This window comes from Lepidochelys kempii, chromosome 8 (assembly GCF_965140265.1).
Source record: "Lepidochelys kempii isolate rLepKem1 chromosome 8, rLepKem1.hap2, whole genome shotgun sequence".
NCBI classification, from domain to species: Eukaryota; Metazoa; Chordata; order Testudines; family Cheloniidae; genus Lepidochelys; species Lepidochelys kempii.
In genome coordinates this window covers 1536578-1657355 of record NC_133263.1, presented here as the reverse complement: position 1 = coordinate 1657355, position 120778 = coordinate 1536578, and the positions used below count along the sequence as shown (strand labels likewise).

General features: G+C 55.6%; 7 protein-coding genes and 1 long non-coding RNA gene across 17 annotated transcripts; 4 read left to right on the top strand and 4 right to left on the bottom strand.

The window, feature by feature from the left end:
• Positions 1–2762: 2762 nt before the first annotated feature.
• On the bottom strand, positions 2763–16991 carry KIAA1191 (KIAA1191 ortholog). 4 transcript variants are annotated; one of them, XM_073355165.1, is made up of 8 exons: positions 16472–16991; positions 15088–15168; positions 12173–12363; positions 10168–10294; positions 8514–8638; positions 6127–6233; positions 5561–5709; positions 2763–4754 (listed from the first exon to the last, which is right to left on the bottom strand). In XM_073355165.1, exons 2-8 carry the CDS (start codon positions 15113–15115, stop codon positions 4546–4548), a joined length of 936 nt encoding a protein of 311 aa, XP_073211266.1. In that variant the 5' UTR covers positions 15116–15168; positions 16472–16991; the 3' UTR covers positions 2763–4545. The 4 variants fall into 4 exon arrangements, with proteins under 4 accessions (XP_073211266.1, XP_073211267.1, XP_073211268.1 ...); XM_073355166.1 differs by lacking the exon at positions 16472–16991 and having other exon boundaries at positions 12173–12432; positions 15088–15172; XM_073355167.1 differs by lacking the exon at positions 16472–16991 and having other exon boundaries at positions 12173–12427; positions 15088–15171.
• A 563-nt stretch (positions 16992–17554) lies between these two features.
• Positions 17555–25459, top strand: ARL10 (ARF like GTPase 10). The gene is made up of 4 exons (XM_073355169.1): positions 17555–17783; positions 19149–19317; positions 19761–19936; positions 20760–25459. The coding sequence occupies exons 1-4, from the start codon at positions 17631–17633 to the stop codon at positions 20934–20936; spliced, it is 675 nt and encodes a 224-aa protein (XP_073211270.1). The 5' UTR covers positions 17555–17630; the 3' UTR covers positions 20937–25459.
• Positions 25460–25874: 415 nt separating this feature from the next.
• NOP16 (NOP16 nucleolar protein) lies at positions 25875–31007 on the bottom strand. Its single transcript, XM_073355172.1, has 5 exons — positions 30826–31007; positions 29060–29174; positions 28202–28271; positions 26811–26917; positions 25875–26365 (listed from the first exon to the last, which is right to left on the bottom strand). The coding sequence occupies exons 1-5, from the start codon at positions 30930–30932 to the stop codon at positions 26222–26224; spliced, it is 543 nt and encodes a 180-aa protein (XP_073211273.1). The 5' UTR covers positions 30933–31007; the 3' UTR covers positions 25875–26221.
• Positions 31008–31150: 143 nt separating this feature from the next.
• HIGD2A (HIG1 hypoxia inducible domain family member 2A) lies at positions 31151–32284 on the top strand. Its single transcript, XM_073355173.1, has 2 exons — positions 31151–31375; positions 31902–32284. The coding sequence occupies exons 1-2, from the start codon at positions 31237–31239 to the stop codon at positions 32066–32068; spliced, it is 306 nt and encodes a 101-aa protein (XP_073211274.1). The 5' UTR covers positions 31151–31236; the 3' UTR covers positions 32069–32284.
• Positions 32285–34678: 2394 nt separating this feature from the next.
• CLTB (clathrin light chain B) lies at positions 34679–47049 on the bottom strand. 2 transcript variants are annotated; one of them, XM_073355170.1, is made up of 6 exons: positions 46822–47048; positions 42454–42500; positions 39733–39850; positions 38887–38998; positions 38253–38306; positions 34679–37211 (listed from the first exon to the last, which is right to left on the bottom strand). In XM_073355170.1, the coding sequence occupies exons 1-6, from the start codon at positions 46985–46987 to the stop codon at positions 37040–37042; spliced, it is 669 nt and encodes a 222-aa protein (XP_073211271.1). In that variant the 5' UTR covers positions 46988–47048; the 3' UTR covers positions 34679–37039. The 2 variants fall into 2 exon arrangements, with proteins under 2 accessions (XP_073211271.1, XP_073211272.1); XM_073355171.1 differs by lacking the exon at positions 38253–38306 and having other exon boundaries at positions 46822–47049.
• A 295-nt stretch (positions 47050–47344) lies between these two features.
• FAF2 (Fas associated factor family member 2) lies at positions 47345–79027 on the top strand. Of its 6 annotated transcripts, none has more exons than XM_073355146.1 (13): positions 48738–48816; positions 55450–55986; positions 56877–59215; positions 66854–66922; positions 69569–69703; positions 70523–70599; positions 73218–73356; positions 74675–74760; positions 74842–74933; positions 75923–76100; positions 77072–77243; positions 77525–77668; positions 78247–79027. In XM_073355146.1, exons 3-13 carry the CDS (start codon positions 59081–59083, stop codon positions 78427–78429), a joined length of 1410 nt encoding a protein of 469 aa, XP_073211247.1. In that variant the 5' UTR covers positions 48738–48816; positions 55450–55986; positions 56877–59080; the 3' UTR covers positions 78430–79027. The 6 variants fall into 6 exon arrangements, with proteins under 6 accessions (XP_073211249.1, XP_073211244.1, XP_073211248.1 ...); XM_073355145.1 differs by lacking the exon at positions 48738–48816 and adding an exon at positions 51080–51860 and having other exon boundaries at positions 55304–55986; XM_073355147.1 differs by lacking the exon at positions 55450–55986 and having other exon boundaries at positions 48730–48816.
• A 1056-nt stretch (positions 79028–80083) lies between these two features.
• Positions 80084–83387, top strand: LOC140915491 (uncharacterized). The gene is made up of 2 exons (XR_012160182.1): positions 80084–80634; positions 82441–83387. It is a non-coding gene; the product is annotated as an uncharacterized lncRNA (long non-coding RNA).
• RNF44 (ring finger protein 44) lies at positions 83215–118471 on the bottom strand. Its single transcript, XM_073355150.1, is given in 12 exon segments — positions 83215–86636; positions 88453–88552; positions 88788–88909; positions 89129–89216; positions 89439–89497; positions 89499–89561; positions 89843–90004; positions 90488–90661; positions 91023–91190; positions 92311–92527; positions 93393–93574; positions 118300–118471. Coding segments are annotated over 11 exon segments (1323 nt in total). The 5' UTR covers positions 93500–93574; positions 118300–118471; the 3' UTR covers positions 83215–86573.
• Between the last annotated feature and the right edge of the window lie 2307 nt (positions 118472–120778).

The following is a 120778-nucleotide window of genomic DNA, read 5'->3' as shown; positions in this document are numbered from 1 at the left end:
GGTAACCCCTAGACCCACCCCCTCCCCACAGGGCAGAAGCCCCTAGCACTCCCCTGTGGAGGGTGGAGAATGTTAGTTAAGTAGCATCTTCTGAGTGGAAGCTTTTCCTATCAACCCTCTATCCCCACATAGTACAGCAGAGTTCTCAAAACAGGCCAGACCAGTCTACATGTCCTGCCCACTAGAGGACTAAGCCACGCCTCCCTCAGGGTCACCTCTGCTTCACAGCATCTATTCCTCAAGGGAGCTAGTTCTGGGTTGCAGTATTCAAAGATAGCTAGCTGTCTTGTATCCACAAGTCCTGCCCTGCCAGTAACCGCTGAGCACAGGATGCAAGTTTGTATTAGGCAGATGGACTAAAGCTGTAGGTAAAGCAAAATGATGACAAACTAGTTACAATATACTTCCTCTAGAGATGAGCTGACCTAGAAAGCAATGCTAAGACTGGAAAATTCTCTCTTCCTTCCCCCATCCCCTTTCACAGTGGCTTTATTCCTTGCAGTCAAGGAGTCAGGAAGCACACCTTGCTCTGAAGTGGTTGAGGCAGACCCAGGAACTAGGAAGAGAGACTGGACAGTTTAGTGTTTCAGAACAATCTGCGTGCCTCTCTCACACTTATATAGCACCACTATCCTATCCGAACACTGCCCCTCTAAGGGATTTACCCTCGTAAGTCCCCTGTGATGCAGTGTACAAACCCCACACTGGGAGAGAAGGGGTTAAAAGACTATACTGGGCCCAGCTAGCCCTGCCCCTCCAACCCTACTGAGCATGCTCCAGCTGGAGACAGGATTGAAAAGGGGCCCAGCTCAGAGGGGGCAGGCTGGGGAGGAGTGCAGACCTACGGTGCAGGCTCCTGCCAAAGGAGATGGGTTGTGTGTTCAGCCCAGCTGGGGCTAACTGTTTGCGCTTCTGGTCCCAATGAGGAAAAAGGAAACTAGAGAGCAGTGCTGGGAAGTGACTCAGGAAGGGTAACACAGAAGGTCCACATTCCCCACCCCAGAGGTCAACACTGCTGACCCTCCCAGGGCCATGGGGCAAAGTCCAGTGGAGGGGGCAGGCCCATGCTCCCTTACCACTGCCCCAGCCCCTGGCTGAGTGGACACTAACCACTAAACCACCCAGCTCAGCAAGGACCTTACTACAAACCCTCTACAGCAGGTGACACGGGTGCCATTTGCTTTTCGTACCACAATCCTGGTCAACAGTGCAGCTCTACCAGTCACTTTTCACTTCCCATTTCATGCATACTAAAAGGACAGCAAGCAGAAGCTGAGTTTTCCTACCTACTGTGCAGTGACTAGGTCTGTAGACACGGTCACTCTCGCCCCTCTGAAAGCCAGGGCACTTAGTTTAGTAACCTAACAAGGGGTCTATGAGCCTGCCTTTTAGGGACCCAACCTTGCCAGTTTTGAAGGGTAAGTTAAGGGCAGGAGTGGTACCTGAAGCCCTGTGATGCTCTTACAATAGAAATGTATGGTTTTTTACATTCGTCTGTGTTGAAGGATCTGCAGAAATAACCCCCTGCACCAGAGACAATGAATGTGTCAACAGTACTAGGAAATAAACATAGGGGAGAGGGGGTAGAGTTCTGCTCTTCCAGGAGAGTACACCGAAAGCATTTTCTAATGATGAGTACATGGTTACTCCAGGTGGGAGGCACATTTGTTTAAGAGCAACAGCAAGCACACGCATGCCCCTTCTCCAGAACTTGGAAGTTGGTCTTTTAGGTGACATTTCCCAGCTTTGGTCTCTGCCTAGAGGCGATGAGCTGGAGGAAGCGAGCACAAACGGCTCAACTATTTGAGTAGAAGAAAAGCGGTTTCTTTTTGCAATTCTTTCTTTGCTCCCTGCTCCCAGATTAAAAATACCTTGGGAATCCAACAGCCACAGCAGCAAAGCTATTGGGAGTAGAGTTCACATCAACAGCATGCAAGAGCTATAGCAAAGACCCTGCTGAAAACAGGGTTTGATTTCATCAAGTTCTAACTGTTCAATTACAATTATAAACTTCATTGTACCTCTTCAAAGTGTAATATTCAGTTCAAAGTGAGTGCTACTCAAGGAATGTTGTTTATGCACACAGCTAACTGCATACTGAACAATGCAGGGAAAAGACACCCTTTTGTGTACCCTGTTAGCTGTGGAGGGCAGGGTACTGCAGTGGCATCAAGCCACATGCTTCAGTGTTTCCTTTTTAAAAGAAAAAAAGTCAAAGCTAGATGAGAGGCATGGTTACCTGTGTACCGCACTGCTGCCACACAAACTGTTTTATAGCCTTAGATAACCATCTAGCATATTTCCCAGGAGGTTGGCTACACTTACTGAAATTGAGAGGGCCACATTATTCCCCAGGCATGGGGAAAATGACCATTTACCTGCCTGGGAGCTGCACATTATCCAAGTACAGCTTAAGAACGTGAGGAAATCCCCCACCAATGGCTTTCCATTGGCTCTGGTTTCATGAGCACTTCTATTCAGTAAGTTCTGAAATAGCAGCACCCCCTCCCTTCGGGCCCAGACTACACACCACTATCTTCCTTCCAAGAAAGGATAGTACACAGCAATGGACTTTGCAATGCAAAAAAAGAAAAAAAAATGATGCCTCTGTGACCGAACTTGTGCCTACATGTCACAGATCAGACACAGACAAGTTAATGAGTTACTCAGCAAAGAGCAGAGCGCCCGGTTGGGGTTCAGGTGTGTTCTTATTTCCTTCCGGCACTTTACCTGCTGTGCTGCTGCAAGACCCACCACAGGTCTCCATTCACAAGGGCTTTTATTCTCATGTAACAGTTAGGCACATTTAAAAGAAAAAAAAAAGAAAAAAAAAAAAGGACTGAGCACAAACTGCACAAATAAATTAATGGAAGCCAAAGTCATCCGATTACCACTGATCACACACACTTCCAATCCATAATGACAACTGATTACTAGGGAAGGAGTCCTTGGTGCTATCAATGCAACACATGTGACAGGTGTTGCCATTAGTGAGGAAGTTTGAAATGAAGCTGTGCTACAAACCACGTTTCTTCAAAGAGGGGGACATGAGCTAACCACTGCAGTGTGGTCAGGACATAGCCTCTCTGTGGAGCTCCAAGGAAAGACATTTCACTATAAGAGGCTTTTAACACTGGCTGCAACAAGACTGGGCCTTACATGCCATCTGACTGCTACAGTGACCACTACGGAAAGGATAGTTCAGGCCAGTACCTGTCAAGGAATGTAAAGACTCTGGAGTGACCAGTTTGCCACAGGGCAAGTATGGAGATTTCACACTAAGCCTCCTTCCATTGCTTGGTGAATTAGAGGCTGCTTAGAAGTTTCTTCCCCACTTCTGTGGAGGAAGAGACATGAAGGTGCGTGTTGACTGTTCCCCATGAATGTGTATAAATCTAGGCTAAGAAAAATATTAAGTCTTACCAGAGCACAGGAGGAATGTTTAAGATTAAATTCTCCCTTAGTCCCCCTCAATGCCTGCAAGCATGAATCTGATGTTGAGAAATAAAGATCCTACATAAGAGGGACTGTCCACGTCCCTTTCTCTAACTGCTACATCCCCTCCACACGTACCTCTTACAAGATACAACTAGATCTCCAAAACAAAGCCCTAGAGACAAAGTGTAGTTCCATTGCTCCCCACTGAAAGCAGCAGAATGGTGTCACCATGCAAAGATCTGAGAAGAAAATGAAGGGTTTAGTTCAAGCCACACTAGCTCTGGCCATTTCCTTCTCTGGGCCCACTGGAAAATGAAGCCCTTTGACAGCAGAAGTAAAAGTTTCCCTGCTGCCACCAAGCACCAGTACAGAACTGCACAACAGAGTTTAACACTAAGGGCCGATCTTTAGAATGGTCACTGTTCATGGATCAATTACCCTTTAAACAAAGAAACCCAAAAAGAAACAAACACTAGATGTGGAACTACTATAAGCAGACATTACAAAGCAGGGGAGCTAGACAGTTATGTAAGGGAATCTTGATAGAGAACCTCAGTGAATGCTCCAGTTCTTGACAGGCTTGGCTGGAGATGTTTGGTCTCTAGCACAAGGCCACCAGCTGCTGGTGTCGTCTAGATCCTAGAGAGAAGCATGTTGTCCTTCTGGCGACTTGACCAGGGCACTGAGCAGAGGAGAAGTAGAAGCCTAGAACATAGCTGGGCAGGACAGCCCTCAGCACAGCATGATGCTGAGGAAGAGGCCTCCCAACAAGGTGGGGATTTTCAGGTTCTAGAGCAGTGCACATCTCCCAGTGGAATCTTGCTGTACAGATAGATAGGACTGCAACTGATACAGGACGGTTTATATGGACTTGGTGCTATTACAGAAACTTTCTAAAAAAACCAGGAAACTCAGGCTGCACTACAGAAGCAGTGACAGTTGTTTTCCAGATCTTGTTTCTGTCTCATTGGTGCTCTGACGTGGAAGAAAGATGGACTTTCGAAGGTAACTGTGCAGGAGAGTGGGTTTGGGAAGCATACCCTAAAACCATCTTTTAATCCATTATGAAGACACCAAGAACATCCTTCCTTGGAGGCAACGATATTCCTAGAATCCCGTGGGAGTGAGCACATTCATATCCCGGGGTTTGAGGTTATGGGACCGTGCCGACTGTTTCTTTCCCTCCATAACAGGAATGTCCATCTTGGGTGGTTTGAAGGTAGCTGGGTCCTCTGCCATCCTGGTGGCCTGGGAACGGATCAGCTCCATTGGGGATGGCTTCTGGGCACCCTTATAGGACTGGATGGTAAAGGCCGCTGAGGGAAGAAGTTGTTACAGCAGATAAGCAACAGGAAAAAGAGTCAAATACTGAACAGTTCACTCAGGTTTTACAGAACATTCACATATCAAGGTCTGCAACATAAGGAAGCTGCTCTTAAAACTGAAGGTTAACGTCTTGCCTTGATGTATGTAAGGCACACACAGAAGAATCATTTCACTTTGTTCTCCCTCCCAGCTCCCCTGGAGTGTAGCTAGTGCCCTACAGTGCATGTTCCTCACAGATCCATGCAGAAGTGTACCAAACCTCTGGGAGGGCAGCACAGACAGTCACACCTATAGATAGCTTCTTCCTGGTATGTAAGAAGCAGAGATGACAATTTCAAAACTAGCTGCCGACAGGCGTGGTGCCATATATTTGGCAGGCTACCATCCACGCAGCTCTTAAGCGCAGCCCCTGCCATCAGGGAGAGGCTGCAGAAGTGTCAATACTGTTACTAAAGAGAACAGTGGCCACCTGCCAGTCATCTGTTTCCACTGGCACATCCACAAGATGCTCTAGCTTGAGACACTGAGACAAGACGTGGGCAACACAAGGTGCAGTTACCAATAAAGGCTGTGAGGCCATTACATAACACAGCCGAGTGTGTATGGAAGTCTATTTATGGCCACTTCGCGCTAGTTTCCACTGAATAGTCAGAGTTGGGGGTAGTGACGACGGCGACACTGGTCCACAGTTACAAGTCATCCCTGTGACCCGCTCTCTGAATTAAGTGTTTGCACTGTCATCTCCCGCTACCTCTGGCGGCTTTTGAGAAGGGTTCTCCTCCTAGAGGGCACATACCTGGGTCATTAGTGGATTTCTGGACAGCTCTGGGTCCAAAAAGGCTCCATTTTTCAGAGGATATTCTGTCTCTGTCCCCACCATCTGAATCCATGGGGACCAAGTCTGAGCCAGTGATAGAACTGGAGGATCCCTGACTAAACCAACCCCTGGAGGAAAAGAATAATTTTGGAGTATTAACAACTGGAAGGAGAAACATGAGTTTAGTCTTTCTCAGCATGGGACCACCAGAAGCAACCATTCCCAAAGCAAGCATGAATAGGCCTTTTGCTTGAAAGTCATTTCCCTATATCCATGGACATGTACATGTCTGCCCACCCCCAGTAGAAAGAATTTACACCCACAAGGAGTTCTAGAAGCTCTCATACTAATCTAGTCAGTCTGAACATTCAGAGCTGAATATTCCTACAGAGAATCCAGGGAGGCTCTGAACTCCACCCCTTCAATAAGATTTGAGTTCTCCAGTGCTGGCCAGGAAAGTTATTTGTTGCAACTCTGATTTTAAGTGGCCTGAAGGAAACCAACTCCTCCTGGGAGGCAAGGGACTGCCCTGTGTGGGAGTGTACCTGTGTTTCTGTTTGGGAGAAGAGTGGGGGGTGCTGCTTGGAGTGGATTGAGTGGAAGATGTCTGTTTGTCGTCTTTGGCCATCTCTCCACTTTGCATCTTTAACTTCTGTTAGAAAGGGCAAGAGGAAAACAAAATCAATATAAACCTTTCAACAAGAGGGTTAGGAGTAAAGAATAGCCGGTTTCAGCATAAGCATGCCACTTCCCCTTTAATTGATGGAATAGTATAACAGGAGTTATAGCTTAGTGTGTTACAAGGTCTGCATGCAAGAGTGCCTGTTAAAGTGTATTCAACAGAGTAAGAGCTCCCCATTTCAGACTGTCATAGTTTTGCTACCAGAGCATTTCTGGAATAAGGTCTTGAGTTATCTACTCCAGCCTAAAGGCAGCCAATGGTAACAGTTCAAAGTCATACACTCTTTGGATTCATACTGTCCTCTGTTAGTGCATTGTTAGGATCGTGATTGGCATTTACAAGGAAGAGGTAGTCTGAATCTGCAGTGAAGCTAGTTCATCCAGAGAACTATTAACATCTGTATCCTAATAGCACTGTCATGGCTAGATGCCACAAGACCCAGGTGGCCTCACGCATTTAACTCATCTAGTTACTACCTCTAAATGGGTTATCATGGTTTAATATTTGTAAGCCATGTCAGCATTAGGATTCTAAATGCTTTCCTGCCTATACAAACAAGAGACATGTCAATGACCCTGTGCACACCAACCAGATTATTTCAAGTCCTTCCAGACAGCACAAAGCGATCTTTGAGGGCAGTCATGGTTTGAAGAGGGACTCAGGAATTTTCCCCTCATCTGATTCTATGACACCTTGGATACCACAGGGAGACAGACTGCTACTGCTTTACTCTGATGAGCACCGTAGAGTCAATACATCTAAGAGAGTTACCTGTGTTCTATTCTGGCATGTATAAAACAGACAATTCTACAGTTGGAATATACCACAATATTAATGGTGACTGACAGTTTGATTGGATTTCCCAGGTTGTTTAATTGCCGTGGCAGCAAACATATCTTTATTTGTAAGCTGAGCAGGCTTCATATGGAAGTGGAAAATGAGATCACAGTGGTTTGTTTTTGAAGAGTCACTTCTCAGAGAAAAGCTGCACTCACATCTATTGCATTCTTGACTTTTGGTGTAATGAAGTTTGATAGTTCAGTCTAACAGTCAAACACACTGAAGCCAAGACTACGGGAGAGGAGTCAATTCAGTGCTTCGTAAGAGAAGCAGAAATGCATTCAGCCCAGAATGACTACACAGTTACGCAAGTTTCATCTGCCAGCCTCTGCATCCCTGAGGCAGAGTGTGACATTCCACGTTAGTAACTGTGAAGGAGAACTATCAGTCACTACAGACATCTCTAACCCTATATTGGGGAGGGGAGTATTTTCTACTCTATTTGCCCATGATATCTGAAGAAAAATATTACAGGAGAAGTTCAAGATTACTAAAGTGAACTGCTGCAGGAAGGAGTTCTGCAAATCATGCACTTCAGCTGATGAAACTGCTCACCTTTTACACATTTCAACATTAACAAGCATCTCAGTAATGTAATAAACCAATGATCTGTTCCCTTACAAAGTAGAGGCTGCCTAGGGGAATGGAGCCTGCTGGCTTCTTTTCTGGAGGGGACGGGGAAGCGAGCAACAAAGTAGTTAGAGCAGCTAAAACTCATGTTTTCAGAAGGAGAGAGGCAGGAAGCGGAGCAGCCCTGAGTTACTGCTGGAAGACAGCTTGTCTCTTACAAGCCCAGGAGAGCAACAGAAATGGAGGTAGCTGAGGAGTCTGCACAAAGGCAGGAAGCAGAACTGAGTTATCGTGGAAAGCCAGAATTGGTGATAGTTGTATTCCCACCCTGAAGCTTTATTCATGTATTTTAAGAAGTATTAACATCCCTTTGAACACATGCAGTGCCATGGCAGGATGGCATGTCCAGCCTCAGACAGGTTCACAGAAATTTACAATTTTAAAGGGTAATTTATCTTCAGGGTGGATCGCGGCACTGAAAAGAAGGATTCACAATTGATTGTGATTTGAGTGATACTGAAACAGACAGTTACATCTATTTACATACTAAAGACTCACCTACTAGAATCGGAGAGTTAAATTTTGGGGAAACCACAGATTGTCCCTAGTCATTGCAACACTAGTGAAATGCATGACTTACGAAACAAAGCCAAGACGGGCTATTTAAATAGAAAAATCCAGCCATTGTTACCAATACAGAGTTCTACGAACAGTGAGAGTAAGCCCCAACACAGTTCCATGAACGCTTCCCGAATTCTAGGGGCTATTTGAGTCCCGCAGAGGTAAAGCAGCACACAAACTACAAGAAAGCCAAAGCAGAGGACGAGACAAATGTCTTACATGGAGTGCCTCAGCCACACGGTGGTACTTTGTCTCCTCAGCCGTGAGGCCCTTGTGGGGAGTGTATCCAGCATCTCTTAGCCCTGCCTGCTGTTCAAAGCGCTGAATGCTCTCCTGAGTCTGCTCTAGAATGAACGAGATGAGACATTCACACAAACTAGAGGAAAACACAGATGCCTGTATGCAGTTTTGGGAAACACAGAGGCAGCATGAGAAACTGAGTTTCCATGATCCAGAATTTAGCATTGTGATGAGTCAGCAGAGATCGAATGTGACAAACACATTAGAGGGATACAATTTCTAATTCAACAGATCAGAAAGACATGTTAGTCATTAGGGTTCTAAGTAAACAGAACAACAACTTGGAACTCTGCAATAAGACTGCTCCCAAATCACGGGGCTTGTCACAAGCACATCTCAGCCAGAAGGGTGAAAGCTAGCATTGCTCCTGAATTAGAATATTTCTAAAACCCCAGGCAGTTAAAATAACCACTTAGAATAATCCCAATGCATCCAAACTCCATATACACAAGTATTGCTGCCAGTTCTTTACTTCAGACTCAAGTGTTCTGAACAGCTAATGTAGCAGTCTTTCAGAAAAGTTTGTCAAAAATGTTAGTGGTTTTTGAAGGTTTTAATTCTTATTTATAACTACTGGTAAAGTCTTAAGCGATGGAAAGAACTGTTTGAGAACCTGATAGTTTCCTACAGAATGCCAGTCCATCATTAAAGCAGTACAGAAGCTACACTTCAGCTAGAACTAGGTTCCTCACTGCTGACGTTTTCGTAAGACTTGCTTTTAGCAAGATGCTCAGGTCTGCCAGCTTTCTATAAAAGAGCTTCAAAGACAACTACAACGTGCTCTTTGTGAACTTCCAGAACGCTGTGCTAAGACAAACCCAATAGGGCTGGAAGTACTGCTTGAATATTAACATTTGAGCTTTAGCTAGCCAGGCAGCAATAAAGTAAGATCCAGTGACAGTTACACCCTAGTGGTTAGCATCTACTCATAAGGATGGAACAGATCTTGCTGCACTACAGACCCAGTCTCATTCTAAAGCCTCATTGTTAAAAGCACAAAGTTCTCTTCATGTTCAAGACAGCCACACTGCTGACCATGAATGCATGAAGCCAGTGAGTTATACTTAAGTACTTATCAGTTTGATGGGTCAATCCTCCCCTTCGCTCTGGTACAACTGAAGATCACTTACTGGTTAAACAGAATGAGCTAATAAGCAAACAAGTGACAGCTGGCAGCACCTGCTCTCATGATCCTTGTAACAAAAATAAGACTATAAAACACTGCAGCAGACATTAATTGGAAAAAAACAATTTCTCCACACCTCCATCACCAACCCAGTTCCAACACTAGAAAGAAAGTTTACAGAGTTTCAGATTTATTCATCCAGCACTTGATTTAGGGCAGAGTTTCCTGCATTTTTCCATTAGTGCACCTACAAAGCTTGTGAGGCCCCCTCAAGTGCACAAAAATTGTTTTAGCCTACACATATTAGGTCTATATGGTTTTGAGGCTGGCTGAAGAATTAGGCCATGAAATCTGGTCAAATGGACCATAGACTTGCATGTGATCTCAGCACATACCCCACTCCCATATCTATTAAGTAGCCTAATACAAATACATCAGAGTTCTTACTTGTAATGAGAGAATTCATGATGATATGAGTGGCCTTGGCCTTCACCACTGGGACCTTGTTCACACTTTCAGTGGAAGATGAGGGGGTTATGACAGGTGGATACATGCTAGTCTCCCCTTCCTCAACCTGTGCAGAGGAAGTGGGGTACAGTTTAAGACAAAGGGGAGAAAGTTACCTCTTGAGCATTACACCCCTTCCCTGAATTCTCATCACAACAGGGCTTTAACCAACACATAACTAGTTAAGCAAAAAAGTCAACTTGCACTGCTTAAGAGTTAAGACTAATCATAATTGGCACTTCAATGTTCTTAAGGAAATGGACATTTTCGTGTCCTTCATGATAGGACATTCCTGTTATCTATTGACAACAGGCACTCATTCTCATATGGATTTGGAAAGCACTGGGCTCACAGCCAGCAGATTGTTAGTCTGAATGGTAAAGGTCACTGGGGACGAAACTAGAACCAACCACTTCTCTTTCCACTCAGGGCCCAATCTGACCAAAACATGTGGCAGGTCTTTCTCCATGAAAGGAGATTCTTTGATAGATGGCACTCAAGTTGCTAGCCAACATCCTAGTTAGAGAGATCAGATCCACTTATAAGTCATGGAGCTCAAACTTTAATGTTATTATTCTAGGCCCTACTCCAATACTTTATACTGGTTTTAAGACATTCTAAACTTAGTCAGGTAGCTTACACCCAAAGTTTTGCCATTCTTAACTAGACTCTGGGGACTGTGTCTGCTGGATTCTAATTTGTTACTTTATAAAATGAAAGCACCTTTTGAAATGACAAACAATTCTTGCAGCTTGAACAGAAGGTAATAGCCTTCAGTGCTGGGCACTGATTTTTACACACCATGCTCCAGCTTAAGACAACTTCACAAGGAAGTTCCACTGGCAGAATAAAAACCAGTTTAAGCAGATACAGTTAAGCCAGTTCAAATGACTGCATGGACACGAATTTCAGTATAAGTGTGACTTGCTTCAGCTTAATTAAACCTGATCCTAATGGAGCTAGTTAACCAAATAAGCTGCTCTTATACGCAAAGAGCAGACACATGCCATTTGCACTGATTTAACTGTATCAGTTTAAATTTACATCTTAACACCCACACAAGTTTCTCATTTAGACAAGTTCTTGGAGCATATTCATTCTATGGTCACCAGACACTATGCATTTGCTTAAGTGGACAGAATCACAGAGGACATACTGACAGGTTTCAGAGTAACAGCCATGTTAGTCTGTATTCGCAAAAAGAAAAGGAGTACTTGTGGCACCTTAGAGACTAACCAATTTATTTGAGCATAAGCTTTCGTGAGCTACAGCTCACTTCATCGGATGAACCGATGAAGTGAGCTGTAGCTCACGAAAGCTTATGCTCAAATAAATTGGTTAGTCTCTAAGGTGCCACAAGTACTCCTTTTCTTTTAGAGGACATACTCATACTCTTCAGAGTTTGCAGGATGCCTTTAAAAAATGTAAGCAATTGGAGTTATGCCTTTGTTTCTTTCTGACGAAAGAAAGCCTGAAAGTTATTTCCCTACCAGCACGCAAAGAAAAGGAGGGGGGGGGGCAGGAATGTCAGCTCTGGCTTTGCTGGAGGTTTCAGAAGATATGTATTGAGTTTAAGGAGGAGGCTTGTTGAAGTTGACGTTTCAGAGAAAGAAGGTCTGTGTTAGTCCTTAGTGTGAAGTCAGTGTTGGCCAAGATTTATCGTAGCACTCTGACCAAAGGTCCCTCCTTCTCAGTTGGAGAGCTCTCTCTTGTGATATTTAACCACTCCTCCAGTCAGACTCACAAGCTGCACAAGAACTACATTTCTAATGGCAAAGTGTCAGGAAGTTGTCCTTGATCAAAACACTCCCAGTTTTGATCCACCTCTGCAGGTCACCTTAAAGTAGTAGTCACTTGCTTAATCCAGAAGAGTTCCTGGTTTTCATCCAGTTAGAATCTAGCAGACACCTCCCTGCCATCTCCTCACCCATTCTAGAGTGCATACCTTTGAAAGCTCCTGGTACTTGCGCTCTGGGATGACTGGCTGTTTCCACAGGACATTGGAGCACATATCTGAAGGGGGAGGAGTCATCGGTGCTGGATTCTCCAGGGCATCATCATAACTGAATGCCCGACGATGCATTCCAATAGGCAAGGACATCTTTCCTAGAAGCCCTCCAGAGCCATGCTCAATAGCTAAGAACAAAGATGGCAGCTTTCACAGTGGGATGCATCTTGGACATATCAAACGGGATTATCTCTGTACTGGTTAAAAACACTGATTCTTTAAGAATCTATTAACTTTTCAGAGACAAGGTACAGCTCACAACAGTAAAACCCACTACCAAAATGAGACTGGTGCTGGAAGCACCTGTTATGAAGTTTGTCTTAAGCAGCTACCCAAACGACCGGTAAAGTCTGTAGTCTAAAAAGGGGCTTTTAATGGGCAGTTACCTTGGGGATATTTTGATGTGGTTGCTAAAGCAGTTCATCCTTAGTACAAGTTTCACTATTTTGGAAGAACAGGTTTCTACGTGGGAAAAAAACAACCCTATTTTTAGAACTTGTTGGAGAAGTGCCTGTGCTTGCAAGACTGAGGAGACATAAGCTGCAATACTCCTCTATAAGACACTCGTGACGAAGCAGGACTGTTCTTAATGTTTCCTCTGAATAGTGTGGGGGTGCCTCAGTTTCCCCTAGGCAGTTCTTAAGTCTCTAGGGGGTGGGATGAGGGTGTATGATCGTTGCAGAGCCCTAGGGGGCAGGTGTGGGCAGGGGTCTGGACACAGAGAATGGCCGATACCCTGTTTCCTGGCAACTGATGGCCTGGCCCTTCCCCCCCTGCAAGGTGAGAGCTAAAGGGTTGGAGAACAAAGGAATCCGGTGACCTCCTGGCCCACAAAGCCCAGAGGAGGAGGGGCTAGAGAGACTTTTAGTTTGGGGCTGGCTGAGGACATGGAGTGAAGTGCAGATGGGGTTGTCTGGCTCACTGCCCCCCAAAATGGACCCAGCTGAGGGGTCCTGTTCTCTTCACCTACAAGCTCTGTGTTAGACCATGTTCCTGTCATCTAATAAACCTTCTGTTTTACTGGCTGGCTGAGAGTCATGTCTGACTGCGGCGTTGGGGGGCAGGACCCTCTGGCTTCCCCAGGAGCCCCGCCTGGGCGCCTGGGCGGACTCGCTGTGGGAAGCACAGGGAGGGGCAGAGGATGCTGAATGCTCCGAGGTCAGACCCAGGAAGGTGGAAGCTGTGTGTCCTGCAGACAATCTGCTCCCAGAAAGGAGACTTCCTCAGAGTCCTGACTGGCTTTGTAGGGAGCAGTTCCAGAACATCGCCCTGGGACTCCGTGACAACACTCTAGTCAGAATTATGCAGCCTTTGCAAAATTCTAGGAGCTGTTTTTGGTTTTACTAGCCTCACTCCAAACTATCAGATTTGATGTGACACTTTAATCACAAAGTAAGTTACCCATAACTACTGCTTCGCATCTGTCAGTCACAGTTAACAGCAGTACTTCAAGCTACATCACCCTACATAGCAATCTGTTAAGCAGTTACATATATTGTGGGCTAAAACGCAAAGTTCACCAATGACTAAAGAAAATCTATGTGGTAAGACTGCCATTGAACAGGAGCACAAAGTCTGATTTGGGTAAAAAAGCAGCTCAATTTTCTAAACAATCCAGGAGTTGAGAGATTAAGACTGACAACTTTGTATGTGGCTAAACCAATAATGGTTCTAAAGTGAGAGGTTTCCGAGTGGTAGCCGTGTTAGTCTGTATCAGCAAAAACAATGAGGAGTCCTTGTGGCACCTTATAGACTAACAAATTTATTTGATCATAAGCTTTTGTAGGCTAAAATCCACTTCATCAGATGCATACAGTTAGGAGTTTATTTGTGCAATCCAACAGCACTGCTGAAGTTCAGGATCTGATTTTATTTACATATTTTGGAAGGTTGTTCTACCAAAAAAGAGCTTGCAAGTAGCATGCATTCTTACAAGATCTATTTATGTGATCAGGTATTCCCATAAATTAGTGCCAAACAATCAAGCTGCTATTTTCAGACCCTCAGGTGAAGCGAAAACATACAACACTTTGTCAGGTCTCCACAAATCTACTCACAAATCTTCCCTGATTAAACAGTGGTGGGATGGGGAAGGAACATTAACATCAGTCTCTGGATGGCTTTAAGGGATAGGGCCACTGGCAGGGTCTATGGAAAGCACTGAATATAAGTTCCAGCAGCTGTGGGGTGAGAGAGAGGCTGCACCAGACCTAGATATCCCAGCTTGGAGAGCACAAAAGGCACATACTAGGGAGGACATCACTCCTAACACCTCCCCACTTCATCTTTCATACCCTCTTCTGCATCGCAGGAGTATGACAAATTCTCTAGACTTTGCTAATGAATTGTCATGTCATATTAACAGCAGCCAACTCTGACAAAAGCAGTCATGTGACTATCAGTAGTGTCATGACTGAGGCAATCACTAACCAGAATAGTTTAAATCAGTGGTTCTCAACCCACAGCTGCGGCCCAAGTGACATCCTCAGGGCCATACTGGTAGCATACATATTGTGTGGATTTGGCCCACATAACACAGAGAGCTGCATATGCAGCCCACAACAGTAAATAGGCTGAAAACCACTGGTTTAGACCCTAAGGTCTTTCAGAGGTATTTGTACAGCACCTGGCATCGTGAGGCCCTGACACAATAGAAATAATTCACTGGGAGGAGCACTGATACAGTGGCACTATTTAAAAGCTGACACACTAGCCTCAACTGGACACCAAATACCCTAACCAGGCTATACACCTGATCCAGACTAGAGAGCCTACATAAAACCCATGTCTTCTCACAACTAACCATCACGTAGGTGACTAGACTAAAATTTACCGGAAAGAATTAGTTTTACCAGGAATATCTGGTTGTCTTGAAGCCATGACTGTAATCCAGATGTTCCTCTATATGGAAATCCAGAACCGATTCCCGTTACCTGATAAATCAACAGAGAATGTTTTTATCTGCAAAAGGCACCAAGGCTACAGTAAATATGACCCAAGACCATCTTATGAAACACGAACTCGAAGTGCCCACGGGAAGGCTGGACTGGGGGGCTGCAGGATGACAACGGGTCTCGTCGCAACCCCCCTGGGGGAGGCGTGTGACCCGCCCTGCGCCCACGGCCACCCGCCTGCCCGGAAAGCCGAGAGGCCGCGCCCGCCAGCAGCGCCACCGCCCCACAGCTCCCGCCGGACACAAGGCGGCCCCGGGCGGGGGGGGGGCGTGAAGCGGGCCGCACCCCCCGGGGCAACTCAGCCGCGGCCCCCGGGGAGCAGGGCGCGGAGCAGAGGGGCCCGGCCGCAGCCCACGCGTGACAGGCTGGGGCCCAGAGACCCCGGGTCTGCTCGGGCAGGCCCGCCCGCCGGGCCCCGGCAACCCCTCCCCTCCCGCCGGCCCCCCCAAAACCCCTCCCTCCCCGCCCACGGCCCCCCCTCCCGCCGGCCCCCCGGCAACCCCTCCCTCCCTCCCCGCCCGCGGCCCCCCCCCGCCGGCCCCCCGGCAACCCCTCCCTCCCCGCCCGCCGGCCCCCCGGCAACCCCTCCCCTCCCGCCGGCCCCCCAAAACCCCTCCCCTCCCGCCGGCCCCCCAAAACCCCTCCCTCCCCGCCCGCCGGCCCCCCGGCAACCCCTCCCTCCCCGCCCGCCGGCCCCCCCGGCAACCCCTCCCTCCCTCCCCGCCCGCCGGCCCCCCCGGCAACCCCTCCCTCCCTCCCCGCCCGCCGGCCCCCCCGGCAACCCCTCCCTCCCTCCCCGCCCGCCGGCCCCCCCGGCAACCCCTCCCTCCCTCCCCGCCCGCCGGCCCCCCCGGCAACCCCTCCCTCCCTCCCCGCCCGCCGGCCCCCCCAAAACCCCTCCCTCCCTCCCTCCCCTCCCGCCGGCCCCCCCGGCAACCCCTCCCTCCCCTCCCGCCGGCCCCCCCAAAACCCCTCCCGCCCCGCCCGCGGCCCCCCCGCAACCCCTCCCGCCCCGCCCGCGGCCCCCCCGCAACCCCTCCCGCCCCGCCCGCGGCCCCCCCGCAACCCCCCCCGCCCCGCCCGCGGCCCCCCCGCAACCCCCCCCGCCCCGCCCGCGGCCCCCCCGCAACCCCCCCCGCCCCGCCCGCGGCCCCCCCGCAACCCCCCCTCCCTCCCTCCCTCCCCGCCCGCGGCCCCCACAGCCCCCCTCCCCGACCCCACAGCCCCCGGGCCCCCTCCCCAGCCAGCCCCACAGCTCCCTCCCTCCCGCAGCCCCCAGTACCTGGGCCCCCACGCCCGCCGCTAACAGGCCGGCCGGGGCCGCGGCCCGCACTGCAGCCGGAGGAGGCGGAGGCCGCCCGCGGCGGGGCGCGGGGCAGGGCGGCCCGCAGGCTCCATGGCGCGGGCCCGGCCGAGCCTCCCCCTTCGCCCCAGCGCAGCAGCGACGGCGATGGGGGGGAGGGGGCGGAGCGTGTAGAGGGCTACGGTCCCGCGATACTTCGGTGACGCAGGTTGCAAGATGGAGGCCGCGGGCCGCCGTGAGGCGCGCCGGGAATTGTAGTTCTCCGCCCTGGGGCCGAGGGGCTGTGCGCTGCGTGGCCCACGCACGTTTCTTGAGGGCTCCGCAGCAGCAGACTCCGCTCGCCGCGGGCAGCCTGAGCCCGCCCCTCGCTCCAATGCCCGGGCTAAGGGCCCACGGGCGAGGGACGGGAGCCTAGCGCTCCGCTCCGGGCAGCCCTGGGGGGCTCCGCTTTCCAAAGGGCCCCGCGCCCCCCCGTGAATGGGTTTCGCGGGCTGCCGCTGCCAAAAGGCTAAGAACCGCGGAGCGAGGGGAAGGAAGAGCTTGGGGGCCGTCCCTAAGGCCGCGCCGTTTGGGAACGTGGGGGCCGCCCACGCGTGACCCAGCACGTGTCAGACCCGCGCTCCGTCTCCTCCCCCAGCCGGGCTCCGCCCGGGGCCGGCAAACGCTGCCGCAGAAGCTGCCCCGGCCCCGAGGAAGGGCAGGTCCTGCCCGAGCCGGTCCGCTCGTGGCTGGCTCGCCGGCGGCGCTGGGTGGGCCCCGGCGTGGCGTGAGCAGGGCGAAGCGCAGCGCCGGGGGGAGCTGAGGAGCAGCGCCCCGCCCGCAGCCGCCGCCAGCACGCGTGGGGGTGGGAGCCCCCCTGAGCACGTCCGAGCGTGGCCGCCGCCAGCCCGCGTGGGCAGCCCGAGGCTCCTAGCGGCGCCGACCCGCCCGTGGCAGCCGCGGCACGGCGAGCACCCCCCGCGTGGGCGAGCCCCACTCGCGGCCGGCGGCCCTGCCCACGGCGGCCGCCCCGCCTGGCCTCCGAACAGGAAGAGGAAGCGCCTCGCTCGCCGCCTCGCCTCCCACGCGCGGCGCGGGCGGAGCGGCGCGGCCCCTGTCAGAGCCGGGCGGGCGGGCAGCCGGCCCCGCCCGGGCCCCCATGGCTCCTCCCGGCGCCTTCGGACACCTGAGCCTGGCGCTGGGCGCCGCCGTGGCCGCCCTGGGCTCGCTCCTCTTCATCGCCTGGAGGACGTACTTCCCCGGCGGCGGCCGCTGGGGGGCGCGCTGGGGGCCGCCGCCGGCCGCGGGGCAGGTAAAGCCGGGGGCGCTCCGCGGCCGGACCGGGGCGGCGGCGGCGGCGGCGGCGGGGGCGGGGGCGGGGGGGGCGCTGGGTCCCGGGCCGCGCACGTGGCTGGAGACCCCCCCCCGCCCCGTTCCCTGCCAGAAGCACCGGCAGGTCTCTGCCCCCCCCCTCCCGCCCCCCGTTTCCTGCCCGGGGGGCAGCGGGGTGCCAAGCCCTGCGCCTTGTTGCCAGGGCTGGGGGCACCTCCCTTCTCCCCCAGGAGCCAGCAGCTCCGGCTGGGCCTGGTCAGGGACTGCGCCCCCCGGGGCTGGGTGAGGCCGCACTAGCCACGCGGTGGGAGCCCAGGGGGGCCCTGCCCTCCACACGGAGTTCTCCATGTAGCCCCCCCGCCCGGCCCCGCAGCCAGCCCTATCTGCAGCCAACAGAGCCCCCCCCCCCCGGCATTTTAGCTCTGGGGCAAGCAAGCTTATGTGTGCCCCCTTCCAGTTGTTTCTGTCATTTTTGCCTCCAGAGATGATGCGGGCGGGGGGGGGGGGTCATGTGCCCCCCAATTTTTTGTATTGTACCCCCCCAACCCAGACAAGCTGGGTGGCCAGCTAAGGTGAGTCAGGGAGTGGATGGGGTGTCCCCTCTTCAAGCCCCACCATGCAGGGCTTTACACGGCACCTGTTTCCACCCGGGTTTCCCGCCCCCTGGGTGCCTGCCCTGCTCCCCACACGCTGGCGTTTTGGTCCTGGCATTCAAAAGGCTAACTACAGAGCAGCCTGGGATACCTCCTCCCCTGGAGAGTTGGGCTGCTTCCTGGATGTGGCAGCCGGATGTTGCTATAGGCTGGCATCAGCCCGCCTCTGCCTGCCCCACTGCAGCAACTCCCCTCCTCCCAGTCCCCGCCCCTCCAGTTATGGAAACGGCATAGAGCCCCCAGGTTGTGCCAGGTCAGGGCAAGCCCACAAGGCACATACTGGGGCAGGGAGAGGAAGGCGCTTCACCTGGAGACTGCAATTTGAAGTTGTGGGTATACCTCCTTGCTCTCCACCTCTTCAGTGAGGGACCTGGGTCAGGAAGTCCTTTGCTAGACCCCAGGCATAAAGCTGGTTGTCCTCCCCTGCCAGAACCTGTGGCCCCCAGGGGTTACAACTGCAGGGCTGCAAGCGGGCAGCACTGGGCCCTGCGCAGGGAGATGCGGGCAGGGGCTGGGCTGACGTTGAATTGTGGTTCTTGCAGGGGACATGGGGCACCGTGTGGCCACTTGCTTTGCTTGTGCTTGGCCCAGGCAGCACCCCCTCCAGTAGCTGAGGGAACGCCCTTCCCTTTCCAGGGTCCCTGCATCAGCCGCTCCACTGCTCTAATTCCAGTCCCTTGCTCTCCTGGCAGCTGGATTTCTCCATGCGGCAGGTCCTGGTGCTGGGCCTGGAGGGAGCTGGGAAGAGCAGCGTTCTCCACTACATCTCCAGTGAGGCAGCCAAGGACCGCACAGCACCCACCCAGGGCTTCAACTCAGTCCAAGTGTACGCAGAAGGCTTCCAGATCGACCTGCTGGAGCGTAAGTCTGGCCCTGGGCTCCCTTGTTGGGGGCAGGGCCGACCTCTTGCCACAGAGCAGGGAGCTTTTAAAACTAGTCCGCAGGGCTGGCCCACCTGGAGAATCCATGCTCAGAGCTAGCCTGCCCAGGAATTACCTTCGACTCCATGCGTGTCTGGTCACCAGCGGCTAGAGCACTTGTGTAAGTAAGTGCCTCTCAGTTTGGTTAGAGGTGCCTAGGCCCCTCTGCACTGCTTCTCCCCCACTGCAAGAGGGAGTTTTGTCTCCTTCCTGATGCCCCCAGGAAACACATTTAAGAAATCTTCACACCCACACACCCCCGTTTCCCATGTCTTCTTCCCAGTTTAAGCCTGGGGTGCAGAGCTTCGGAAATGCACCCCTGACCCCCCCACCCCCCGTTCCTGGGCTGGCTGCATAGATGACTTCTGGCTCCTTATATCTCAGTCGGCGGCAGCCAGAACTTGCGATTTTACTGGAACCAGTACCTGAGTCAGGCCCACGTGCTGGTGTTCGTAGTGGACTCTTCAGACGGGCCACGCCTCCCTACAGCTCGACAGGAGCTGCATTGGCTGCTGGCTGAGGATCCTCGGTTGCCCTTGGTCGTCCTGGCCAACAAACAGGTCAGAATCTCAGCATCTCATCCCTCTGGGCACTTGTAAGGCTCTGGCTGGCCAGGGACAAGGCAGTTGTAGCAAAGAATTTTCAGACCCCTAAGGCAGGGCTGCTTGGGCCCAAAAGGGGACACATGAAGAACCCTCACAAACCTCCTCCTCTCTGCTCAGACAGCACTCCAGTACTGCAGCGACGAGGGGTATAAAAACCCAATGTAGAATAGAAAGTGAAGGGCACCTTTCTTTGGCCTCGGCTTTGCTAACGCGTGTGTGTGTGCGGCACGCACTGCATATAGAAAATCCTCAACAACCCCTTCTCCTGCATACACTCTGCCCCTTGGGCGAGGATGAGAGACGCCCAGGACAGAGGAAATCCCGGTGCTCAGCATCATATAAGAACATGTATAGAACAGAATTTAGTTCAAGCATATAACTCAGATCTCCAGCGTTCTAGCTGGCACCACTGTTAAATTGTGGTTTCCAGGGGAAGAACAACAATGTAAATGACCTCAATGCAAAAAGGGGGGCTGAGGCTCACCTAATTGCAGCCCTCTGAGCATCACAGTCCGCTCCCCCTACGCTGCAGGGATCCCTTCCAGTTCTTGGGCTCTGAAGCTACGCCCAAGTGCAGACTCATCGCTTTCTGGGGCCACAATGAATGGGCATGAGCCCTGGCAGCTCCATCCATGCAGGGCCCTGCTCTGCCCCACCCTGCCGTGGCTGAGCCCTGTTGGAAGGGGAGCTGCATAGGTTAAGGCAGATGGTGGCTTTGCAGGTTGGTTAAGGAGCTGAGTGACACCACTCAAACCCAGCTGCTCCTGGTTTCTCCTAGGACAAGGGTGATGCCCTGAGCACGGCTGAGCTGCACCAGGAGCTGGCCCTGCACACGCTGAATGGACAGAGGGAATTCTTCCTGCTGCCCACGAGCGCCACTCACGCTGCGCTGGCCAGTGCCACCAGCATCCGGCGTGTGAAGAGTCTACTGGTGGAACTGCTCTCCCAGCTCTGAAGTGCTCTTCACGCTCTAGAGACGGGCAGGCTGGACTGACCCTGCTGCTGCTCGTCTTTGCCTGGAACTGAGGTGCTGGACTGGAGACTGCTGGCTCTGCACTGTCAGGGGCCAGAGCCACTCTACTCCCATGCTGCTATCCCCAATCGGCTTCTCTATGCTCCCTTGGGGAGATGCTGTGCAGTTACACCCCCCTTGGGATCTATACATGCTGCTCTCAGGACACAGCGGCCCAGCCCAGTCATGGATCTCTGGCGAGATGGGAGAACAGCCTTTGTCCCCATGCAGCTCACGGGCGGAGTCTCCCATCTCTAGCTGGGGCACAGTGATGTTTACACACAATATCCCCAAGCCCCCCAGTGACAAATTGACAAACCTAAATGAAGGATGTGTAGGCAGGACCCCTGGGTGCTTCTTGGCACAGGAAGGGCAGGAGATGGGGCAGAGGAGGGGCTATAGGAGCTCCTGCAGCGAGGCTCTTCTGTGGCAGGCAGCAATTCATAGAATCATAGAATATCAGGATTGGTAGGGACCTCAGGAGGTCATCTAGTCCAACCCCCTGCTCAAAGCAGGACCAATCCCCAATTAAATCATCCCAGCCAGGGCTTTGTCAAGCCTGACCTTAAAAACTTCTAAGGAAGGAGATTCTACCACCTCCCTAGGTAACGCATTCCAGTGTTTCACCACCCTCCTAGGGAAAAAGTTTTTCCTAATATCCAACCTAAACCTCCCCCACTGCAACTTGAGACCATTACTCCTTGTCCTGTCCTCTTCTACCACTGAGAATAGCCTAGAACCATCTTCTCTGGAACCACCTCTCAGGCAGTTGAAAGCAGCTATCAAATCCCCCCTCATTCTTCTCTTCTGCAGACTAAACAATCCCAGTTCCCTCAGCCTCTCCTCATAAGTCATGTGTTCCAGCCCCCTAATCATTTTTGTTGCCCTTCGCTGGACTCTCCCCAATTTATCCACATCCTTCTTGTAGCGTGGGGCCCAAAACTGGACACAGTACTCCAGATGAGGCCTCACCAATGTCGAATAGAGGGGAGCGATCACATCCCTCGATCTGCTCGCTATGCCCCTACTTATACATCCCAAAATGCCATTGGCCTTCTTGGCAACAAGGGCACACTGCTGACTCATATTCAGCTTCTCGTCCACTGTCACCCTTAGGTCCTTTTCCGCAGAACTGCTGCCTAGCCATTCGGTCCCTAGTCTGTAGCGGTGCATGGGATTCTTCCGTCCTAAGTGCAGGACCCTGCACTTATCCTTATTGAACCTCATCAGATTTCTTTTGGCCCAATCCTCCAATTTGTCTAGGTCCCTCTGTATCCTATCCCTGCCCTCCAGCGTATCTACCACTCCTCCCAGTTTAGTATCATCTGCAAATTTGCTGAGAGTGCAATCCACACCATCCTCCAGATCATTTATGAAGATATTGAACAAAACCGGCCCCAGGACCGACCCCTGGGGCACTCCACTTGACACCGGCTGCTAACTAGACATGGAGCCATTCATCACTACCCGTTGAGCCTGACAATCTAGCCAACTTTCTACCCACCTTATAGTGCATTCATCCAGCCCATACTTCTTTAAACTTGCTGACAAGAATACTGTGGGAGACCATGTCAAAAGCTTTGCTAAAGTCAAGAAACAATACATCCACTGCTTTCCCTTCATCCACAGAACCAGTAATCTCATCATAGAAGGCAATTAGATTAGTCAGGCATGACCTTCCCTTGGTGAATCCATGCTGACTGTTCCTGATCACTTTCCTCTCATGTAAGTGCTTCAGGATTGATTCTTTGAGGACCTGCTCCATGATTTTTCTGGGGACTGAGGTGAGGCTGACTGGCCTGTAGTTCCCAGGATCCTCCTTCTTCCCTTTTTTAAAGATTGGCACTACATTAGCCTTTTTCCAGTCATCTGGGACTTCCCCCGTTCACCACGAGTTTTCAAAGATAATGGCCAATGGCTCTGCAATCACAGCCGCCAATTCCTTTAGCACTCTCGGATGCAACTCGTCCGGCCCCATGGACTTGTGTACATCCAGCTTTTCTAAATAGTCCCTATCCACCTCTTTCTCCACAGAGGGCTGGCCATGTATTCCCCATGTTGTGATGCCCAGCGCAGCAGTCTGGGAGCTGACCTTGTTAGTGAAGACAGAGGCAAAAAAAGCATTGAGTACATTAGCTTTTTCCACATCCTCTGTCACTAGGTTGCCTCCCTCATTCATTAAGGGGCCCACACTTTCCTTGGCTTTCTTCTTGTTGCCAACATACCTGAAGAAACCCTTCTTGTTACTCTTGACATCTCTCGCTAGCTGCAGCTCCAGGTGCGATTTGGCCCTCCTGATTTCATTCCTACATGCCTGAGCAATATTTTTATACTCTTCCCGGGGTCATATGTCCAACCTTCCACTTCTTGTAAGCTTCTTTTTTATGTTTAAGATCCGCTAGGATTTCACCGTTAAGCCAAGCTGGTCGCCTGCCATATTTACTATTCTTTCGACTCATCGGGATGGTTTGTCCCTGTAACCTCAATAGGGATTCCTTGAAATACAGCCAGCTCTCCTGGACTCCTTTCCCCTTCATGTTAGCCCCCCAGGGGATCCTACCCATCCGTTCCCTGAGGGAGTCGAAGTCTGTTTTCCTGAAGTCCAGGGTCCGTATCCTTCTGCTTACCTTTCTTCCCTGTGTCAGGATCCTGAACTCTACTAACTCATGGTCACTGCCTCCCAGATTCCCATCCTCTGATGCTTCCCCCACTAATTCTTCCCGGTTTGTGAGCAGCAGGTCAAGAAAAGTTCTGCCCCTAGTTGGAGCTATTGCTAATTGTCTTTCCATGGTGCGAAGGGAGCAGAATCCCTCATGCGGCCAGGGCTCCTGCAGTGGGATTAATGGGGCTGCTGGTACCACGCTGTCCCATGGCCAGTTACTGCCCTCTGCTAGGGAGGAGTCTCCCGGGCCCCGCTCCTGTCTGCTCACAGTTGCAAAGAGACAGCAGCTCTTTACATGTACTGCTGCTGGGAATGGGCCAGTCTGGCCATGCTGGGGAGCCCACGTTCTCGGGGTTAGACTGGCCCCTCTGCTGGCAGCGGGAGGAGGTGGCGTTTTTGTCTTGCTCTGCTCATTGGAGGTGGCTAGCCAGGGTAGCTTCTGGGACAGTTTGGAGGGACAGTTTGGTGGGGCGGCGAGCTGGGGAGAGCCCAGTTGGGGCAGCTTTTCTCCCCTGCCTCCCAGGGACTCTTCCCTTCCCTTTAAAAAGCTTTGCAGGCAGGTGTCTCCCATGGCTGTGAACCACGACAGGTACGGGAGCCACAGTGAGGGGACACCTGTGCTGCTAACCCCCAGGAAAGGGGGAAGCTCCTGGAGTCAGTCGCTGCCCAAGCCGTCCGCCCTGCAGGGACAGATGGGGTAGGTGCCTAACAGACAGAGGCACTGGTGCCAGTCCAGCCTCCAAGCAAAAGTCTGCAGTTGGTACAGGTACATCCCTGCACTCACCCCCTCCCCCCCCCCACACGGTGAGGAAAGGCAGTTGAGGCTCCTACAGGCCTGTACTGGGCCCATATGCTGTGTCTGGAACAAAGCTCCACTGGGAGAGTAAACCACCCCCAGCAGCAGTGGCTGAAACATTCCTGAGCAGCCCCAGGTGTGGGGCAGAGAGCCCTGCCAGAAGCAAGTGGGAGTGAGACGTGCCTTGCTGGGAGACAAAGGAGGGGCACGTGCCTGCTGTTACACAGGAAGGGTGCACCTGCCCATTCCTGTCTCCAGCTGCCTAAGGACCAGGTGCTTCCCTGGCTTGTAATCACAGCCTGAGTGTGGAAGAGGCCAAGGGTAGGTTGGTCTGCCTGCCCCATGTTCAGCAGGAGATGGGTGTAGAAGGGGAGAGGGGTGTTTTCTAGAGCTCTTTAGGTGCTCCTTGGGGAGCAACTCTTCCCCAAGCCACGTAGTTGCTCTGCTTCCTGCTACCCCCCTTCCTTCCCCTCTCCTTGTGTTAGGGGACGAGGCAGGGTGCAGGCAGAGGAGCTACAGGGCCCCCCAGCACTGGTGCAGCGCTACTTTAATGCATTCAGGCCATTTGCTGCTGCCAACCCCAGGGCTGGCATTGCAGAAGGGCACAGGCAGGGGGATCTTGTGCAGGCTGAGTGAGCAGAGCCTTCAGGGTCAGTAGCACTCAAGGCTGGCAGCTGCTCTCAGTTACCAAGGGGATAAGCCTGAGCCTTGTGCAGTAAGTCCCTCCGTGCAGTACCACAGAAAAGCCCCTGGGAGGGGCAGGTGTTCTCTAGGGCCAGTGACATTCAGCCTGAGGCAGGGGAACAACAAGTGGCTCTTTGCAGCTCCTGCTATGAAAACACTGATTTCATTAACCAGTCAGGCTGCTTTTACTATATTAACCAATTGCAGTTGATAAAAATACTTGGTCAGCCATTTTGCTGTGAGAATAATCTATACAAACTAAATATTTCCCCGTCACACTGTTTAAATATGACTAGTACAATAGTAAATGGAACGATGAATTCACACGACTGTGGCTCTTTTGGGTGCCCCACTCACTAATCTGGCTCCTCACCCACTGAGGCCTGGGTAGCACTCTGGTAGAGATAAGGGCAAGCGTGAGTCCCTGCTGGTAAACATGTAGCGCTGGGGAAAGGCAGCACCCTGCCAGCCTCTCCTCCCAGTCCCAGGGCTGCTGTTCTGAAGCAGCCAGCAGCAAAACCCTGTGGACTTTTTGTGGGGACTGAACAATCCAGCCCCATGGCTGCATTGGGCAGGGGGCCACAGCACCTCCCAGCCAGGTGACTTGCACCACCCCTGAAGAGCCAGAGCAGTTCCCAGAATGAAGACTTCCTTGGGTCAGTGCCGGGGCCACCCCAGCTCTGCACAGTGCAGGGAGGAGCTGAAGCCCTTGAGCGAGCTGCACTCGGGTGTATTCATGCTGGTTTGGAAGAGTCTGATTTATTGTAACTAAGAGCTGCAGGACACAAGAGATGGTCTCTTCCCTTCGCCCCCACTATGGTGAGGCAGTGGCCTTCTCCCCAGTGGCCTTAGGGCCTGCAGAGCCACACGGAGGAGCCCGTTCTCGCACATGCTCAGTCCCACCATCTCCCCCTGGAGGGCGGATCCTTCCTGGCCCACCAGAACCTACATCTAGTTCAGCGGGCCCCAGCCTGCGCATGGTGAAAGGGCACCAGCAGGCAGAGTCAATCTTCCCTGGTTTGCCTGGGGAGTGGCGGCACGAGACCTGCCATTGCAGGTGAGTCCAACAGGGCAGGGTGGGGGCAGTTACTGTTGGTCTATCTTGACCTGCTGCAGGGATGCAGTGAAAGCCTGGAACTCCTCAGGGTAGAAGCGCTTATACACACTGATCTTCCTCTTGATCTGCTTGGGCGTGTCCTGGTAGTAGTTCTTCTCATCACGAGCCATGTCCTGGGGGTGGGGAGAGGGGACAGAGTCAGGGAAGCTGCCTCGCTGGGGGCTGGATGGAGCAGATATCCAGGAGACCCCCACAGCCCAAGAACAAGCACCTCTGCGGCTGGCTGCATGCAGCACAGGGTTGGCACCTTGAGCCGCCCACTCAACTCCACTCACAGGCAGGTGTGGTTAGAGGCTGGGTGAGGTTTCATGCACCCTAAAGGTGACTCAGATGCAAACCAGGAAATTCAAAGAGCCACTTCCCTGACAGAGCAGCCAGACAGGAGGAGGCAGGCTCCAGGCACGGAACACCTCTGGCTGCTTCTTGGTGCCCCCCCAATGGCTAGGAAGATGCTGTAACAGGATTGCGCTGTCGCTCTCCCAGTGGCCACAAGCACTGAGGCAGAGGCTCCCAGACATGTCCTCCGACCCTCACCGGGCAAAGCCAGGGACCACCCACCTTGTAGTTCTCGCCATGGTTCCGTATCATGTACTGCACATAGTCGATAAGGTCTCTGGAGAGTGTCTCCGACTTCTTCTCCGGGAGGCTGGCCTCATACTCCAGCTCTAGGCACCGCAAGACAAAGAGATAGAACCATGCAGTGTTTCTAAGGAGCCCTGATGCTTCCAGAGATTGAACCTGGTATCTGTGGAAATGAGACTGAGCCATGCATCACTGGCAATGGCTGGTCCCTCTCAGGGACACGTCCAGCATTAATGACCACTCCCCAGTCGTGGGGGTAGACACACCAACACCTGCTCAGTGGGTTAGCGCAGAGAACACACATTGGAAGTTCCCAGACTCAAGGCCTTCTACCACATGTGACATGTGTCTGTCTCATCAGTGCAATGGCCAGCTACAGTGCTCAGATGAGAGAGCAGGCGGGAGTGGGGCTGTCATGAAGAGACAACATTGGAGATATGCCCTGGCTGGGGGATCAGATAGAGCAATTAAATCCCAAGCCCGGGACAGAAGCTGGCAGTGCAAACTAAGGGCCTTTGACACTTTTGCCAGACCAGACACTTCGAGGGCTTAAGATGGTGATGTTCAGGGGCTAATGAATCCTGAAACCCAGCAGGGCCAATGTTCAGCTCACACATCAGTATGGGACAGAGTCTCCTTAATAGTCTGCATTACACTAGGCACAACTGTTACCTCCCAACTCATAGCCACACGCTACTAAGTCTCCTGCTCGGAGGGGAGGAGCTGCTGCTGCAGGCAGCTTTCCAGGATGCTCCTGTGGGCTTGTAGTCCTGCTACAGAAACCAGCTTTCACCCACCCCCTTTTTGATATGACAACAAGCCAACGGGCTTTGCCTCTTAGTTTCCTAGTTGCAAAAAGCACCAGAGATCAATGGATCTCTAAAAACAATCAGAGGAGCAGAGCTCTCTCTGGTGAGAAGGAACCAAGCCAGGGCACAGAGGAGCGGGGAGAGGAAGTGGAATCCATCAGACAGATCCTCACCTAGGGCACAAAGCAGAGAACATGAACCAGTGGTAGCTCAGCTCTAGGACAGGGGTTATTGGCTACATGAACTCCCTCTGCTGGCTGCCCCCACAAGAAGAGAGTTCTAAAGCCATTTCCGACATCTGTGGCAAAGCAGCAGCACCATAAGAATAAATACCAGAGTCATGGCATAGTAGGGATCCGTAATACTTGGCTGAAGGGTGCATACTGCAACAACAAATACCCAAGCTTTACCCAATTGAGGGCAAGTTACCAACCCACCCAGGAGCCTAAGAGCTGCACCTCGTTCACATGAAATGAGCACAGTGGGAACTGCAGTGCCCAGAGGCTGCAGTGGCCAGCAAAGCAAGCACTCTTAGAGCCAGAGGAGGGTGGTACCAACCGTCCAGGACGTAAGGCTTCTGCACAACTCTCTTCCCTTTGTCTTGGCCATCAACCTCCATTTCCATCACCTGCATTGAATGGGAGATGAGACCACTCAAGAAAACTCCATTCACCTGGGGCTCATGCATTCACACATGGCTTTGGAGGCTGTTCCTTCCCCATCCAGCCCTTGCACCACTGACTGGCTTAAACAGATTTCTTAGTCCATGTAACTACGACCACCTCGAAGTTCAAAAAGCCTCATTTACCATTCACTTCTTATGCTGGCTGGCCGGCCTAGAGTCACTGTCCATGTTGAGAGAAATGCCTTGTGAACATGGTTGCTTTCAGGTTCTTGATCACAAGCCCACTGTGACAATATTTGCTAAGGCCAAGTTTGGCCTGACAGCATGTGCTTTAACAAAGAGGGGGACTGTTCACTGCTTTCTTTCCCTCTGATCCAAGTGAAGTGTCTCCAGGCTAACCCCACTGCCCCGGCTAATGAATCCCCAAGTAAAAGACTCAACAGCTCCTTGCACATGCGCGTAAGCTCTCCCTGCATTGCCACTCCTGGCCCTTCACACACACACACTCTCACTCGAGAAAGAATCAAGATGGCAGACCACACTGGGTCCACACCCCAGAGACCAAGGCAGGACACATTTTCTAGTACCTTGTCCAGTCTAGTTAGGGGTCTCCTATTGCGAGTGGGCATCCATCAGTGCCCCTGGAGAATTGTCACCCATCCAGGTTGGGGAGTGTTGCCAGACAACCCAGCTGATTTTTCCCTTATGTTCATTTCCACCCCTTGGGCCCCCTCTTGGTCCCTGGGGTTTAGCCTCTTGGGAGAAATGTGTTGCTCGTATGCTGTACTTACCGGTAGCTGCCTTTTCCGGATGGGAATCGCCTTGTTGGGGTCCGCAGCCAGCCCCATTTCAGCCAGGTTCCGAGACACGGATTTGGTTCTGTCCCACGCATGTCTGATGTGGGAGCTGGCCAGAGACAAAAGAGGGAGGAAAGTGGCCATTTCACACGCAACACCACACCAGTTGATGGCCCATCCCTGCCGCAAGAGCCCTGTTCCCACTACCTGTGTCTGGCCTCAGGAACCCCCCCACTTCCACCCCCCACAGCAGCCAGAGCAGACCCCCCCGGCGCAGGGTCTTTAATACTCCTGCAGTAGCTGTAACCCCTTTATGGGGTGGCTCGCACCCTAGTAGGGGGGCTGTCCTGAGCGGCCCAGCCTCCCCGCGACCCACTGCACGGCCTAACCAATGATGGAGCCCAGGATACTGCCCACTCTGCCCCACTGCATGGGCCCACCCCCTCCCCTCGGTCCAGATCCCCCCGCTCCCACCCCACAGCCCGCTCCCTCCCCTCAACCCGGCCTGGCCCAGCCCGCTCCCCGCGACCCCCCCCCCCCGGCCCGCTCCCTCCTCCTCCCCTCGGCCCGGCCCGCTCCGCTGCCCTCCAGCCCCCCCGCCCGGCCCGCTCCCCTCCCCCTCCCTCCTCCGCCCCAGCCCGCTCCCCTCCCCCTCCCTCCTCCGCCCCGGCCCGCTCCCCTCCAGCCCGCCCCCCCCCCCGGCCCGCTCCCTCCTCCTCCCCTCAGCCCGGCCCGCTCCGCTCCCCTCCAGCCCCCCCCCCCGGCCCGCTCCCTCCTCCTCCCCTCAGCCCGGCCCGCTCCGCTGCCCTCCAGCCCCCCCGCCCGGCCCGCTCCCCTCCCCCTCCCTCCTCCGCCCCTCGGCCCGGCCCGCTCCCCTCCCCTCCAGCCCCCCCCCCACCCGGCCCGCTCCCCTCCCCTCCAGCCCCCCCCCCACCCGGCCCGCTCCCCTCCCCTCCAGCCCCCCCCCCCCCGGCCCGCTCCCTCCTCCTCCCCTCAGCCCGGCCCGCTCCGCTGCCCTCCAGCCCCCCCGCCCGGCCCGCTCCCCTCCCCCTCCCTCCTCCGCCCCTCGGCCCGGCCCGCCCCCCCCTCCGCGGCCCCCCGGCCCAGCCCGCTCCGCTCCCCCTCCCCTCCGCCCGGCCCGCTCCCCTCCCCCCCGCCCCTCGGCCCGCTCCCTCCTCCGCCCCTCGGCCCGGCCCGCTCCCCCCTCCGCGGCCCCCCGGCCCAGCCCGGCCCGCTCCCCTCCCCCCCGCCCGGCCCCCCGGCCCGCTCCGCTCCCCTCCCCCCCGCCCGGCCCGCTCCGCTCCCTCCTCCGCCCCTCGGCCCGGCCCGCTCCCCCCTCCGCGGCCCCCCGGCCCAGCCCGGCCCGCTCCCCTCCCCCCCCGCTCCCCTCCCCCCCGCCCGGCCCGCTCCGCTCCCTCCTCCACCCCTCGGCTCGGCCCGCTCCGCTCCCCCCCGCCCCCCGGCCCGCTCCGCTCCCTCCTCCGCCCCTCGGCTCGGCCCGCTCCGCTCCCCCCCGCCCCCCGGCCCGGCCCGGCCCGCTCCGCTCCCCTCCCCCCCGCCCGGCCCGGCCCGCTCCGCTCCCTCCTCCACCCCTCGGCCCGGCCCGGCCCGCTCCCCCTCCCCGGCCCCTCCTCCACCCCTCGGCCCGGCCCGCTCCCCCCTCCGCGGCCCCGCCCGGCCCGCTCCCTCCTCCACCCCTCGGCTCGGCCCGGCCCGCTCCGCTCCCCTGCGGCCCCCTCGGCCCGGCCCGGCCCGCTCACCATTCGATACGGGGCGCCGCCCGCTTGCGGCTCTGCCGGTTCAGCCGCTTGCGGTTGACGCTGTAGCCGAACTTTTGGCGCCGGTTTTTCCCTTTGGCTTTCGGCATCGCGGCGGCTGCGAGCTCACGCGGCCGCAGTCAGAGACCCCTGGGCCGCCGCCGGGGCGGGGCGGGCGCTGGGCGCGATGGGAAATGTAGTTCGACTGTCAGGGCTTCCCTCAGACCTTCGCTAGGGCCCGGTCCGCTGTGGACTATATATCCCAGCAGGCCTTGCGCTAACACGAACGGCTGGAGCCGCAAGGCCTGCTGGGATGTGTAGTCCCACGGCAGCCATTGACTTCCGTTCTAAGTACGGTGGCTGAGGAGGGTCCCGGGCAGTCACCTTCCTGCGCTGCTCGCGGGAGTGGTGACTATGGCTCAGAGCTCCCCGCCACCCTTTGACCCCAGCAGCCCCCCCCTTATCGAGGGCTTCGTCCCCACCCCCCTGCATCGGGAGGGGTTCCGGGACAAGTTCCTGCGCAAGACTCGCGAGAACCCGCTGGTGCCTATCGGTGAGTGGGGGCCCGGGGGGGGCGGGGAGCTGGGGGCCCGGGGGGGGCGGGGAGCTGGGGCTTTGGGGGCAGTGGGGAGCTGGGGCTTTGGGGGGTGGTCTGGGGGGCACAGTGGGAGTTAGTGGTCGGGGGGAGGGTGTGGCATGGGGGGAGTTAGGGGCCTGGGTGCCTGTTGGGGTGTGGGGGCATGTCTGTGGGGATGGGGGAGTTAGGGGCCTGGGGGGGCAGGGATAATGTGGGAAGCAATTGGGACACGTAGGAGGAACTGGAAGGGTTTGGGGATGCTCAGGAAATGGGACATAACCCAGGGAGAGCCCTTGGGGTGTCCCCCTCCTGCCTACTAACCACGCGGGCAGGGAGAGGGAGGTGAAGCAGGGGAAATGGGCTGGGGAGGGAGGAGACATTGAGGTTTGGGGAAAGGGGTGGAGAGAGTTAGGGGTGACCCACAGGGCGGGCCCTGAACCCTGCCCCTCAGATCTCAGCCTACCACCCCCCACTAACCTCCCAGCATTGTCCCTCTCTGCAGGCTGCCTCTCCACTGCAGGGGCTCTGACCTATGGACTCATTTGCTTCCAGAAAGGCAATACCCGCCAGTCCCAGCTGATGATGCGGGCCCGTATCCTGGCTCAGGGCTTCACCATTGCTGCCATCATGGTGGGGGTGGTGGCCACAGCAATGAAAGCTCAGAAGTAAGGTCAGGCTGGCGATGAGCTGCAGCCTCCAGGAGTGGACAGGCAACCTGTGCTTCGTGTTGTAGAAATGGACCCTTTGGCCCTGGAGAGAGTGAGTGCAGCTCTCATCTTGCTGGGGGACCAGCTCAATGGTGGTGGTGGAGCAATTATTAAAGATCCTACGGGGTTCTAGAGTTCTGGAAATGCAGCTAATACACCTGAGTGATTCAACCTAAAACCTGACCTGCGAGATTTCTTGACTCCATGGGCACTCATCCTTTCCTGGGGGACCCACAGGCAGCATCAGTCTCTAGCACCCAGCATTATTAATGGCCGTTGGATCCATTGCCTTGGTGACCCCCCTGGGGAACGGGCTGTGCTGACCCTTAGGCACGATCAAGTGATGAATCTTTCCGGGCAGGGAGTGGGACCGAAATACTGTGGATGGGAGAGAACAGTCCCCCTCTCTGGGGCTAGATCCTGTCTAGAGAGATCATGTCCCATGACCAGGGCTTGTCTGGAAAGAATGTGAGATCTATTAGGTTACCAACCATAAGCCAACTGCACCCATGCTTTGTAAAGAGAGAATTGCAGTGAGATTCTGATCAGGACATTGAATTCCAAAGCAGAGGGAAATTGTGAAGGGTCCTTATATACAATGGGGAAAAAACCAGGTAGAGAACTGCTGCTGTAGTGATGGAGATTAGGACACAGGAAATGCAGCTCTCTGTTGGAATGTGTGAAATTGGAGAGTTTCAAAGGTGGGGTCACATCAGGTCTGTGGGTTTTTTAATATTAATGGTTGGAGTTTAACTACTGTGAAACTAATCAATCTTTGTCAAGAACTAGAAGTTCCTGCATTCTGAGTCTCCGATGCCCAAGGGGAGCAGTATTTTCTCCTGTCTTAAACTTCCCAGCAGGAGGCTCTGTCTAAAAGCTCTCCATGCATTAACTGGAATGTGTTTAGTATTAACATTGAAAGATGGGAAAAAATCTCAATGAATAAGGATCCTCCTTTAGCAGGTACTTTGGAGCTACATCAATATTATAAAGAATGTTTGCTCTTCCTAGGTCAAACATGCAGAGCTGGGGTGGGAGGATTTAATGAGAGGGAGGGAAATAGTCTGTTGACTCTAATCATATCTGCAGGGTGTAGTTCTCCTGTCCTTCCTTTTGGCAGCTGCATAGTGCAGGACTCTGAAGGAGAAAGGCAGAAAGCAGATGGTATTGACAGCACCAGACTGGTGGCTGCGGTCCTGCATTGAGTGGCTGACAAAAGGAAGAACGTAAGGAGCTACACACAGCAGACATGAAGATCTATGCAGAAGATTTGTGCCATGAGGGGGTCTCCATGCCATATTGTGTCCAGGGAATCTTTGTGACTGGGGAGGGTCCCAGCTTGCCTCTCAGATCCCAGGAGGTTTGCTGCCCTGTACTTGTAAACAGAGCCAAATGGCCTCGAGTCTTTGAGACAGTGAATGTGGAAGCCTGTAAGGGCAGCGTCTCTGAGTAGAATAAAGCTACTTGGAGGCAAGGCTGGACAGAATGAAGTCAGAGAACAAAGACTTAATAACATACCTCTTGCTGCCTCCCACCACCCTTCCCCTGGCCAGAGCCCAGTGACTTGCATTGGCCATTTGGATGGACAGGGTATTTCGTTTCAGCCAAAGGTGCTGTGGCTTTGAATCTTGGCACAGGAGGAAGGGATTGCAGGGTTAGCCTGGCAAGCACCTTGTTCATTTGCAATCTGGCAGGGCTCAGAGTGGTGGGGTTGGCTCATCTCACCCAGCCAGGATCTGCTTCACAAGGGGCAGTTTGGATTTAAGGTAATGGGACGTTTCATGATAGCTGACACCCCAGTGTCAGGCATGCTGACGTCCTTGTCTCTGCTGGGAATAAATACAGCCAGGTCCTGTGAACCTCCGCTTTGGAAGTAGCATGTTCTGCCCTGGTCCTGGGAGGTGGCCTGCAGGAGGCCGGTGCATTGTATCTGATTGTGTTGACAGGTGAAACTGTTTCTCTTCAGTTGGGTGGAGGCTGCTGCTTAATAAACCTTCCTTTGGATGAACCTTCCTTTCCATGTCTTGGCTCCATCACTGAGGCTACCTCCAAAGAGGATTCTGCGTTGGACAACTGGAGTTGACTTGTTTCAGGCCAGGGGGTAGCTGCTTCTACCATCTAATCCAGAAAGGCTCGGAGCACCCCTCCCCTGGAGCCTGAGGGTCTGCACAATGAAAGCTACCCCAGAGGCTGAAGTCTGAATGGAGCGAGACTGGCAATGTCTGCTCAGGAGAAACCCCAGCTGTGTGCGGGAAGCTCAACTCCAAACAAGATCATGATTAGCTCTCTGCTTCCTCGAGGCTCAGAATTCATCAATAACCCTGACCTGCCAGCCCTGAGCTGAGCCCACAGCAACTGCTGGTAGTAAAGCTGCAGCGCTAACTCAGCGGTCCTGCCCTGACCAGGTCACTCCTGCTTTTCTTTAGGGTGGCTCCACCCTAAGGTCTCCTTTTAGCCCTACCCCAGTCTGCTGTGCCCAGTTTGTGGGCTCAGCACAGCAGCTGCAGTGGATTCCCCCATGCCCGCTCAGAGAAGCATCAGCCTAGAAAGAAAGCAAGCGAGAAACTGCTCCTTGGGCTGGGGTGGAGTCATGTCAGTTTATTTGTACAAGGTCACATATACCAAAGCAGGGGGGACATACAACAGGCATAGTGCTCCCCAGAGCCGTCACCGGGCAGGAGGAGGAACAGGAGCCGGGCCCTTGTCTGTAAAGCAGCAGTACCAGCTATCCCCTTGGGGTCCTGCTCCCCACTGGGAATGAGGGGGGGATGCCCAAGCCATGCTTCCTGCCCCCTATTCATGCAGGAGCTAGGCCCAGTTCCAGGCTGCTGCTCTGCCACGATCAGAGTCCTGGAGCAGGAAATCCCAGCCTGGCGTCTCGGAGCACCTGCCAAGAGCTGCAGCCCTAAACCGGGCCTAATCCACCTGAGCAGCAGGGCTAACGCCCAGCAGAACTAAGCTGGAGCAGAGTCAGACAGGGCCCTATGACAGCCATGTCCAATTAGCTCATGGGCAGGGCTAGGTCTGCAGAGGAGAGAGGTTCCCCGGTGCCTCACCCCATTGTCTGGAGGGGGCTCCTGGCTTTATGGACTTCGCCCTGAGCTCCCTGCCAGTGTCTCCTCCCAGCCTGCTCTCCCCACCCAGCACCAGGCAGCATGCCCTGTGTGAGGTCCCCGTAAGCCATGCTGCATTACACCTGACCCAGTCCCTGCCCGAGGTGCATGCGGCCAGGACAGAGAGCACAAGAACATGGCAGGAGACAGAGCCCAAGGGCGAAGGGGGTCCAGCGTGCCTGTCTGCTCCTGAGTGCAGAGCTGGTTTCTAGCCTCCAGGCTCCCTGTGCTGGGAGCTAGATGGGGCTGCCCTGGCCCCACCAAGACCCTATTGACAGATAAGGTGCTTGGGGAGGAAGCTGAGCCCCCTCCTCAAAGGGCATCGCTCAGGGGAGGACAGTGGAGTCCCTTTAGCTGGCAGGCCAGGGGTGGGACAGAAGAAACAGCAGCGAGAGAACGTGAAGCCACTAGGCCAGGCTGCCTCAGCCGGTACCTGTCCCCACCCCAGGCACTCCCCTTACTTTTTGAGGGCTCATCGGTTGCTCAGAGGCAGGGCAGAGTCCAAACACCAGAGCTAGAGTTTTTCCTCTGGAATATCAAGTCCACGCGCGGGCCGGTGGGCGTTTTCTCTCCCTGGCCAAGCACAAACAGGGATCTCAGCCCGTGTCCCCTGCAGCAGGGCAGGGGCAGCTCTGCTTGAGCTCAGCACTCCCATCCCAGCCACCTTCACTTAGGAGCAGAGGAAGTGCCGGAGCAGCTCAGCCCAGGGGCTCATCGAGCCTGGTATTCAGTCTCCATGAGAGGTGCTCCAGAGGGAGGAACAAGAAGTTCCCTAAGGAGCAGTGGTGGAATAAGTTCCCCTAGGGGAGGTTTCTCCTGAGTCCGAACTTGACTTGTCAAACCCATTGATGTGTCCTTAGCCAGCCACATACCCAATCCTGGGAGCTCAGCCTCAGCACTATCCTGTGGCAGAGAGTTCCCCAGGGCAGGGTTAGCCACTGCCATTGCCTCTCCGGTACTGCTATGCCAGAGACTCACGCTAACACTGGAGGAGGAGCTGGGGGTTGCTACCTCCCAGACCCAGATGCTCCTGCATGCTCCCAGCTCTGCTCCGCCTGGAGCGCCCATGACTGGGATTCTCCTTTTTCCCTGGCAGCTTGTGTGCACCTAGCCACTGCCTCTGGCTGATGTCACACCTGTGCAGCCAGGAACCGGCCCTGCCCCTCCCAGTGTCACAGCCATCCCCTGTTACAGGTGGACACAGGAGAGCCAGGGTCCCACGAGGAACTGGGAGTAGAACCCAGGCGTCCTGGCTCCCAGCCCCATGCTAGGATACTAGACAATGTTGCCTCTCATCCCACTGTCACCCAGTGCTGTGGCCCAGCATCTCAGGCAGGAAGCGGCAGGGTTTGCTCCCACCGAACTGGCTCAGCTCTCTGTCCCGGGGGAAGAAGCTGGATGGGTTTGAGGCAGAGAAGGGAGAGTCGGTGTGAGGGACAGCAAGGAGACCCCGGGATCTCTCACAGTGTCAGAGGCCTGTGCCTGGCCTACCGGCATCGAGCTCTCCTCCCCAGAAGCAGTGGGGGAGGGAGCCCAGCCCTGCTGCCCAGGGAACCACCATGGTAATAAATAAGTGTAAAAAGAGACCAATGCACCCTTTAAGCAAAGGAAAATCAGGGGGACAGTTACAACCAGCGACCCAACCAAATTAGCCACGCGCACCGGAGAGCAAAGGGGGCGGGGGACTGGGGGCGGGGGCAGCAGCGCCCCTTGCTGGCGTCCAACTGAACCTGATGTGCTGGTCCAGGCGAGCCCGCTGGCGGAAGAGTGGCCCATGTCCGCCCCGTCCCCCCCACTCTTTGGTCGTGCTGGGCGGGCGGCTAGCGGGACAGGGGTGTCTGTTTGAGGGAGATGAGCACCGAGCGCATCCTCGACACATCCTTCCATTGCTTGCTGCTCTTGGGGTTGAAGTCACACAGCTGGGCCACCTTCTCCCACTCTGTGCCGGGGTTTTCTTCCTTGGACTCCTTCAGGAAGGCTTCCTCCGAGGCCCTGGGGGAGACAGGTGGGAGAGATGTGGGGGTCAGTCTCTGAAGGAGAGGGGGCTGCTGGATCTCCCCTCCTGAGACCAGGGAGGTTCCTGTTTCCCAGTGGGTAGGACCCAGGGGCTGCTAGGCACCACACCTGCACTCCCACCTGGTTCACCCCCATCTCCTCTCCCACGATCAGGCAACACCCCCTCCTTCTGGGACACAGAGTCCTGGCTGGGCCATTCCAGAGCAAGCGCTTGGGGCTGCAGAACTAGGAGAGACAGAGAACAGGAGATCCGGGGGCCCCAGCCAGCTGCTCCCAAGAGAAACTAGCCACCCGCCCCTTTGCTTTGGGGATATGGGGGATGTTGGTAGCCCAGTGTCACAAACAACAGCATCAGGAATGGCCTGGCCATTGTTATCCTACTGTCCTAGAGCCGCTGGGCTCAGCACAGCCAGCCTGCCTGTCTGAGCCTGAGGCCAGCCCAGCCCCAGTAAGAGGGAACGTCTGCTCTCTGGGCTGGGGAAACACCCCCCCACTCCCCCAGCCTGCAAACTATCCTCCCCCTCCAGCTGCTGGACTCATGCTCCCAGATCTCCAGGCCTGAGACAGCTGGTTCCTGGACCCTGGCTCCCAGCAGTGAGCGAGGCTCTTACACATCCAGACAGAGCCGTCTGCCTCACGTGAAGGGTGCCCCAGGTGCTGACCCTCGCTGCGCTCAGACTCCTTGGGCCCTGTGCTCACCTGGGACGTTGCCCAGCCGGCCCTGGGGAGGCAGGTGCAGCAATCTCCTCCCAGGGGCGTGAGCCTGGGGGGCAGATTCTTGATGGGTCATCTCCCCTCTTTCTATCTGCCTTAACAAGCATGATCCAGAGCCCCACTCATCTCTTGTGAATCTGCCAGTAGGACGTGCTCAGCTGGGTGCCGCCACCCTTGAGGCCGAGGGCCCCTGGGAACCCCTATTTGGGCAGCGAGTGTCTCTGGGGTTTGAAATCCCCACGCCCGCCTGGCTCCCCCAGGGCCCTCTAGGGAAAGGACACAGAGACAGCAAGAGGCACATACACATAGCCGATCACGTCGGCGTCCGGCTGCTGGTAAAATGCTTTGTCAGCAATCCTAGCGCGTGAGCAGGAGACAGAGCAGCCAGGCAGGCAAAGGGTTAGAGAGAGAGAGAGAGAGAGAGAGAGACAGGGTTAGTGTCCTTCCCCAGCGCGACGGGCAGGGAACCAGTTCCGATTCGCGAGTGACCCCGGAGCTGAGCAGACACCCGGCAGCAATGCAGGTACGCAGAAACCCCTCGGCGCGAGGCAGGCGGGAAATCGGACTGACTCAGTGCTGAGATGCCACAGCATCAGCACCACGGAAACCAGCATCTGGCAGCATCTGGCCAGGATGAGACCTTCTGGAGCAAGGCAGACAGAACACCTCTCAGAGGAGTAGGGGTCTGACCCTATTTTCTGACAAAGTTCCCCACCACCCCTCTGCTGAGCTCCAGCCCACGGGTGGCTGCATTTCACCAGGAGACTGTGAGCTATTATTGACAGTGACTGTTGCTGGCATGGGGCACTGTGGATCTGGCTTTAGGGGGACTCTGGGTGGACCAATCCCCAGCACCTCCTCTGGCTGCACACAGCTCAGCTGAGCGACAGGCTCCCTGCATCACCGGCCGGCCCCGCCACGCCATCCCCCGCAATACCTGTTGTTAACTCGGTTCTTCTCCATCTGCTCGTTCTGACGCACGTTCCACTCCTCCAGGTCCTTCTTGGCCTTTTCGCGCCATTCCTGCTCCGTCACCTTCGAAGCAGCATCTAGAGCACAGCAGGACAGACGGTCAGCAGGCAGCCAGACACACAGCAGGCTCTGCTGCAGGGGGAGCCCCACCCAGGCTGGGTCAGCTCACTCCCTTGGTAGGAGAACAGAGGCAGACAGGGCTGTATAGGCAGCAGGGTCCTGTCAGAGACTCTGTCCAGGGGGAATCCCCACATCCCAAGGGGGCAGATGCTCCTGTCACAAGACCACCCTGCTCCTCCAGCACAAGGTGGCAGGAGCTTCCCATCCTCCCAGCTAAATCGCATGCCCGCGGGGCTCTGCAGCCCCCAAGAACTAGGGCCCTTCCAGCCATGGCCACTGACTTGGCTTTCAGCGCCTGCGTGTGGCCCACTCTCTCCGTGCCCTCCCGCTGCAGAAGCCGAGTGGAGCGCGCAAGAGGAGGCTTCAGTGAGAGAGGTGTGCAGGCAGCATAGGAGCTGCGGCACCTACCCACACTTCCTGCTGGGGAAGCCTGAGCCTGCAGGGAGCCTGGCCTTTGGGTCGGCGCCCCAGCCAGGGTCAGGGAACTTGAGCCAGGGGCATTTGCTGGCGGGGAGGGGTAGACTGTCTCCCGGGATGCCTGGGAGCGTGGCAGTGGGTGTATGATCAATGCAGCAGGTAGATGAGGGCTGAAAGTGCCAGGAGCCCAGGCTCTCCGCAGCTGCTAGGGACAGAGGCAGGCAGGGTCTCTGTGCTGTGTGGAGGAGCCTCCCGCCCTGCCCACCCCACTCACCCAGCTCCTGCAACCGTTTCTTTTGCTCCTCCCGCCATTTGCGGATGCTCTCGGGCTCCTGGGTCAGCCTGTCAGCCCGGGCGATGGCTGCGTAGCCGTCCGTGGGGCCGTTGGATTCCTGCGGGACATAAGCACTCCCCCATGAAAAGCAGCCCTCTCCAGCACTCCCTGCCTGCCCTCAGGCCCTCCGCAAGCAGGGCGCAGCAAGGGCATGTGGTGGGGAGGAACCTCAGCGGGTGAACCCCTGCAGAGGGGTGAAGTGTGATGCCCCCCTCTGGACTGATAGTGATCAAACCTCCTCCCCACCAGTGCACACTGAGGAGCCCAGGAGGAAGAACTGAGGGGCTCAGTCTGTTCCCATATCCACAGCAAGGAGCCCACCCCCACGGCTGACCCCAAGCACCCCCTCAGCACAGAGCCAGGGGCCACTGAGGCCAGACGCCCTCCTCTCCAACAAGCCAGCTTGCCTGCACTAAGCTAGGTACCTAGCTGCCAGCCTGGCACCTTCTAACAGCATCAAACCTGTCCCACTGCCCAGCTCCTCAGGGCCCAGCATCTCCCACCCGCCTCCTGCCAAGTAGTCACTCACCGGCGCAACCCGATAGAACTTGCCATTCGCTGCCAACACGACTTTCATGTCTGTCCCCGTCACGCCCCCATCAGCTGCTGCTGCTCTGGGGAGGGGCTACGGGCTGCACCTTTGTGACATCATCCTAACAACTGACATCACGGGGCAGACGCAGCCGCCTGGCTAATGCGCCTGTGATGTCACAGTCATTCTGATAGGGCACCGTCCTGCTACTGATCCCTCCACTGCTTGGAGCCGGACGCCCCCCTACTTCTGGGTCCTAGTGTCATATTGCTGGCATCACCCCTGGTGTCCCGCCCTCACCGCCGAGTCCCCGGAGGGAGGGGCTGGGCCCAGTCACCGATAACGAGGGGTGTGATAGCTCTGGCCAGGGGAGTTGGGAAGAGCTGGTGCCTAAGGCTCAGTCCCACAGGGCCCGCAAGGTGGTGCTGTTCTGCCTCTAGATAGCATCAACCCCACCTTCCCCTCTCAGCGACTGCACAGAGATCAGGGGCAGATCCCTCTGCCAGCCCCACACACTGCAGGGCCCAGCGAGGGCCGTTCCTATAGAGGTCACGGGCAGATCCCTCTGCCAGCCCCACACACTGCAGGGCTCAGCGAGGGCCGTTCCTATAGAGGTCACGGGCAGATCCCTCTGCCAGCCCCACACACCTGCAGGGCCCAGCGAGGGCCGTTCCCCATCGCTGCTGGGTCAAAGGGGCTACACTTGGAAGGCAGCTACAGCTGGAGGGGAGGCTGCAGCTCCCTGTCCTGGAGCAGAGATGATTCTTTGGGCCCTGGAGCCTGTTGCTCATCCCTGAGCCCATCCTGGTGTGAGGAGGGGCCACTCGGACATCTGAGCAGAGCTCCGATTCAAAGCTCTCCCCTGTGAGGGCCAAGCACCGAAATCACTGGGCGATGCAGGTACTTAGCCCTGCTCAGGAGCAGGCCATGACATAGCACAGCCAGTCGAAGGTGCTCTCTGCCCCAACCCCTCCACGCCCCCAGCCCCTCCTTCCACTGAGCAAGGCTATTAGGGTGCAGCTCTCCTCTGAAATGCCCTGATCTAATTAAGTCCCTCCCTGTCTGATGGGATCATCCTTCCATGAAGCAAGCCCAGCGAACCCACGCACCCCACTGGCTAGCTACGTGGAGGGGTGAAATATTCCTCCCTGCCAGGAGCCACTACTCTCCCTCCACCCCACACAGCCAGGTCTGGGGAGGGGGCTGAGCACTCTGCCCGTGCAGACAGTGACTGAGACCTGGAGAGGGAGTCCTGGGAGGCATGTCCCTAGCAGATGCAAAGGGAGATGCTGCACATGCCCATGCCCCTGGGTGGGGATTGGCATTGTGACCGGAGGCCCCATGAGTCCAACACCAGTGGAACGTACTGTAGCGACAGGACCCCAGAGAGTGGCTGGGGCCCCTAAATCTCTGCGTTCGGGTCTCCTCTCGCTGGGATCTGTGGGGCTTGCCCTGACTTGTGCCAGCTGAAGTACGAGGAAAACCAGGCTGATAAACCAGCTGGGCTGCTCCAACTTGGAAAGGAGGTGTCACACGTCCCTCCCGGGTGCCATCATTTTCTACGAGCAGGAGCAAGAGGCTGGACCCCACTGCTGTCCCACTACCCTCCTCATCGCCTCTCGGCTCCAGCCTCTGCCGAGAGAGGCCATCCAGCTGCCCCGGGACAGCCGCAGCCCATTTAACGAAGAGACTGGGTGGGCTGGAGAAACACAAGGCCTTTGGGGAGGGTCTCTCTGGGTTTTCTGTCTCCCAATTCAGCTCCAACAGGCTGCCCCCAGCTTTAGACCCTTTGGTTGCTGCAGCTCCCCAGCTGGGGGACATCCCTCACTTGAGCACAGATCCAACAGGGGGAATAGGTGGGACTTTAATCCAGTCAGGAACCCACAGGACCCTGCTGCTCAGTCCAGTTCCGTCACCTCTAATGCCCTGGCACAGACAGACGGGCTGGCATGTCAAGGAAACAGGGCAGAGATGGAGCACCGGGCTCCCCCTTGCTCAGATACAGATGTGGGATGTTTCCATGAGCAGCACAGCAGCACCCGGGTGCAGAGGCAGGATGCCAGGGTCCAAGCAAACCCACTGGCTGACCGTCCCTAAGTGCAGGGCAGGGCGAAGGATCTGGCTCTCACCTGAAAGACATCTCCATTCACAGTGGCCCCCACGTCCTCAAAGTCAGCTGCATGGGAGGCAAGAGAGAAACATGTTACCCGGCTGTTAGCAGCACACGAGGGACCCACGATTGCTGCTTTCAGCTTGGCACAGAGAGCTGTGTGTGTTGGGGTGAGAGGGGAGTGAAGAGCTCATGGCTGGAAGAGCAGGGGGTCATGACTGAATGGCACTGGGAGAGCTATGGGGGGGAGCCCAGGGCCAGGATAGACGGGGGGCTGTGGGTCAGAAGTGAAGGGCATTGGCAGAACTGTGTGGGTGGAGCGCACAGGGCTAGGACAGCGGGGGGCTGTGGGTCAGAGCTGTGCAAAGGGAAGCTTGTGCAGCACCATCTCCCTGGCTCTAGTCCATGTTGGGGTCCCTCACTTTGCTGACAGTAATTCCCCTGGCTTCACTTCAGCTCATGCAAAAGGCAGCAGCCCCCTGCTCCCAGCACTGTGATCACATAATGCCCACCCGCCCTGCATCCTCCGGGCTGCCTAGGGAGAGGTGGCAGGATTTTAAGCTGCCACGTTGGGATTTAAAGACCTTGTAGCTGAGGGACCCGGCTCCAGCAGAGACATCCCTGAACCTCCTGCTGGTGGGAATCTGGAATCTCCAACCCCCTCGTTTGGGGGGCTCAGTGTTAGCCCCAGGGTGTGAGACTCCCCCTCTGTGGAGCATCCCCCTCCGCCTCTCCCCCCAGACATGTGTTTGAGGGGGTTCGGCTCAGGTCCTTAGGACACTTTTCCTGGTGCTTTATCTTATCCAGTGATCAGAGCAATTGCAGGGTTCTGCTCCCAAGCCGGGAGGCTGGCCAGGTTGAAGCACACTGATTGTTATTAAGACTATTATTAGTAACGACAAATATGCCCCCATCTTTCAAACATTCCAACCAAAGGCAAGGCCCCTCAGCTGCGAGGTCACACATGGGCACATGTGATTGGTCATTCAGAGGGGCAATCAGCTGAATCCCTCCAACCAGCTGCTGGGAATCCCAAACAGAGGCTGGACCATTTTGACTCCACTTTGTGGGTGCCGTGCCATCCCCAGGCAGGCAGGACAGAGCTTCCAAGAGAGGGGTCCCGGAGCCTTTGGCGGGGCCACCAGGGAGTCGGGACCACCAGGGAGTCAGCTGCTGAGGCTCCCAATGCCACATCTGGGGAAATGCTCCAACGGGGCAGAGCTGGGAGGAGCTCAGTTGGACCCCCATGTCCTGGATTCACACGGCCAATGCAGTCAGGCAAGGACCAGACCAGCCTTGGAGCTCACAGCTTCAGAGCTGGGAGGAGGGACATTGCTTACAGGCTGGGAACTGGAAGTTCTGGGTTCTACTCCAGCACAAGCATTGACGCCCTGTGACTGGGCAGGCCGCCTCCCTCTCTCCCTCTATAAAATGGGCAGAATTATCCACCCCCGCCCTCGCCCCTTCAGAGATCGGTCCCTGAGATGAGCGTGTTGGGCATGTTTGCCAGGCTTCCGGCTGTTAGGTTGTGGAATAAATATTACAGTAAAGAACTAAAGTTAGCTTTGGTTAAGAAAACATACACATTGTGAAGCAAGGCCCTGACTAGTTAGTAGAAAGAAGGCCTTGAAAATCACGAGTTATGAGGCCAGAAGGAATGGAGGAGGAAGGATGTCTAGTTCAAAAAGTAATTAATGAGATAAGGGACAGTTTCTACAAAGAAGGCCTCTGATCGGTAGGGGTGACTGCAGATGGTTTCAAATAAGACAACAAGAATCTGTCTTAAAAGGAGCCAACATGGACCTGCTCACCCCACATACCCGTGCTATCTTAAAAATAAAGGCTAGGTGAGTCCAGGTGGCATGCAAAAGCTGTTGGACAGCAGGTCGGAGGGGACGAGAGGAGGAGGAAAGACCTGGGGAGAAAGGAGGTTGTACATCCCATCTGGATTCAGTTTGAAAATTAGGGTGAAGTGTGAAGTATTTGTTGGCTCAAGTGGCAATGGCAGCACTGGTATAAAAAGAGTGATGAGTTTGAGGGTTCTTTGTCAGACCCTCACTCATTACGCTGGAGCACACCAGGATAAGGCCGCTTTCCCGAGGTCTGGCCCATCCATAAGTACACTGATGACGTGCTTCTGATCACATTGTGCTGTCTCGGCTACGACTGCTTATTTTTAGGCAGTCAGGCATGTTCTGAGCAACTTGTGTCTGGTAGTCTCCCATATTAATTATTTCTAATATTACTAATAATTCCAACAGAGGTGAAGGCTATTTGGGGCACAGGAGAGCCAGACTCCAGCCACTTTGAAGGCCTTAGAGGGGTAGTGGAGCACCGAGAAGAGTTCCCTGCCTCCACCTAGAGTGAGCTCTGGGTTCTCCCCAACGACATGCAGGCAGGCAGGGGCCTGCAGCTCAGTTGGACCCCCATGTCCTGGATTCACACAGCCAATGCAGTCAGGCAAGGACCAGACCAGCCTTGGAGCTCACAGCTTCAGCCCAGCTGAGCTAATGGCCTTAGGGGAGGCTACCCCAGGGAGAGACAGCATGACACAGGGGCCTGAGGAAGCAGACTTCAACCTTCCACCCTGCCAGCTGCTCCAGCCCCAGCAGGGCCTTAGATCCCTCTCTGTTGCTGTTTCCCACCCCTGCACAGCCGCACCCTCCCTTCTCCTCCACCCCCTCACACTCTTGCACACACACACACACACTAAGTAGGTGGCTACACCCAATCCCGTGGCTTGCTGGGTCTTGTCTGGCAGCATTTCCAGCTGCTACTCCCAATGCCTCCCTGGGCCCTGAATCTGGCTCTGCTGTGAACTCCACGGACCTGTCCCTACACTGGGCTAGAGGAGAGCCAGGCCTGCGACCTTCCAAGCCCTGATGTGCTCATGTCGCATGTGACAAGCCAACCGCCCCCTTCACAAGCCCACCCCGCAGCCAGCATGAGGGACCCCTTATTGCCTGAATGAGCCACAGAGACTTAGCCTCCTCTCCTTTGTAGAGGGATCATGGCAGGGCAGAGCTGGGGCAGCTCGCCTTTGGCCTGCTGCTGCCTGAGATCAGCCCAGCCCTATAGGGCAGGAGTTCCCGGGGCACGTCACACTGAGAAGTGGCCGCTGTGTCCTGATCTTTAGTAAGCAGCACTGGGAAAGGAAAGCCCAAAGTGAGCAGCACCAGCCCTTCCCAGGGATCCCTGATCCAGGGGCAGCCATGCTGACCATTGAACTCCAGGGTAACAACATCTGTGCTCAGCCCCTGCTAGACGTATAGAAGGGACCTGGGAACCCTACTCCTCGGGCAGGCGGTGAGCCCATTCCACCCACTGCAGAGCGGGGAACGGAACCACTGGGGCCACACGCCGTGCCCAGCCCCAGGGGGGGGAGCATTCCCCACCCCCAGCGGGGTCACACGCCATGCCCAGCCCCACGGGGGGAGGGAGCATTGTCCAGCCCCACTGGGGCCACACGCCGTGCCCAGCCCCACGGGGGGAGGGAGCATTCCCCACCCCCACTGGGGTCACACGCCGTGTCCAGCCCCACGGGGGGAGGGAGCATTCCCCACCCCCACTGGGGCCACACGCCGTGTCCAGCCCCACGGGGGGAGGGAGCATTCCCCACCCCCGCTGGGGTCACACGCCGTGTCCAGCCCCACGGGGGGAGGGAGCATTCCCCACCCCCGCTGGGGTCACACGCCGTGTCCAGCCCCACGGGGGGAGGGAGCATTCCCCACCCCCGCTGGGGTCACACGCCGTGTCCAGCCCCACGGGGGGAGGGAGCATTCCCCACCCCCGCTGGGGTCACACGCCGTGTCCAGCCCCACGGGGGGAGGGAGCATTCCCCACCCCCACTGGGGCCACACGCCGTGCCCAGCCCCCGGGGGGAGGGAGCATTCCCCACCCCCGCTGGGGTCACACGCCGTGTCCAGCCCCACGGGGGGAGGGAGCATTCCCCACCCCCGCTGGGGTCACACGCCGTGTCCAGCCCCACGGGGGGAGGGAGCATTCCCCACCCCCGCTGGGGTCACACGCCGTGTCCAGCCCCATGGGGAGGGAGCATTCCCCACCCCCGCTGGGGCCACACGCCTGCCCAGCCCCACGGGGGGAGGGAGCATTCCCCACCCCACTGGGGTCACACGCCGTGCCCAGCCCCACGGGGGGAGGGAGCATTCCCCACCCCGCTGGGGTCACACGCCGTGCCCAGCCCCACGGGGGGAGGGAGCATTCCCCACCCCGCTGGGGTCACACGCCGTGCCCAGCCCCACGGGGGGAGGGAGCATTCCCCACCCCGCTGGGGCCACACTCCTGCCCAGCCCCATGGGGAGGGAGCATTCCCCACCCCCAGCGGGGGGCCCAGGCCGGACCCAGCCCGCCCCGTCCCCGCACTCACCCCCCACGTCCGGGGCCTGCCCCGGGCCCCCGTCGGCCGCCCCGAAGCCCTCGTCGTTCTCGATGCCGGCGATCTCGCTCTCCTGCTGGGCCAGGAAGGCGGCGGCGGGGTCCTCCTCCGGGGCGCCGCTCTCCGACGACGAGAAGAAGCCGAAGTCGTCGGCCATGGTGGCCCCGCCGCGCAGCGCACGGAGCCGGGGACGGACGGGGCGGTCACTGCGGGCGGAGCCTGGCGGCGGGCGGGGCGGGGGCGCGGGGCCCCCCGGGGGGGGGGCCCGGGCGGCTCCGGGGCGGAGCAGAGGGGAGCGGGGGGCCGGGCTCGCCCCCTAAGGCGGGACCCTTCGCGGCGCGGGGCCGCGGCGAGCCCAGGCGGGCGCGAAGGGGGTGCTGCCGGGCTCCGAGCCCCGAGCCCGGGGGTCCCCGGCTACCTGCCGCTGACCCCCGCGGGTGCCCCAGCTCCCCAGGGCGAGCAGCCTCGCACACCCCTGCCTGCCCCCCCGGCGGGGCGGGGCGCTGCTCCCTGAACCCGCACCCGGGGCGGAGGGGGGAGGAAGAGGCACCCATCCAGCGGTGGCACTTAGCAGCCCCCCCGCCGAGCGCCCCCAGGCCCTGGGCTTTCCTTGAGCCCCGGGCTTGTCCCCGTGTAAGCTCCTTGGGGCAGGGCCCTTCTCTGCAAAGCCCTGGACACAGCCGGGGCGCTGTACACATGATGAACAAGCCGGTATTCCTGCAGGGAGCCCCGTGGCTGGGCACATTTGGAAATAGAATAAGGGGCCCAGCAGAGCATGTGCAGCAAGAAACAGACCTGCGTTTACCTGCTCAGACCTGCACAGGGGTCAGTTTGTTCCCTTATTCTAAATTTGGCCCAGCACCTTTTAAATTTCTTGGGACAGTATTGACCCCTCTCAGGATTTCTATGGGAAGTGCTCACCTTGAGCCACAGCTGGTCAGTGCAGAGACAAGCAGGCACCATGAGGCATTATAGTTACCAAACATGGAAACCCTGCCCTTCTCCCCCTTTGGGTACCCAGAAAGTGCGTGTGTGTAGGATACCCCCGTCCACATCAGCCCTGCCAGTCCAGAATGGCTCTGGGATGTTTCTGGAGTGTGCAGCCAGGGTTGTTCTTGGGAGTCTGCCCATAATCTCAGTTTCTCCCAAGCCCCCTGCTTTGAAAATTCCTCACATTTGCTAACCCTGAGGCTGCAAAGAGTCCAGCCGAGGACACCAGTTTGCAGAGCTGTAAGGGAGTGTAGTGGAGGGGGACAATTGCCCACCATCTGGTGCCTTTTGTTACTGGTGTGAAGGGGAGGTGATATGTGTATGTACGGGGGGGGTCTGTGCCATTAGGGTGGCGGGAGATGGTGTGGGGACGTGAATTCAGGGTTCTGACATCTCCCTCTGCAGCCCCTGGTGCTGAGCACAGTCAGGCCTGGGGCCTGGGGCCTGACCGATGTATGTCTCAGGAGGTGGGAGGAGGGCTGCCCGGGCCCAGGAGAATGCAGCCCAGGGTGCAGAGAGCTGGCCCATCCGTGGCCCGTGCAGCCCAGCAGCCCAGCCCGTTGTGCCCGCATGGGGCTGAGGCTGAAGGCCCGGGGCCAGGCTGTGGCCGGAGGCCAGATTCGAACCCGGCGGTCCCCGCCGCGACCGCGGCCTTCGGGCATCTCCGGACAGCTTCGTGCCAAGTTCGGGAACGGCCGCTGGTTGGTCACGTGGCACCTGTGCCAGGGTTCGGGTATTTCCGGACAATCCCGAGTGAGGTTCGGGCATCTCCGGATGGCGCTCGGCCGTTTCCGGCTGGGCCAGGGAAGCGGCCGTTGGCAAGGGGTCCGGCTCTCCCCGGAGCGGCTGCCCGCCGCGCCAGGGCGGAAGTGCGGCGGCGTGGCACGTCAGTTCCGGAGAGTGACGGAGCGGCGGGTCAGAGGCGGCGGCAAAATGGCGGCGCCTGAGGAGCGGGAGCTGACGGCGGAGCAGACCGAGCGGCTGCTGCAGTTCCAGGTGCCGGCCCGGGGGGAGCCGGGCCCGGGGCCCCGCAGCGGCCCGGCGCGGGAGCGGTGTGAGGGGGCCGGGCCAAGCCGGCCTCGACTTCCCCGGCGGGGCCTCGGGGGCCCCGGGCGCTCGCGGAGCCGGGCCCCGCCCCAGAGCGCCCGCGCCGGCCGCGGGGCTGAGCAGGACCCGGGGCGGGGACCGTACGGACCCGGGGCCCCCGCCGCTGTGCGGCCCTCGGGACGGGGCCGTCGGCTGCGCCCGCGCCGAGCCCCGCAGCGAGCAGGTGCATTGCTCGCCCCGCCCCCGCCCCCCGGTGCTCTGGCCGGTTCGCCACGCGGCGGGCGCCGTGGACCCTCCTGGGGGCTTACAGGCGCTGGGGGCTCTGAGTAGCAGCGTTCGTGCACACGGGACGTGAGCTGTGAGCGAGTCAGTGCACCTGCCCGCGGGGCGGTCTTCACAGACTGCCCCAGCCTCTTGAATTACACGCCCTGGGAAATTCCTTGCGTGCTTGCCAGTCCGGAGTGGGAAGCTTTCAGTGCGGGGGGGGGGGGACGAAGCGGGCAGTTTCTCATTCTCTTTGTCAAATAAGTTTCCAACCTCCTAGTTTTGAAGGTCCGTAGATTTTTAAGGCTAGAAGGGACCCCTGTGATAATTTTCAGAGTAGCAGCCGCGTTAGTCTGTCTTCGCAAAAAGAACAGGAGGACTTGTGGCACCTTAGAGACGAACCAATTTATTTGAGCATGAGCTTTCGCGAGCTACAGCTCACTTCATCGGATGCATCCATGATACATTCATGCAGCCGATGAAGTGAGCTGTAGCTCGCGAAAGTTTATGCTTCAGATAAATTGGTTCGTCTCTAAGGTGCCACTAATACTCCTTTTCTCCTTGTGATAATGTCATCTGACCTGGATAACATAGGCCATAGAACTTCAGCCAGTAATCAACCACAAATTTTGTTTGTGGATGTTGAGTACAACTATTTAGATGTTAGCTGTGGTTTTTCCACATACCTCATAACATTTGCGTGGCTAAAAAGCATATATTGGAGATGTGACCCCATGAGTGCTTTGCAAAGCAAGCATGACCCAGATGTAGGTGAACATGATGGGGGAAGTGGTGGTCAGGAAACCACATTGGCAAACATGCATCCGATGAAGTGAGCGGTAGCTCATGAAAGCTTATGCTCAAATAAATTAGTTAGTCTCTAAGGTGCCACAAGTCCTCCTTTTCTTTTTGAGGAAAGAGACAGTCAAACAGCAGAGGCAGGAGACTATCTTGGAAAGAATTGAGCCCATCCCTGTGTAGCTTGCAAGGTCCACATGGACTCTTGTCATTGATCAGTTCTTAAATGTTTATAAAAACCTAAGGAAGTTCTTAATTAAAAAAAAAATTAACCTGAAGTTAAGGTTAAAAGGATCTATTATACATGGACTGTTTGTTACTTTAAATAAGACTGCGGTCTGCATAACAGCTGTATAAATTAAAAAGGTAATTAAAGTCTTTAAGGTCAGTGATGAAATGAAACCAGGTGATGGAGGGATAATGTTTTTCAACTTTTGGTTGTTTTCATGATTCCCTTATGAAAGGAGGGCAGAGTTAAGGTGGTTTGAGTTAACTCTGAATTTGTGTACTTACAAGTATCTGGGATTTTTTTTTTTTAAAGGGGGAACTTTAACTTGGAATTTCCAGGCTCATTAACGTGTTTGTTAAGAAAATTCATAGTTCTTTTCAAGGGTTTGTTTTTTCAAGAAGTGATTCTTACAACTTTAATTTCAGTTTGTTATGGAAAAATAGCTTCTATTTTAAGTCAAACATAAATATTAAGTCCTTTTGTATCCTTGAATTGTCCTGTCCAATACTGTGTGAGCAAACAAAAGGTTCTTAATTTGGTTTTGGTCAATGGCTGTCTTTAGGGACATCTGTAGAAAGAAGCTGGATATGAGTAGGTTTGGGAAATCCAGACAGAGATGCAGTCCTGTTTGTTAGGAGCCAGAACAAAGTGAGGCTGCTTTTGTAGGATTTCATTGTTGATCCATGTTCATTATAAAAAGAAAAGGAGTACTTGTGGCACCTTAGAGACTAACCAATTTATTTGAGCATAAGCTTTTGTGAGCTACAGCTCACTTCATCGGATGCATACTGTGGAAAGTGTACACTTTCCACTTTCTTCTACACTTTCCACAGTATGCATCCGATGAAGTGAGCTGTAGCTCACAAAAGCTTATGCTCAAATAAATTGGTTAGTCTCTAAGGTGCCACAAGTACTCCTTTTCTTTTTGCGAATACAGACTAACACGGCTGTTACTCTGAAACCTGTCATGTTCATTATGGCATTTCTGGCCTGATTCTCAAGGTTCTGACTGTGTTCTAATGTAGTGATGGCTGAGCGTTGGCTTTCCTCTGCAGACACAGAATGGGATAGTGTCTGTTGTGATGAGAAGAAATTTGCTTTCAAAACTGTAGTGTCATTCAAAAAAAGGCAATGAACCTACCTTTCATCTAAATTTATTAACAAAAGTAAAATAGTGGCATGCGGCTGAAAGGAGCCAAACATCTCTCTAGTTTGAGGAGTGGAGAGATAGGAAACTTGTTAGCAAAATGCCTCTACTTTGGGCATCACAATACATATCAAAACCCTTGATAAACACACTTGCAAAGAAATTCTCTTCTAAAAAAGATTTGGGAAAGGCTTTTGTGTTGCTAGACGTCAGATGCTCTTTGCCCTTGGAAACATAATTCTCTGGAATTTGGCAGTGGGTTGGGAATTAACAGTAGTGCCAGTCATGAGGGTGTGAGGACTTGCATCTTTTATGTGATGTTTCAACATATGAGTCTTCCAAAGAAAGAGAAACTTCCTAAAAGTCTAATATACAAACCCCCACAATCTTATGCTTGTTAGTATTGACCTCTTGAGCAAATATGCTACTAAAACATTGAATTCCACTTTTCACTGCTTTGATCTGAGAAGCTTTCAGGGATTTTAATCTGCATCTCAAAACTGTAGGGAATGGACTGCCTCACAAAACAGCTTCAACCTTTTTTCTTAGGGTTCTGTATCTTATATGAGAAGTTGAAGTGGTATATGGGAGACAAATGTTGAACTTTCTAGATGCTTGTTTTTATGGGGCTTTTGTGGTTCTTGATATTGTAGTTTTTGAAAGTTCCTGTTATGTCATGCATTCAGCATTCATGCATTCTGAGCCCCCATGTTAGGTTACATTGTTCTGCTTGAGAGCCTGTTTGTGACTGCTGGTTTGCTGGGATTAGCTTTTTTGTTATCTCTTTATATTTGTCTAAAGGTATAGTAAGAAGTAAAGTGAATTGAGTAAAAGGACAAGGCCTGTGAATTCAGAGAGAGAGACAGTATGTAGATACTCTAGTGATGGAAGGCTTCTGACACTCGGGCTGCCAGGGGTCTCTGGGCTTCTGCCCCACAGGAGCACTGGGGCTCAAGGCTTTAGACCTGGGGGAGCACTGGGACTCAGGGCTTTAGCTACAGGGGGAGTGCTGGGGCTGAAACAGGCACTCCCCTTATAGCTAAAGCCTCAGCACCCCATGAGTAGCTGAAGCTGGGAGCGGAGCTGCAGGGCTGAAGCCCTGAGGCCCAGCACCCCACATGAGGCTGAAACTGGGAGTGGAGCCGCAGGGCTGAAGCCCTGACCACCCCTCCACCCTGCGGCTGCAGTTCCAACCCCTGTGGCTCAAGCCCCGAGCCCCAGGGCTAGAGCCCCAAAGCAGTGCAGTATTTGCTTTTTGTTTGGGTTTTTTTTGTCTGTGCTGCTGCCTGATTGATTGACTTCCAGTTCCACAGGTTGTCTAGTTGACCAGCAAGTCCGTAACTCTGATGCTCATACCTTTGAGGGTCTACTGGATAGCAGTAAAGAGGAAAATTATGGTTAAGTGGAATTGTTTGAAAATGTCATTTAGGCATTTGAAACTAAAGACTAGTAAAATGTGCTACTTTTTCTGGCGGGAAAACCTTTACATGATTATCTGACAAATTCACATAAGATACTGGAAATTAAAGCTGACTGCAATTGAAGTGTGGTATTTACTTTAGATTTCTAACATGGTCTTGCTGGCTAGTGTATTAAAAAAAAAGGGGGGGGGTGGTTTGCTGTTAATACAAAGGTCCCTACAAGCTATAGGGAAACTGCATTAATATTTTGCCAGCAAGAATGGTCTAAACATGGTTCTTGACTGACAGTTTGAACTATAGTCATACCAGGCTTTAACATGCAGTGGAAAACTATTTTCAGCGTCAGTGAGATGATTTATAAACATCTCTGAACTATGCTGCCTCTACACTGGAACATGGTAGCAAGAGTGCTGTTTAACAAGCTGATGCTGGTCCTGAGGTTGCATCTACACAGGCAGTTTTGGGGGAAACTTCCTATCACCAGTACATCTCCATTGGTTATAACAGTTGTGGGAGTACTAATGCAAATTGTGGTAAAACTGTTGTAGGCTGATCTACACTAATGCTCCCAATCTTGGGAGGTTTTATGAAAATTGCCATTGTGGATAAAGCCTGGAATGTTACCAAGAACACAACTGCAATATTACAGGGATGGTCAGTGAATAGTGTTGTGAATTAGTACTCATCAAAACATACACCTAGCTAACCAGCTCTGTAAGCCCTCCTGCAAATAAGATCAACACTCTTTAAAACTAATGGAACTTACGTAAATTAAGTTGTCATGGGATAAGAGAGAAGATTCTTTCATGGATTGAGAACTGGTTAAAACACTGGGAACAAAGGGTAGGAATAAATGGTAAATTTTCAGAATGGAGGAGAGGGGTAACTAGTGGTGTTCCCCAAGGGTCAGTCCTAGGACTAATCCTATTCAACTTATTCATAAATGATCTGGAGAAAGGGGTAAACAGTGAGGTGGCAAAGTTTGTAGATGATACTAAACTGCTCAAGATAAGACCAAAGCAGACTGTGAAGAACTTCAAAAAGATCTCAGAAAACTAAGTGATTGGGCAACAAAATGGCAAATGAAATTTAATGTGGATAAATGTAAAGTAATGCACATTAGAAAAAATAACCCCAAGTATACATACGATATGATGGGGGCTAATTTAGCTACAACCGATCAGGAGAAAAATCTTGGAGTCATTGTTGATAGTTCTGTGAAGACGTCCACGCAGTGCACAGCGGCTGTCAAAAAAGCAAATGGGATGTTAGGACTCTTTTAAAAAGGGATAGAGAATAAGATGGAGAATATCTTATTGCCCTTATATAAATCCATGGTACGCCCATATCTTGAATACTGTGTACAGATGTGGTCCCCTCATCTCAAAAAAGATATACTGGCATTAGAAAAGGTTCAGAAAAGGGAACTAAAATGATTAGGGGTTTGGAACAGGTCCTATATGAGGAGAGATTAAAGAGGCTAGGACTTTTCAGCTTGGAAGAGAGAAGACTAAGGGGGGATATGATAGAGGTCTATAAAATCATGAGTGGTGTGGAGAAAGTGAATAAGGAAAAGTTATTTACTTGTTCCCATAATATAAAACTAGGGGCCACCAAATGAAATTAATGGGTAGCAGGCTTAAAACAAATAAAAGGAAGTTCTTCTTCACTCAGCGCACAGTCAACCTGTAGAACTCCTTGCCTGAGGAGGTTGTGAAGGCTAGGACTATAACAGGGTTTAAAAGGGAACTGCATAAATTCATGGAGGCTGTGTCCATTAATGGCTATTAGCCAGGATGGGGAAGGAATGGTGTCCCTAGTCTCTGTCAGAGGGTGGAGATGGATGGCAGGAGAGAGATCACTAGATCATTACCTGTTAGGTTCACTCCCTCTGAGGCACTTGGCATTGGTCACTGTCAGCAGAAAGGATACTGGGCTGGATGGACCTTTGGCCTGACCCAGTATGGCCGTTCTTATGTAACAAACTGTGATGTATATTTGCTTTTCATCCAAAAACTGCTACTGTATTTTGCGTAACTTAAAAAGGAGAGAATGTTCTGTTAGGACAGGCAGTCCTGTTAACGGTGCCCAGCCGTAATCCTGATCTGTAAAAACAAAGGTGTGAACAAGTTTCTGAATCTTGTAAATATGCAATCGCTAGCGGCATTTCAGGGTTATTAAAAGAGATGGTGATGAGGAGCTTTACAACACATGCTATTCAAAGGCTTAGATGCTCCATTGTAAAAACTCAAATGCCTGAACAAATAGCAGGCAGTGGGATAAAGTATGTGCTTGTGTCCACTCAGGTCCAGTGCTTTGAAAAGGCATCCAGAATGTACATTCATTGATGTCTAGGCTACGCTACAAAGTTAGGTCAATGTAAGCCACCTTGTGATAACCTAGTTGTGCATGTGTCTACACTTAAATTTGTCTCCTACCTGAGTAGGCATGCTGTTACCGTAATGCAGTAACATCGTCTCCCCGAGTGGCACTGGGCCATGGTCAATATACTGAGGCCGACACAGTACAAGTGTAGATACTGCATTTCCTATGTTAACCTTAACAGACCTCCTGCAGCTGTCTCACAATGCGCGAAACCAACCACTCTGGTCAAAATTGTGAATTTCACTGTCCAGGGGTCACAGAGACCAGATGCCTCCCCCCTACACACCAACCTGTTAAAGCACTGCAGATTGTTGAAATGCATTTTCCTGATTGTCCAGTTTGGCGAGCACACCTAGCAGCTCTCCATTGTTGTGTGCAACTGCCCAGCTGACCATGCGAGCTACACGCTCCAGATCCATTCTGGCTTGGAATGGACAGAAGATATTGGATTTCCTGGGCCTGTGGGGAAAAGAGGACATCTACGAGCAGATTGCATGGGGCATGCAGGAGAAGGGATATATGAGAGAGCAGCGGCAATGCTATCTGAAAGCAAAGGAACTGCAGCAGGCATATCAGAAGGCCAGGGAGGCCAACAGTCGATCCAGTCTGAGCTGCAGACTTGCTGCTTTTACAAAGCGCTGCATGCCTACTTCGCAGAGACCCCACCACCACCCTGCACACGATCATGGATATCTCCGAGAAGCCCAAGTCACAGGCCCCTAGTTTGAACAGTGAGGAAGAGGAGGAGGATGGGGGACATGTGACTGATGGGTTTGGCTGCACTGCAAGCCAGGACCTGTTTGAGACTCCACTGCGATCCAGTCAGTCCTGGCAGTAGATCATGGACAAGCCCAGTGCAGGGGAAGGAATCTCAGGTAAGTTTGTAAATATATTTCCTGTTGGTGATTAGTGATGTACTGATGGCATCCCCAGCTTCACAGGACGCAGCTATCGACTTTTCATTCACTCACTAATACTAGAAGTGGTAGCAGTTCAACAAAGAGAGGCAGAGACGTTGTTTGCTTTTCATTCCCCTGTACAGTTAGGCAAGAGGGCGTGCAGAGCAGTTGGATGTCACTTGAATCTTCCTGAGAGATCTCGATGAAACTTTCCTGGAGGTACTCTGCAGTCCTCACCCAAAGGGTTCTGAGGGTGGCAGCCTTATTTCTTCCTTTTCCATGCCAGTTGTCAATAACTTCAGCAGGCACCACTGCAGTAAACAGGCTGGCAGCAGATGGGCCCAGGTGCTTTTGGGACCAGCAGCAGCTGTGCTCTCTGTGCCTGTCAGGAGTGAGATCTGCTAAAACCACTACCGCATGTGGAAAATGGTTGCAATGTTCAGTTCCCTTGATCTATACTGATAGCTTAATATCGGAGGGGTATCTGTGTTAGTCTGTATCCACAAAAACAACAAGGAGTACGGTGGCACCTTCAAGATTAACCAATTTATTAGGGCATAAGCTTTCGTGGGTAAAAAACCCACTTCAGATTCATGGATCAATAAATCTGTTAATCTCTAAGGTGCCACCCAACTCCTCATTGTTTTTGTGATAGTTTAATGTAACTGAGCCATTCCCCCCTCATTTTCTGCACCATGGCTAGTTCTGTGAGTGTTGCCATGCACAAGTGCTCCGAAGCAGAAGTGTCAATAAGCATGTCTTGTTTAAAACTTGGAGGGGATCAAGGGAAGGGAGTTCTGAATGTTAACTTTTACTTTCCATTGTGACTGTACTGACAATGGTATGTTTGTGTGTTTTATCTGTAGCTGCTGCTATTGTGGCCATGAGAGATTCCTCTTCCACACCTGCCAAATGCTGAGCCAGGCAAAGAGGAGAAAGAAGAGAACTCAGGATGACATGTTCAGCGAGATCATGTAAGAAGCCAGTGCTGCATCAGACTGGGAGCAGAGGGCCTGGAGGGTGAATATTGCAGACTGTAAGAAGAAGGACAGAGCAGACAGAAGAAAGGTACAGAAAAAGGAGAGGGAGATGCACCAGGACACAATGGAGCATCTCCGGCAGCGCACACAGATGTTGCAGACTCTTGTGGACCTACAGGTTCAACAGTCACAGGCTCGCTTCCCTTTGCAGTCCATGGAGAACTCATTGCAGTACGTCCTTCTCAACATTCCATGTGGCATCAGGGGCCCACATCCCTACTCTGACCACTCCATGCCAGGGGACGTTAAAAACAGCTACACCTTCACATGCACTGACCTGTGAAAGCCATGGTTGCTGTATGTGTAGCTAAAATGGACATGAATGTTCTTTTCCCTTGTAAAGTTCTATTCCATAAATTTATTCAGTTGTTAATGTTTTTGCTTTTAAATTGCAGTTTTCTTTGCACTGGTTTTGTTACTCAGTTTTCTGTTGGGAAAATTAATTAACATATGCTGCAGAGTGGCTAGTGGTACTGAAAGTACCTGCTTGCTGCTTGTTGTACAGTGTGACACAACTCAGGATCAGTGACAAACACAGTGTAATAATCATAAATGCACAGGAAGCACCACAAAATTAATAGTTACTTTGACAATGTTATATTCCTAGATGTACACTAAGCACCACACAATTCCTAAGAGGCCTCAAAACAGCAGGTCCAGGTATAGCCCAGTACACCACAATGCGTTACTGTGATTCGCTGTTCAAGTGCTCTTCCAAAGCTTCCCTAAGCTGTAGGGTTCCTTGTTGAGCTCATCTGATAGCCCTTGTGTCTCACTGTTCCAAGTCAGCAGACAGCCACTCTACCTCCACCCCAGTGGCAACTTTCCCCCTTCCCTTCACAGATATTATGCAGGACAAGCAGGCAGCTGTAATGGCTGGGATATTTTTTTCACTGAGATTCAATCTTGTGGCCAAACAGGATCAGCGTCCCTTCAATCTACCGAAAGTACATTCAACTGTCATTCTGCACCTGCTGAGCTGATAGCTCTTGAGGTGGCTGGTGTTTGACTTCATGAGCTGGAGGCTGGAGCCCCCAGGATCACTAGTGTAATTTCAACATTGCAACTGGTAATCAGCTGGTTGGGAAAGAGAGCACCTGCTTGTAGCTTTCTACAAAACTGCCTTCTTAAAGATGCAAGCGTCATGCACCTTCCCTGACCAGCCAGCGTTGATGTGGATGACTCATCCCCGGTGATCCAGCAAGGCTTGCACAACCATAGAAAAGTAGCCCTTTCTGATGACATGCTTGGTGGCAAGGTGATCTAGTGCCAAAATAGGGATATGCATGCCGTCTCTTACTCCATTGCCGTTTGAGAACCTCACTGCTGCAGATCCACTCACCAGGTCCTGCATGTTGCTGAGAGTCAGTCCTGCATAGCTGGAGACAGTTCATGGCCTGCACACTTGTAGGACAATGGCTCCCACCCTGGATTTTCCAGCTCTAAAATGACTTCCCACTGACTGGTAGCAATCCAGCATTGCAAATTACCACAAGGCGATTGCTACTCACTTCTCTGCTGTCAATGCAGCTTTCATTCTGGTGTCCCTATGCTGGAGGCCTGGGGCACGCTCGGCGCATGGATCTGGAAATGCGACCTTGTGCATCCAAAAGTTTTGCAGTCACTGTTCATCATCCTAAGCCTGCATTATGGTGCAATCTCACCAGTCAGTGCTCATTTCTCAGGCCCAGAAGCAGCACTCCACCATTTGCAGCTGCTTCGTGAATGCCACCAACGACCTTGAATTGGTTCTCGCTTGTCTCTCAGCAATCTGCCCTCCTGCAAATCATCATGTTCCCCATGGCTCTTCTTGCAGCTATGCCAATACTGAAGGATTGTGTGTCTTGTGCTTGCAACACTTATGGCAGTGGTTAAGAGCTGTTCAGGCTCCATGATTATGTCACGGAAGGTGGACAGCAAGGAGGGCTGCATGGGATTTTTAAACAGGTGAAAATTGTGGACTATAGATGACATGGAATGGAAACAGTTGTAATCTGGTAAACTGACCTCTTGCACCCAGTCACTCCTGCATGACTAGTTTCTGCCTCATCATGAAGTGCCAAAAACTTACTAAAAGACAGCGTGCTGGATGGTGGCGGGTTGCGTACTGGAATACCTACCCATGGTGCACTGTGCTGTGCAGTGCATCAACACAGCCACTCCTGGTGAGTACGCACAGCACAGATGCAAGGAGCCAAATAGGAAGGTACACAAGCAATATACTAACTGCAGTGGCTTAATGCCAACATAACTTGTGGAGGCAAAAGTTCGTATTGTAGACATGCCCTTAGGAACGTAGTTTGTTATCCAAGTCCTTGTTTCAGAAGGATACTTCATAATAGCAGACAGTGAAGTGTGGCTGGAGTTAAAAGCATGGAATTTAGTTGAATGACAGCAAATTTTGTAAAAGATCCTTAAAGCTGAGACTTAATGGCCATGAAACTCGCTGATAAGTAAGGATAAGATTGTCACGGAAGTCAGATTCCATGACTTTCAGAAACCTCCATAACACTTTCCCTTCAGCCCTGGGGCAGCGGGACTGGAACTGTCAGCCAGTGACGGAGCCCCAGATCTCCCAGATGCCGCGGGTGGCACGGGGGGCCTCAAAGTTCCCAGTCACACACAGGTCATGGCTTCTGTGACTTTTTGTTTGTTTCCCACAACCTGTCTGTGACTTTCACTAAAAATAACCATGACAAAATCGTAACTTTACGGATAAGATATTTCAGCAACAAAAGCAGGTGTCATTGAATTGGAGATCTCAAATGAACGAGAATACCAGGCTAGAAATACCTGATTTAAGTGACTGAGGGCTTGTCTACACTTGAAATCATACTGCAGCTGCGCCATTGTAACGCTTCAGTGTAGACGCTACCTATGTTGACGGGAGGGCCTCTCCTGTCAGCGTAGTTAATTCATCTCCCCAAAAGGCGGTAACTAGGTCAATGGAATAATTCTTCCGTCCTGGCACAGTCTATGTCGGGGGTTAGATTGGCTTCACTGTGTCACTCAGGTGTGTGACTTAGTTGGGTCGACATAACTTTTTAGTACAGACCAGGCCTGACTTAAATGCTACAGTTGGAGGCCTGTGAATATATTTTTGTATGTACGCTGTCACTGAGTGGTGTCAGGCTAACAAGGAAAGCTGATCATTCTAATGACCGTGAAGTCTCTTAGGGGAAAGAGAAGCTGAACTGCTGTACTCTTCTAACTCTAGAAAAGGTCCAGTCTTGTAGCTGTGGCAAAGAGTAGATCGGCAAAGTCAGAGTGCTCAGGAGCAACAGAATCCTGATTTAGTCCAAGTGCTAAATCTCAAGCACTGCTCTTGTTTACAAGGTGAATTAATAGTTGAGGGAGAATCCAAAATGTTTGTGTGTGGGGAGAAAAATCTCAGATTCCTAAAACAGATGAGCCATCCATCTTCAGTATGGCAACTGAAGTCCCTTGATCCTCAAAACATTCTCACCTGGACAGCCAAAGGTTTTCAAGAGGACCTGGATATCTGTTCTAAAAGAGCCAAGTAACTTGGGGAGGTAGCAAGCAAAATTTAACAGGAATAGCAAAAGTGGACAGGAGTGAAAGGTGCACAGATTTAGAAAATGGATGGGTATAATTGGAGACTGCCCAAAGGAATTTATATCAGATTATCACTCCACCTTCACAGCCAGAGCATGCTGTCTCTTGCAGTAAAGCAAACCTGTATTGTGGCAGGTTGGATCTTGCCAAGTTTCTGTAAGGCTCAAAATTAAAATAGGAAACCGAACTTAGCCCAAAATATTCTCAAGTATTGAATGAGAACTGACTTAGTGAGAGCTTGTCTCACTATTTTACAGAATTGGGAGTCCAAGTGGTAGACATGATACTTGTTGCATTTTGCTAAGGAACAGATCCTCTGTACCTCAGAATGCTTCATCTGTGATGAGTAATGTGCAGTTTAGGCATTGGGAGCTATAGCACCAAGCAGCCCTAACCTCTATGCTATAGGGCACCTTCAAATTTCAGACACCTGACAGCTCCTCATTAGATATCCCAGCACCCCCAATACCTCAACATCTTGGGGTAGAAATGGAGAGCCTGGGCTTTTCACCAGGTTATTTTCCCTGGACCTCACAGTGTAGGCCTACCCTATTAATATATTTTGCTTTCCACAACCAACTCTCTGTACAACTTTTCCATTAGTGATGTACCCGAGTATTCGGATTCTAATATCTAAACTGATATTTAAATTTAAATTTATTCACCTAAATTTGGGTTATTGCTGATTATGCACTATATGTATCTTATGACTTTTCAAACTTTTTATTTATGAATAATCTAAGAACTATACCCAGATCATAAAATATCACAGTTGGAAGGGACCTAAGGAGGTCATCTAGTCCAACCCCTTGCTCAAAGCAGGACCAATCCCCAACTAAATCATCCCAGCCAGGGCTTTGTCAAGCCTGACCTTAAAAACCTCAAAGGAAGGAGATTCCACCACCTCCCTAGGTAACTCATTCCAGTGCTTCACCATCCTCCTAGTGAAAGTTTTTCCTAATATCTAAACCTCCCTCACTGCAACTTGAGACCATTACTCCTTGTTCTGTCATCTGCTACCACTGAGTCTAGCTCCATCCTCTTTTGAACCCCCTTACAGGGAGTTGACGGCTGCTATCAAATCCCCCCTCATTCTTCTCTTCTGCAGACTAAACAATCACAGTGCCCTCAGCCTCTCCTCATAAGTCATGTGTTCCAGTCCACTCTCACAGATCTTGGGAGACAGGCCAGTCCTTGCTTACAGACAGCGCCCCCTACTCACCAGCAACCACACACCACACAAGAGAACCACTAACCCAGGAACCTATCCTTGCAACAAAGCCCATTGCCAACTGTGTCCACATATCTATTCAGGGGACATCATCGTAGGGCCTAATCACATCAGCCACACTATCAGAGGCTCGTTCACCTGCGCATCTACCAATGTGATATGTGCCAGCAGTGCTCCTCTGCCATGTACATTGGTCAGACTGGACAGTCTCTATGTAAAAGAATAAATGGACACATCAGACATCAAGAATTGTAACATTCAAAAACCAGTTGGAGAACACTTCAATCTCTTTGGTCACTCAATTACAGACCTAAAAGTTGCAATTCTTCAACCAAAAAAACTTCAAAAACAGACTCCAATGAGAGACTGCTGAATTGGAATTAATTTGCAAACTGGATACAATTAACTTAGGCTTGAATAAAGACTGGGAGTGGATGGGTCATTACACAAAGTAAAACTATTTCCCCATGTTTATCCCCCCTCCCCCCACCGACTGTTCCTCAGATGTTCTTGTCAACTGCTGGAAAATGTGTCGTCCGTCCGTCCCCCTTCCCGTCCCGTCCCCCGCTCTCCTCCTGGTAATAGCTCACCTTACCTGATCACTCTCATTACAGTGTGTATGGTAACACCCATTGTTACATGTTCTCTATGTATATAAATCTTCCCACTGTATTTTCCACTGAATGCATCCGATGAAGTGAGCTGTAGCTCACGAAAGCTTATGCTCAGATAAATTTGTTAGTCTCTAAGGTGCCACAAGTACTCCTTTTCTTTTTGCTAATCATTTTTGTTGCCCTCCGCTGGACGCTTTCCAGTTTTTCCACATCCTTCTTGTCATGTGGAGCCCTAAACTGAACACAGTACTCCAGATGAGGCCTCACCAATGTTGAATAGAGGGGAACGATCACGTCCCTCGATCTGCTCGCTATGCCCCTACTTATATAGCCCAAAATGCCATTAGCCTTCTCAGCAACAAGGGCACACTGTTGACTCATATCCAGCTTCTCGTCCACTGTAACCCCTAGGTCCTTTTCTGCAGAACTGCTGCCTAGCCATTCGGTCCCTAGTCTGTAGCAGTGCATGGGATGCGTCCATCCTAAGTGCAGGACTCCGCACTTGTCCTTGTTGCACCTCATCAGATTTCTTTTGGCCCAATCCTCCAATTTGTCTAGGTCCTTCTGTATCCTATCCGTACCCTCCAGCATATCTACCACTCCTCCCAGTTTAGTGTCATCTGCAGACTTGCTGAGGGTGTAGTCCACGCCATTCTCCAGATCATTAATGAAGATACTGAACAAAACCGGCTCCAGGACGCACCCTTGGGGCACTCCGCTAGATACCGGCTGCCAACTAGACATGGAGCCATTGATCACTACCGGTTGAGCCCGACAATCTAGCCAGCTTTCTGTCCACCTTATAGTCCATTCATCCAGCCCATACTTCTTTTACTTGCTGGCAAGAATACTGTGGGAGACTGTATCAAAAGCTTTCCTAAAGTCAAGGAATAACACATCCACTGCTTTCCTCTTATCCACAGAGCCAGTTATCTCATCATAGAAGGCAATTAGATTAGTCAGGCATGACTTGCCCTTGGTGAATCCATGCTGACTGTTCCTGATCATTTTCCTCTCCTCTAAGTGCTTCAGAATTGATTTCTTGAGGCGCTGCTCCATGATTTTTCTGGGGACTGAGGTGAGGCTGACTGGCCTGTAGTTCCCCGGATCCTCCTCCTCCCCTTTTTTAAAGATGGGCAGTACATTAGCCTTTTTCCAGTCGTTCGGGACCTCCCTCGATCACCATGAGTTTTCAAAGATAATGGCCAATGGCTCTGCAATCACATCCACCAACTCCTTTAGCACTCTTGGATGCAGCGCATCCGGCCCCATGGATTTGTGCTCGTCCAGTTTTTCTAAATAGCCTGAACCACTTCTTTCTCCACAGAGGGCTGGTCACCTACTCCCCATGCTGTGCTGCCCAGTGCAGTAGTCTGGGAGCTGACCTTGTTCGTGAAGACAGAGGCAAAAAGAGCATTGAGTACATTAGCTTTTTCCACATCCTCTTGTCACTAAGTTGCCTCCCTCATTCAGTAAGGGGCCCACACTTTCCTTGACTTTCTTCTTGTTGCTAACATACCTGAAGGAAACCCTTCTTGTTACTCTTAACATCTCTTGCGAGCTGCAACTCCAAGTGTGATTTGGCCTTCCTGATTTCACTCCTGCATGCCTGAGCAATATTTTTATATTCCCCCCTGGTCATTTGTCCAATCTTCCACGTCTTGTAAGCTTCTTTTTTGTGTTTAAGATCAGCAAGGATTTCACTATTAAGCCAAGCTGGTCGCCTGCCATATTTACTATTCTTTCTACACATCAGGATGGTTTGTTCTTGTAACCTCAATAAGGATTCTTTAAAATACAGCCAGCTCTCCTGGACTCCTTTCCCCCTCATGTTGTTCTCCCAGGGGATCTTGCCCATCAGTTCCCTGAGGGAGTCAAAGTCTGCTTTTCTGATGTCCAGGGTCCATATTCTGCAGCTCTCCTTTCTTCCTTGTGTCAGGATCCTGAACTTGACCATCTCGTGGTCACTGCCTTCCAGGTTCCCATCCACTTTTGCTTCCCCTACAAATTCTTCCCGGTTTGTGAGCAGCAGGTCAAGAAGAGCTCTGCCCCTAGTTGGTTCCTCTAGCACTTGCACCAGGAAATTGTCCCCTGTGCTTTCCAAAAACTTCTTGGATTGTCTGTGCACCGTTGTATTGCTCTCCCAGCAGATATCAGGGTGACTGAAGTCTCCCATGAGAACCAGGGCCTGCAATCTAGTCACTTCCGTGAGTTGCCAGAAAAAAGTCTCGTCCACCTCATCCCCCTGGTCCAGTGGTCTTTAGCAGAGTCCCACCATGACATCGCCCTTGTTGCTTACACTTCTAAACTTAATCCAGAGACTCTCAGGTTTTTCTGCAGTTTCATACTTGAGCTCTGAGCAGTCATACTGCTCTCTTACATACAGTGCAACTCCCCCACCTTTACTGCCCTGCCTGTCCTTCCTGAACAGTTTATATCCATCCATGACAGTACTCCAGTCATGTGAGTTATCCCACCAAGTCTCTGTTATTCCAATTGCATCATAATTCCTTGACTGTGCCAGGACTTCCAGTTCTCCCTGCTTGTTTCCCAGGCTTCTTGCCTTTGTGTATAGGCACTTAAGATAACTCGCTGATCGTCTGGCTTTCTCAGTATGAGGCAGGAGCCCTCCCCTCTTTGCGCTCTCCTGCTCGTACTTCCTCCCGGTATCCCACTTTCCCACTTACCTCGGGGCTTTGGTCTCCTTCCCTGGGTGAACCTAGTTTAAAGCCCTCCTCACTAGGTTAGCCAGCCTGCTTGCAAAGATGCTCTTCCCTCTCTTTGTTAGATGTACAGACACTCTTTTCTTAACTTGTGTACTATATAATTTTTTAACGTTAGCATTGTTAAAAATTTTTAAATCTCGCTCTGGCCATCAGGTTTAATCCCAAAGCTAGATGTTCACTAAATTTTTCAAGCCACTAATAGGAAAGAAAGTGAAACAGTCTATGCAAACAGTGAGTCAGTCCAGAACATGAGCTACTTAATCTTAATCAATAAAGCTTGGCCTTACAAGAGATCTTGCTGAGAGGGTTGATACAAGAAATGAGGCAGAATGGGAAACAGTGGACTCTGGCTTAAAAGGGTCAATGCGCATTGGAAGGTGCAACAACTAAAATGAATCGTGTCTTCCCTTGCCACTCACTTCCCTGTAAAATAATTACTACTACAAATATAAGCTCTCCCAGGGGTTTTCAGTTTACCAAATGGAACAGGATTTCCCTACTGGTTTGTTTTTTAATGGAGCGGAAGCCAATGTGGCTTTCTTTCATTTACCTTTAGGTTTGTGCACCAACATCACTTAATGATATCTCCCATAATATGCCTAACTTTCACTGACTGCTTCAAGCAGTTGCTTCTACAGGGCTAGCAGCAGAATGGTTTTCCATAAATATATATATGTGCTCAGATACCATGGTGATGGGCACAGTATAAAATAAAACCCTATTATGTATTTTAGAGGATGTTTTTAGTGGGTGGTGTGGGGAGAGATTTATTTCTCTGGTATGGTGACAGGAATGTTAACTTTTGCATGAGGAAAAAAATCTTTGATTAAAGTGATGTTAGCTTGCTATCTTATCATGTCAGATGTCCATGGGCAACTTGTGCAGAAGTTTTGATTAGCAAGGACTTGAATTGTGCTTACCTGCTGTTGAATGAGTACTGAGAGCCCCGGTGGCTGTGAGGTCTGTAGGTGGTGGTTTGGTATTTTTTGCACAATCGCTGAGTTTCAGATCACATTGTAATGTGTTCAGAGTGCTGTATCTGTGTAAACTGGATGACATTGTACACTACAGCATATAGTGTAAAGCTGAACAATGCTACATCTTCAATAATATCACTCATTTCACCTGAATCACTTTACAGTTGCAATGAATTGTGCCTGAAGTGATGGGCTGGAAGGCTTGCCAATGGCTTCCCTCACTCCCTGCTAGGCAGGAGCTTGGGGGTGGGGGGTGACCTTTATGTGTATTGATTTTTAGGAGTAGCGTCCCATTCCTTCTGGAGTGGAGGGGAAGGCTCCCAGGCAGTAAGGCTGATTGGATTTCTCAGTCTGGCTAGAAGCCGGTAATGGGTAAGATACTTACCTACCTTGCAGAAGTGCTGGGGATTACTTAGTATTGGGAGAATGTAAAGTCCTGTCTGAGAGCGCACCGTTTCACAGAAGAAATAAGAATACCTACAGAAGTTGCATGATTTTCATGAGCAATGGCCAGAAGCAATCAGTGCTGAATTGGGAGGGGAAGCTTTTTAAACCAAAGGGTCTGGTTATTAATTTTGTATTATGGTAACACTCCTCTGTTCAAATACAGCAATGAACTATAGAAATATCTCACTTCCTTAGCATTCATCCTTTGGTTTTTTTTTCCTTCCTTCACCAGGACTTGACTGGCATAGAGTCTATGGACCAGTGTCGTCATACCCTGGAGCAACACAACTGGAACATAGAGGTACCAATTAGAATTATAGTTGGGACACTTTTCTTTCCAGCAACTTAGATTAATAGTCTGAATGACTGTGGGTCTCTCAAAGCAGAATTCTCTTTCTTAAGGGATCCTTGTAGTGGCCTGAGTAATTATAATCAAGGTCATATTATAAAATCATCGTGCTTACACTTCAAAAGTAATCTGCCAAGCTCCCAATCAGCCTCCCCCCCAGCAAGCTTTATTCCCTTGCTTATTGTTAAGAATCTTAGGTGGTCTCATTTAATTGTTTGTTCACAATTTCCATTCATATTGAGTTGCTCATTGAACTGAGATTGTACCCTCCACTCTCTAAACTGCAGTTCTTTATCTCGTATTCCTTTTCTCTCGGGCTCCAAGTGTAAATCGGAAAACACGTACCTAGTGGATGTATTCAGACCTTGCTAACGTTGGGAAACATAATGGAAGCTGTCACCGACCCCAGGGTCTGGTCTATGCCCCAGCCTGTACCCAGTCCCTTGGAAGTGACCACTTTAGTGTGCCAGCCCCCAAGAACCCGCATGGTTCTACGGGGACAAGCTCATGGACTCCGAAACTGGACCTTCAGGCATCAGCGATCCCTGTCTGTCTTCATGGCTCCCTGCAGCGAATCCAGCCCAGCCAGACTCCTGTGGGAGGCTTGTACTGTATCCCTTCAGGGTGCAATACTCTCAGTGAGTGTTTGCAACTACCCAGGTGACCTTTTCCACACAGTCACCTGGTGTACAGAATCTGAAAGTCCTTAAGCTAGCAAAGAGAGGCAAAGGTTAAGAGAGAGTTCAACCAAATGCCAGGCATGGGAGCCCTTCAGCAATGCTGCTATCAAAGCCATTTTGGCTCTCTTCCTGACTCTGTCCCTTTGTCCTTCCTCCCAGCCAGGTGAGTGTCACTCCAAAGGCCAGCTCTTAACCCAGCCACATGACAGCTTTCCCCTGTGTTCTTCACCTGGGGCCTTTGCTCTGCTCTCCTGCAGAGGGGTTGAGGAAAATCTCTTTCCTCTTGGCTGCTGGTTGCTAGGAGTGAACATGCTGGTGATTGGGAGTTTCCATTGTCTTTCCACATGCTCTATTGCTATGGGTTGGTTTCAGCCAGTCCTTTAACAACCAGACCCGTATGTGAGGCACTCACCTCATGTCCACTACTCTCCCCCAAGAGCTTTTTAACCCTTCACACACAGCACAGAGGGACACCGAGGCCCACAATGGAATCAGAAAAATATTACCAAAATTCCCACTTCACAACAGCTATGAACGGAATTCAGCCCAATCACACTTGCTGTAAAGCTGCTTGTTATTGTTACCACTTCAATCCATTTAGAATGAAGCTGCCAAAATTGTTGTTCTGCCATATTGAATCTCTGTACTGGCCTCTTCTGTGGCTAGACTCTCATTTACCTCTACTCCTCTTGCACACTTTACAAGCACCCCTCTAAACCACTCTGAGTCTTAGCGTCTTCAACCATGCAGTCCCCTACACCTCTACAAGCCTTCCAGCCAACATGCACGCAGTTCTGTCACGCCTTTTAAAACATTCTTAACACCTGCTTAGATCATGACCCACAAGAATGGCCACACTGGGTCAGACCAATGGTCCATCTAGCCCAGTATCCTGTCTCTGACAATGGCTGTTGCCAAATGCTTCAGAAGGGATGAACAGAACAGGGCAATTATCGTGTGATTCACCCCTGTCATCTAGTCCCAGCTTCTGGCAGTCAGAGGTTTAGGGATTCCCAGAGCGTGAGGGTGCATCCCTGACCATCTTGGCTAATAGCCATTGATGGACCTGTCCTCCAGGAACTTATCTAGTTCTTTTAGAAACCCAGTTATACTTCTGGCCTTCACAACATCCCCTGAAAATGAGGTCCACAGGCTAACTGTGCATTGTGTGAAGAAGTACTTCCTTATATTTGTTTTAAACCATCTGCCTTTTAATTTCTTTGGGTGACCCCTGGTTCTTGTGTTATGGGAAGGGGTAAATAAGACGTCCCGACTTGCTTTCTCCACACCAGTCACGATTTTATAGACCCCTCTCATCTCCCCCTTCACCGTCTCTCTTCTAGGATGAACAGGCCCAGTCTTTGTAATCTCTCCTCACATGGAATCTGTTCCATCCCCCCTCATCATTTTTGGTGCCCTTTTTCTGAATTCAGTTCATCTTTTTTTTGAGAAGGAACTACCAGAATTGCATTCAGTATTCAAGTGCAGGTGTACCATGGATTTATATAATGGTATTATGATATTTTCTCTCTTAATCTATCCCTTTCCTAATGGTGCCTAACATGCCATTTATGGCCTCCTGCCCTGTGCCTGCATTTTTTCCTGTACTACCACTTTGAGCCCCTAGACTGGGAGGCAGGGCTATGAACAGGTCACTTGTTTGGCACAGCTCTCCAGCGGAACAGTACCGTGTAAGCTCAGGGTTGTACAAGTATGAGACACCTTGGAAACACCTAGTCTGGAAGCTGGCAGCAGTTACTTTATTTTGATGTGTTAAGTTGCACATGTCCGGTGCTCCAGGGACAGGGACAACTCACACCTACCCCAAACTTCAGAATGGAACTAGTGTATTTTCTCTAACCTGCCTGTATCCATTGCAACTTCTGATGGGCCCCTTTTGCTGCTCCTCCTATGCTAGGCAGCTGTACAGGACCGGTTGAATGAGCAAGAGGGCGTCCCAAGTGTCTTCAATCCACCTCCATCCCGGCCGTTGCAGGTCAATACAGCCGACCACAGGATCTACAGCTATGTTGTTTCAAGGCCGCAACCAAGGGCAAGTTATTTACTAGTTTGGGTTTGTCTCTTTGTGTGGAATGGGTGTACAGATATCTCTGAAGAGGGAAAGAAGTGCATCAACAGGGAAAGGAACTCTATTTCCTTAGCGCATCTGCTTTCTTGTTTCTAAATATTTTCTCTTGAAAGCTCCAAACAGTACAGCTCCCTGGGCAGAACTATTCTTACCTTCTCCATTACTACTTTGGATGTTTTCCTTTCTGGTATTTTTCATAGTACCCAGCAAACTCCTTCTTCCCCATACAGCTTGAAGTGAGGGCAGAGCAGAATTGCAACTCAGCTGTCCCAACTCAACTAAAATGAAAGTCTGTTCCTGCTGTCTTGCTGTAGGATGATCTATTTGTATGACGGCCTGCTGAACCGATGTGGTCTGCTTTATGTGCTAGTGTAAGATGTCCATTAACCTGACTGCAGATGGTTAATATGTAGCAGTTGTATAACACTTCAGTCTTCACAGAACCCCTGTAAGATGAGTAAGTGCTGTTATCCCTGTTTCACAGGTAGGGAAAGTGAGATAAAAGATTAAAGCCCAATTTTTGAAAGTGGTCACTGGCTTTGTATGCCTAAAATGTCTCCGGTTGGGCTCTCAAAGTGAGGTACCTGTTGGTGACTACTCAGAAAATTTGACGAGCCTGAGGTCATTCAGCAAGTCACTAGCTTACAGGCCTGAGTTCAGAGCACTAGACCACGCTGTCTGTTTCACATATATTGCAGCGTGTTTGATGCTTGATAGAGGGATAACTGCACTACTGTGTCTCAAGGGGCAGGGATAACCCTAACACTCTGTTTGTAATTTCAGGGCCTGTTGGGATGGGGTTACTACTTGATAATGGTTCCATTCCGATTTACGTATTACACGTTACTTGATATATTTAGGTAAGTACTTTTTTGTGCAGGTTTGTTTGTTGATTGCAGCAAAGCAAAATCTAACTCCCAAGTATGGGTGTGCTGCTTTTGGCTGGAATTTTCCATTAAGTCTAATCAAACGTCGGGTTTTGTATTAATCAGATACTCACACATCAAAGTTCTCTGTAGCGTCACAAGGTTTCTGTGTTTTGGAGACCTAGAACATAGACATTAGTAACAAATGAATGTTGTATAGTAGAAAATAGATTTCAGATAAGTATTATCTCCGAGAACTCATGGAGGATGGGTGACGTCACAGAGGACTAGAGAAGGGGAACAAAGAGGACCCAGGGAATTATAGACCAGTCGGCCTAACTTCAATACCTGGAAAGATACTGGAACAAATTCTGAAACTATCATTTTGTGAGCACCTAGGGGATAAGGATTATAAGGAATAGCCAGCATGCCAAACCAACCTGATTTCTTCCTTCGGCAGGGTTACGGCTTAGTGGATGGGGGGGAAACAGTAGGTATGATGTATCTTGATTTTAATAAGGCTTTTGACACAGTCCCATGTCACATTCTCATAAGCAAACTAGAGAAATGTGTCTAGATTAAATTAGTATAAGGGGGTGCACAACTGGTTGAAAGACCATACTCAGAGTAGTTAACAAGGGTTCGCTATCAAACTAGGAAGGATTCCCTAGTTGGATCCCACAGGGGTCAGTCCTGGATCCAATACTATTCAATATTTTCATTAATGTCTTGGATAATGGAGTGGGAGAGTATGCTTATAAAATTTGCAGATGACAATACGCTGGGAGGGGTTTCAAGCACTTAGGAGGACAGGATTAGAGTTGAAAATGACCTTGACAAACTGGAGAATTGGTCTGAATTCAGCAAGATGAAATTCAGGAAAGATAAGTGCAAAGTACTTAGGAAGGAAAAATCAAATGCACAACTACAAAATGAGGAATAATGCCTAGGTGATGGCGTTGCTGAAAAGTACCTGGGGTTAGAGTGGATCGCAAGTTGAATATGAGTCAACTGTGTGAGGCAGCTGTGAAAAAAGTTATCATTCTGGGGTGTATTCACAGAAATGTCATATGGACAACAAAGGAGGTAATTGTCCTGCTCTGCTCAGCACTGGTGAGGCCTCAGCTGGAGTCCTGTACCCAGTTCTGTGTGCCAAACTTTAAAGGGAAGATGTGGACAACTGGAGCAAGTCTAGAGGAGAGCAATAGAAATGATAAAAGGTTTAGAAAACCTGACCTATGTGGAAAGATTTTAAAAAACGGCCTGTTTAGACTTGAGAAAAGAAGACCAAGTGGGGGACCTGATAAGTCTTCAAATATGTGAAAGGCTGTTATAAATAGGACGATGATTAGTTAGTTGCTCTCCATGGCCACTGAAGGTAGGACCACAAGTATTGGGCTTAATCGGCAGCCAGAAAGGTTTAGGTTAGAAATTAGGAAAATCTTTTTAACTCTAAAGCCTGGTCTACACTAGGGTGGGGGATCGATCTAAGGTATGCAACTTCAGCTACTAGAATAGCGTAGCTGAAGTAGACTTAACTTAGATAGACTTAGAATCACTTACTTCGCGTCCTCGTGGCGCGGGATCGACGGCCACCGCTCCGCTTTCGCCTCTCGCTGTGGAGGAGTTCTGGAGTCAACGGCAGAGCAATCGGGGATCGATTTATCGTGTCTACATTAGATGCGATAAATCGATCCCCGATAGATCGATCACTACCCTCCGAGGTGGGTAGCATAGACATGGCCTAAGGGTAGTTAAGATCTGGAATAGGCGATGGAGGTTTTTAAGAATGGGTTGGAAAAACTCTTATCAGGGATGGTCCAGCCCGCTGTGCTGAGGCAGGACTTGATGACCTCTTGAGGTCCCTTCTAGCCCTACGATTTTATTCTATTCCTAGCAGTGTCTTATGAATCTGTAAAGGAAACTAATGTATTTAATCCTAATTCAAAATCAGGCTGACACTAGCAGTTCCTAAATATTAAACAATGGAGACCAAACAAGGAATGGGCACACTTATATCTATTGAGGCACGGCCCAAAGGTTCCCTTCGGGAACAAGCATGTAGGGTAACCCAGTTCTTGCCTTAGAGTTTACAGTCTAAAGAGCCAAGACACAGACAACAGGCTGCAATTATTTGCTCCCTGGTGTAATCGCCTCTTCCAGCAGCTGCCTAAAATAAACACTCGTGCTTTAAACCCTCTGTGCAACAAAACTGCAGATCTGGAAGAGACTTGTCCTGATCAACTTCATATGAATTGCCAGCCAATATAAGACCAATGATCCCTTAGATCTGGTATCCTGTCTGTGGCTGGGGCTTATGCCTGATGTTTCAGAGGATGTTGAACCTTACACACACACAATAGAGCTGGCCAGTTATGCAGTGCCGTTCGTGGAGGGAGCGCAGGTGAGGAAATCCATCATAACCTCTGGCAATCAGCTGATGCCTTGGAGTACGGAACTTTACCTGGCTTAGGTTTTTCTATAGGGGGCTCATATTGTGGTCTCAAGATGGAGTGGTCAGTGTATTAGCAGATAGCTGTAAATGTTGACCAGAAAAAGCTCTTCAGAAAGTCAGTAAGCTGAATTTCCAGTGTCCTATGCTTTTCTCGTAGGTTTGCTGTGCGTTTTATACGCCCTGACCCTCGCAGTAGGGTCACGGACCCAGTGGGTGACATTGTTTCATTTATTCATATGTTTGAGGAAAAATATGGGAGGATACACCCTGTCTTCTACCAGGGAACATACAGCCAGGTCAGTACAGCATGTTGGTGCAAAGGTACGTGGGACTATCTTCCTGGTATTGCCTGGCACACTGGCCCTAAAGAGGAATGACAAAAGCCATTTTGCATTTTAAAAGTCCAGTACTAATGTTCAGACTCAGTAACGAGGTAATGGAGATCTCGATTATAAGCGTATTAGGAACCTGAGTCCATCCCACTGTAGGCATTTGCCATGGTGGGGTCTCTGCCAGGCTCAGGGACTTGCCAAACAACTGAAGTTGGGAAGGGAAAGCTGATCTGGCAGTTCCTCAGCTGTCTCTGTGGTTCGGAAGCCTACTTCATTCTGCTAGTACCAGTTCTATAAGCTGACATAGTGGCCCAAAGTCTGTCCTGATGTACACCCCATTGGAAGTGACTGGGGCTGCACCAAGTCTGAGCAGAATTTAGCCCAGTAACTTGAGAAACTTGGGGAAATGGCTCCTTTGAGCCAAGGAGGTAAAAGGAGAGAACAGCTCCCTCTTTTGTCAGATTTGGGTGATGATTCTTCCCAGAAGAAGAGGAGCTCCCTAGCATGTGTCTGTCTCCTTCCCCTGCCCCCTTTCAGTCCCAGCCCCAATTCACGCACACGCCGCTGTTGTGGAGTCCATCCCAGCAGGTAGAGTGCCAGAGAGCACTGCTGAGCCAATATCCCTTAGCACTACTCAAGTATTTAGGTCATTCCCTCCAGCAGTCCCTGCCCCCAGGAACAAGGGGCCATACTTAGAACCCAAACTTAGATTGATATGGGGCTGTTGGGCTATCAGCAACTCAGCGCCAGTTAAACAGAGTCCATCGAACACTTACGCTGCTGGGCTTGTGGGTAAGTGAAATGTTTCAGCTGAGAAGTGGGGGGTTACAGAAATCAGCTTAATAACTTGTTTCAATGGATGTGGTTGGAAGGTTGGATCCTACATCTTCCAAATTGGAAAATGGAGAAAAAACTGCACATGATTCTGGGCCATGGGAATCCTCCTGGAGGCTGAGCCAGAGAAATCCTCCTGGGTCACTAGGTGTGCAGTGCTTTGCTTGGCATTCTCCCAAGGCCCTGCCTGCCAGGGAACAGTGAAGAAAGCACAGTCAAGGGCTCTTTTCTCCTGCATGCAGAGAATGCGCTGGGCACATTGGTGTGGAGGGAGGTCTGGCATGTTCCTCCTCTGTTGCATGCTCTTCAATTAATACCACATTAGATTGAAAAACTGCTTCCCCTGGCAGTTTTCCACTGGCACACCTATCCCGCTGCAATACCAAGGGGGCAGCAGTCCCAGTGCTCCAGCCCCTCTGACTCTAGCTTTTCTGTGCTCCCTCCCCAGGCGCTGAATGACGCTAAGCGGGAGCTGCGCTTCCTGTTGGTTTATCTTCACGGTGACGACCACCAAGATTCAGACGAATTCTGTCGGTAGGTTGAAGAGAGTTTTCTTAAATAACTGGCCATGTGTTTGGGACCCAGCTCTGTCTGCCATCTCTTCTCTTCCCCCAGCAACACACTGTGTGCACCGGAGGTGATCACCCTCATCAACACTAGGATGCTTTTCTGGGCATGCTCCACAAACAAACCAGAGGGATACAGAGGTGAGTGTCTTCCCTCGCTGAACTCTTCCTGATTCTTGTTAAATCTGGAATAAACAGATTAGTACTGCAGACAGTCTGCATCTGTTCTGCATGCTTGATAATTTCCCTGTGCAGGTGAGTAAGTGATCGCCCCCAGAGACCAGCCTGTGATTCCTTACTACACTGAGTGGAATGGGGCTAATCCATACCACATTCTGCATAACAGAGGACAGACCATATCTGAAACTAATATTGTAGCCCAAGGAGCCCTCTGCTCTTAATACTGGCTGCTTCACTGTCCTGTCTCAGCAGAGCTAGCTGCTGCTCCTTCAGTGCCCTTGTCATAGGGGTGTTAGGCTGAGTGGGGAAGCAGGTGTCTAATGACAGTGGTTTGTGTGGTGCCTAGGGACAAAATGGCCACAGGAGATTTCCTTGGTTTTTTTCCCCCCTCATATCTCAGGGTCCTTCTTAGGACTGGATGGGGGGCAAGAATATCCACATACTAGTCCACAACTAGGCTTTGCAGCATGCCGTTAACTGTAACCTAAAAATCCTTTCCGAGCAATTGATACCTGTCCTTGCAAGTGCCTGGTGGGGGTTGTGCTGAACAATGCGTGTCGTCCTCCAAAGACTGAAAGAGTGGCTTGTGTGGTAGTCTAGATCCTTTGTGGCCCACAGAGCGAGCAGCTGGGTCCAAGAATTGAACCTGGGACTGCCAGGCTACTGAGCCCTTGGAGGTGTCACTGTCTCCGGAAGAACACCTCTGACGTCTGTCTTGGTTGTCTCAGCTTTGCTGATTCACAGGTCACTTCTAAAAAGTGAATGGACTAGTGGGTTGGCAGCCATGGAGTCTGAAGCTGTGTCTCTATGCCGAGCAAGGGGACTGTCAGGACAGCGGGAGCGGCCCACCTCTAGAGGCTTGGGGAGGGAGGCAATTCTAGTCTTATGACCCCTTGGCCTCTCTGTTGGGACTGCCAGTGGTGATGGTGGTTTCTGTGCCCATCTCCCAGTGTCCCAGGCTCTGCGTGAGAACACATACCCATTCCTCGCCATGATTATGTTGAAAGATCGCAGAATGACGGTGGTGGGGCGGCTAGAAGGCCTCATCCAGCCTGATGACCTCATTAACCAGCTGACATTCATCATGGATGCCAACCAGACATACTTGGTGTCTGAGCGCCTGGAAAGGTACTAGGCTGGGAACTGGAAGCCCCAGTAATACTTGTCTTGTGGAGCTGGGAATTCTCAGTTGAGTGGGTCAGATCTAATTCGGGGGGGCTCAGTGTGGGCTGCACTTGGTTCTGCAATGCATTCAGTGGCCAGTGGAAATGCTGGTGCATGCAGTGCTCCCCCCCGATGTGTACATTCAGACTACACTGCATTCTGGGAATCGAGGTCTCCATAGGCAACATTCCTGCTCAAAGACGAGTAACCACAATCTGCTCCATTTTTCTGGACATTTGGGGCAGCCAGGAGCTGCTGGCACCTTTCACGGAAAGTCTGGATGTAGCTGGACTGTGACTGTGGCTAAGAGCGTAACTGGGATCCAGGCATTTCGGCCAGAGTCACGCTGATATCTTCAGCCAGTCCTGTATGGGAGTCGCCTGCTTTGGACCTCCAGCCCCGGGTGGCTGTGTTACTGGGTTACGGCTGCATTTGTGATGTCCTGTGGCTGTCTCCTTGACACATGCCCCCTCCAAGTATTGATGTGGGCTCCATTCAGACTGAGAGCCGATAGGACGCCAGCTCAGTGTCTCATTCCCTTTAGTCCTTCCTGCTTCCCAGTCAGAGTGTGTGCCTAGCTGATGGTCAGACCTGTGGGTTTCTAAAGTGAGTCAGGAACAGGCTAAAGAAACAAGGGAGTAGCTGTCTGCAGCAGAGGGCTGCAGAGCAGAGCTTTTGGGTGCAGTGTGCATGGCACTTGCCCACACTACAGCCCTTGTTTGTGCATTTATCCTAAAATGGATGCCATCTATGCCAGGGACTAGTCACCATAGAGAGCCCAGCCTCCTTCAGGAGTGGGAAACCTTCTGCATCGTCTGTGTGCGCCTCATCTGAGAAGTGTTAGTGCTGTGGAGGCTACTGTCCTCCTCTTGCCCTGCCCTGCCCAGGTTTCTGGTCTGTTGATGTTAACCACCCTCACTCCCTGATGTTTGCAGGGAGGAGAGAAACCAAACGCAGGTCCTGAGGCAGCAGCAGGATGAGGCGTACCTGGCTTCTCTGCGGGCGGATCAGGAAAAAGAACGCAAAAAAAAGGAGGAACGGGAGAGGAAGAAGAGAAAGGAGGAAGAGGTACAGCAGCAGAAGCTAGCGGAGGAGAGACGGCGCCAGGTGAGACAGAAGTGAGCCTGGGAAGCACAGCAGCAACGCTGGCTCCCAGCTCTCGCTGCTGCTTCCTGCCAGGTTCCCACTCCAGGGCTTCCTCCCTTCGTGGTCGGCCTGCTCGCTGGTTTCCAATCAGGTGCTGAGTTTGTATAATCCTGCATCTGCCTCGTACGTCTTCTCTGGGGCTTTGTGGGGCACGTTGTCTCCCGGGCAGGACATGCTATGCCTTGGCATTGAGACCAGCTCCATGCCAGCGTGGTGTTCTGATCTTCTTCGTTGCTTTTCAGACTCTGCAGGAGGAGAAGGTGCGCAAATCGGAATGCCTTCCCCCAGAGCCGCATCCCGATGACCCAGGGAGCGTGAAGATCATTTTCAAGCTGCCCAATGATTCCAGAGTGGAGAGGCGATTCCATTTCACACAGTCGTTAACGGTGAGGGGGGTCAGATGTCTAGAGCAGCAGCAGAATCCCAAATTCTCAAGCTGGCTGGACGGGCTGGGGGTGGCCACACTCACTGTTGTCACGAGGGCACCCTTGCTAGAGCCACAGTAGGCAGACGTGATATGCTTGCATGGGGGAGGGTAACCACGCTTGTCACTGCTGGGCAGGATCCAGCTGGCAGGGAAGCAAGAGAAGAGTCAAAGACCAGATGTAAAGCTGAAATACTGCTTTTTCCTCTCCTAAACGTGGGCTTCCTGCTGCTTCTCAGTCCATGGGTGTGCGAGGGACTGAGCCTGTGCTCTGGATTTCCCAGCAAAACCGAGACCAGCCTCTGGCATGCTTCAAGCAGGGTCTTGAGAAAACAGCTGTCCCTAGTGGGCAGTCTGGTTCTGTGTCCTCGTGCAGGGTTCAGGTTGTCTTAAGTGTTTGACAGACGAAATGCTCTGACTGCTAAGAGACTAGCAGCCCGGCCCCCACACCAGGTGGGCATTGTAGTACCTCGCCCAGGACTGCAGGAATTACTGTGTGCTGCCTGTCCGTTAGCAAATGCCTCTGCGCTTCCCTTCCAGGTGATCCATGACTTCCTATTCTCCTTGAAGGAGAGCCCAGAGAAGTTCCAGATTGAGGCCAACTTCCCTCGCCGTGTCCTGCCCTGCCTCCCTACAGAGGAGTGGCCCAACCCCCCCACGCTGCAGGAGGCTGGACTCAGCCACACGGAAGTTCTCTTTGTTCAGGACCTCACGGACGATTGACACTTTTCCAAAACACGATGGAAGGAGAAATTCAGATTATTATTATAATACAATATTTTTTTTAAAGACTGCTGCGTACAAATGAGGGATCAGAGACCACGTCACCTGCGCCAGCCACTCTGTGTCTGCACTGGCACGAGATCCATGGCTCACCTACTCCCACGCACAGTCATCCCCTTACACTTGATGGCAGAGAGGGAGGGGGGCCACCATTGCCCTCCCCAGGGAAGGGCAGAAATGGCAGCTCTTGGTAAATATTGCTTCTATTGAAAATACTAGAGCCTCAAGGCCTGCCGTCTTGTGAAGATTTGATACTTTGCTGCTCCTGGTGGCCAAAGGACACTGCACCTGTGCAATGGGTTGGGGGCCTGCCTGTGTTGGGGAGGGGAGGGATGGACAGAATTTCTTCGGCTTCCCCCTGTGTATAAAAACCTTCCTTTTACTAGTTCTCTTGCTTTGTAATGACCAAAGGAGACTGGAGTTGACAATGGTATTAATTTTTTGATAAAGAGCTGGTTGAAGTTCTTAACGCCATGGGATCTTGCCCAGGGTTCTTAGCCTGCGTAGTGTAATAAACTCTGCCTCTAGCGTGCCTGTGCGAATGCTTCCTGGTGTCAGTCTTTCCTCTCCACACGGACTGCTCCCGTTCCATTCACAGGGGAGCCAGTCAGCTACGAGGCACCCACTGTAGAGGGTGGAGGGCATGTGTAGGGGGCATTCTGAGCTGGTTCTAATGACCTACCTGCACACACCGGGAATGGATCTTGTCTTAGGCTCCGTGTTGCAAGGTTAATCTACCTCTGTACTTGTCTTCATTCAGCCTTCTTGGCTCCAGGTGCTGTGGAGCAGCCATTGCCTGTGTCATGTCCAGGGTGACCAGACAGCAAATGTGAAAAATCGGGACAGGGGTGGGGGGTAATAGGAGCCTATATAAGAAAATGACCCAAAAATCAGGACTGTTCCTATAAAATCGGGACATCTGGTCTCCCTAGTCATGCCCAGTAGAATTGCAGAAGTCAGCACCTACTAACATGCCCTTTAAGAGATGAGCCAATCTAGGAACTCCTGCTGAGTGGGGCCCCATGAAGTGCAAGTGCTCTCCCTTGGGGTGCAGGGGAAGGCAGGTTGCCTTTGCTTTGCTGGCGGTCCAAAAATTCATTGGGTTTGCGTAGGGGTGAGTCTCAGGACTGACTAACCAGGGCTGGCCAGATACTGTTGTGCAGAAAGACAACATTGCCAGCTGTGGGGAGGCCTCATTTTAGTCACTCTGCTCGTACCTGGTGCGGGGAATCCTTGCTGTATGGTACCAGCCCTAGAGAAGTAGATCCATTCAAGCACCTTCCTTGTTCTGCAGCCTCATTCCAGCTAGTACAGGGCTGCACAGAGGAGAGGATTGGTTTGCCGCGGTTATTAAGGTCTCTGACCTGGCTCCTGAGTCAGGCTGCAGAATTCCCCCCTTCCTGTCATGCTGCCTTGCGGCTGCACGGAAAAGTTGTAGACTAAGGGAGGGAGGTGACCTTGAGGTCTCTCGGAGCCAAACAGTTGGAGTGTTTGTTACACTGGTGCTAACTGGAGTCGCTGCAGCTTACCTTCCTCATGTTGGCTGTTGCTCCTTTCCCAAAGGTGCTAGGCCCAGGGAGTCACAACCCTTCCCTGGCAGGTGCCCCTACCGCTGTTTGGGTTCCCAGCACTGCCAGGGAAAGTACAGCTTGCACCCCCATGTTTCTCCAGGGTAAGAGTTGAGAGGCAGACACCAAGTTCTAGTGGCTAAAGCCAGAGGCCATATATTTGTGGTGGCAGCTGGGGGACTTATCACAGCTATGCTTTTGAGTTCTGTAGAAGGGTAAGAGCAGAGAAAAGGAGCGTTAATTAGTCCTTTTAAAGAAGCCTAACCCATTTGTCCTGTTGATTTGTAGGTATTGATGGCTGAGTGCCCTCTCCCTTGACAGCCCACTGCTCATAGTCTGCTGCTTTCCCCAGGAAGGACCCAGGTATCATGTAAGGGAAGGCAGCAGGAGCCCTGCAAGGGAATCTATTGGTCCCCTTTCCTTTCTTTGGCTGCATCTCAGCCAGGCAGCCTGAAAAGACTCTTGCATCTTAAGTACGGGCCTTTTTGCTGACCGAGTGTAGAGACAGCGCTCTGGGCCACCTGAACAGAAGAACTCTCTGCTGAAGAAGTGCAGTCCTGGGTCTCTGCAGCCTGAGGTACTATCGGTGTGGTAACAACCACTGATCTCCCCCCCCGCCGCTTTGTCCTGTCCGACTCCCTGGCCAGAATGAGATTCCAGCAGGTCCCCTCACACCCCCTGGTTCCTCAAGCGAGCAGCAAGGATTAAAGGAAGAGGTGCAGCTGCCCCTATGCGGGCACAGAGCTCAAGGATGCCACAATCCCAGCACAGCTCTCTGCACAGAAAGCCCAGCTGCAGCCAGCCTGGGCTGGGTCACCTGAGGGAGCTGCAGAACAGGTGCTTCCCCCTTGTAGCCATGGAAGAGCCAACCTGTAGCATTTCACAACAGGATGCTGCCATCTGGCAGGTGCTAGCCCCTTGCACCTCCAGCAGCTGCTGGATCCCACCTTGGCACAAGCTGCATTTCAGGGTGGGTGATGTGATCCCTGTGTTGAAGGGGCGGGCATGCATGCTGGGTCTCTCCAGGCAGTCCCTTGGAGCTTGAGCTCCACCTGGGGAGAACATCTCCCTGCTCTCAAACAGGACCCAGGGCTGGACTGACAGTGGAAGCTGCAAGTGGGGGTACACTAGCCGGCCTCTCTGAAGGAGTAGCTGACTTCCTGTCAGGGAGCAGCCAGGGAATCACCAGCTGGGAAGTGGGGGAAGGTAGGGGAGGAGGCTAAGGAACTGGTTAACAAACTGGGAGGGTGCTAATAAAATTTGCAGATGACACAGCTGGGAGCGAGTGCCAGTCTGGAGGAGGACGGGAATATCATACACAAAGATCTGGATGGCCAGTGGCATAAAAATGGGATGAAATTTAATAGTGCACAGTACAAGGTCATGCACTTAGGCTAGCAACAAGAATTTTTGCTATAACGGGGATGTATCAGATGGAAGTACCTGAGGAGAAAGATCTGTGTGTATGGGCTGATCACAGGCTGGCAATGTGATATGGGATGTGAAAAAGGCTGATGCAGCAGGCAAGGTATTTCCAGTAGAGACAGGGAAGTGTTAGCATCAGTCTACAAGGCATCGGTGAGACCTCATCTGGAATAGTGTGTGGAGTTCTGGGCTCCCTGGTTAAGAAAGATGAATTCACACTGGAACAGATGCAGAGAAGGGCACCTAGGATGATCCAAGGAATGGAAAACCTACCTTTTGAGAGGAGATTCAGAGAGCTTGGCCTAACCGAACAAAGGCTGAGGGGAGACACAATTGCTCTCTATAAATACAGCAGAGGGATAAACAGCAGGGAGGGAGAGGAAGAGTTTAAGTTAAGGGCCAATGCTGGCCCAAGAACAAATGGCTCTAAACTGACCCTCAAGTTTAGGCTTGAAATTAGGTGAAGGTTTCTAACCCTCAGAGGAGTGAAATTCTCAAACAGCCACCCAAGGGGACCAGTGGGGAAAAAACCCAGTATCTCCTGTGGCCAGTTATGGGACACTAGAGGGTGAGGGCTCTGAGTTACTACAAGGAATTGTCACTCTACTACCCTCAGATAAGGGCCCAAAGCCAGTTCCCACACCAGGCTGCCCAGCACCTCACTTCTCCCCCCTCACCTGTGACTCCTGCTCCCCCAGTGACAGTCCGAGGCGGATTGCACTGCCCCTGCTCAGCATGAGGGAAGCCTGGCTCCAGGGCCATGGAGCCTGTGCTCAAGCGCTGAGCCCCTCAGAGGGAAGTTGCTACCTCTGCTCTAGATTTATTACCATTGACTCACCAGGGTGCTGCTTGCAGCCTGGCCCCCCGAGTTTCTCCAGGTGTGGAATCCCCCCAGGGAATGAGTTTCCTGTGAGAAGCCTCATTTCTGACATGCAGCTGCGCTGGTTTCTCCTTCCAGAATCGTGCTGACAGGAACGTGGGCCAGGCAGGGATAAGGTGGCACAGCCAGCCAGGACCCTGGCTTCCACCACCCAGCCTAGGAGGAGCGAAGCTGTACTCGCCTGCAGCACCTGAGCTGCACCTGGTGCTCGGAGCAGCCAGCAGCTTCAGTCCATTTCTGCCCCGTGGCTCCTGGTTACCGCTGCAGCAGGAAGACGGAATCCACAGCAAGCTGCTGTGGAGGGGGACTGCAGGTCCCACACAGCCGCAGGGGCAGGTGCCCCTGACAGCATGGAGCAGAGCCCAGGACTGTTTTGCCTGCTTGTGCAAACCTCATTTATCACTGGACACCGAGCGGGTCAGGAGCAAGGGGCTGCTTCCCCCCAGGGCCTGGCCCCCTGCTCCCATCAGTCACCAGGGTACAGCCGCGACTCTCACTTGCGGGCAGGGGTGGCCAGGCTCCTGCCCCCGTGCAAGGGCAACACGGACCCCTCCCCTCTTCGATCCCATAGGGAGGTGCAGCACCTGGAAGCTGCAGGCCCAGCATGCAATGCAGAAGGGAAGTGTGACTCAAGCTAGAGCATTGCATGCTGGGCCCTGCAGGCTCCAGGACATGGTGCCCGCTGTGCTGGGTGTAGACTTGGGGCCAGCCCCAGGCTGCCGGGAAGCTGACGACGTGATTGGCAGCTGGGGGAGCAGGCGTTGAGCCCCACGCTAAGCGGGCGAGCACCCGTGGCGCTCCATGGGCCAGCAGTAGCCAGAGGCAACGAGGAGAGAGAGGCTGGGTGCGGCGCATTGGTATACATCATACATTTATTAGTGAGTATCCCTCTCAAAATCAGCCACAACATTAAAAAAAATAATGATTGCACTACTTGATCAAGCCGAACTAGCAACTTCCATTTTAAAAAAAGTACAAATCTGTTAAAAATTTCAATCCGTATAATACACATGTATATAATACAACGGCCTAGGTGTGTGAAATGCTACAAACCCAATACGAGTCCAATGGAATGGAAAACCCACACACGTTTAGAGCTTTCAGAACCGTTTTCTCTATATATTAGCCTTTTCTCAAATACATACATGGGAAAATGAGGTAACTGTAAAATGTGCAAGTAACAGAGCAAAAAAATTATATATATATTTATATATATATATAGATAGAAACCTTTCTAACACAGAACACACGTCCTAGCACCGTCCAGGGGGGCCGCCGAGCTTTCCCTCTGGAGGGCCCGGGGACTGGAATAATAGAACAGTAAACAGTCCACTACCCCACCACAGGAACTCACTGGGAACAGTGGTATCTACAGCGCAATCAGCAATCACAAACATCCTAAATAACTGGGGGGCTGTTTTTAAATGAGACTTTAGCTGCTCATTGGAATAAATTCTGCAGCACACGAGCTGTGAGCTTTCGAGTCACCATCAAAAGAACCGTAAGGCTTTTCACGGGGCACCTGTAAAGGGGCTTGCTTTAAAACAGGGGGTGCTAACGCTGCTCCGAGTGGCTCTACACAGAGCCACGTCGCTGCGGCTATGTACAGAAGAGACCTTTGGTTATTTGTGTGGGTTGAAAGGGGGGGAGGGGGTGCTGGGTCTGAGCGGGTTGCCTGAGCTCAGGAGTGGGCGCTGGCCTGGCAGGCAGGAGAGGCCAGGGGGGCTGCTGGCTGGCCCCAGAGCAAACCCCAGCCCGATGCCTCAGCCGGCCGGAAGGGCAGCTCTCCCGGGACAGCGTAAAAGCTTCCGCCACAAACGGGATTGTGCATAATGGAGCAGCTGGGCCCCGTCTGGAGAATACCACGATTCCGCTGGCCACGAGAGCAGGAAGGGCCTTCGCTGCGGCCACGTGGAAGTGGCTGTTTTGCCACAGCCCGGCCTCCTGTGCCTGTGCCCCAGGCACAGGGTGCAAGAGGCCCGAAGAGGCCAGGCCGGGAGGCTCCCAGCTCTGCCTTGAGCTAACTTGGGGGGGCGGCTGGGGGACCATCCTCCTGGGACAGAGCCCCCCACCCACACGCTGCCAGCTGGATTCTGAACACCAGTCCCCCAACACCGACCACTGGGGGTCTGGCTTCCCGGGACCCCCCACCCCCAGCCAGGAACTCCGGTGAGCAGCCCGGCTCCTGCTGCCCGACCCCAAACCCTGCATGGCTGCGGAGATCCGGCCCAGTCCCCCTGGCCACGTCCCCAGACGTCCCCCCCTGCTCCAGAGCACAGTACTGCTGAGCCAGCGCATGGCACTGACCCGCTGTTTTAGAAAGGGGAGCCCCCACCGCCCCCCATCCACAAAACCCCTCACCCCACCCGCTTCCTGTCCTAGCTACGGCCACCATGGCCCAGCCAGGGCTTCCCAGCAGCAGAGCAGTCCCACCTCCCTGCCCCGCTCCACCCTGGGGGAGGGGGGCAAAGCCCCAGTCCGCCTGTGGGAAGCTCAGAGCACCGGGGGCCATTCTGGTGGCCAACCCTCGCCCCAGGTGCAAGTGAGCTGGGGGAGGGGTGGGGCACAGCAAACAGGAAGGGGGTGCTGCTCTCTCTGACCCCTCCCTCCCCCCCAACTTCTCACCTCTGGCCGGTGGAGAGGGAACATCAGCATGCGTCTGCTGGTTAAGCTGGCTCCTCCTCCCCGGGCTCCTCCTGACTCAGTTTACCTTGGGGGGAGGGGGGAAATGTCCTGAAAATCTTACGGTCCTCCTGAGGTGCTGGCCACGTGCAGCCCGGTGCCTGGCAGTAATCAGCTGAGCACAGAGCCCCTCGCCCCCGCTGGCCAGTGAGTCAATACCACGTTCCAAGCCGCCCAGACACGCATGCATATAGTGAACACCGACCCGGGGCTGGCGTCCGTCTCCCCCGCCCCAGGAAGAGAGTTCTTCTCGTTACGTCATGCAACACGACTTCCACGACAAACACTTCAGGCACCGGGCTGGCCGCTCCCGGGAGGCGTCTGGGCAGCACAGTGTGTGCACCCACAGGACCAGACCCAGGGCACAAGCAACAGATCATGCAGAGGCATTACCAGGGCACCTTCTCCTGGGGCTGGGGTGGAGGCAGAGGGAGGGGGGAGGGGGAGCACCAGCTCGGCTTCTCCATGATACAAGCTGGGGGAAGGGAAGATCCATAAATCAGTGCCCACCTGCTGCCCCCCAGCCCCCCACCGCTCAGCGCAGGGCCCTGCTGGGAGCCTCGTGGCTGCCCGACAGCTCAGCACAGAGCAGCTATAGCGGGGCTGGAGGTACAGGGGGGCTCCTCCGTCACCCTCTGCACAGGGCAGTTACAATTCACCTCGAGAATATCTAAAAATGGGGCCGGAGCCCGCTCCGGGGCCGCCTGCCCGGCAAGCCGGGACGTGTGGCATGCAGAGTCCTCACTCGGGCTCCAGCCACGGCGCAGGGGGCTCGCGCCGGGCACACAGGCAGGGATGGGTCAGCGAGGCGCGGGAAGGGTATAGCTGGAGCTCAGCCTGCTTCCCCACCCCCGTCCCTCACTCCTGGCAGAGCGGCCGGCCAGCCCAGGGGAAGGGAAGGACAGCGGAACTGGGGATCCTCCTGTCCGGGCTCCTGCGGGACAGTGCCAGGCCCCAGCCCGACCCGCTCTCCACGGGAGGCTGGACTAGGGGGTGGGAGAGGGCTGGCCCCCGGTAATGCCTCGGGTTGCTGGGCCTGGTGCACCACTGACCCTTTCCTCCTGCTGCCCGCCAGGGCTCCGTCCATCCCGGGCAGCTCGCCTGGCCCTCCTGCCTCGGGCTGCTGGTGCGATCAAACCTGCCAGGCTTCCTGCAGTGCCGTCCTCGCCGCGCCCGGGTCACGCAGCCACAAACCCAAACTCAAGAGAAAACCCAAACCCAACAGATAGAAAGAGCGGAAAGTGATGGCGCGAGGCCGGCGTCTTTGGGGTGCGCGGAGCACGGGGGGGCGCCTCCGCCCACACCCCCAGCACCATTCCGGGGCCAGCTCCGGCGCCGCGGGGAGCGCACCAGGCCCAGGGGGAGGAGGAGGGGTGTCCGGGATCCTAGATTGCTTCTATTCTCACCACAGCCGAGGAGAGCCTTGGGGCTAAGCGCACGGCCGGGCCCAGGGGGCGGGCTGGTGGCCCGGGCCCCTTGCCCAAGGTCCTCTTCCTCTAGTGAATTGTGCGGCAAAGTGTCTGTGAGCCTCACTCGGCCTCCCGGTGCACCTCGGACGCGTCCGCCCGGCAGATCGGGCATGTGCGGTTCGCCTGGGGGGGAAGGAGAGGAGGGTGAGACCAGCAGCCCTATCTCCTGGGGCCAGAGCACCACGTCCCCAGGGCGCCCCAGCCAAGAGACAGCCGCATTCGTCACCAGAGAACAGGGCTGTTCCCTGTGGTAGCTGGCTCTTCGGGTGCCGCCGTCAGCCAGGAACCCACGACACCGGGGGGCTGTTTAGAGAGCAGGGGCTGTGCACATAGACACGATATGCCCCTGTGCCAGCCAGCTGCCACCCTGCCCAGCTCCCACCCTGTGCAGCCGAGGGCTCTGAAAGCGGGCTGGGGGCAGGTGGTAGGGTAAGGAAACGCAGCACGTCCCTGCCCTCCCTGGGCATGGGAGCGTCCGGCACACAGGGCTGGCAGCACGGTGCTCCCAAGCCTGGCACCTGCCCCAGCTGCCAAGGGCGGCAGGTTACCCCACGGGCAGCCTCCCCGATCTCAGAGGCCTCTGGAGCAGGAGGTGGGACGTTGCCTGTGCCCTGGCAGAGAGTGGCTTGACCATCACATGGGGGCACTCGGCTGCCAACTGGCAGCAGGTGGAGATACTGGGACCAGGCAGTGTCTCTGCCCTCTGAGCCAGGCACACATGGGCCAGCAGCTTCTCCAGTGCTTTGCCCAGCATGTCCAAGGGGGCTCCCACCCCTTCCCCGCACATCTGCCCCACCCGGCCACAGCCCCTGCTGACAACAAGATCCTCCAGCAGGGAGCCAAGGTGCCGGCGTTGCTCTGCCCCTGGACCTCGGTCGTGGCTTTCCAGCATCCATCTAGCCACCGGAGGGGCGGATCTCGTCCCTCCCCTCAGTGGTGGGCCCCACACCCCAACAGGGCCACGGCTGCATGTCGCAGGAGTATCACTGAGTCATGGGTGCCAACAGGCCAGTGGATGCTGGGCTCTGCAGCAGAAGCCCACGGCCGAGCTCAGGAGTAACCCTGCACAGGGGCAGCACAGATGCGTCGGGCCCTGTGCCGGACCAGGCTGGGCCCTACCCAGAGCTGGGCTCAGCACCCCGGAGACTGCTCCTCCCCAGCCCAGGATGCAGGGCTTGTGGGCCTCCTCTTGGGGGACTTTGCCGTATCTCACTGCGGGAGTGCACAGCTCTGCAAGGCACCCTGCGTGGGCCTGGCTTTGGCGTCTGCCAGGGCGCAGCCTCAGCCCCCCGTTCTCCATGCCAGCCTGCTCGGCGGGCGCAGACAACGGCTGCTCGTCCCCCACCAAGACTCAGGAGCTCGTTTGCCCCGTGGGCTGTCGCAGGGGAGCGGCATGTGCGACCCCCGAGTCCAGCCGGGCAGGGCGGGGAGCAGCCGGGTTAGGGGCTGTCTGACCAGGCTGAAGGCTCTGGCAGGGTTTGAAGACGTCTAGCCTGAGCTAAGAAGTAGCGGGTTGCACGTGCGCCCGGTCCCGGCTCACGGCACGGGCAGCAGCAGGAGCTGGGTGGGGGGAGAGCACCCGACCCGCCCTTCGTGCCCTCACACGGGCGTGTGCATGGCCCCGAGGGACAGGGCAGTTCAAACACGCCCCGTTTCACACACGTGCGCTGCGGGGGATCCCCACTGACACACTCCAAGAACATCGGGTTTACCCAGAGGAATCAAGGGGGGTGGGGCAGCAAGACCAGCGATTCACCCCACCACTCCGCGGCCCCAGAAGCGGCCACCACCACCAGAGGGAGCTGCTGAAACCCGCTCCGGGCTCGGATTCACAGAGGCACCAGGCCCAGCGGCTCGGACACCCCCGAGCCCTCCCCGGGCTGGGCGCCCAGCCCCCGCCCCTGCGTATCCAGGCGGAAGCAGCCCCCAGCGCAGGTACCTTTAACCATTTGTCGACACACTTGGCGTGGAACTCGTGGTTGCAGGGCAGAACCCGGAGCAGCTGCCTTGCTTCGAAGTCGCTGAAGCACACGACGCACCTGGGGGGAGGGAACCGTCACCAGCCGCCAGCTCCACCAGAGCCGGAGGGGACATGCCGGGTCAGTGCAGTGCCCCGAGCCTGGCCCCTGCCCCGGCCCTGCCCCCGGGAGCTGAGGTACAGCCCGCATGCTCCAAGCCTGGCCCCCCGGGAGCTCAGATACACCCCCAATGCCCCGAGCCTGGCCCCTGCCCCCCAGGAGCTCAGGCACACTCCCCACGCCCAGCGTCACTCACAGGCTCTGCTCCGACTGGTGGCTCTCGGGGTTGAAGCGGTACGATGGGAGGTGTTCGATGTCTGCTTTGGTGAGGCCCCGCGGCTTGGCCTCGCCCAGCCGCTCAGCCAGGTTCAGCAACGCCTGGGGGCGGAACGGGGACACAGAGCTCAGCTCCCTCTTGAAACCCCATGCACAGGTCCCCAAGCCCCCCTGTCCAGGGGCCAGCAGCCCCTTCCCCAGCCCTCATCTGAGGGGTCCCAGCAGAGCGCCTACCCCTTCCCTGAGCGTCTGCCCCACACCCCCACGGCAAGATTCCTCCCCAGCGAGCGGCTGAAGTTCCAGCAGGAGAGGCGGGCGCACCTCGTAATTCTCCATCTCCACATCGTCCACATCCAGGTCGAGGCTGAGCGTGGGCCCCACGGCCGACGGCGACACGGGGAGCATCGAGCTGGGGAGAGAGGGGGCGGGGCAGTTATCCAAGAGCAGCGGGACCCTGCAGGATGTGTCGCACTGGGGAGGGGAGAGGGGCTTTTCCAAGGAACCACAACCCACCCCCCCACCCCCACAGCCCCCGGCGCAGCAGGCAACCCCTGGCGGGGCAGAGGCCTGACACCTGCCCCTGGGGGTGCGAGGGGACCCAGCCCCGCAGACGCCCCCCGCGGGTACTCACAGGAAGTACGGCAGGAAGCTGGGGTAGTAGGGGGGCGGCGGCGGCGGGGGGGGGGGGCGGCAGGGGCTGCTGCAGTCGGTATCGCTGGGTACTCAGTCGTCGTGGCATCATGGGCGGGTATGGCTGCAGGGAGAGAGCACGGGGCCAGGTGAGCGGCCCCTAGCCGGGAGGGGCACACCCGGCCCGTACCCCACCACACAGACTGGGCAGAGGGGGAGCAGCTGCCCCAGGCAGCCAGCGCAGGGGATCCGGGGCCCCAACTCCACCGAGGACACCCCTGCTTCCCACCAGCACGGCCCTGTCCCAGCTCCTCTCTGGGGGTGCAGCTGCGTTCCCCGAGCTCAGAGCCCTGGGGGGGAGGCTTCCCCCACCCCAGCCGCCCCACTCCCCACGCGGGGACTTACCACGCCAAATGGCAGATCTTGGTGCAGCGGGTCGTGGGGGAGGTAATGCAGCGGGACGGAGGGGGACAGCGCTGGGGCGTGGGGAGAGGGCGGGTAGGCGAAGCCTCCAATGGGATGCTGCTCCCCTCGCAACTCCACTTCATTGTCTATCCTCTGCAGAGGCTGGCGGGGGTGGGGAGAGAGAGCGTGAGTCAGTTACAGGGGTCCCTGCTGTGCACATGGGGCCGGGAGGAGCGGGGCTCGGTGACAGGGGACCCTGCTGTGCACACGGGGCCAGGGGCCGCTCTGCCCTGCCAGCGAAGCCCCCATGGGGATCGGCAGCTCACACAGACACCACCCTGCAGGAAACCTTGCCCTCCCTCCCACCTGCTCCAGACGCGAGTCCATCCCAGGAGCACGGCTGCAGCGTGGGCACTGGCCTGGCAACACGAGCCCCAGAGGTCACCGTGCCCGCCCTGCCCTGCCGAGCTTGCCAGGGCCAGGCAGAGCCAGAAGTGCCCCTGCCCAGCGAGGCTGCACGCCAGGCAGGGACCCCGGGGGGCAGACTCACCCCAGCCCATTCCATAGCCACAGGGTCTGCTCCATGGCCAGGAGCCCAGCCCATCCCCCGGCAGTACGCGGACACTGCCCCGTCCCCACACTCACCATGCGCGGGTGCTGGGCCTGCAGCGGCAGGAACTGGCCGAGGGGGGCCATGTGTGGGGGCTGGTGAGGCGGCACTGGTGGGGGTGGGTGCAGGATGTAATGGTCGCTGGAGAGGATGGGCGGGAAGGTCTGGTAGGAGACGGGCAGCTGCTGCATGGCACATGCCTGGATGAGCTGGGAAGGAAGGGAGAGCGCACGGGGAGGGGGGTGTCAGTCTCCCAGCACCCCACCCTCGCAGAGCCCCCTGGCTGCCCCATCCCCTGATCACCCAGCTGGGGAGGGGGCGGGGGCCAAGAGCCACAGGGTTTTGTGGCTGACAAAGGTGTCACAGGTCCAAGCAGATGTATCCCCGCCAGGCCACTCCCCCAATCTTTCCTTTTCAGGGCTCCGTCCAGAGCTCCTCTTGCCGGTTACCGGCCCCGCTCCCTCTCCCGCGGCACTTCCCCGCTTGGCGTGCCCAGAGCTCCCGCGCTGGGCCCAGGATGCCGGCTCCCCACAAGCCCCAGGCGGCAGGGGGTGGGCGCCCCGGACTCACCGGGGGCGGGAGGCAGCAGAGTGGGTAATGCTGCCCGCTGAACATCACGGAGCATGCGGGGAGCTGCTGCGTGCTGCACCCGGGGATGTGCTGGCCTGCGTGGATAGGAAAGCCCTGCGTGGTCACCGTGGTCACCGTGTAGGAGAGGGGGACAGGGCCCTGGTGCACCTGCAAAGGGAGACACATGAAGCACCATCAGAGGGGGCTCCTGGCACCAGCCTGCCCCAGCCACAGCTGAGCCCACATCCCCGTGGGGCCCTCGCAGCAGGCCGTGCGCTCCCGGGCCCAGCCCTGTGGCTCCCAGCACCTTGCCAGCGCAGCCCTTGGCTGGGCAGAGACCAGGCACGGCCCCTGGCAGGAGCAGCTCGAGGTGGGGCGAGGGGCTCCCCCTAAAAACAGCCTCTCTGGGCACCCAACCCTTTGGCACTGGGCATCTGCATGAGCAGAGGGGGACACGCCACAGGGCATCAGAGGACATCGCCCCATGGGTCATTCACCCAACAGCCCCGGGACCCTGGAGCTCAGCCCTTCCTGCAGGGGACGGGAGGCTGCCGAGCCGATTCTGGGCGAGCCAGGCAGGCACGGGGTCTCCAAGCGTGTGCACACGCAGCAGCGCCAGGCACGGCCACAGCGCACATCTGGGGGGGTCGGAAGGAGGCCTCCTGCCGCGGCACCCTGGCGGCTCTGGGCACAGATGGCCGCAGGAATTCAGAGTCTGGCTGCGGTTAGCTCTTGCTGAATAGCAGCTGGTGCGTGGCCAAGCTGGGCCGGCAAAGGCCCATACTCCGGACTCCATGGCCACGCACAATCTCCAGGGAGGAGACACACCCACCGCCTGCGGGGCTGCGGCTGGCCAGGCCAGCGGGCGCTCGGTGCCCCTTTGAGAGGGGGCGTCAGTCACACCGGATCGGGGGGCTGGGAGGCCTGCACTTTGCAGTAACAGCCTATCGGTTGGGCCCAGGACTCCCCTAGGGCTCTACACCAGCGGGCAAGTCAAGGGCTCAGCCTCTGCCCAGTTGGGTCCTTGGGCCCCGGCAGGCACCCCAGGAACCTGCGCAGGGCTGGACAAAGCTGCCACAGCAGCATGTCAAAACTTGTCTGCTACCCCCCTGGCTCCAGCCCCAGGGACACCCATTGGCACCTGGGTGATAACTGCTGACCTCTGGGACATGGGCCTGTGGGGAGGGGGCTCCGCAGGGACGTCACCCTGGCCCCCTCCCTGCTGGGGAGCTCCAAACCCCTGCCCCCCCTGCCTCCTGGGCCAGCGCAGTCCCCATCCCTGCCCTACCTGGTCGTGGAGATCCACCATGAATGGGCTCTGGTGGGGCGGGTGAGCGGCTGGGTGAAGCATTCGTGGCGGCGTGCTGGCGAGAGCGTGCGCTCGGGGCTCGTCTACAGGGAGGCGCTGCTGCGGGGGGAAGGCAGGGTGCAGGTAGTTCTCATCCTGGGCCAGCAGGGTTTGCAGAGGTCGGTCGCGTCGTCCCCACAGACGCCTGGACGCGGGGCTGTGCGGCCGCCATGGGGAAGAAACAGACCAGGAATGACCTCAGGGCCCTGCAGCTGGCACAGACTGGGCAGTGCCTGGGCCAGCCCCACGCAGACATTACACCCCGGGACAGCAGGGGGAGGGGCTGGCAGGTCTCAGACCACAGCAGCACTGACCATGCGGGGCTGGTGCTGCGTGGGACACGTGGGGTCGGAGCAAACCCGGCTAGGAGAGCACCCTGGGTGTGCAGAGAGCTGGGACATGAGGTCCCCCTCAGCATCCCCCGAGGCGCGGCTCCTGCGGGGCTCAGTTGTGAGTCTGCCCGTGAGTGCCAAGTTCAGACCAACACACCTCTAGCCCACCCCATTCCCAGGCAGGGTGAGCCTTGCCTGCCTGGCTGGAGTCGGATACACTGGGGCCGGGGGCGCCCGGCCGTGCTTGGCTTTGCCCCAGCAGGTGAGGTCGGCCAGGCCCCCGAGCTGACAAGCCCCCCGAGCTGACAAGCCCCCACGCTCTGAGTTCCGGATGCACTGCCGTCTGTCCCGCCAGGCTGCTCGGAGGAAACGGGCACAGCCTCAGGCGTGGGCCGTTAGCGTTCCAGGGGTGTCCCCGGGGAACCAGAGCCCGGGGCCATGCTGGTCACGCGGCCAGGGGGGCGCCCGGGACGTTATGAATCACTCCTCCTACCTGCCCACTAAGATCCCAAGCAGCTGCTGGGCGGGCAGGGGAGATCCCCTTCCTCCCACTGCAATGGCCCCAGAGCTCTCCCGGTGAGCCATGGCTGTCCCAGCCCTGCCCATGGAGGAAGCTGAAGGAAAGGCGCTCCTTTGGCGACAGCCAGCAGGCGGTGGCAGGGGCACTCCCGGGCAAGGGAGGGACTGTACCTTCGCCTGAGGTGCTCGGGGCTGCTGCAGGGTCCCCCCGAGAAACGCCGCGGGTTGAAGGGGGCAGAGGGAGGCCGCCTATTGACTGCCAGTTCCCATGGTCGCATTGGTGACGACGGGGAGGCAGAAGGGCGCGCTGGGCCTCAGGCTCCGAGCGGGATGAGACACCAGCACCTCACAGCCTGCCAAGAACGAGAAGGCAGTGAATCCCCAGCCCTGCGGGCCGCCCGGCGCACCCTGCCCAGGGCTCTCCCACCCATAGGCAACAGCACCAGGGGCCTCTGCCCTGGTGGGACCCCTACTTCACGCCCCTCCCGCACACAGACCGTCTGTCTCCATCTCGCTCTCTCCTCTGATCCCCAAGTCCCTGCCCGGCGCCTCCCCCGTGCGCTCCGCTCCACCTGCCCCCCAGGGCTGCCGAGAAACCGACACGCTCCCATTGCTGCTCCCCTCCTGGGGCAGGAGAAGGCGGGGAGTGCAGGGCACAGGCCGTGAGTGCCAGGCCAGCGGTCTACACACGCAGGGGCCCCCCAGCAGGGCGGGGCAGACAAGGGAGAAACGGGAGCGAAGGAGGAGAGGAGGGCACGAAAGCAGCCGTGCCAAGGAGAACCCGGGGGGAAGGGGGCTGACCCCCGGCTCACACCCCTGCTCCAGGCCAGCTGACAGTTCAGCAGCACAAGGGCCTGGGCATATTCTATTCAGCGTGGTAATGAGGCAGTTAACAGCTGGCCCCGCAGCGCGGGTGCCCCCAGCGGTGACCCCGACGGCCTCCTGCGAGGGGCTGGGCAGCTCTCACTCCATGCCAGCATCTAAACCCCTGGGATTAACATTTTTGTAATGCTTTCCCACAATGCCCAGGGCTTGGCGAGGCCAGGCACCCGCCGTACCAGGTTCCCATAGCGTCTGCACCGCTGACAGTCCCAACGGCACAACGAAGCTGAGCGCCGGGAGGGGCCAGCCCCCACCCCCAGCCGTGCCATCTTGCGGGACGTGGCTGGGTTGGGGCAGCACAGGATGGGCGTGTGGCTGGGCTGCTGCTCACAGCGGGAGGGACGTCACTCGACTAGACAAGCCTCCGGGCGCCACCGGGGACAGGAGCCGACCTGCTGCCACCGGGTCCTGCTGGGCTCCGGGCCGCGCGCAGGGGGCTGCTCTCCCTGGGGACCCGTGCATCTCGCAGCTAGCGCCAGGGCTCCTGGGTTCTCCTCCCACTTCTGCTACTGCTGGGCCACGCCTCTCCCCCGCCGTGGCCCTGAGCCGCCTGCCCAAGCGTGAGAGACTCCGGGCTCTGGCGTCTATAAAGCCCTTGGGTTCAAACCGCAGGGCGGCGCCTGCCCTGTAGCTGTGAGCAGGGGCAGTTAGCGGGCCCTGGCCCCTCCTGGCTGCAATGGTAGAGAGAACCGGAATGCTACGCCTTCCCCCGCCCATCCAGTGCTGCTCCCCAGCCTGTCAGCACCAAGGGGCTCCCCCATTCTGCCAGCTTGCCCGCTCCACGCTCAGGTGTCACACTGTGGGCCGAGGAGCCTCAGGGAGGCCCCCAGGGAGCTGGGTTCGGGTTTTCTCCACATGGCCGAGCGCACCTGGCCCAAGCTCCGCAGTAAAGCCTCAGCCGGGCACGGGGCGCTGGCCCGGCTCACACAGCTGCTGGCTCCGCACTGGGGCACACACCTGCTGGGCAGGTGGCTCTCATGGGGCTGAGCCCGCGGCAGGGAGAGAAGGGGGCTCAGCCAGCCACAGCCTCAGCCTCCCCATCCCTGCAAGCACCACAGCTCTGCACCAGCCAGCGCCCCAGGAACGTCCTGGGCCCCTCGCTACGCCAGGCCTGCTGTCGTCACCAGCCCCCTCCACTCCACAGCACCTTCAAGGGCCCCCTATGCAGGCTGCTGCCCGGGACCTGCCCTCCTGCCGCTCAGGTCAGCCAGCTCCCAGGGCTCCACCCCCCTCCCCGGGGACACAGGCACTGTCAGCGTCCCTCCTGGGGGCACCCGGCCCGCCCCATCTCGGGCATCAGCGCAGGGGGGGGGATGAGCCTCCACCCTCCCTGCGGCTCCCCAAGAAGAGCAGAGCCCGAGGGGTGCCGTGGGGCAGTCACACCGGGGCTAGGCACTGGTGCGATGCTCCTCCCGGAGAGCCCATTGCGAGAGGGCAGGGACCACGTTCTCCACAAGGGTCTGGAGATCGGGAAGTGTTGACGCCCCCAGGGTGCCACCTTCCCCTTTTACTCCTATCCAGGAGCTTCATTCGTTCCTTAGCTGGCCAGCCGCTCTTTGGGGCAGGGAGCAGCTCTCTCTGCTCTGCATCTGCACAGCACCAAGGGGCCCGTGGGCAATACAGTGATACACACAATCAACACAAAGGTGAAACAGCATCCCACGATAGGGAGGTGGGATTACTGAAAAACCCGCCCTGCTCCCCCAGAGATCACAGGCAGATGTAATCACGCAGGCCCTGTCACTGCTGGCCAAGTGAGCGGGGTCCGAAGGCTGCGGACCCCCCCACTGCCAGCTCACACCCTTGGCCGCACTAGAGCTCAGTACCGTGTCAGCACATGCATTTCCCAACAGTTCCCAGGGCAGGAAACGCCCCCTAAGAACTTCGACTGAAACCCACCTGCTGGGCGAGGCTCTGCTAGGGCAGCTGGCCCCCTGCAGCTGTCGCTCAGCCAGCCGCCCTCACTGGGCAGGCGTGGACCCCTGACCCAGACCAACCTCTGAAATGTCACACAGAGGCTGGCCTTCCCCCACAGGGGCACCACCCCAGTGCTTCCACGGGGAATCCAGCTCCTGCTCCAGATTCTTAGCTTTAATTATACATTAGCCCTTCTGGGTGCAAAGATAACCATCCCACTGTGACTCAAGCTTGACCCAGGAATGATGTCTGGCTGAGTCCGCAGACAGCCTGAAGCAAGAGCTGTGAGGGGCATGAGCTGCTCATACACCTCAACCAGCTGTTAACTCTGGAACCTAATAATGGTGATTTAAGTGTCAGTCTCAACTATTTCACTGCTGATCAAAGCACACTGGAAAGGAGAGGGAGGCGCTCAGATGCCTAAATAAAGCAAGGCCACCAATCCAATAGCCCCACTGCCACTCAGGCTTTGGGGAGGAGTCTCATTTTGCCATAACTTTTCCTACCCGCCCTCGATTACAGAGCACTTTCAAGCCCTGCCTAGAAACACCAAGTTCCCTGAACTGTAGGGGCATCCTGAGAAACACATTATACACCAACGAGAGACGAGACGCAGACATGGCACTATCTGAAAGGACTGAGTTTTAGAAGAGGCAGAAAACTATAAAGCGAAGCCCTTTGTAGCTTCAGCAGCGCTGGGCCGCCCAGAACGCCCCGTCCTGACTGCAGAGATTCAAGAACAAAAGGCAGCACTTCCAAGGAGGGAGCGTAATGTTCCCCACCCCCGGGACAGTGCTCCGCGAATAACTTCTGCTCTCTGTGCACCCAAAGAGTCACAGGTGGCAAAGCGTTAGCAATGCAGAGGCAGGCTGGCCAGCGGTTAGTGCACTAGGACCCAGGAGACCCGGGTTCAGGTCCCTGCTCCACCAGTCACCCAGCTTAAGGCCTGAACTCCTGTACATCTCAGGCCACCCCACGCCAGGCCCAACCACCGGGAAAGCGCCATAGTCCTCCAGAGACTGAACTGCTGGCTGCATGCCATGGGCAGAGAACGGGAGCGCTGAGATGCACCAATGCCCGAGGCTCCTGCAACGGCAGGGAAGCGACTTAATGTGAGATAGCCAGACAATCCCAGCAAGCGACCTGAGCCCCACGCTGCAGAGGGGGACAAAACTCCCCAAGGTCCCTGCCAGTCTGAGCTGGGGCAAAACCCCTTCCCGACCCCACACATGGTGATCAGTCAGATCCTGACCATGTGAGCAAGAACCAGGCAGCTGAGAGACAGACTTCCTGGTGCCACCTCAGAGCCCCCGAGGTCCCCTTATCTGAGAGGGCTCCGCGAGGCTTCAGAGAAAGGAGACAAAAACCCAAACCAGAATACACCGGGCGGGGAGTGGGTTTCCTTCCTGACCCTACAGGTGACCAATGGAAGCCCTAAAACATGAGCTGTTAGAAAGAGAAGACGTAAAATGGCCCCCCAGGCTGCTGACCCCTGCCCCCCCTCCCCACCACAGGTAACCCCGCCATACAATCCCACTCATACATCTGTATGAAAGATAATTATGTTGCTCTCCCTCCACTGTTCCTGTGGGGCAGCTGGTCCAGAGCCTCACCCCTCTGCTGGTTAGACCCCTTCTCATTTCCAGCCTGACCCCACTCCTGGCCATTTGGCCTGGGACCAGCACTGACCTCTAGCTCCACCAGCCCTGGGCCCTCCCGTTGTTCACCCCCGACCTGCATCTCTGGACAGCAACCAGATCCCTGCTCAGCCCCGGCTTTGCTAGGCTAAACGCATGAAGTGCTTTTTGCTTGTCTCGGAGGACCGGCCCTCCACATCCCAATCACCACCACAGCCCTTCTCTGCACCAGTTCCTGTCTGAATTCATCTTTCCTGGACACGGGTGACAAGAACAGTGCACAGTATTCCAGAGGAGGACTCCCCAGGGCCTTGTACAACGGCGTTAACGCTCCTCTCTTTCTACTGGAAACATCGCCTGACCCAGCCTAGGATAACACATGCCTTTCTCACAGCCCCATCACACCGGCAGCTCACGGTCACCCTGTGATCGGCCTACACACCCAGGTCCCCCTCTGTCAGTTCCAACTGAGGAGCCCCGAGCTTAGAGCGCAAAGTCTTGTTACTAGTCTCCAAGAGCATGACCTTGCCCTTGATGCTATTAAACGTCATCCCTTTTCTATTACTCCAGTCCTCAAAGGCATCCCATTCTTCCTGAAGAATATTCCGATCCTCCTCTGTACTGACGATCCCTCCCACCTTTGTGTCACTGTCCTCACTTGGGCTGTCCCTGCACCAGTTCCCCACCTGTGAAATGGGGATCACACTGTTACCCTGCCTCAGATACTACACAAATGGAGGCCCTGTAAGTCCCATACACCGACAGAAAACAGCACCCTACATAGACACATTTCATCTGAGCTATCGGGGGGTAGCTATGTTAGTCTGTATCCACAAAAACAATACATCTGTTAGTCTTTAAGGTGCCACCAGTCTCCTTGTTGTTTTCATTTTAGCTGAACATTTCAGGGGGTTCTGAGCCGACAGCTGACCAGCCAGGAACTTCTCCCCAGACCATTCAGAGCTGAAGGTCGGGGCATGTGCTAGTCAACAGCCATTAACTCAAAGATGCACCAACAGCCTGTGTGGTGGCAGAGAGGCCAGAAGTCCCAAGTAATCTCTGCTAGAAACTGCCAATTTATCGGACTCAGTTATATTTGCCAACCTCCATCTTCCTTTTAGATCAGACCATGGGCCTCTCTCCACAGCAGCAAGACGCGCAATCGGAGAAAAAACCCCAAGGAACTAGCACAACTCAGCAAGAGAGGCTGCCACGGCTCTGCACAAAATGTGGCCAAACCTCGGCCCGGCTCAGGCACCGAGCTACGAAGCACGTGTCCCACACAAGGGCTCACAGAGGCACTGTTGGGAGAGACTCTCAGGAGACCCAAGGAAGTGCCTTAGCAAGCAAAGAGAACTCGCAGCATTAGAAGCAGCACCGATCAGGCTTTGGGGGATCCAGACTCGCTACTTGCAGGGGGGCCCCTTTACAGAGGTGCGGGGAGCCATGCACACCCTGAGAGACAGCACAACCAGAGCAGGCGCGCAGGAGACCCCAGCAGCCCTGAGTCACCACTCCTGAGGGTGGGTCATAGGAAAGAAAGCAGCCCAGGCGGCCAGTCGCCTTCAGTTCACAGGAAGGCCCTCCGACAGCTTCGAGCAGGCCCCAGGGGTCGGGGGATCTCTACGCCCCCAATGAAGGCTGTCCCCTTCCTTCCTCCTTCCCACTTAATGGTGCAGGCCTCTCCACTCCACCCCCATGGCTAGGCAGGTGTCTCTGCTCCCCTCCCAGCAGAGAGGGCAGTGGGGAGAGCTCCAGGACCACTCCCTACCTGGAGTCCTGGGGGCTCACGCTCAGCCCTCAGTTTGTCGCCCTTCCAGTCCCGTTACTGCTGCCCTTTGCCTTCGCTAACGTGCTTATACAACATCCAGCTGCCCACACCCCAGCATCTTCCTGGTGCAGCTGCGCCGGACAGCGGGGGCAGAGGCTTACCACCCTGTCACTTAACCTGCAGGATGGTAAAAGCCTCTGTCTACACTACAGGGAGAACCAGGGGCCTATATTCCATTCTTAGCGGCCCCTCCCTCTTTGCCTTGACCACGCCCCCTCCTCCTCCTGCCGTGCCGCAGGGCCGCTCTTTGAGACAGAACTGTACTGTGTGGGAAAACCGCTGCCACAAACAGAGCCAGACAAGAGCATTCACACCCCCCATCTGGTAGCACAGACCAGCCCTCCAAGCCTCTCTTGGCTAAGGGGAGCCTCCTCCAGCACATACATGCCCTCTGGACCAGCCCCCTAATATCCATCATCACCCCAAATTCTCCACACCCCCCCTTGCATTCCAGAGCCTGCCCACCCCGAGGACGTCACCCCAGTACACCCCTGCTGAAATCCTCACCCCATCTCCACAGGCCAAAGGCCCAGCAACTCCCTTCTCGACAGCCTCCCCAAATCCCAGCCCCTGGGCTGCCACCTTCTCACAACCATTTCACCAGCCCTCTTCCCAGACACACCCTCTGCCTCCCCGTTCCCCCCCCACCTCGCACTGGGCTCCTCCATTCTTTCACACCGTCTCAAGGTTGTTGTTCCAAGGACCTTCTCCTCCGCCACTCCCACCATCTGGAGAAACCTCCCGCCTATTTATTTACTCTGCTCCATCTGTTTGCCAGTGCCAGCTGTAACCTCTTCACTCCTGGGTAACTCCCCTTCGCTTCTCTCTGCCCCACCGCGGCTGGCTCACAGACACTGGGGGACGCTGTTTGCAGGAGAGATGATACACAAAGGGGCCAGGGCCAGACTGTCCCTTTCATTGCTCAGGGAGGAGACTAGAAAAAACCAGGAACTCTCCGGGCTGGAGCTCTGCGGTCACTGCCCAGGGCAGATGCGCACACACCCCGCACCCTTGGGCGCACAGGGGCTGGGGGCGAAGGGGAGTAGAACTGGGGCGGGGAGGGACAGCTCAGTGGGTTGAGCACTGGCCTGCTAAACCCAGGGTTGTGCGTTCAATCCCCGAGGGGGCCATTTAGGGACTTGGGGCAAAAACTGGGGATTGGCCCTGCTTTGAGCAGGGGGTGGGACTAGATGACCTCCTGAGGTCCCCTCCGACCCTGATAGTCTATGGTTAACTGCACAAGCGCCAAATATCCAAGGGAACACTCCACGGGGGTCTTGCCTCCTGCCCCCTACAGCTAGAAACTCCCCAGCCTGGGTCTGGGGGCACCCCACCACCACCCCACCCCACCCTGCAGGCGCCCCAGGAAAGGGCCCAGGCGGCCGAGGAAGCAGCAGGAGAAAGTCAAACTAAGTTTGGGGGTCACCAGGCGCTGCACTTCGCCACCTCCCCCCCCCGGGCACCCCTGGACCCAGCCTCTCCGGCAGCGCCCCCAAATCCACGCCCCCCCCGGGGCAGGGGGCAGGGCCAGGCCCCCCCCCCGCGCTGGGCCGGCCCGCGCGTGCCCGACCCCGGGCCATGTGCTCGGGGCCACACAAAAGCAACAACAAAGGGAGCGGGGCCGCGCCGCGCCGAGCCGAGCCGAGCCGCACGCGGGAGCCCCCCCCCCCCCCGCGGCACGTGTCGCCTCCGCCGCCCCGGGGCCGGGGGGGGGCAAGGGGGGGCAGGCGCCGCGGCCGCCGGTGCAAGGACCCCGGGGAGCCCCCGCCCGGCCCTACCTGGGGTCCCGCGGCTCCGTGTGGGGGGCGCCCGGCCCCGCCCCGCCCGCGGGCCCCGCCCCGGCCTCTGGCCCTTTAAGACCCGACGGGGAGCGGCGGCGGCCGGGGCGTTTGATTCACAACATTTGGGGCCGGGGGCGCGCGCGGGGGGGGGGCGCGCGCGGCAGGGCACGTGACCGGGCGCGTCACACTCCACCGCCATCTTGCACCGGGGTGGGGGGCGGGCCGAACCCCTCCCCCCCGCCGTGCGGGGCACCCGGGCACGGCGTAACCAGGGGCAGCGGGTATCCTAGCAACCGTCGCCGCGCAGCGCGGGAGGGGAGGGGACGGGGCGGGGGCCTAGCAACCAGGGGCGCCGCGGGACCGGCCAGAGCCCGCGAGAGGCTGCACCGGGCCCAGCCCGCCCAGCGCACAAGGCCGGCCCCGATCCTGAGCCCCCAGGCCCCGATCCTGAGCCCCCAGGCCCCGATCCTGAGCCCCCAGGCCCCGAGCCGGCCCCGATCCTGAGCCCCCAGGCCCCGATCCTGAGCCCCGGCCCAGAGCCGGCCCCGATCCTGAGCCCCCAGGCCCCGATCCTGAGCCCCGGCCCAGAGCCCCCCCCGCCCGCTCCTGAGCCCCAGGCCCCGATCCTGAGCCCCGGCCCAGAGCCGGCCCCGCTCCTGAGCCCCCAGGCCCCGATCCTGAGCCCCGGCCCAGAGCCGGCCCCGCTCCTGAGCCCCCAGGCCCCGATCCTGAGCCCCGGCCCAGAGCCGGCCCCGCTCCTGAGCCCCCAGGCCCCGATCCTGAGCCCCCAGGCCCCGATCCTGAGCCCCGGCCCAGAGCCGGCCCCGCCCCCTCCTGAGCCCCCAGGCCCCGATCCTGAGCCCCGGCCCAGAGCCCCCCCCGCCCCCTCCTGAGCCCCCAGGCCCCGATCCTGAGCCCCGGCCCAGAGCCGGCCCCGCTCCTGAGCCCCCAGGCCCCGATCCTGAGCCCCGGCCCAGAGCCCCCCCCGCCCGCTCCTGAGCCCCCAGGCCCCGATCCTGAGCCCCCAGGCCTCGATCCTGAGCCCCGGCCCAGAGCGCCCCCCCCGCCCGCTCCTGAGCCCCCAGGCCCCGATCCTGAGCCCCGGCCCAGAGCCCCCCCCGCCCCCTCCTGAGCCCCCAGGCCCCGATCCTGAGCCCCGGCCCAGAGCCGGCCCCGATCCTGAGCCCCGGCCCAGAGCCCCCCCCGCCCGCTCCTGAGCCCCCAGGCCCCGATCCTGAGCCCCCAGTCCTCGATCCTGAGCCCCGGCCCAGAGCGCCCCCCCCGCCCGCTCCTGAGCCCCCAGGCCCCGATCCTGAGCCCCGGCCCAGAGCCCCCCCCGCCCCCTCCTGAGCCCCCAGGCCCCGATCCTGAGCCCCGGCCCAGAGCCCCCCCCGCCCCCTCCTGAGCCCCCAGGCCCCGATCCTGAGCCCCGGCCCAGAGCCGGCCCCGCTCCTGAGCCCCCAGGCCCCGATCCTGAGCCCCGGCCCAGAGCGCCCCCCCCGCCCGCTCCTGAGCCCCCAGGCCCCGATCCTGAGCCCCGGCCCAGAGCCAGCCCCGCTCCTGAGCCCCCAGGCCCCGATCCTGAGCCCCGGCCCAGAGCCCCCCCCCGCCCCCTCCTGAGCCCCCAGGCCCCGATCCTGAGCCCCGACCCAGAGCCGGCCCCGCTCCGGAGCCCCCAGGCCCCGCTCCGGAGCCCCCAGGCCCCGCTCCTGAGCCCCCAGGCCCCGATCCTGAGCCCCGGCCCAGAGCCCCCCCCGCCCGCTCCTGAGCCCCCAGGCCCCGCTCCTGAGCCCCGGCCCAGAGCCGGCCCCGCTCCTGAGCCCCCAGGCCCCGCTCCTGAGCCCCGGCCCAGAGCCCCCCCCGCCCCCTCCTGAGCCCCCAGGTCCCGCTCCTGAGCCCCCAGGCCCAGAGCCGGCCCCGCTCCTGAGCCCCAGCCCAGAGCCCCCCCCCCGCCCCCTCCTGAGCCCCCAGGCCCCGCTCCTGAGCCCCAGCCCAGAGCCCCCCCCCCGTCCCCTCCTGAGCCCCCAGGCCCCGCTCCTGAGCCCCGGCCCAGAGCCGGCCCCGCTCCTGAGCCCCCAGGCCCCGATCCTGAGCCCCGGCCCAGAGCGCCCCCCCCCGCCCGCTCCTGAGCCCCCAGGCCCCACTCCTGAGCCCCAGCCCAGAGCCCCCCCCGCCCCCTCCTGAGCCCCCAGGCCCCAATCCTGAGCCCCGGCCCAGAGCCCCCCCCCCGGCCGCTCCTGAGCCCCCAGGCCCCGATCCTGAGCCCCAGCCCAGAGCGCCCCCCCCGCCCGCTCCTGAGCCCCCAGGCCCCGATCCTGAGCCCCGGCCCAGAGCCGGCCCCGATCCTGAGCCCCGGCCCAGAGCGCCCCCCCCGCCCGCTCCTGAGCCCCCAGGCCCCGATCCTGAGCCCCGGCCCAGAGCCGGCCCCGATCCTGAGCCCCCCAGGCCCCGCTCCTGAGGAGCCAGCCCCCCGAGCCCCACTCCTGATCCCCCCAGCCCAGGCTGGGGGCCGGCTTCTCCCCGGGCGATTCTGTCGCTGTGTGGGGCGGAAGGGTTGGACCCTCTCCCTGCAGCCCCAGGACCCGAGCCCCACGGCGCCCCGGTGAGCGGCCCCACGGAGAGCCCCTGGGACGGCGGGTTACCCAAGGCCAGGGAGCTGCGAGGAGGAGGAGGAGGAGGGATACTGTCCTTCGGCACTGGACCGTGAGCGTGTCCCAGCGTGACCCCAGCCGCCCTCGGCCAGGCCTCTCTCCCCTGCACGATTTGCACGGCCTGGGCCTTGCACGATGACACGCGGCCCTGGCAGGACTGAGCGGCCCGCTGTCTGGGGACCGAGATGGAGGCAGTTCAGTTTATGGGCTAAATTTGACATCACCTAATCATGTGTTTTCCTCAAAGGTGAGTCCCAAATAAATACTAAAAAAAGAAAAGGAGGACTTGTGGCACCTTAAAGACGAACAAATTTCGTGCCACAAGTCCTCCTTTTCTTTTTGCGGATACAGACTAACACGGCTGCCACTCTGAAATAAATACTAGGCATTTTACAGTCCTTCCTGGTGAAAGCCAGAGACTGCACAATTGCTCCAACTCCTGCTTAACTTCAAGAATCTCCCCATCTCACACCAGCACAAACAACCAAGGGCAAGAGTGAAAAATACCAAGATCCTGGCTAAGGCCGACACGGCCCTTTTCTTGCACTGCACTAGTATTTCGGGAGCCAGTAATGGAGCTTCAGCTTTCACTGACGTTTTAAGGATGGCTTTAACCAGAATCTTAGACTTTTTTTTTAATGTAGATATTCATTGTTTCTGCATCAGGCTTTTCAGCCAAAGCCAGCAAGTTCTCATTTTAACCAGTCTGTCAGCTTCTTCGAATATAGTCATTTCTAGAGTTCAGAGTACCTTGAGGACATACACATGCCCCTAAGTCCCGCTGCCAATCTGCAGTTTCACAACCATCTTTTCCTTTTCAGTTGTGTGAAAAAACCACAAAAGGGGACCCGAGTGCAATGGAACTCATTACGCACCAAGTGCTTTTAAACACAGAGTAAACAAACTGTAAAAAAATAAAATAAATCCCCCCTCTACTCTGGTATCTCAGATGCAGACAGAAGTGTTTGAACTGATGGTATCACGAACACTGACTGTTTACATTTTTTCGGCAACAGAAAAGTCCAGTTGGCATTTGGAAAGGCTTGTGGCTTTATACTGGAACAATGAGGGAGCACCGAACCCTACAAATATACAGGAGTTGCACCAGAAGCAAACTGAGGAAGGCCTGCAGTTTGTGCCTCGAGGCCAGGGGAGCATGCCAAGAGACTGTGCTACTGACTGTCCACTGATCCTCTGGAAACTCACTCAGCTGCTCTGAGTCACACCAGGTACATAGTTAAATACCAGATGCGGTGTCCAAACTAAACCTCCCTACTAATATAGAAGCATTTAATGGACACACTGAAAGCCCCAGTGAAGAGAGAGAGCCAGCTTACAGCTATGATGTAATGGGAGGACTGTTCTACAGTCATGAAATCATCCCTGTAAAGTATGAACAAGGCAAAGGATTTGTGGAGCTAGTGAATGTGTAGTGCCATCACTCTAAAAGAAACACTCCAAATGGTTACAAGATTTTAACCAGTCAGGAAGGCAGCAAGCAAACCAACAAAGGTGGCCAGGTCACTCCTGACATCACAATCCCATCTTATACCGCACAGTCCAGAGTTCACTCGAGACAAGCTAGGTTTCAAAAACAGCCAAAATATTTTAGTGGTTCCAATTCCAGATTGAAAACATGATGGACTCCACGTACCTGAGACACCCCGGCAGTTCTACTGAGCAACACTGGGCCCTCTGTCATCAGGTCCCTGTCCGAGTCCCCTAAGGCAGATAGCCTCATTGCTCAGCATCCCCACCGTCTTCAAGTGTCATTCACACCAAACGGAACCCCAGCAAATAGCATTCATGATAGACAGAGAGCTGGGAAGGGTCAGGGGACAGTTCAAGTCCCCTGCAGCAGGCAGATCTGTAGAACTGTAGCAAAGATTTAACCATTACTCTTGGGGTAGGCACCCCACTAAATATAATGGTGTCCGCTGCCAGCCATGCGACCTTCCAATTGGCAGTTTCTGTCTAAACTGGGTACATACTTGCGGAGCCAGAGAACATATGTTCCCACCCCTCCCATGGGAGCTTCATTACTGAAGTGAATTTAGTGCTGATGAAAGGTACCCGAGTGGCAACCACAGGGAGCAAAGGCCTCTAACCGACCTCCAGGGCAGGTGCAAACAGCAGGCATGTAAGTGTCACACGTATTCACCAACATACCGCACCCTGCCCTGGAGGTCAAGGGAGTTCAGCCTCTGTGCTCCCATTCTACCCTTGGCCTCTGTGCCGAGGCGGCCAACAAGTACCAGCGACTTTGCAACATGGAGATTGGATCAGCAGGTAGTGGGGCCCTCAGCCTCTCTCACCTCCGCCCCAGCAGATGATCAGAGGGCGGCAACTTTTGGTCAGTACTGAGCTGGGCTGGGAGAAATTCCAACACCAATCACAAGGGCCCCAGTCTCCTTCCCCAGCCTTCTTTATTTAATCTGACCCACACCTTGCTTGTAAGTCTGTGACTTGCCTCAAGACCCACCATTCCCAAAGGCTGTGCTCACGACAGCACACCACAGCCTGTGGGAGCTCACCAGGCAACTCTTACCATGCTGCGGCTGTGCATGCCAACACTTCCTCCAAGGAGACGTCACAGGCCCTCACCGGCTGCTTTGCAGCGTGAGTAAAGATACAGCCCGTCCTCTCCCTGGTCGCCTAAATCCAAACCTCCTGGAGTCCAACCTCTTTAAGACACCATCTGCTGCTGCAGACATGTACCGCTTCCCTTGACCTAGATATAGGTCAGGTCTGTAGTAGGATTAGATTGGGTGGGTTCAGTGCATCTCCCTTAAGAATTCTCTTCCCTGATCCTCCCCAAAACCTCCTGGCTGCTAACAATTTTTGCTCAGGCTCATTTTGGTTTCTTCTCCAGGAGCAGAGAGCGGGGAAAAAACCCTCAGCAGCCAACAGCCAAGCTCAGAAACTGCCTGTCCAGAAAGCAAACAAAGCGGTTGGCTACCCAAGCCCATAAATCCTTCCACGTATGTCTACACTGCACTTAAATACCCATGGCTGGCCCGTGTCAACTGACTCGGGATTGTGGGGCTTGGGCTAAGGGGTTGCTTAACTGTGGTGTAGACATTCAAGCTCTCAGTCCCTCCCGGGGTCCCTGAGCCCAAATGTCTACACTGCAGTTGAACAGCTCCAAGCCCCATGAGCCCAAGTCAGCTGACAAGGGCCAGCCACGAGTTCTTATCTGCAGTGTAGACATACTCCTAGAGCGCGCAGGGCAGAGACGCTCTTCCTATCCCAAGACCTGTCACAAGCTCCAGGGGCTGCACCAACGCAGCCTTGCTTAGCTGCCCCAGGATAAGCCACTTCCCCCACAGTGCTCCCTCTCCACTCAACTTGGTGCAGTGATCTTCCCTGACAGTACAGGCAGGACAGCTCGGCTTTGACTGCCCACCTCCCACTCACCCCCAAACTGACAGCTGCAGCAATACTCACAGGACAGATATTAATACGAAAGAAAAAACCCACAAGCTCCCCCCCCACACACACACACACACAGACACCTTCTCTTTCTTCACTTGTCCCAAGGTCACCATATCCCTGTGGCCTGGGACTTCGTGTCCCCAGCAAGTCAGACGCTGCAGCAGCCAGCTCTCACCTGGGTACTTGAACAGCAAGGGGAACCCCTCGTTCTCTGAAGCCCCCCCCAGCCGTGTTTCAGGAGGGTCCATGCATGCAGAGCCACAGAGCCAGTCTGCTTGTGCCGATATATTTTTATTCGATTTGAACATACCATGGACCATGCTGCCTCGAGGTCGCTCCAGCAAACAACTCCCCATCCCAGTGTCTGCAAAGGGCTGGGAGAGGTCTCCTCCCCCCTTGCCACGCCACGTCATAGCAATCCTCTTTCTAGGCAATTCCCTATGCCATGCGGCCCCTGAGGCTGTTCTCATTTACACTAGGGGCCAACACCAGCCTCTGAAACAGCCTGGCACCTCACAAGGTGGCATAACACCCCCTTTGTTACCCTCCCCCTGCAAAGGAGGCACAGCACAGAATCGGGACCCACTGCCATGTTCTAGAGCAGTGGTTTTCAAACTGCGGGTCGCAACCCAGGAATGGGAGACACTGGGTTGCGGCGGATCTGGTCAGCACTGCCAACTGGGCCATTAAAAGTCACGTTGGTGGTGCTGCCTGGCTAAGGCAGGCTAGTGCTTACCTGTTCTGACACCACGCTGCACCCCCTGAAGCGGCCAGCAGCAGGTCTGGCTCCTAGGCAGGGGGACCATGGGGCTCCACACACTGCCCCTGCCCCGAGCACCGGCTCTGGACTCCAATTGGCCAGTAACCAGCCAATGGGAACTGCGGGGGGCGGTGCCTGTGGGCAAGAGTTGCGTGGAGCCACTTGTACGCCTCCGCCTAGGAGCCGGACCTGCTGCTGGCCGCTTCCGGGGTGCAGCGTGGTCCGCAGTGCCAGGACAGGCTGGAAGCCTGCCTCTGCACCCCCGCTGCCCCACTCACCGGAAGCCTCCCAAGGTAAGCCCACGCCCCAATCCCCTGCCCCAGCCCCCGCAAAACCCAGAGCCCCTTCCTGCACCCCAAACCGCTCATCCCCAGCCCCACCCCAGAGCCTGCACCCCCAGCCCTGACCCCCTCCCACACCCCAACCCTCCTGAGCCAGCCCAGAGCTCCCTCCCACACCCTGAACCTCTCATTCCTGGCCCCACCCCAGAGCCCTCACCCCCATACCCCAACCTTCTGCCCCAGCCCTGAGCCCCTCCCACACCCAAATCACTCATCCCCAGCTCCATTGGGTCACAGGCATCAACAATTTTCTTCAACTGGGTCACCAGAAAAAAAAAGTTTGAAAAACTCTAGAGTGCTGTGTGTCCATGTACCCGCCCTTTGACTCTAGCCTGAACATTACCCCCCAGGTGTCAGAAAGGACAGAATGCTTTTCCCTATCACCCTCTCCTTGGCGCTTCAGAGTGAGCGGCTCTGGGGCAAAGAGCTGGATCTCAGACCCCGCTCACAACAGAGTCCCCAAGACAGTTCACTGTACACATCTGTCTGGCTCTCACAGCATTTGCAAGGCAGCCTTGGGCTAGTGCCTAGGAAGTAAAGTGAGGCTGTGAAGCCTAGTCTCACTGCTCAAGCCCAGAAACCCCAAGAGCGAGAACCGCATCCGTGGTGAAAAGTAATTTTGTTACAAGTGGAAACACTATGTAGCCACCTAGGGCGCTAGAAACAAAGTGAGGAAGCTGGTTTGGGGGGTTTTTTGAGCATCAAGCCTTTCCTTTGACTCTGTCCCTTTAAAGGGACGTGGACAACTGGAAATCTAATAGTTTCCAAAAATGAGCTGACAGTAGCTCCACTGGAGACACCTGCTCCAACGGGATCTGGGATTTTCAGAGCCTGCTTCTCCTTCTGCCCCAAATTTTCATTTGCACTTTGCTGAGAGCACGCGGCACGCAGACAGCCAGCTCGAAGGGCCACGGGATAATCCGACGCACGAAGGGCTGTCACATGCACCCAGGAACCTCACAGACACAGCGGAGAAGTAGGGTGGTTCCTCGGTTACAGCCCCCTCAGGTATTGCCAGGGCACACGTGCAGTGCTCCCAGCGCCCCTTTAGCCAGCGCTGCTGCACCGCTGGCAACAGACACGCGCAGGGCGCAGGAGCTGTCCAGCCCCAGGGACAGCTCCTGCCAAAGGACCTCGATGGTTAGCCACGTTCCCCGCAGCGCTGCCAGCAAGAGCAAAGCACCTCAGACACTCCGAGCCAACAGCAAACATGGACAGCCGGCCAGATCCCGGATGGCAGGGAAAATGTATGTGCTGGGGGCAGGGCGCAGAGATGGGCTGGCACAGAGGTCCTGGCTGCAATGTTAAGCAGGGATCAGGGTCTGGTTCCTCATTTCCCTCAGCTGGTTGGGTCTCGGTCTCATCCAGGGCTTCAAGCAGCGCTCCTCTGCGATGAGCAACTAAAAGCAGCCCTTTCTCACTCGCAGATTGGGCCCGCCCCCCATGATACACATGTGTCCGAGTCAAAAGTTCACACAGCTTTTTACTGCTGTGAGCCCTGCTTTGCTCAGAGAGAGTCTGTCCCTCCTTGCTGGTCACTGAGCTCCAGGAAATGACACCTGTGCAAAGCCACTCAGGGCCCCAGGTGCGAGAGGGAGGCAGGGCTTGGACTGTAGGTGCTTTATTCATCGGGACAGCACACAGTGGAAAGAGTGCGGACTGAGTTTGCAGGGCTGGCAGTTCCCAGAATTTGCCCTGGTCAGCTGAGCACATTTGCTTTAGAAATCATGGGAACCCAACCGTGGAACCCCACTCCCGTCCTCCCTCCATCTGAGACAGACGCTTTGCAGAGCAGGACCACGCCATGAGGAGAGCCCTACCAAGCACCTCTCCAGCCACTCTGAGCTGCCATGGCTGGGCCAATGCTGTAGAACAGTGACTGAGTGGCAGACGTCACCCTGGGTCTGCGCGGGGCAAATACCCTACGCATTGAGAGCACGACGCAGATGTGGGCGTTTTCTTTAGGAAAAAACTGGAAATTCCAAGTTAGAGCAACACCTAACCCTTCCCCGCCCCATGCGCACACACACATTTTTCAAAGCACAGACATGCCAAGACAGGGTGCCTTGGGTGACCCCCTAACTCCCCGCCATGGCCCTTCCCTGAGGGGAGCCAGCAATTCGCAACTAGCCTCATTCCCCAAACACAAGGCAGTTGCAGATTCCTACTGCCCAGCGCATACTCCAGCCCACGAGGCCCTCGAGATTCAGGCCTTTGCCAGCTCCGGAACCACAGGCAACAATTCACCTCTCCTCAGAGAAATACTGCATGCCAATTGGCACACAGCTTGTGGGTCTCTGGGCAAAGCGGAGGTCCCGTGATCGTGACTGGTGACAGCGCTAACAGTTTGTATTGGACAGCCGTGTCTAAAAGCAGCTGCTCCCGTGTGCAAGACTCCACCCAAACAGCACAGGGACAGTGGCTTCTCCACGCTTGCAGGACGCCCTGAGGCCAGATCAGCAGCAGAGACTGGGCGTTTGAGTCCAGCCAGCCAAGGTGTGGAGGGGGCGAAAACCGTAGTTTTAGGAGACCCCTTTCTTCCCCTTTATTGGAAAAGTCAGAACCCCACTTTTCTAGAGCCCGCCTAGCTCACTGCACGGGGCTGCTTTTCCTTCCCACCCTAATCCAGCCCCCGTGGGCCAAGGTTTTGGGCAGATCAGTCACATCCTAGCTGAATTAGGGGAACGTCCCGTATTGGCTTTTTAACAACAGGTGATTCTGCTTTAATCACAGAACCACTCGCACAGCCACCAAGCGCTGCCCAGAACAGCCCACCAGGGCCAGGCACCTGCAGGAAGAGCCCTCAGCCCCCCTGGTAATCACTGCTGCATTCCTCTAACAGGGGTAATTCAATTCCCTATGAACTCTCTTCCATTTCAAACAAAACTCCATCACCCCAATTTCATTAGCTGTCTCTGGGCTCCCAGCCCAACCAGTTCCCCAGCACAGAGCCCATGGCCCACACAGGCAAAGCCACAGACACACTCCTGTCACAGCAGTAGCAACTTCCACTGCACAAATCAATGGGGATTTTAAAAGTCTCTTTCCTCTTTATTTATTCCATGTGCTCCATGAATGGGAGCCATAAACCAGGGCAGTCCGAGGCAGCAGGTTTTACTGCTCCAGCCAGGGACCGCCATCTACGCGCTGCTTTACAAGGCAGATGTAGTGGCGGCCATGAGCAGAGGACACACCATTCACACTCCAGCGCAGGGAGTGCTAACACACACACCACCCGGCACTCGCATGGGGCCAGCCAGCCTGGCCCTGGAGTGCTGAAGGGCACTGCTGGGGAATGCTTATTCCCACCAGGCGACCAGGTCTGCAAACACCAGGCGGGGAATCTAGGCATCAGCAAACACTGCACTGGGTAGGAAAGGCGCTGGCCTCAGCTGGATGCTGCTCTAACCTCATTGTGCAAGAACCGGAAGGTGCTCAGCTTGCAAACCGGAGAGCACAGCAGCACCGTTTCCTGCTGTTCCCCAGAGCTCTGCATCTGCCCTGCCGTGTGAGGCCTCTCCCTGTGAGAGCATGCCGCTCAGGTCACCAGACCTGCCGGGGGCTCCAGATGGCACTCACCGCTCCCTGGCAATCTCTCCTTTATTACAGCGTGGGAGTTCCCGACTCCCGCCAGCAGGTGGAAGGACCCTGCGGAGCAGCAGAGACCGGTGTGGAGACAGCCCCGACCTCAAGCGTTCAGCTCTGCTGGACTTGAGCGCGAGCGCTCTCAATGGCCAAGAACAGCCCAGAGCTTCACGCTGTCCACGGGCCTTAGCGACAGCAGGCTCAGAGCACACCTGGGGGGCCGGCACTGTCCTGCCCCCTCCTCTGGGACCCCAGGGCAGCTGCCCAGCTGCCCAGGGGCCCGGGTACTGCCTCCTCTTTTTCAGGCTGAGAGGCCTTTCCCCTCACAATCCCAGAGCCACCAGGACTGACGAGATGGCCCAGAGGAAACCATGCCTCTCCCACCACGCACTTCCCACCCAGCTCCAAGCACTTCGAGCAGCGCCAGCCCCCAGAGAGGCAGATTCCACTCAGCCCACACGACTTGGTTCTCTCTACTCCCTTGGCTCCCGACCGACTCCACTTCCCCAGCCCAGCAGCCCTTTCATTAAGTCGGTTTCAACAGAAGACCTTTGTGGTTTTGCTCAGCCCTGCTGAGCACGAGCTCCGAGTTCTCCGTGTGGCCGTACAGATACCAGCCCCAGCCACCACACAGCGCCAACTCCAAGATCAGGGCACACGCTCCTGGGGAAGCAAAAGTGCCTCATCAGTAGTCAGAGGCAGCCCATGTGCAGGGTTGCCAACCCTCCAGGATTGTCCTGGCGTCTCCTGGAATTAAAAGTTAATCTTTAATTAAGGATTATGTCATGTAACAAAACCTCCAGGAATACGTCCAACCAAAACTGACAACCCTACCCATGTGCTTTGGGGCAGTAACAAAATAAGAGATGCAGGGGTTTCTGCCTTGGGGTTGGCCCAGCCCGGCAGTTTCTAGCTCCCTGCCCTGGTGCTTTGCTCTGACCGGATGCAGAATGTCCAAAAAAGGGAATCGGGTGGGGCCAGGTGCCCTTAAGCCAAACTACAGCTGCCAGCCACCTAAGCCCCAAAGAGCTCGCTGGCCAGCATCACCTTCACGCTCCATTCAAACATTGCCAGAGGGCCAATCGGAGCCAGTCCTGGCCATGGTCTGTGCCAGGTGGGCACCCAGCCACTAGGATCCTACTCATCTCATATAGGTTCCCAAACAGATGGGGATCACCACTGGTCACTGCTGCTCTGGGCTGGATTCAGGTTGGGGAAGAAAGGCTCCCTATCCCGTCACCAGCTCCCCCAGGAGGGGAACAAGTCGCTCACAAGAATCTCCCGCCCTCACCACGCTCTCCTGGACTCACCCCAGGAGAGACTCCTGCACCGATCCCACCGGAAGTGCCACCTGAGGGCCTCTGCTGCCCCTTGGAAACAAGATTCGAAGCGGGGCCAGAATTCATCTAAAAGCCCAAATCCCACCCCAAGAGACTCAGCTGCACAGAGGGCAGCTTCCCACGGCGAGGCTGGCTGCAAAGCAAACACCCAAAGGTGACAAACAAAGGCACCTCAACCAGCTTGCTGCATTAGTCGTATTTTTAGACACCGCTATGAAGCCGGCCTTATTATTTTCATAGCAATGTGCATAATTACCCACAAAGCACTGCAGTGGCATAAGAAACCAGCTCGCTCTCCCTCTGACAAGAGCTAGTAAAGGGCAGGCCTGCATCAATTCTGTACTCCTATTATCCTGAGAAGGAGGGGCTGGGGAAACGGAGGGGTGCAGAGCTAGTGCAGAGTGTGAATCACAGGGACCAAGAGTTGGTCCTCTCGAGCTCATCCTCATCCAGGAAGCCTGGGCGGGATGGTGTCCAGAAACCAGGCTGCATGCCTCCCCAGGATGAGGTGCCCCAGTTCAGCCTGAGAGACGGACACCCTGGGGCGACTCAGAGGACAGTGGCAGTTTGACCTCCTCCTCTTCTCTTGGGTCAGTGCTTGTGGGCGGCCCAGGAGGAGTCTGTCTGCAGGGCGGGCTGGGAGGGGGAGCTCCGTGCATGGCAGCAGCAGGCACACAGATAGGAGTGAGAGTCAGGCAGCGAGGCTGGCATCATTACCACAGCAACGTGGGACACCACTAGAGACAGGACCCAGGAGGTGGCCATGGGGGTGCGGACAATGGGTCAAAGGGGCTATGGGAATCACCCCAGCCTGTCGCATTAGCAGCTCTGGGTTTGGGCAGACTGCGGGGAGAGCCAGGAGGCCAGAGAGCGCAGCGATTATGGCAAGCAGGTCCAACAAGCATTTCAGCTGCCAGAGTGGAGAGGAAGAGTCGGGTTTTCAGGATGTGGCGGAGAAAGGAGCCGGGGGAGCGTGACGATTCCTTCAGCCTGGGGATGGCAGCGCTGCCCACAACAGAGGGGACAGGGCAGAGCAGTTGGCAAGAACAACACAGCGCTTCTGCTTTGGCACCGTTTAGCTCACACTGGCGACCAGGTTTAGCCAGTGGAATTTCCACTTCTAGAAAAAAACAGCCAGAATGATTTACTCTGCACGTGGCCTGGGCCGGGCTCGCTAGAATCCACTGCTCATTGACTAGGCCTTTAAACACTGTATTTAATAAGCTAATGACCTACACTTCTCTCCCCTCACCCCCCATGAGTCCCTAGGTGCGAACCCCCCCCCCCATACACCGCATACAAGTAATCAGAGAACTACGGATGGATGCTGGCTGCAAAGTGCGTTATATGCCCTGGCAGGCTAGAGAACAATTGCCCGGCAGTTTTTCTGTTGCGTTCCATGTATTTCTTTGTAAGCCTCACTGCTAGTGGCAATGCTTGCCAGGTGCTTAGAACCAAGATTCCCACCCCAACCCCCCCGTCACGTCTGCTCCTTCGCCATTTGACAAAACATTTTCCTGGGGTTTGAGTGGAGCTGAAAATTAGTAACTTCAGTAGAGAAAGCAAGTTCCCCCCAGCTCTGGGGTAAGAACTCTTAGCGGACTGCTCCTGTTGAACCAGAAGAGGGAGCTCTGTGTTTCACCAGGTCTTGCACAAAGTGTCCTTTAAATTCCTCAGGGACTGAAGGGGGGGGCGGGCGGCAAGTAAAGTTTGGAGACCCTTCCATCAGATGAGAACCAGTTTTAAAAGCTGGAGCTGAACTGGGGGTGTCACCCTAACCAACCTGCCTCCATAGGGAAAGGCCAGGCTGCCTTGAGCCTACAGAATGGGGGAGTCCGAGGGGCGGGGAGTCCTGTCGCCTCGCAGGGTAACCAGGTGAATAAGCGAACCCGGCTGAGCCATTTTTCAAGAACAGCCAGCCACAGCCAGGCTCAGCAGCCTGACAGAGGCTGTCTGAGAACAGATCTGCAACTGGAAACGCAAGCCCTCCCTCAGTCATTTCTCTTGCAGAACCCTTTCAAGTAAAACAATTCTGGAGTGTGCATCCTATTCAACTCTGCTACCCGGGCTGGCAGCTCTGCAGCTTCCGGCCTGCCCAGGGTCCATCGTACAGCCCCCACCCCCTCAGGGAGCTGCCCACTCACAGGGGTGGACCCAGCCTGGGAGAAAGGTGATCTCAGGTGCAGGGTTTACAGTGGCCCGTTCACGGCACCCTGTTCTAGCACAGGGTTTGTCAGGAGCTGCAAGGAGCATCGTAGCTACTTCCCCCAGCAGCACGGCTTAAGAGATGACGTCACACTGGAGTGAATAAAGTCCAACTTAGGTCTACAATGCAGAACTTCCGCCTGACGAGACTAAATCCCCACATGCAACGTGCCTATGGAGATGCAAGCCAGTCCCCTCAGAGCAAGGTCTAGGACCTGGGACCAGCACGTTACGTTAAACTCAGAGACCGCGCACCATGCAAGCTGCCAACACAGCCCCTGGCTGGGCAGAGTTTGGGACCCCTGTGCAGTATTCAACACCCCCCCAAAATGACCCCACACAAAGCCTCCTGTATGCAGGGCAGCACTGAGAGCCAAAGATGCCTTGAAACCCACTAGGGACCTCGTGATGCCCGGCTGGTAATGGGGACATGCTCCGATACCACGGTGATGGGTGCCAGGAGAAAACCTGAAGTCCCCTGCAGCACTCAGAATCTCCAAGCTGCAGCCCGGCAGCAACACCCGAGAACTCGTGAGCCAGGCTGACTGGTCCCAATGTCTAAGCGGAGCGAAAGGCAAGGGCCAAACAAGCAGCTGAACTGGGCAGCCCGTCCCCAGGGGAGAGTGACACGAGAGGAAATGTGTTTAAAGAGGCAAGCCAGGGCTGTGCGGGCCCCCGGTGCCAAGCCAGCAATCCAGGGCAAGGGCCATCTGTCACTAGACACTTGTGCAGCACCAGTGCACTGGGGCTGCGACCTGGGTCAGGCCCTTTGGGGCTGCCGCCGTAGGAACACCTGATGATGATAATTCCACCTGCTTCGATCCCAGCACTCCAGCTCCAGCTGCCAGCCCCAGAATCACCAGCAGGCCATAGTGGCCAGGGTCAGAATCCCTGCCCCAGGAGCCACTGGCTAGCAGCCCTGGTCCGACAGCCTGCAGCAGGGGCATGCAGCAAGAGTCAGCAGACTGTCCAAGCTGAGCTACGCTAGTACATGGCAACAAGAGCCCTTGGCCTAGCTCAGCCTGCCATGTGGCTAGTTACCACCTCCCATCCGCCAGCCCGAGGCTTTTCCCCTTTTACAGGGGCTCAGGTAACCAGCCTCTACAGAGAGACAGAGTAACCTCAATGCACCCCCAGCCGCAGGCACTGCCTCCCCCTGGTCCCCTTCCCTGCTGCCCCGGGCGCTGCCTACACCTGGACCCCTCCCCCTGCAGCCCCTTTGCGCTATACCCTGATCCGAACAAAGTCACCAGCAGGGACCCTGCCCAGCAGGGACCTTCCCTGCGACGCCAGCCCCCTGCCCGGGAGCACCTGTCCCCGCATCCCAGACAGCAGGAGAGAGATAAACCACTGACCCACCCCCTTCCTGCCCTCCACACCCACGACCACGGGCTCTGCCTGTCGGCCGGAACCTGGCACTGGACGACGGGAGGGATCGCTCGGTAATCGCCCCGTTCCCTTCGCTCCCTCGGAAGCGCCTGGCACTGCCCGCTGTCAGAGACAGGACGCAGGGTTGATAGGACCGCTGGGCTGACCTAGTGTGGCCGCTCTTTCGGTCTGCCTCCCCCCGCCCCGGGCTGTGTGTGCGTGTGTGTGTGATTGTGTGTGTGTGTGTGTGTGTGCACCTCCCCCCGCCCGCCCCCCCGCCCCGGGCTGTGTGTGTGTGTGTCTGTGTGTGTGTGTGTCTGTGTGTGCGCCTCCCCCCGCCCCGGGCTGTGTGTGCGTGTGTGTGTGATTGTGTGTGTGTGTGATTGTGTGTGTGTGTGCACCTCCCCCCGCCCCGGGCTGTGTGTGCGTGTGTGTGTGATTGTGTGTGTGTGTGATTGTGTGTGTGTGTGTGTGATTGTGTGTGTGTGTGTGTGTGTGTGTGTGCACCTCCCCCCGCCCCGGGCTGTGTGTGTGTGTGTGTGTGATTGTGTGTGTGTGTGATTGTGTGTGTGTGTGTGTGATTGTGTGTGTGTGTGTGTGTGTGTGTGTGCACCTCCCCCCGCCCCGGGCTGCGCGCGTGTGTGTGTGTGATTGTGTGTGTGTGTGATTGTGTGTGCGCGCACCTCCCCCCCGCCGGGCTCTGTGTGTGTGTGTCTGTGTGTGTGTGTGTGTGTGTGTGTGCGCCTCCCCCCGCCCCGGGCTGTGTGTGTGTGTGTGTGATTGTGTGTGTGTGTGATTGTGTGTGTGTGTGCACCTCCCCCCGCCCCGGGCTGCGCGCGTGTGTGTGTGATTGTGTGTGTGTGTGCACACCTCCCCCCCGCCGGGCTCTGTGTGTGTGTGTCTGTGTGTGTGTGTGTGTGTGTGATTGTGTGTGTGTGCGCGCACCTCCCCCCCGCCGGGCTCTGTGTGTGTGTGCACCTCCCCCCGCCCGCCCCCCCGCCCCGGGCTGTGTGTGTGCGCCTCCCCCCGCCCCGGGCTGCGCGCGTGTGTGTGTGTGATTGTGTGTGTGTGATTGTGTGTGTGTGTGCACCTCCCCCCGCCCCGGGCTGTGTGTGCGTGTGTGTGTGATTGTGTGTGTGTGTGATTGTGTGTGTGTGATTGTGTGCACCTCCCCCCCGCCCCGGGCTGTGCCTGCACCTACCCCCCGGTGCGCGTGTGCGCGTGCGCGCACCCCCCACCCACACCCCCCCCCGCCGCCCCGGGCTCCCCCCTCCAGAGCCCGCAGGCCCCTGGCCAAGCCGCCCCACGGCGGGCAGGGAGCGAGGCCGCCGCCCGGGGTCCCTACCTGCCGCCGGCCGGCCGGGCTCAGCCCGCTCGCATGGCCCGGGCGCTGGAGGCCGCGGGCGCGGTGCAGCTGCCTGGCGCTGGCTCCTCGGGCCCAGCGCTCAGCCCCGCCCCATGGTGCCGCGGCCCCCCCGGGCCGCCGCCGATGGAACCGGCCGCGCCGCACGCAGGAGCAGCCTCCCCCCGCGGCACGAATGGACCAGTCCGCGGCCCGCTCCACCAGGGCAAGGAGAGGGGGAGCTCGGGGCAAACCAGGGCGGGGCCGTAGTGCGCCTAAAGGCTGCGCCTCACAACCTCCTGGGGCCGGGGCCGGGGCCGTAACGTGCCTAAAGGCTGCCCCCCAAATCCTGCTCGGCGGAGCCCTGCGCTCGGGAGGACAGGCTGCACCCACAGCCGGCGCCTCTCAGCCCCCACGGGGCAAGCGGGCAGCCAGAGCTGGGGCCCTAATGCACCCAAACGTGGTGCCCTTTAACCCACGCCGTGGTGATGCACAGACCCTCCCAGGGGAGGGGGCCCCCCAGAACCAAAGCAGGGGCCACAATTCACCTAAGCACTATGCCCCTTGAGCCCAAAGGGGGGGTTCACAGCATGCCCAGCGCAGGGCGTCCCCATTGCACTGGGTACCCCACTGCACTGCCCTGCCAAGGAGACACAGCTGGTAATGGGCCAAGGGCAGGAGGGCAAACCCCAAAGTCACCAAAGCTACCCTCGCTGGGAGCCAGGCTCTGCAAGGGGGACGCTGCCTGGGGTAGCACCGGACCAGCCTGGAGACGCCTGGCACAAACATCAGCGGAGCCAGGTGCCAGGAAAGCTGTCTGTTCAGCAAGGTGCCCATGGCAATATGTGAGCAATCGGAGAGTCCCAGCCTCCAGGCTGCCCAAGAAGGGCTTGATGTGGCTGCTGCTTCACCTCACACCAAGTTACCTTAGCCTGCAGGAAGAAACATGTTATCTTGGATCTTGGGCTGGTCAGGACCTTTATGCCCATTTCCCAGATGGAGAAACTGAGGCACGGAGACAGGGATGGGCTCTGTCCCAGGTCCCACAATGAGTCTGTGGTGGAGGCCTGATTTCCAGCCATGCCTGTGACCACTACATTGTACTCTCCTCCCAGAACTGGACCTAGAACCCAGGTGTCCTGATGCCCTGTACTAATGTAACAAATGCTTTTTAAAGTTAAATATGTAGCAAGAGCAGCAGGGATTTTGCAGAGTGGGAGCCCCTCACATGGCTCAGCCCTGCGACCAGCCTCCCAGGGCAGCCTGGAGCACCTCCAGGCAGGCCAAGGTGCCAGGCACAGGGGTCTCCATGGGCAAAGGGGAATGAAGATGGGGAGGAGGGGCTCACTGGAGGTCACTCTTAGGCGCACCCAGCAGAGAGGGGCAGCCCTGCTTTGACCCCCATAGATTACCAGGCCAGGTGGGACCAATGTGATTGTGTAGTTTGACTCCCTGTATAGTGCAGTCCAGGGAACTGCCACAATACCTCCTTTCCCTGCCCCCAGTGGGCTCCCCAGGCCCCCAAGCTAGGTTCCGGAAGGGACCCAGATTCTCAGCTCTCTGCTGCCCGGAAGCAACGGCTTTCCCCAGTGCCCTGGCGTGCGGCTCAGGGGGCCCCTCGCCCCAGAGAGCAGCCTTTGGTGTGAACGTTCCCTGCTTTTCAGAGCAGGCAGGGACAGAGGGTGAGGGAGGGAGTTCCATAGTATCCCCAATAGGGGTGCTGCCAGGGGGTGCCAGGATCTGTGGGTTCCAGGAAGCACCTCCAAGCCACCTGGCGTAATATCCACAGCTGCATGTTAGCCTGGTGTCTGCCCTCCCTGGGGGCTGCACAGCCCACTGCAGTGCCTGCTCCCCCAGCTAGGTACCCCCCTTGGCACCCGACTACCCGACTACTCAGGCAGAGCAGAGCTGTAACTGGACTCAGGGCAAGACTCCTGCCCATGGCCCAGCCCTCTATGCCAGGGGTGAGTAAGAGCCCAGCCCAGCACATGGGCACGAGCCCCCCCAAGGTGTGTGGGGCTCCAGGCAGGTGAGAGCAGCACCCTGCAGGGCGGCACTCCAGCCACCCAGAGCCTCCAGCACACCGGAGCAGGCAATCCTGCGAGGCTGGGGGACGCAGCCTGGCATGCGAGGCCTGACGCCCAGCATGGCAGCAGGCACTGGGGAGGGGGCAGTTGTTCTGTTCACAGTGCGGGACATTTGTTAGTAACTAGCTGTGACTGCCTGCCAGCCCCCAACACACTGCTGGAGCACATGGGCAACCAGCTGCTGCTGGGTCCCTGGGGACACCCTTGCCCTGGGCACAGCTGCAAGGTGTCGGGCTGGAGCGGCGGGGCAGGCTGTCGGTCCAAGCCCTGCCCTTTCGGCATCTCCCTGCTAGGGGTGGGGCTGCTCACCCTGAGTCCCGTGGGCAAACCCCACAGAGCAACCAGCCAAGCTGTCCAGGCTGGCGCAGCCCCACAGTCTGCTGGCACCTGGTGCC

Coding starts and splice junctions, on each gene's coding strand:
- FAF2 (XM_073355143.1), top strand. CDS start 48,391: ATGGGGCTGAGGCTGAAGGCCCGGGGCCAGGCTGTGGCCGGAGGCCAG. Junction 74,761..74,841: donor GATTCAGACGAATTCTGTCG/GTAGGTTGAAGA, acceptor CTCTTCCCCCAG/CAACACACTGTGTGCACCGG. Junction 77,669..78,246: donor ATTTCACACAGTCGTTAACG/GTGAGGGGGGTC, acceptor CTTCCCTTCCAG/GTGATCCATGACTTCCTATT.
- KIAA1191 (XM_073355165.1), bottom strand. CDS start 15,115: ATGGCTTCAAGACAACCAGATATTCCTG. Junction 12,364..15,087: donor AAGACAACCAGATATTCCTG/GTAAAACTAATT, acceptor CTTTGTTCTTAG/CTATTGAGCATGGCTCTGGA. Junction 10,295..12,172: donor AGTACCAGGAGCTTTCAAAG/GTATGCACTCTA, acceptor TCCTCTGCACAG/GTTGAGGAAGGGGAGACTAG.
- CLTB (XM_073355170.1), bottom strand. CDS start 46,987: ATGGCCGACGACTTCGGCTTCTTCTCGTCGTCGGAGAGCGGCGCCCCG. Junction 39,851..42,453: donor TGAATGGAGATGTCTTTCAG/GTGAGAGCCAGA, acceptor TATGTCCCGCAG/GAATCCAACGGCCCCACGGA. Junction 37,212..38,252: donor GCCGACGTGATCGGCTATGT/GTATGTGCCTCT, acceptor TGTCTCCCCCAG/GGCCTCGGAGGAAGCCTTCC.
- NOP16 (XM_073355172.1), bottom strand. CDS start 30,932: ATGCCGAAAGCCAAAGGGAAAAACCGGCGCCAAAAGTTCGGCTACAGC. Junction 29,175..30,825: donor GCGGCGCCCCGTATCGAATG/GTGAGCGGGCCG, acceptor GTCTCTGGCCAG/CTCCCACATCAGACATGCGT. Junction 26,918..28,201: donor GAAGCCTTACGTCCTGGACG/GTTGGTACCACC, acceptor TGCGGTGCCTAG/AGCTGGAGTATGAGGCCAGC.
- HIGD2A (XM_073355173.1), top strand. CDS start 31,237: ATGGCTCAGAGCTCCCCGCCACCCTTTGACCCCAGCAGCCCCCCCCTT. Junction 31,376..31,901: donor GAACCCGCTGGTGCCTATCG/GTGAGTGGGGGC, acceptor CCCTCTCTGCAG/GCTGCCTCTCCACTGCAGGG.
- ARL10 (XM_073355169.1), top strand. CDS start 17,631: ATGGCTCCTCCCGGCGCCTTCGGACACCTGAGCCTGGCGCTGGGCGCC. Junction 17,784..19,148: donor CGCCGCCGGCCGCGGGGCAG/GTAAAGCCGGGG, acceptor CTCTCCTGGCAG/CTGGATTTCTCCATGCGGCA. Junction 19,937..20,759: donor TCGTCCTGGCCAACAAACAG/GTCAGAATCTCA, acceptor GGTTTCTCCTAG/GACAAGGGTGATGCCCTGAG.